General features: G+C 43.0%; 3 protein-coding genes across 5 annotated transcripts; 1 reads left to right on the top strand and 2 right to left on the bottom strand.

Moving 5' to 3' along the window:
• Positions 1-38,094: 38,094 nt before the first annotated feature.
• ITGA4 (integrin subunit alpha 4) lies at positions 38,095-92,437 on the top strand. Of its 2 annotated transcripts, XR_014168638.1 has the most exons (29): positions 38,095-38,496; positions 39,611-39,732; positions 47,618-47,724; positions 48,002-48,128; positions 49,557-49,624; positions 51,375-51,504; positions 53,295-53,380; positions 54,891-54,953; positions 55,048-55,185; positions 56,865-56,976; positions 62,495-62,589; positions 63,439-63,529; positions 64,586-64,631; positions 65,064-65,218; positions 67,044-67,201; positions 69,398-69,547; positions 71,738-71,814; positions 73,995-74,145; positions 74,384-74,482; positions 76,353-76,432; positions 76,816-76,905; positions 78,848-78,938; positions 80,185-80,292; positions 84,105-84,224; positions 86,505-86,624; positions 88,684-88,782; positions 89,195-89,314; positions 90,486-91,270; positions 91,495-92,437. XR_014168638.1 is itself a non-coding variant. In XM_081912665.1 (28 exons), the coding sequence occupies exons 1-28, from the start codon at positions 38,297-38,299 to the stop codon at positions 90,591-90,593; spliced, it is 3,111 nt and encodes a 1,036-aa protein (XP_081768791.1). In that variant the 5' UTR covers positions 38,095-38,296; the 3' UTR covers positions 90,594-92,437. The 2 variants fall into 2 exon arrangements, 1 of the variants encoding a protein (XP_081768791.1); XM_081912665.1 differs by having other exon boundaries at positions 90,486-92,437.
• CERKL (CERK like autophagy regulator) lies at positions 92,042-127,726 on the bottom strand. Its single transcript, XM_081927556.1, has 13 exons — positions 127,316-127,726; positions 115,299-115,541; positions 110,137-110,268; positions 105,813-105,876; positions 105,061-105,203; positions 100,992-101,066; positions 99,155-99,332; positions 98,528-98,587; positions 98,043-98,068; positions 97,858-97,966; positions 96,360-96,456; positions 94,854-95,026; positions 92,042-93,357 (listed from the first exon to the last, which is right to left on the bottom strand). Exons 1-13 carry the CDS (start codon positions 127,617-127,619, stop codon positions 93,276-93,278), a joined length of 1,686 nt encoding a protein of 561 aa, XP_081783682.1. The 5' UTR covers positions 127,620-127,726; the 3' UTR covers positions 92,042-93,275.
• Positions 127,727-138,488: 10,762 nt separating this feature from the next.
• Positions 138,489-143,104, bottom strand: NEUROD1 (neuronal differentiation 1). 2 transcript variants are annotated; one of them, XM_081924320.1, is made up of 2 exons: positions 142,944-143,104; positions 138,489-140,913 (listed from the first exon to the last, which is right to left on the bottom strand). In XM_081924320.1, exon 2 carries the CDS (start codon positions 140,900-140,902, stop codon positions 139,805-139,807), a length of 1,098 nt encoding a protein of 365 aa, XP_081780446.1. In that variant the 5' UTR covers positions 140,903-140,913; positions 142,944-143,104; the 3' UTR covers positions 138,489-139,804. The 2 variants fall into 2 exon arrangements, with proteins under 2 accessions (XP_081780446.1, XP_081780447.1); XM_081924321.1 differs by lacking the exon at positions 142,944-143,104 and adding an exon at positions 142,113-142,270.
• Positions 143,105-144,179: the final 1,075 nt, after the last annotated feature.

The following is a 144,179-nucleotide window of genomic DNA, read 5'->3' as shown; positions in this document are numbered from 1 at the left end:
CCCTTTGGCTCTGCTTCAGTAACCCAGCCTTTTATAGGCACGTGATCATATTGCACAGCGAGTAGAGGCATTTGTGTTGTGCCAAACAGCCTATAATAGCCACACTTTCGCTCACAGAAACTAGCACCATCTGCAACCCTTGCACGAAACTTTTGATCTTGACAAACCACATAGCGGCAAGTAGCCTCTGGAAGCCTTGCAGGCACTCACCTTATTTGGCTGTTGCTCTTGTGAAGGGGGGAACACAAGAACAAAAGGGCTGTGTCCCAGCTTGCCTCTCCCACCCCCTCTGCCACCCCATCACGTGGCTTCTTCTGGCCTCCCACATGCTCAAGGAAACCATGTGCAACAGGGAGCCTGCTATACTCTTAGGGATACACTGCAAATATTTGCTCTGAACAGGTTTGATCCCTGTATGAGATAGCTGCATATTCCTGCATTGCAAGGGGTTGCATTAGAATGATCCTCAAGGTGCCACACTCTAAACAATTGAGCTATCCATGCAGTAAGCTAGAACTGAACAGAGCTAAGAATCATAAGAATACTGAGCAACTGCATAGAACCCAAAGTGTTCCTGCTTTCATGTCCAATTTTGTATCAGTGGCTGAAGTCCCATCTGCACTATGCATTTTAAGCTGTGTCATATCACTTGTAGGAACGTGTAGGATGAAAAGAAGAATCAGCTTGATCTTTAGGAATTAAGTAGAAGAATCCAATAACCTTTTAGAATAAAAGAGAGCATCGAATACAGCAGTGGGCGATGCAGGGGAAACAATGGAAGAGGCAGCCAGAATGGAAATGTCTTTGGGTAACTCGTATTGCCGTGCTGAAGGCAGTGGAGTTGCAGTTACCAAACTGCTAATCTTGTTCTGCAGGCTCCCCCCCCCCCCACTTTTTAAATCAGATGTTGGCATTATCTGCCACTAATTGCTTTTTCATTTCCACTTGTAATTATTCCATTGGCTGTTTGTGGTGAGAAGCTGAAAATGAAGCAGATCACTGAGAAAGAATTAATTGTTAATGAATAATCAGCAGTAGGAAGCCAATTTCATTATCTTCAAAGAGGTAGCCAGAGATTAACTGGGGTTTCTTTAACTTGTGTGTTGTGTATGTGTGTGTGTGTGTGTGTGTGCATGCCACAACTGTAAAGTAACCACCAAATAATCACACCCTCCAACTTCATCAATTATTTTCTATTATGTGTACTGATAACCATTCCCCCCCCCCTCTTTTGGCTTTGTTGTTTAATCTTAACAGTAGAATTCATGCTGCGGCGTGCTAATTGGAAGGTGTTACATTCAGTGGGGCTTTAGGCCTAATTATTAGAGCATCTCTGTCATTAGCATACGATCCTATGAAGGTTGCATGGTGGGAGTTATTAAAGTTGCCATGATACAATTTGGTCCCGGTGAATGGACTTGGGATAGCATCCAAGGTGTGGCTAAAACATAACAGACTACATGTTACTACTCTTGAAGCTACACAGCCAATGCAAACATATGTGTGTCTGCAGCCAGTTAGTCATCCATTGAGAAATAAATCTTTTCGAATCAATTTGTTGAAAATGAATATGATTCTTGGGAATTTAAACAGCGAAAGAGAAAGGAAGAAAATATAACCAAGCTGACTTAGGCTATGAAATGGGAAGCCTCAGAAAACCAACATCTGTCTCGTTGTTATTGCAAAGATTCTGCATGTGGAGGCGATTCTTGTGGCTCAATTTTTACTTCTCCTCTGACACTGAAATTTTGTCCAGCCAGCTGGGACACCAAAGAGCAGCACCAAAGGTTCCTTCAGATGAATTCAAGGAATGGTGCGGTCTCTGTATGAAAACAGTAAGGCCAATGAAATTTACCAGCAGGAGTGGATGTGTTTTCATAGGCTGCAATGGATGTTTCCCCACCCCCATATGAGGCAAAGACATACAGTTATACCTCTTGTTACGTTGGGTTCAGGTTACGTCTTTCAGGTTGCGTCCCGCAGTGACCCAGAAGTACTGGAAAGGGTTACTTCCAGGTTTCGCCACTCGCGCATGCGCAAGCGCTCAAAATGACGTCATGCGCATGCGCAGAAATGGCGTGTTGCATTCTGCTCATGTTGCGAACGGGGCTCCAGAATGGATCCCATTCGCAACCAGAGGTACCACTGTAATGAGTAAGACCAGCAACAAAAATATTGCTTTGCGGTAAGTTGCTATAGCCACTCCATTCTGCTCCTTCCATTATGCATTTTCACACAACAGTCAGTCAGTCAATAGTTTTGTCCACTGAGCATGCTGTGGGAGGTTTTGAAGGTTTTCCCTCCTTATACCCGCCCCTTCCCCCCAAATTTCCTCTGCAGTTCTGAAAAGTCTTGGGATTCCCCCACACCCCATCTTATGTGTGGATATTGCCACTTTGGCTTCAAATGAGCTCAGTTGGCCGAGCACAGCTCTCTTAATCTCAAGGTCATGGGTTCAAACCCCATGTAGGGTGAAAGATTCATGCATTGCGGGGGGTTGGGGGTTGGACTAGATGACCCTCATGGTCCCTTCCAGTTCTATATTTCTATGATTTTAACCTCAACTATGCAGGGATGGCATTTTCCTGTTGGATAGGCTAGAGCTTTTGAAACATTTCGTTCTTCACTGAAACCCTAGCAGCAGGTTGAAAGTTCATGAGCTTGTTATGTGACATTCAGCAATGAGTCTTGGGGGAACAGCAAGTATTGGAGCCGCAGCTTCACGACCTGTCCTTCCAGTGAGCACTCAGGGCTGATTTCCTTAAGAATGGATAGCTTTGATCTTCTTGCAGTCCATGGGACTCTCAAGATTCTCCTCCAGTACCATAATTCAAAGGCATAAATTCTTTGGCAATCAGCTTTCTTTACATTGTCCCCCTCTCACAGTACATCACTACTGGGAAAACCATAGTTAACCCCAAAAGGCTGACACCAGTGAGGATCACCATGAGGGCCATGGGCGCCACTTTCTTTTCAGAGTTTTGTTTTGTTTTCGGGGGGGGGGGGGGAGGAGCTAGGCTCCCATGCAGCAACATGGAATTGTGAATTCTTCCTCAAGATTATCCTGCATGACCTTAGGAAGCCACTGGCAGAAATTGTTTGACTTGGTTTAACATCTGTTTGTCACTGTTCTAACTATCAATTGGAGCAGCTTGCAACAATAAAAGGATTAACAAATAAAAGCAACCCTTCCTAGCAGAGATGAAATATTCAGGAAAAGTACAATATCCAGGGTATGCACACTTCCTTCCAGTCTCTGACCTGGCCAGAAAGATTCCACAAACAGGTTCTCTCACCCTGGGGGAGAAATTTTACTCTGTTCTCGTTTAAAACCAAACCTACCTAATTTTCACCTTCCAAAATCATATGTGAACCAAAACAGTCATCTTTCGCAACGCATGTGTCTCCAAATTTTGCAGCGCAACCCTCCACCCAAGTAATGCATAGAAAAAAAAACATATTCTAGGGTAAAACATGCATATAGTGAAAATAGCATACAAAAATCCATTATATTAGGGGGAAATTGGTTTGCAATAATGTGCCATTATGAGAAAATCACGCTAAAATTTTGATTGATTGTCATTAGGACTTTAAAAAGAAATAAATCACAGACTGATGTGGAAATGTGGAGAACTGCTGTCTTCAATGGGAAAAAATTACCCCTATGAAGCATTTGTAGCCACATAAGTAATATGCTTATTTTTTAAATTTCTTAACAAAAGTACCCCAAAATACTAGAGGGCATTGGAGTTCAGTGAATCACACTGTGTATGGGAATGTATGCACATACCCCCAATCCCCAATCCCCAATCTTAATTTTTCATATAAATCTTACTTATTTAGAATTGCCACATTGGAATTTCTGATTTTCAACAAGTGACACAGTCTTCCCCCAGAACAGCTTCGGGAGAGCTATTATAATACTGTCACGAAAACGAAAAACCCACTCAACATAATTCCATTTGGCAATAAGGATTTTACATCGGCTCCTCTTGATGCAAAAGGAATTCAATAATGGAAAATGTGTAGTCATAATTTTGCATTTATTTATAGGCTTTTTAATTCCAAAACAAATTTTCAGCGTAGCATACATAATTCTGTCTGGTTTTAGGGGTTTTTCATTAAACTATAAGTGAATTGCCCTTCTGGCTGCAAATCTGTTTTGCTTTGCGTTCCTTTCCTCCCCATTTACTCTTATTCCATCTTAAATTCCACAAGGATTCCATAGATTTCATTTAAGCAGGGCCAAACGGCACCAAACACATCTGCCCTAGAGAAGTTTGTCTCTCTTAACATGCAACCCATTGCTAGTGCTCCTTTTTCGTGTGTCCCCCCCCCATTCAATTTGGACGAATTCCAAATTGCCATTTATTCCAATAGAAGCACTACTAATTGCGCAAAGCATCTTAATAAAGAATGGAAACAAGATTTAAAACACACACATACACACACACACTCTGCTGCTCTAATGTGAAGTGACTTTCAGTGTAAAAAAGGGGGTTTCTGTAACTTTATATATGTCTTTAGAAAACTGGGCATCCCCCCCTCTCCTACAACAAAGCAAGAATGGCTCAGGATAGAGAAGACATAAAACATAACAGATATAGATACACAGTTTATGTCCACTGTGTACATTGCTGTGTTCCTACCTACCAGGTTATGGTTTTTCTTATATTAGCATGCTCACTTTCAACACAGTCTAGAGCAGGGGTAGGCAAACTAAGGCCTGGGGGCTGGATCCGGCCCAATCGCTTACTAAATCTGGCCCACAGACGGTCCAGGAATCAGCGTGTTTTTACATGAGTAGAATGTGTCCTTTTATTGGAAATGCATCTCTGGGGTATTTGTGGGGCATAGGAATTCGTTCCCCCCCCAAAAAAAAATATAGTCTGGCCCCCCAAGGTCTGAGGGACAGTAGACCGGCCTCCTGCTGAAAAAGTTTGCTGGTCCCTGGTCTAGAGCCCTGGGCAGCAGCTAGATGTGCAAGAGAAGGGTTTGCCAGAGCAGTGCCCGTGGGTGCCAGTGTGCCTGCCTGTAACCTATCCCAGCATCTCCAGGTCAGGTTGGGAAAGATCCCTTTTTGAAATCCTGGAGAGCCACTTCCTATCACTGTAGACAGTATTTAACTAGATGGGCCAATAGTCTGATTCAGCATAAGGCAGATTCCTTTGTTTCTATGATGCCTCCAATAGATCTTAGTAAATATTGAATTTAGTAAATATCTACTGGAAAACTTAGATAAAACTCCCAGGGCAGGCGGCTTTGTGGGCGGGCCCCGGGCCGCATAAGTGAAAACGCACAGAAAAGCTCCAGATACACGTTGATCTACCCACACATAGTTGTCATCACTGAGAAACGTAGAAAATAACAGGATATATTTATCCGAAAGTCTTCAGACTTACAAGACACTTTAAAAATTAGCTGATGAAGGTGAATACATTGAAACAGGGCCCTGTCCTGGTTTCTGATCCATAACTGACTTCTGCTCAATGATTGAAACTAGAGACCTCCATGTCAAATCTGACTATGGACTAACATGAACTTATCTCTACTCATAAACTCTTATTTCTAATACTGTAACGAATTATTGTGTTATCTTTATGAGTTTGAGTTTGTAATCTCTGTTAGAGTTTGTAATCCTTGTCAGAATACATACTTTGGGATGGATTAGTTTTTGTTACTATTGACTATTGAATTGTGATTAGGGACCGCTCCTACTATTGAAACTAACATTGGTCTGAGTTCTTGGTGTGCTTTTTTCTTCGTATAAGTGAACCGGCAAATGGCAGACTGGATTGCCTGCCTGCCGGCAATTTGGCCAATGGTGGCAGAACTTTGGGAGCGTTCCCTAGGGCGTGGGATGAACTGACCAATGGTGGCACTTGGCCCACGCCCAGGGCCAGGATATAATGCAGGTCTGCCAAGCCATCATTCAGCCTCATTTTCCTTGCTGGTTCTCCCACCTCAATCTGTTAGTGGTTTTGTTGATGCTACAACCTTGCTATGGACTATTGTCGGCCGTCAGATTCAGGGCTGGGCAGGAATTTTTCCCACTTGGCAAATTGACACCAGTCATTTTGTTTTCACCTACCTCCTAGCAATCGTCACAACTTTGTAAGGTGGATAGACATTGAGTAAGCATAGATCTTGGATGGAGGAGAGGTTGTAGCCTCTGCCTGCCCCTCCACGGGGAAGGGTATCTTGATGAAAAGATTCGGGAGGAGTGGCTCCTGTCTAAAGCTCAGATGAGGGCTAAGGTCATACCACTACTCCAACGGAGACCACTTGGGGGACTCCCCGATTTGACGTAGGTCATAGGGCATCTATTCCAGTCAGGTTTACCCTTAGAGGCACTGCTGGAGTGGAATACGCAACTGCTTACCTCATTGCCTATGGCCTTCACTTCTGTAACCAATAAAGTTGCGGCTTTATTTGATCCCATAAAACCAACATATGGTGTTTTTTTCTACTTATCTAACCACTAGTGGACCGAGTGGTTACAGGGCCTTGACAGACAAATCAGGAATATTTCTGGACAAATCATCTTTGCCTCATTATCAGTTATTTTTGAAGAATAATTTAGTTGTGGATAAATGTTTAGGAACTGGAACATGAACTAATGAAGACTTGAAATTATGCTTCAGAAAAACATGCCTGAGCCAACTTTCCTGCAGCTTCAGTGTATCGAGGGCACAACTCTAGCAAATGGGTAGAAGTTAGCCAAATTTTAGCTAAACGTTAAAAGAAATACTATGGAAAGACAAGACAAGTGACTGTTTTTTTTTCTTTGTTTGCTTTGGGTTTCAACCCCAATAAAGCATGCATTGACTTAGGCTGCAAATGTATCTGCTCAAACCTGAGGGTTAGGCTTCTTCTCTCTTAGAGTATATTTCTCCTGTCTCTCCTTTATAGCAAAATGTGAGTAAGTCTAGTGCAGCTGTCACCAGCCTAGTCCCCTTTGGGTGTTCTGTAATACAGCTCCCATTGGCCCCACTTGGCATGGCAATATCATGCTGGAGCTGCTGCCCAAAACATCTGGAGAGCATCTGGTTGGCAAAGGTTGGTCTCGGGTAGATCTATACTGATCTTATAGAACATTATAGAACTCGTGCAAATAGGGGAATCAAAGCATGTGGGGAGAGAGAGGGAGAGAGAGAGGGACTTACTTTCTTTCTTTCTTTCTTTCTTTCTTTCTTTCTTTCTTTCTTTCTTTCTTTCTTTCTTTTCACATTTGCACTCTAGCAACCTTTTGTTAAGCTTCCTTTGAATGTCACAGGAGCAAAAAAACACACACCTGAGGTTGCATCCACACCATATGTTTAAAGCACATTTATACCGCTTTAACAGTCATGGCTTCCCGGGGAACTGTAGTTTATCCCTGACAAAGCTACTACTCCCAGCAACATCGACAAACATAGTTGCCAGGATTCTTTGGAGGGTGAGCAATGTGCTTTAAATGTATGGTGTTGATGAGCTTGATGGCTGCTTCCTTTTTTCAGCATTTGTTGGAATGTGAGAAGCCATTCTGTGAAGCTATTCTATCAGCTTAGTTTTAGTGCATCAATTGCTTTTGCCTGGTCATCTCAGCCAATTGTGTTTCTTAGAGAGGGCCTTATTATGGTACCTGTCATTTAAGAATCATTTTTGGTGCACACTAGCAATACAAAATAGTTATTAGCATGCCGTTTGAATGGATGCCCAGCAGCCCAAATAAGCCCAGCTTCTTATTACATTGTTTTCTTGAATGTAAATTAAAGACAAATGATGCTGCAGAAGTCATAGCAGTATCTTTATTAGTAGTATTAGAAATCATTTTGTTTTTTAAATAATGTTTCCTGGATCACATTTTTATTTTCAAAGACTGCTGATCCTTTTTTTTTAACCACCTCCTGATTCAAAGGGCTCGCAGGGGTGTTTTGTTGGGTGGGGTGGGGGGTGTGCACAAAGGTATCTTATTAAATAATGTCACAAACATGAAGTTCATTATTATGCAAATGCCATCCTCAGAACAGATTTGTTAATTGCAGCACATTTGCATAATTAATGAACTCTCCGATGAATAATGCCTTTGCAGATTTGTGCAGCATTGTTTTAAAATAAATTATAAAATACATGTCAAATGAAGAGTGCCTTTTAGAATCCCATAGCATTGTTGGAAAATTAATTACCAAATGCTTGTCACATTAAAATGAGTTTGTAGTTTTTATACTGTTAGTCTAAAATTAATCACAAAATGAAATGTCAGTAGATTAAAGTAAACAACTTTGTTTCTTAAAAAGAGAGAGAGAGAAAACTATACTTAAACTTTGAATGCTCTGTTGGTTATACCGATTCCAGTTTATATTCCATTATGTTAATTTAGCTGCCTTGTAGCTGTTAACATATTAATATGTTAGGATATGAATTTGATTTAATTTTATCATATTGGACTTCTAATCTTTAATAATGATAATGATGAATGTAGTACATGAAAGAGAATTGTCAGAGAAATGCCATGATATATTAGGTGCAAAGTCAATCCAAAAATGCTGACCAGGAACCAAAGATTCCTTTATACAGATCTGAGTACTTCTCTGCATTTTTCAGGATGCCATGAGCCTTCTTCCAACTACGGTTCCCTGAACTATATAACAACTCACTCCCAAATTCACTAGTGTATGATGTCTCAGAAACTCCTTCTCATGTATGGGATAGTGTGGGATGATACTTATTATTTGCATCCATTCCATTCAGGTTTTGGCCTGGGCATGGGACAAAAGCAGCCTTGGTCATCCTGGCAGATGATGTATGCTGGGGAAGAGAGTGGGCCTCTCTTGGTCCTCCATGTCCTTTCAGCAGCTTCCAATACTATGGAATCCTTCTAGTTCACTGGCTCTGATTAAGCCTGCTGGGCTCAGTGCTGCAGTGGCTCCAGTCATTTTTGGAAGGATGGACTCTGTTGGTGATACATGGGGATTTCTTCTCCAACTCTGAGCTATTTGTTTTTGGGATGGATGCTCTAACATCTACGTGAAACTACTGGGGAAGGCAGCTGGAGGTCTGGGCTAAAGTGCCATCAGTATGCAGAAAGTTGTGTGTCATCAAAATGCTCCACTTCTGATTTCCATTTACGAGTTTTGGGATGGATGAGGATGAACAAGGTGAAACTTACTCCAGATGAAATTCTAGATTAAGGAAACCATGTGGCCTGAATGGCTGCTAACCAGCTATGTTCTTCTTCTTGTTGTTTGGCGATCACTCGTAGCCAAGTAAGATTGTCTTCCATGAACATGGTTTTAACAGTGAGTCCGTGACAGTGGAGGCCAGTTCTGGATCCACAAGTCCTTCCACAGTGGGGATATAGGTTTCCAGGCGGGAGTTGATCACAGTGAGGGTTTGCCAAATGTGCCTTCCTCTTAGCACATTTCTCCCTTTCATCCTGAGTTCGAGCATCTTCAAAGCCCAAGACACCTTTGGTAAAGGCTGTTCTCCAATTGGAGCACTCACAGGCCAGTGTTTCCCAGTTGTCGGTGTTTTTTTAGATTTGCCTTGAGAGAGTCTTTAAACCTCTTTGTCGACCTCCAGCACTACACTTTTCATTTTAAAGTTCGGAATAGAGTAGTTGCTTTGGAAGACAATAATCAGGCATCCACACAACATGACCAGTCCAACGAAGTTGATGTTGAATAATCATTGCTTCAGCACTGGTGATCTTTGCTTCTTCCAGAAGTTTTGGGATGGATTAAGATGAACAAAATGAAACTAAATCCAGATGAGATTCTGGATTAAGGAAACCATGTAGCCTGAATGGCTACTAACCAGCTATTTTCTATCTCAACTGCTGCAGGCAGGAGGTGTAGAAACCGTTCCTGTTATTGTTGCTGCTGCTGCTATAATATTTATACCCCGCCCATCTGGTTGGGTTGCCCCAGCCACTCTGGGAGGCTTCCAACACATGTAAAAACATAATAAAACAAGAAATTAAAAAACCCCACTTCCCCCAAGGGGAAACTGCTGTTATGTTTAGGTCTCGCTTGTGGGCTTCACATAGGCATCAAAGCAAGATGCTGGTCTAGGATTGGCTGCTGGCTTCTCCCTGAAGGCGCTTTTTAAATCCTTATAAATGGATGTGCTTGATCTGTTCTAGATAAGGTTGAACTCCTCCTGAAGGATCAAGTTTGCAGCTTGAGAGTCCTCATGGATTCAGCACTATGTGAAAGCAGGAGATACTTTTGACCCCTTTCCTATTTTCTTTCTGGCGGACCTTAAATGCATTTACTTTTCAATCCACTTTTGGCAAGGTAAGTTGGTGTGGCTCAGAACCAGCCCCGTGGGGCTCAGAATGAGTGAGATGCCCTTTAGATGTGGGGAGGAGGAAGTCACTGTGGCGATCACACAGGGTCCCCAGACATTTGATGGTATATTGATCACTGTGCCTGCTTCCCCGCTGCCACCAACCCGTTACTCTCGGGTACACACTGACTCCAGACAGTTGTTAAAATTAAATCAAATAAACAAATTTATTTTGTAAGCATTAACAAGTATGGTTTCTCAGTCAATTTTCTTGGCAGTTTCTTATTCTTAGTTTCTTTACCGGCCTATACCTTCCTAATACCTTCTGACTGATTATCTCAACTTAACAGTTTCTCTCTCTCACACACATCAGACTAGCCCAACCCACAGACTTATCCTCCCTCTCTCTTCTCTAACTCCAGACTGACTTCTTAACAACTCTAACTCTAACTCCTCCCCTTGGGTTCCTATAGGTTGGTCATTATGAACCCAGTGTGATGTCACACACCTAGGAGGGCAAACGCCACAGTCACGTTTTTGAGCCCCCATCCCCATTTCAAATACTCTCCCCAGTTCTAGTGCTGATCTACTTGCAGAGCAAAGCGGTGGTTCCGTTTACCTGTAACAATAGAGGGAAAATGAAGGAAATCTGTTCGATCTGTGAAGCTTTTTATTTTCTTTTTCATGGGCAATGAAGCAGTCCTTGAGATTATTGTAAATAACTGCAATCATTTTCTTGACTTCTTTCGGTGAAAGTGGCTCCTTTAAGGAAAAAAAAAATCCCAATACAAATAATTTCAAACTGCATTAATGCAATAATGCTTGGGCTTCCCTTAAAGCCTTGCGAATAAAATATCAGATTTATTGATGGCTGGAAAAAACCCCATTCAGTGTTTTCAGGATTAGAGATTTATGGCCTGAAGCACTTGGTTGTAAATCCCTACAATGAAAACAGATCTTATTGCATCTCCTCCATAAATTGCTACAAACCCATTCACCCATTCACACAATGCCTTTATGGAATTCAAGCTACAAGCATGCCAGCCATGTAGAGACTCAAAACTTATAGGTATGTGGCCCCCTTCTCAGTCCTGTTCAAACAATGGGAGTGATAAGACCAAAATTAAGCACTTCCGTATCTAATCAATATCAACAAGAGGATGGAATGTGTGTTGAACACTTCAGTGAAATCCATGGGACCTTAACATTATTAACATTCACTAGAGTGTGTCCAATATATTCAGATGGAAGCAATCTAACAGAGTAAACCAGGATGAACTGCAGGTTATATGCCCTCTGATGGGCTGCCTCCTCTCTCCTCACAAATTTACCTGGCTGTAGTGGTGGACACGGGTGGCGCTGTGGTCTAAACCACTGAGCCTCTTGGGCTTGCTGATCAGAAGGTCAGCGGTTTGAATCCGCTCAACGGTGGTGAGCTCCCATTGCTCTGTCCCAGGTTCTGCCAACCTAGCAGTTCGAAAGCACACCAGTGCATGTAGATAAATAGGTACCGCTCCGGCAGGAAGGTAAAAGGTGTTTCCGTGTGCTCTGGTTTCCATTACAGTGTTCTGTTGTGCCAGAAGCGGTTTAGTCATGCTGGCCACATGACCCGAGAAGCTGTCTGTGGACAAACTCCGGCTCCCTTGGCCTGAAAACCGTCCAGGTCTCCTTTACCTTTTACCTTTACCTAGCAGTGGGCAGGAGCAAAACACCAAGCAGGTATCCAGTGATGAGCATCTAAGTCTAGCTGCCATTTCCCAGAATGCTCTGGAGCAATGATACACTGGGGCTTGAGGAATATTCAACTGGCAGGAAAACCAAGTTGTCCAGAGTGCTTGACTGGAGTCCAAAAAGCAAAAGACGGGAAAGGGAGGGGATGTTTCAGCAATGGAACCTGGCTGAATTACTGTCCTCCAGTCTCCTGAGCATCCTGGGTGTTTTATAAGCAAAATGTTATGCGAATGCATTTTGAAGCCATTCTAATACTCATCATATAGTGCACTCCATTCCTTCCAAGATCCGCTCCATATTTACTCCCCTGCCATGTGCTCCACCATTATTATAGCTTAATTCATTAGACTTAAGCCTATTGGGTGAAATGCGTCCCCGATGAATTCTAGTGAAATTACGGCAGTTCCATCAGGGTTTAAGTGGCCCCACGAGCTCGATAGGTTTGGAAGCTAATGAACACTATACAGAATGTTAGAATAAAGTAAAGAAGAATCAAATCTGATTGCAACAGACCACTCTGAAACAAAGACAGAGGGAGAGGATTGTCCGTGCCCAGATTTTCAGTCTGAAAACTGCCTGCGTGCAGTAATATTCTCAATTTAATTAGTTGCGGCAACAATGTAAAACAACTATTGGAAGCCCAGGTTTTTGCTTGGGGTGCTTGTTAACACAAAAAAGATCAAACTTCTACATGGAAAAAGCATTACTTTGGCAGGCAACCCCCCCCCTTTTGCTTTGGAAATCCAATGAACCTTGGCTTTTATAGGAACAGAACATTTCAGATAACTGTGGCATTTCATAGTGCTGCCCTGCAGTTATTAATTTATTTTTTTCTTTGTAAAAGGAGTCTTTTTGTTATTAAAATCCTATAAAAACGACTGATCTAGTTATATAAACAGAGTCCAGACATTAGAAAGTAGTAAAAAAAAAAACCCCCACAAAACCCCCACTGTATGGATCAAAATCAAATAAAGTTGCCTTTGGAAAGTCATACATAACAATGTCAAGTATAAAAAGGCTTACAGGGGACTTATTCTATAGTAATCTCCAATTTATAATCACTTAAGTTTCTTTTGGATTAGATCATGTCCATTTCATTAACCTGCAGTAAGGGTGTTGCCCCGCCCTCCCCTTCCTTGCTATTTAATCCACTCTAGCCTGATTTTCAAAGATTAACCTTAGATTGAAATTCTTGAGGGCCTCACCACAATATTCAGTCTCACAATGGAGAGCAAAGGCTAAACAATAGCTCAATTCCAGTTCTGTTAATTAAAAAGCACAGATCAATATATATATTTAATAACATGCTGTCTGGCAGTATACAAGCATGTTACCTACACCTAGGTACACCTACACTGCCATAAATCGCCCTGATATCTTATGAAAGGGTGGTATGGAGAGGGGCAGGATGTAGACTTAAAGGAAGCAGATTTCACACCCTTCAACCATCATTCAGTAGTGGAAAGAGGCCCCTTGCTGCTAAAGGAATGCCCTCCAACATTTTCCTGATGAAAATAGAGACGTCCTATTCCATGATGATGGTGATGGTTTTATTATTCATACCCTGCCCATCTGATTGGGTTGCCCCAGGTACTCTTGGTGCTTTCCAACATATGTAAAAACATAATAAAACATTAAGGATTTTTTAAAAAAACTTCCCTATACAAGGCTGCCTTCAGAAGGCATACCCTCCAACATTTCTCCAATGAAAACAGGGACATCCTAAGGAACAATGGGACATTATGGGATCAAATCAGAAACTGGGATGGCTTCTGTAAATCCAAGACTGTCCCTGGAAAACAAAGGGCGCTTGGAGGGTCTGTAAAGGGGGAGCGGGGCTACGAGGAGGAAGTGTGTCAAATGGACCAATTTCACTTTCCTCCTTTAGTGGCACTGCATGTAGCTCTGTGATACTCAGTGATGGCTGGTGCCTATTGGGACTGGTAGCGTGGAAGGCAGGAAGACCAACAGTAGGTGGAGCCAGAGACAAGGACAGGCAGAGCCAACTGCTTCTAGTATGGTCCTCACCCTGTCAAGTTCTGCATTGGCAACACTGAGACTAAGGAGAAGGGGAGCTGGAAGGTGGTGACACCTGCTGGATTGGCTGTAAGGAGCCAGGTTGGTGGTTGCTGTCTGAGGGCAGAATGAGGTTGGTGGGGCTGTTCCCAATTGTACCAGCCTCCACTGGAGATGATGATGATTAATATTATTATCATATAACAAATTTAACGAAGAAAGGGAGGGAGGGAGGGAGAGAGAGAGAGAGAGAGAGAATCAACCCATCAGCTCACATTAAGGATACTATAACCATCAATACATGCATCTTAATTTAAACATATATATCAATATATGCTATCTCAATGTCTAGATGAGTTGAGGTCCAACATGAAGTTGATGCAGAGGATCTGTGTTTATTAGGGCCGGCATACGTCTGGATTTTCCTGAACATTACTGGGATTTCAAAGACAGATTTGACGTCTGGCGGTGGCGCTTTATCCTGGATCTTAGGCAAGTCAATTAAAAAAATGTGTTTTTTGGCATTTTTGTAAGAAAAAAACAACCCTCAAGAATTTCAGGGGGTTCTGGTTTTTACTTTTTGAAATATGACAACCCTAATGTTTATAGAATAGAGTAGTAAGTCTGGAATTTTATTCAGAATCGTGGAAGAAAATGGGATATGAAAGAAAGCAGAATACGCACATACGACTTAGAGAAGGGGCAAGTATTGTTTGAACTATCTTAACAATTCATAATGTGTGATATGTGTCTGGTCATTAGTATATTAAGGTACAAACAGAGTCACAAAGAACATTAGGAAACAGAGAAGTACCTGCAGCCTGTATTTTTTTCACATGACCGTTAAAACACAATCTGAAAGGATTATCCCTGCCTCGTTTAAGATACTGGTATTTTTTCCTTTTCTCTCTTCAAGTTTTGAAGACAGACACTTCCTTTTAAAGAGCTTCCATTTCGTGGGAGTATTTGGATTTCTAAGTATTTTGATCTAAAACAATAAAGAAAATATAAGCCTTTAAGCCTTCCCCAAGTATGATTGACGTTTGCTTTTCAATCCAACCTGCACTTTTACAATGTTAAGTCCCATATTACATTTTATAGAGAGCTGATTGCATTGTTCTGGCCCGGAGAGCTTTATTAACTGAAATTGCCGTCTGCTAGAATAGCACAGCACCCAAATTTTCTGATTATAGCTCCTCTAGCTCTCGAAGAAAGGGTGTGTGCAAGAGGGAGGGAGTGTTAAGCAGCATCAATTGCCTTCTCAAAATAAGATTTCTGGTGACATAGAATGTCTTGCTAAACTGTTTATTTTCCAATGTATGGGTTGAGCAGGTGAGAAACAAATTTCTGTGAAGGAAGTGCTGATCCCAAAACTCCAGAAACCGGCTTCCTTCCGCCAACTGGAATGATCACAGCAATTTTTTTCTAAAAAGCTCCAGGCTTGTATGATGCAGATTCCAATGGCCTGAAGTAACTAAATGTCAGATTATTAAAAGCCATTTAAAAGACCATGAATGGCAAACGAATGGTTGCACGTGCCTTAATCTGTATGCATGCTTCTGATAGGGTGGTGGTCATGTGTCCAAGTCTACAAGGGCCTTCCTCTATTTGAAAGCATCCTCTCTTTGTAAGGCTGCCCAGTTTGGTGAAAAGATAAAGAAGGGAGAACATCTAAATTAGCATGTGCACCTTTCATACCAATTTGTGCCTCCTTTTGCCCCTCCCCTTTTGGGGTGATGCGTTTCCTCTATTTTTTCATGAGTAGTGGTCACCCTAGTTTAAAATCACAATATTAATTTATTTATTTTTTGTGGTGGAGAGCATAAAGTAATTAAATTAAATGCAGATGGGGCACAGGACAGCACAAGAGCTGTAAAGTGCATTGTATCAATGAATCCTTTGTCTCTTTGTAGCCCGGTGGGGTTGGGGTTGAAACAGCCTGGTCTTGTTCCTATCAGACTGACCCTGAAGCTCAGGTCAGTTTTAGCCAGACAGCTACACTTAAAGCTCATTGTTTCGGATGCCTTTAAATGAATTTTAATGAAAGAAGGCCGACTCGATGAAAAGACGGCATTCTTGAGCAGTGGCTGGAGAACAGGAGAACTACAAAACTCAACAGAGAAAGAGTACACACGATAGTCTTACTAAGGCTGGACCTACGTGTCACAAGCAACATGGGGGATACCCACAAATAGAGGCATCCTGGGTCAAAATTCCCTCCATCTGTAATGAGCACCTGTTGTGATGTTGTGTATTTCTCAACACCTTGGGATATAGCGGAAGATTCAGGACTAAGTGCTTCTTCACAGAGTGTGTATGGAATTTGATCCCACAAGATGTATTGATGGCCACCAACGTGGATGGCTTTAGGAGAGGATTAGACAAATTCATGCAGGTACAGTGGTACCTTGGTTCTCAAACACCTTGGTACTCAAACAACTTGGAACCCAAACACTGCAAACCCAAAAGTAAGTGTTCCAGTATGCAAACTTTTTTTGGAAGCTGAACGTGCTCCGTTTTGAGTGCTACGCTTCCAATTTGAGTGCCACACTTCCGTTTTGAGTGTTACTCTGAGGTCTGTCTGTTTTTGCTATTTGTTTTACGTTTTTGTCACTTTTTGTTTTGTTTTTGTGACTGTGTGGAATTCAGTTCAGCTATTGATTGATTGTGTGACTGCAGTACATTGCTTAATGCTTTCATTTTATGGATCAATGGTCTCGTTAGATAGTAAAATTCATCTTAAATTGCTGCTTTAGGGGTGGTTTTTAAAAGCCTGGAACGGACTAACCCATTCTGCATTACTTTCTATGGGAAAGCGTGCCTTGGTTTTGGAATGCTTTGATTTTGGAACGGACTTCTGGAAGGGATTAAGTTTGAGAACCAAGGTATCACTGTATATCAGTGGCTACTAGTTATACCAGGTGAGGTCTGGAGGTGATGGAGAATCTTGTCCTCTCTTCCCAAAATCTGAAATTGTTCTCCCTCCCCCAGCAAACACACAATAGCAGCAAGCAGGTAAGATGGCTGTCTTTGCTCATCTAGGTACTACCCACAATTCCTCTTCTTCTTGACTCATCTGATTGCCCATGCCTGTCTCCTTCCATTCCCAAAAGTGGGTTATAAATAAAGAAGTATAAACCTGTGTTTATGCACATGTACACACACAAACACACCCACACCCAGCTTTTCTTCAGCCGGAACTCAGTTCCGGCACCTCTCAGGTTGGTGCCATTGCCATTCTAAGAAAATGAAGGAATCATTCAAGGTGAGTTCTGACACCTCTTTTTTCTAGAAAAATAGCACTGTTATATATCTCCATATCCCCAACAAATGTTGTCATCCAAATGGGGAGGGGAAGCTTGGTGTTGCTCTGCTATGCCCTCACCAGCGGAGCTGATGATAATCAGTCTCTTATACCTTATTTTGCAGCTGATACCCTCTCCCTCCCCCAAATCCCCCTTCTGAAATTAATTGCAAAAGTTTCACAGATGTCTGCAGCAGTTGACCAGAACTCTTGGGTTATTGCTTGTCAGACTATTAATGGGTTTGGCTAACCATGACAGTCATTACTTTCCCCCTCCTGTGAGCTACTTTCTGTGTAATTTATGCATAGGTTTTGCCAAGATTTGACAACTTTCAGGGCATTAACATAAAATTAGACTTCCAAGCTGAACAATGGGTGGCATTACCAGCAGCAGGGGAACCAATCAGGGAGAATTGATTTCTCTCTCTCCCTCCCTCTTTCTCTTTTTAAATCCCCCTTTTTGGTTTTTAGGGTCGGGATTCTGTATGTGTGTATATATGTCCATACATATAAATTATTTAGCATCCCCAAAGAATCCCCAACAGAATAGGTTGGAAAGGGGTGAATGCTGAGGCCTCTCCTGAGACCTCTCTGTAGCATTGGAAGAGCACGTGTGTGCGTTTGCACACAAATGCGATTGTGAAATATCTGTTCCACAAAACGGTTGCCAGCATCTTAATCAAACTTAGGGAAACAACGGCCTCCTCCTTAAATCAAGCGCACAGGAGGGGAAGCATCTCAGGGCTTCTTTGAGGCCCTTTTTTCCTTTCTGCTGAGAAAAGAGTCTCTCCTTTAACACAGATTGCTCAGTGAATGCCATTACAGAATGCGATGTGTGTGTGTTAATAAGCCGGGACATCTGGTAACCAGCTTTTTTCTGATTCATTAACTGACTCTGCTTCGGTGGCCAGAGGCTATGCTAGGAAAAGCTGGAAGGCTTTTCGCTCCTCAGAAATGGGGCCTTGATATATGCCTCACTTCATTGACCCAAACATAGCCTTTTCAATCTCCTCTAATGTCTACACTATTAGTATTAAAATGTGAATATGGGGAGAAACGTGTGTGTGTACACGCAAACACACACAGAGAGAATTAAAGCTGTATTTTAAAATTCACTTCCCTCCCCCTTTTGGAATGGCTGGCAATATCTTGCTTGGGGTTCAAGCCCTGCTCATACGTATTTGAAATCATTCCACTTCAGCAAAATAATGTTGCCCATCTGAACCATGCTCAGACATCCCAAGTGTCCCTATTTTCCAGGGACAGCCCCAGATTTACAGAAGCCGTCTCGCTTTCTGATTCAATACCGGAATGTCCCGCTTTTCCTTAGGACGTCCCTATTTTCATCAGAGAAATGTTGGAGAGTATGGACTTATTTGACCTCCGAGCCAAGGAGATCAGTAACAACACAAACTTTAGAAGACATCTGAAGGCAGCCCTGTATAAGTTAAAAAAAAAGTGATGTTTATATATATGTTGGAAGCTGCCCAGATTGCTGGGGCAACTTAGTTTATTTATTTATTTATTTATTTATTTATTTATTTATTTTATTATTATTATTATTATTTAGGACATCCCTATTTCCCTCAGATCGTGAAGCTGAGGCTCCAATACATTGGCCACCTCATGAGAAGAGAAGACTCCCTGGAAAAGACCCTGATGTTGGGAAAGATAGAGGGCACAAGGAGAAGGGGACGACAGAGGACAAGATGGTTGGATAGTGTTCTTGAAGCTACCAGCATGAGTTTGACCAAACTGCGGGAGGCAGTGGAAGACAGGAGTGCCTGGCGTGCTCTGGTCCATGGGGTCACGAAGAGTCGGACATGACTAAATGACTAAACAACAACAACAACATTTCCCTCAGAGAAATGTTGGAGGGTATGCATGCTGATACCCTTTGGACCATAGGAGCCAACTCCTAGGGCCTGAGGTCTCTTCAGCCTCCTCCAAATAAAATATTTGAGGGGTCCTGCCCTCCCCCAACATTAGTAGGCATTGCCATTCAGATGGTATGTGTGCTATGCATCTTGTGATCGATTATGCAGGGTGGGGCTTACCTGCCCCCCCAAATATTTTATTCAAGTTGCACCCTTGCGTTGGACCAGCATTCCAAATAAGGGACTTAAAATACTTCCAGGTAAGGAAATTAGATTTTCATCTTTGGGACATACCAGGATGCCATAATGTGTACCCAATGAAGAAAAATTACCAAAAAAATAAAATAAAAAAAAATTCTCTGAGCAATATAATAACTCAGTTTGAATTTGAGAAATGAAAGCACCTCAACCCCTCTCCCCTGGTGCCCTTTTCCGCCCTTGAACGCATGCAGACGGATTCCAAATGCTCCAGAGACGATGATTGAGCAAAAGAAATCTGACTTGATGGTACATGTTGAGGGATGAAATGGACAATGAAGTTTCCATATGTTCTTTTTGCACAGTAATTAGAAACTGTCACACACCGTTTCATTTTTAAGTTTCCCCAGGCTTATTTGCATGGATGAGGCTTCCCTTGGAGCAAAATTGCAAGCATCAGACTGGCACCCCGTTAAAAATCTGAGGCCCCGACACGTGGGCCTCTTCCACTGCATGGGCAAGAAGCCGGCGGCCGGTACCGCAAGAGCCCTGAGCACCGCTCGACAGTAGCCAGATGCAGACAGGCTTTGTCCCTTTTCTAGGACGATATTCTTCTTGTCTACAATAAAATAAGATATGGCAACTATTGCACTAGGCATCTGGGCATCTTCAGAGCTAGGCCTGCTGAGCATAGACCTTTTGAAATTAATGAACCTGTTAGTTACGTCCGTTAATTTCAATGGATCTACTCTGAATAAAGGTAAAGGACCCCTGGACGGTTAAATTCAGTCAAAGGTGACTGTGGGGTTGCGGCGCTCATCTCGCTTTCAGGCCAAGGGAGCCGCCGTTTGTCCACAGACAGCTTTCCGGGTCACGTGGCCAGCATGACTAAACCACTTCTGACACACAGAACACCGTGACAGAAACCAGAGCACACAGAAATGCCATTTACCTTCCCTCCACAGCGGTAACTATTTATCTACTTGCACTGGCGTGCTTTCGAACTGCTAGGTTGGCAGGAGCAGGGACTGAGCAACGGGAGCTCACTCCGTCGTGGGGATTTGAACTGCCGACCTTCTGACTGGCAAGCCCAAGAGGCTTAGTGGTTTAGACCACAGCGCCACTTGCGTCCCTGTCTAAATGGGTCTAAATGGGATCTGGTCTGCTTAAGGTGACCACGGGCCCTATTTTACATATTTATTTTAAAACATTTATAAAGCACTTAAAAAACCCAGCTCTAAATGGCATGCAGCACAATAACAACAACCAATATAACTAAAAGAAAAATATGACATAAAAACAGTAGTACAAAAGTATGCAAAAGCAGGGTCTGGTCTTACAGGTTATTTTGCAATGGCAAAATTATATGTCTTTAGAAACAGTCCTTTATTTGAAGGACTGTCCGGTTTAAAGCTGAAGAACCATAAGAAGGGAGACCAGGAACAACAGACGACGCAGGCACACAGGTCAGCTGATGCCCGTCTTCCCTCAGATCGTGGGATATTTTGTATACAGGATTCCTCCCCACCGAAAAAATATCTATACCTAGGTATGTGTGCTGTGACCCATTGGTGTAGTGGTGACTCTCATTCTTTTTCTGATGAGAAATGTTCTGTGGAGAGGGCAAAAAATGGGGGGGGGGTCAATGAGGGGTGGGGCATCTGAAGAATCCTAGAGGGTATGCCTTTGTGCTAGTACAGTGTTGGCTTGAAGAGCCTATAGGTCCTTGGTTCAAGCTGCATGGTATCCCCATTGACGTTTCGGCTTGTTACAAGAGCTTTTTGTTTTTATATAAAAATCAATATGTCACTTTTCTGTCAGAGGTGGCCAGCCCCCAATTTGTTCAGAAATATACCACCCTTTTGGAGTAATACCATAAAATATATATCAATTTAAAGATAATTTAATGAAGAATGTAATGCAACCAAGTTTGTTCAATTATCTGTATTCTATCAAAAATTATGGCCAAATAACCAGAAAAAGGAAGCACAACTTGCTTAGGTTGAGATGCAGTAGCTTTCCTTCATTTGAATGTAGCCAATGAGCAAGAGTGTTTAGAGAGCCAATCAGGTGTTAAAGGTAAAGGTAAAGGAACCCCTGACCATTAGGTCCAGTCGTGACCGACTCTGGGATTGCAGCACTCATCTCGCTTTATTGGCCGAGGGAGCCGGCGTACAGCTTCTGGGTCATGTGGCCAGCATGACTAAGTCGCTTCTGGTGAACCAGAGCAGCGCACGGAAATGCCGTTTACCTTCACGCCGGAGCGGTACCTATTTATCTACTTGCACTTTGACGTGCTTTCAAACTGCTAGGTTGGCAGGAGCAGGGACTGAGCAACGGGAGCTCACCCCGTCACAGGGATTCGAACCGCCGACCTTCTGATCGGCAAGGCTTAGGCTCTGTGGTTTAACCCACAGCGCCACCATCAAACCTCAGAAATATCCATGTAAACCTGCTTGGGACCATGCTGTTAAAGCTACGAATGAATGAAGCACATTATAGAGAGACTAACGTTCTGCTCCAAGTGTGTTAAGGGAGAGTATTGGTCAGCACAGGGGGACGGCATTGTCATTGTTTATGGCGCAGCTGTTGGAGGTGGCTGTGTCGGTATCTGTAGCATGTTGATGTGCAGAGTGCAAAAATGAATCTTATTTCTCAGGAGAGCCCTGCATATGTCAAGTATATTGTCTCATTAAGCCAATCCATTTATCAACCCACTGAATGCCAATTAAATTGCACAGGATGGTGCAGGTATATGGTGGGCCGTTGGTGCCAAACTTGATTACAGCGGAGATTTTCTGGCTCAGCACATCGAGGCGCAGCAAAATGGCAGGCCCTCCTCACCAGCCAAACGCGACATTCTCGAAACCGACCCTTTAAAAAAGGAGGACAAGGAAAGGAGAAAGAGATGGGAATGCAACGTCGCCGTTCTCGGTGTGCATTTCATTCCGATGAAGATGTCAAGGCTCGCATGCAGCCCATGCCAAATGGCTTCACAGCGTGCAAATTAGATCAGTGTAATTTCATCAGGCCCAGCGCCGGAGTTGCCTGTAGCTCTGCGGCTAGTTTTTTCACAGCTCCTGCTGCAGACAGCCATCACACAGCTGAGCTAATGTTGTCCTCTGCTGAAAGGGACAGACATTGGTTTTATATTGCTCTCTCCATGCCAAGGTTAAAAAAAAGAAAAGAAAAAAAAAGAAAGCCATTGCCAGGTCCACTGCCTTAAATGTCTGCATCGTTAATGCCAGCTCTATAAACCAGATAGTTCCATCCGTGGAACATCAATCCAGAGTCTACAACAACAGTACAATTTGTTAAAAAGAAGTGTCTGTGCCTCATTTTGTATTGGCATACTTCATTTGAAGGAGAGGGCCTCTCAGTGCCAGAAAACATTATGCAGGAAAGGGGGATGTGCCTGTACTCTCTGTCCAAGCTCATCCAAACACGCAATTGCGACACAGCAGGTGTTGCAGGACAGTCCAGCAAACCCAAGTTCAAAGGCAATAGAATTATGTCTCCACTTCCAGTAGTAGATGGCAGGGTGTGGGGAAGAGGCAGGCCAGTCGCTGCTGTTTACTAGGAGAGGCAGAGTGGCCTGGCAACTGGGAGGGTGCTGTGGTATAAACGCTCCAGCAGGAGTGCCAGATCGGCTTGGGAAATGGGAAGTGACATCACCGAATTTTGCCACTGATGATCAACCCCACTGGACTGCCGCTTGGTGCTTGTAGCAGAGAAACTCTTGGGGGGTGAGGATGACATTACTATTACTGTAATATATTTATTTTATATATATATATATATATATGCAGGTTTTGGTGTCCTCGGGTGTCTTCCCGTGTAAAAGTTGGGGTGTCTAGGCGACGTTTCGACGAGGTCTCACTCGTCATCTTCAGGCTGGTGCTTTCGGCTTCTTGTTACTGGAACAGAGCAGGATCTCAGTGTTTGAGTTCCTATAAATACTGTTGAGGGGGTGTGGTGTATAGCCTCCAATGTTCTGGGCAGAGAGGAAGTTCCCAGGCTAGTGTGCCTTTTCTTCTTTTGTTCCTTAATTACTTGAGGGATATCTTGAGTGATTTCTTGAGTGATATCCTGAGTACCACTTAGGTGGGTCATTAGGTGTGGATTAGTTGCTAAAGTCTTTGTGTCTTGACCTCTTGAACTTTGTGAAGAGTTTTTCTGAGAAGATGGCTGTACTGCACTTAGTTGTGCTCTGGCTTGGCTTCGTGTATAGGGGCGAGCTGTGGTTTTGTGGCCTGTGTCAGCCAGATCTGTGTAGGGATTGCAGGGGGGTGCAGCATCCGGAGGTGCCACCATGGTTTGGCTATTGGATGGTGTCTGTAATTTATCTGTGGAGAGGGTCTGGGTTTGGGTCTGGTGTGGTTGATTGGTGATGGCGTTCTGTGTGCCTCTGGATCTGGTGTCAGTTTTTGTGGGGAGGGCTAATTTCCAGATGTCTGGCAAGCGGGATGTGTCGTCACGCTTGTTCATGTTGTGAGGGTGTTTCTCTATCTCGATGGCTTCCATGATTATTCTCTTGTGGTGATGTTCCATGTTAAAGAGCAATTTGGAATCTGCAAAATTAATTTCGTGTCCTGTTTCTTTCATGTGTTGGAAAAGAGAGGAAGTTTTTTCTTCTTTTTTGACGGCATTCTTGTGTTCTGCGATACGTGCATTTATTCGTCTGTTTGTTTGTCCAATGTACGTGGCTGGGCAGACTTTGCAGGGTATTTCATAGACCCCTTGGTTTTCCAACTGGATTTTATCCTTGGGGTTTCTGAGGATATTGGCTATTTTTTGGTTGGTGCAAAAGGCTGTTTTGATATTGTGTTTATGGAGGATTTTGCTAATTTTATCTGTAGTGCCCTTGATATAAGGAAGGAGGGCCATGCCATTGTTTTCTTCTGTGTCTTGGTTTTTGGGGGGTGTTTCTTTTTGGATTAGCTTCGTAACCCTGTTTTGCTGGTATCCATTGGCAATTAACACATTTGAGAGATTCTGTAACTCAGTTGTCAAGTGGTCTTTGTCAGCCAGGCGTTTGGTTCTGGAGATGAGAGTCTTGGCTACGGAGTTTATTTGTGCAGGGTGGTGGTGTGATTGTGCATGTAAGTAGCGGTTGGTGTGTGTTTTTTTCCGGTAGATAGTGTGTCCTAGGGAGCCATCAGGTTTTTTGTAGATTAGGACGTCAAGGAAGGGAAGTTGGTTGTTGGCTTCTATTTCCATAGTGAATTGTATTTTGGGGTGTAGGCTGTTGAGATGTGTGAGGAAGCTATCCAGTTTTTCCTTCCCGTGTGGCCAAATTACAAAGGTGTCGTCAACATATCTGAGCCAAAGTTTGGGTTTGTGTTCTGACTTGTCTAAAGCATTGGTTTCAAAGTGTTCCATGTACAGGTTTGCGATGACCGGTGAGAGGGGTGATCCCATAGGTGCTCCTTCTATCTGTTTGTATCTTTGTCAGACATCTGGAAATTAGCCCTCCCCACAAAAACTGACACCAGATCCAGAGGCACACAGAACGCCATCACCAATCAACCACACCAGACCCAAACCCAGACCCTCTCCACAGATAAATTACAGACACCATCCAATAGCCAAACCATGGTGGCACCTCCGGATGCTGCACCCCCCTGCAATCCCTACACAGATCTGGCTGACACAGGCCACAAAACCACAGCTCGCCCCTATACACGAAGCCAAGCCAGAGCACAACTAAGTGCAGTACAGCCATCTTCTCAGAAAAACTCTTCACAAAGTTCAAGAGGTCAAGACACAAAGACTTTAGCAACTAATCCACACCTAATGACCCACCTAAGTGGTACTCAGGATATCACTCAAGAAATCACTCAAGATATCCCTCAAGTAATTAAGGAACAAAAGAAGAAAAGGCACACTAGCCTGGGAACTTCCTCTCTGCCCAGAACATTGGAGGCTATACACCACACCCCCTCAACAGTATTTATAGGAACTCAAACACTGAGATCCTGCTCTGTTCCAGTAACAAGAAGCCGAAAGCACCAGCCTGAAGATGACGAGTGAGACCTCGTCGAAACGTCGCCTAGACACCCCAACTTTTACACGGGAAGACACCCGAGGACACCAAAACCTGCATTCCTGTACCCGTGAAAATCTACGAAAGCAAATATATATATATATATATATATATATATATATATATATATATATATATATGCCCTAAACTACTGAAGGTAATGGAGCCCTTTATGGGGTCCAGCTGTCCTTTGTCAACAACAAATTGTTGCTTGTTTTTGTGTTGAATATATGCTACGTATATGGTAATTTATGGACCTAATAGATATCATAGGAGCCCACACAACACAAAACACTGTTGCTGTATGCAGGTTTTATTTTATTTGTTTTTTATCTTATATTTTGGAAATGGACAGCCAGGTTTTTTCCCCTGTAAATTTTTTGGGGCCCCCAAGAGAGTGGGGCCCTGAGCTATAGCTTGTTTAGCTTATACATAAATCCAGCACTGGAGATAAGTAACTATGCAACTTTTAGAAGACATCTGAAGGCAGCCCTGTATAGGGAAGTTTTTCATATTTGATGTTTTGTTGTGCTCTTATATCTGTTGGAAGCGACCCAGAGTGGCTGGGGCAATCCAGTTAGATGTGTGGGGCATTATTATTATTATTATTATTATTATTATTATTAATTCCCTATGTGATACCTGGGGGGGGGGGGGAGAAAGGAGAGACAAGCAGTTTCCTGCTTCCAGCAATTGTGCTGTATCATAGTGTGGTGGCAGCATCTTCTGCTGACAAGCTCAGCCCAAGAAACCGCATTTCAAGGATAGTAATCACCGTTGCAAAATATCAGAGTGGCAACAAAACACACTCACCTCCCCCCCCCCCGCCCAACTCTCTGCACTAAAGTAGCTTGATTGCGTTGACAAGCAGACAAGCGTTTGTTAAGGACTGTTTTACATTTATTTCACTGGCTTCATCCCAGGCTTATTTATTTAGTTATTTACTTAACCCTTCCCAGTTAAAGAGCCGGCGCCTCACGTAAGGGATGCTTTCAGATGCAGCTATTGGAAAGGAGTCCGTTTTCTCCGTCTGCATCTCTCCTCCTGCACCTCGCTCCGACAATGGGGTTAGCACCTAAGGCCTTTCTTCAGGCACGCTGGACCCCAGATGCCAAGCTCTGGAAGACTCCAGCAACAACATCTGGTTACTTTGTGAGCTGCAGAGGCAGTTGTGCTCATAGATCTGGAATTGCCTCTGGGCATGTCACATGAGGAGACTGTTAATCTGATATTTGGTGGGGGGGCACTCCCTTTCTCCTTTTGGAAATGTCTTTCTTCTGCTCACCTTCTGATTAGTCAAATGGGCATTTTGCCTGGCAAGTTAGGGGCAGTCCAGAAGAAATCCTTTGTTTGCAATGGACATTCTTACACAATAGCTATTGCCTTTATCACTAAAAGAAGCAACAGATGCAAGCCTTGCCTTTAGTGTTTAGTGCTATTCTTTATTAGGGTTTGGGTGGGGGGAAGGCAAAACATTATTCTAAATTGCTTTTTCCCAGGTAACTGTTGTTCTAGCATGTTTGATATTCGTGATAGGGCGTCACAAAGGCAAATTTGTTGTTTTCAAGTGCTTGGTATTATGATGACAAAAGCAGCTGAGGGTGGCATTCATTTTTAACTCAAAGCAAACCCACTGAAATTAATGGACATGACTAAGTTAGGTCCGTTAATTTCCGTAGGACAACTCTGAGTAAATCTTAGTTGAGTAAACTTAGATTTACAACATAAGAGACATGTAGAAATAAATAACCTGCACTTTTTGATTCTCCTGCATCTTCTGATTTCTGTGTGCACATGCATGGCAAAATGTTCTCAGCCTCGTCAGCTGAGCAACTGCTTTCATACTCCCTGATCAATTTACTGCTAAGTCAGGTGAGAGTAGCCAATGGATCTCAAACCCTCAGTGAATTAGGGACTTCCTCTGCATACGAAGAGAGGCTCTGGTGAATGAGACCAATAGTGAGTCCAAGGTCAAGAAGGCAGTTTCTGCATGTGTTGTAGAGGGAAATGAGGAGCAGATGGGGCTCATCAATCTAGAAAGGTAACCCTTCAAGGAGAAGGAAAACTCTGATCATAAGCCTCGGCTGCCTTGCAGGATATCTTCAGAAGAAGAAAAGACTAAGCAGCAAACTCTACACAAATCTGGAGTGGAGTCCCTAAGACGGTTGGATGGAGCCTGGTATACCTCCTTCTAGCAATTCCTGCAGCCAAACTGGTTCCAAACACATTGCTCTGCTTTCCTTTGGACCACATCAGTGAGCAATACATTTGGCATCGGCTTGGCCACCCCCAGGAAAAGGTCCCACTGCATAAACCTGGGATTCACCAGGCAAAAAGTTTTGAAGTCAGGGTGAAACTGGCTTTTGGGAAACTGCAGAAACCAATAGATTGTGGGTAACGCCACGTGTACACAGATTCAAAGAACATGGGTGAAATCTTTGTTTTCATTGTCAGATTAATTAATCTATTCCCTTTGAGGACTTATGTCAACTGCCTGATTAATAATGTTTTATATTTCTTCTGCATATTCTGTCTCAGAAGATAGCCACCTTAGAACAGTTCCACCACATATGATGACACTCCCCAATATTTTTTTTAAAACCTCTGCAACAAAGTGGAGAAATATCATGTCCAATATGGCATAACTCACATTACACAATGTGCCACCTGTTCAGCATAATTGGCTTCTTCCTCATTTCATGTAGTAGTTTAAGAGTAAACATCAGAGCACGTATCCAAAAATTTATTTTTATCCATAAGAAGTCTAATTAATTGCAATACTTTTGAAACACAGTTCATCACATGCCATCTTTATAGCACAGATCTCTTGCAATATTTAGCACATTTTTTTAGCACGCTGGCACATTTATTTCCCCTGTTGGATCTCTTTCCAATCATTTGCTTGCCTGTTTTGAAGCAACAGACCCTATTCCGATATACTTCCTTAGTGGTCTTGATCAATTGTTTAAACCAGTTCTCTATATCTCCTGGATGATTTTGGCAAGGTCAATTGCCAATGCTGCAGCCTGGATGTCGCCATAAGATGTGGTGATGGCCAAGGATCAAGATAGAAGAATTTGACAAATTAATAGGAGACCAATAGGAGCCATAACAGCTCAATTTGTCCTCAAATGTTGAAAGGCAATATACCCCTCTGAGCAGTGGAGAAGACATGAGAAACATTATCATCATTTTTAATTGGTATACCGCCTTTCTATCTTACAATACTCAAGGTGGTTTACAAGCTGAAGAAACAAAAAATGTACATCTTATAACCATCTAATGCAATACAAAAATGTGATAATAAAACATAACTTTAAAATAGGCAACCTCCATCAAAAAAGTAACATTCAACAATCATTAGAATAGTATAAAATAATAAAAACATATAAAAGTTAAACAGAAATCCACTCAACAGTTACAATAATATCGAAACTATAATCAATAAAACAACGGCAAGCCACAGTAGATAAAACAATGCAATACATATTGAGAAGCAGAGGGTAGAGCAAGGCAGGGGGAAAGAGGCCTTGCCTGATGGAGTATCTCCCCTCACAGTTCTTCCTCCAGGACAGCTCCCTTATGAGGACTCCTAAGGCCGGAGGGTGGGGCAAGGCAGGTGGAAGGAGGCCTTGCCTGATGGAGTCACTCCCTCCTCTAAACACTCAATGGCCTCACCAATGTACTTTTCTTATGAATTTCCACAAGAATCTGTCTGGCCACCAGAGGTAACAGAATAGGTGGGGAACCTGTGGCAGCCTAGATGTTGTTGGATTCCAGCTCTCATCATCCCTGACTGCTCATCTAGAACTGATGAGAATCAGAGTCCAACAACAAGTAGAAAGCCACAGGTTTTCCATCCCTGGTCTTAACAGATCCTGTGCTGGCCCAGCAAGACAGTTCTTAGGTTGTATGGCTATGGTGTGCTATGCTCCTAGGTGTGATAAGACCACATATCAAAATCTGGTAAAAACTGACAAGTGTGTGCCATGCTTTGAAAGAGAAGGGATATTTACTTTGTTATGTATACAGTGGTATCTCGGGTTACATACGCTTCAGGTTACAGACTCTGCTAACCCAGAAATAGTGCTTCAGGTTAAGAACTTTGCTTCAGGTTGAGAATAGAAATCGTGCTCCAGTGGCGTGGCGGCAGCAGGAGGCCCCATTAGCTAACGTGGTGCTTCAGGTTAAGAACAGTTTCAGGTTAAGTACAGACCTCCGGAACAAATTAAGTACTTAACCCAAGGTACCACTGTATTTTCATAAGTGAATGAGAACAGCCGTCTTGAATCCAGGAACAACTACCTCCAGCTTATACCAACGGGGTGATTTTCATTGACCTGGGCAGGCTCTACTGAAAAGAACCTGCATGCTTAATAAGGCAAACTTTTTGGCAGGCTGGGAAGTACAAGACAGCTCAGCAAACAGCAGGTGGGAAGAGTGCCTTGGTAAATGCGGCTTAAATCCAAGGAACTATTGTAGCCTTGATCAACGTAATGCCCTCTTTTTAATTAATACCATCTGTAGAGCACAGCTAACTAATTAGGCTCTGGGGCATTTGGTGGAGGAGATCTAGTATGCCCCATTTTGCGTGGGCCTTGAGCTGGCGTATCTTACTATACTAGGGGTACTGGAAAGGAAAAACAACAGCAGCAAAACCATGCTTTAAAACAAAGAGAAAGAGGGAACAAAGGTCTGGAGCAAACCTCCAGTCTTTACTGACTAACCCTTCCAATAATATAAATCAGAGCACCTAAGGACAGCCCCATCAAATGCTTTATGGAATAATCTATTTCCCCCAAGCTGAACTAGCGTCCTCTGTCTTGCCTTGTCTCATTAAAGTATAATCTCGCTGAGACTGGGAGTTTGTCCTCACTGTAATTTGTTCCAGGTTGGGTTGTTGTGGCTTTGCAAAAAATGTTTGGGAAGAATCCACGTGTCCCTGTAGCATCCGAAAGGAGTCAGGGATCAGGCCATAATTCAAGGCTGCACATGCACACATTTTATTCTAGAATCAATGGAGATTGGGTACTTGTTTTTTCTATGTAGCCCACACATAATCAAGATCAATTGCATATATTTTTTTGCCCCTGAAGGCACTTCTTGGGAAACTAGTTTGATTCTGAAAATAAAAGCTAATTGCAGATTGATTGTGTACGGTGTGTCCATTTGGAAACAGAAGAATACAGATATAGGTCATCCTGGCAATGGGGTGTGTGTGTGTGTGTGTGTGCGCGCGCGCGCGTGTGCATGCGTGCGTGTGCCTCCATGCCTGACCAATGATGTTGTGAGTTGGCACGTACCAAGATCACAATCACAATTTCCTTCTTTGTTCACCTGGTGCATGTGGAGGGAAGAAAAGGTGTGGATAACCTAATCAAGGGAAAGCTTTCCAAATGTGTATCAGGTAACTACAGTGGCATAGCGTGGGGGGTACAGGGGGGGTGGCCGCACCGGGCACAACATCTGGGGTTAGGGTTAGGGGGCGCAAATCCACGGGTTAGGGGGCGCAAATTACTTGCCTTGCCCCGGGTGCTGACAACCCACGCTACGCCACTGGGTAACTACAAGCACCCTTGTGGACAGCAGGACTTAGAATGTCTAAATTGAAAACAGCATGTTGAGGCTCCCTTATATTGAAAGCCAATAGAGGCAGGAGCGGGCTTGATTCTCTTATTATGGATGCCTTATTAGGATAAGGTTACCATACGTCCCCGTTTCCCAGGGACAGTCCCCAGATTTACAAATCAGTCCCTTGACAAAATCCATCTATTTAGTAGGAAGTCGAAAAGTGTCCCCGGATTCATTGAAAAGAATCTGGTAACCTTATATTAAGAGAGTGGTTAGTACATGGATCACCCCACATTCATACTGCTGTCACAAGGGAAAAGTGTTGTCAGGAAAGAAAGGTCAGCAGAATGTCCCTTCCCCTAGAGAACAACATCTTCTCAGTGATGAAGTACCACTATTTCCTTTCTGAAATAAATTTATGAAAACGTCTTTGCTTAGCGTTTTTGACAAAATTGCATCCACACTGGGAAATTACCCAGTTTCACAAGCATTGTGGTTTGAGGCAGTGCTGAATGAAGTTCAGGCATGCCATGCAGGACCTCGCTGGAACAATGGGAATTGCTTGTTGCATCTATAGTAAAATATACGTGAATACAGTAGTTTCTTGTGCAATTCCCCTTCAATGAAAGCAGAAGTAAAAGGACGAAAAGCCACACTGTGTTTCTTTCCAAATTTGGAAAATACCAGCAGCCTCTTCACTGCTGTTTCATTTTTCAGCTTAACCCTTCTTAAACCTCAGCTCTTGCAAATGTGTTGATTATACATGCTAGTTCAGAAAATTTCATACCGGGATTAGTTTCCCAAACCATAGGGGGACATCAGAGAAGACGGAAGAAACTTAATGCCCACAGCTGGAGACTCATAGACTGAATAGATAGATGATAGATAGATGATAGATATAGATAGATAGATAGATAGATAGATAGATAGATAGATAGATAGATAGATAGATGATAGATAGATAGATGATGATAGATAGATAGATAGATAGATAGATAGATAGATAGATAGATAGATAGATGATAGATAGAGATAGATAGATAGATAGATAGATAGATAGATAGATAGATAGATAGATAGATAGAGATAGATAGAGATAGATAGATAGATAGATAGATAGATAGATAGATAGATAGATAGATAGATGATAGATAGATAGATGATAGATATAGAGCCAATATAGTTTGATTATTATATTTGGTAAATATTTAAGAGGGAGGCAGGGGACAGATCTCAAACATTTGACTCGTGGCAAATTGGGATAAGAGAGTATCATTTACATAGTCCCTTACTTGGAAGTATATAGGTTACATTTGCAAATCCACTTTGCAGAAGTAAGAAAAGGACTGAAGAAATGGTGAGAATGTATGTAGGGATGAAAGAATGCATAATTTTCCATTCTGCTATGTATTTGTCACATGCGGCATTGTTTCCATTGTTTTGCTTTATTTATTGTTTTAGTTTTATTCACAGATTTGACATCCAATATTGTTGCAGTATGGTGAAGGCTTCCTAAAATATTCTTTCTCTGCTACTAGGTTTGCTCCCAAACCTCACTAAGACCTGTGGAATAGACAGTAAATACCTCTTACCTGCTGCAGGAAGAAGAATGGGTTGCCTTTCTGTCTATCACTCCCCACTGATTCATTTAAGTAGCTACAGCCTTCTCTGCCCCAGGATCATCCAGGTAATCTGCAGTAATAAAAATAATATTAATAAGAATTTTATAGGCAACAGAAAGAGCTTCTTAACACAGCACATAATTAGTATATGGAATTTGCTGCCACAAAGTTGGGTGATAGTTATCGACCGCTGTGTTCAGAGACAGCATCCTGCTAAATATTAGTTGCACCTGCAGCCTGAAATTGCTACTGCTTTACCCCAGTCACAGTGCCATGCAGGAAATCTGCAGCAATACTAGTGTTGCTATAAGGATAATCTAATACTAGCCCAACCCCCTGCGATGCTGGAATCTTTCACCCAAAGTGGGGCTCAAACCTACAACCCTGAAATTAAGATTTTCATGCTCTGGTCTAGCAGCTCCTATGCAGCTGGAATAATATTTCATTGAACTAAGCACTGGCAATGGGGCACATAGGTGTGTGTGGAGAATACTGAGGTATTTCCCAAACTTTCACAGACTTTGAAGGCTCTGGAATTTGAAGAATAGTTTTGCAGAAGATCTTCACAAGCGATTGGTCAACAGTCCTTTTTATTATGCATCGGATCTAACCCCAAACACACTGATGAATGAGGTGGCAAATCTCAATTTTATGACTAAAAAGAAGAAGAAAGAGCTAAATCCAATAACTGGCAATTTCTAGCCTTTTATCTGCATTCCTATTCACTCTGATTTATTATATTCTCAGGCCTGTTACACATTTTATCACGTCTGTAAAATACCTGTAAGTTTAAAATAAAAGAGCATGCATCTTGGAAATGCGGCAAAAGGAGAGCATATAAATGAGGGAGTTAGAATCATACTGGGGGGAAACGTCGCTTTCATTAGGAAACTACAGAATAGAGTATTAGTGTGTGGGTGTTAAAATCCAATAACCCAGAAGAGAATTGAAAATGTATTTTTCAATCATGTGCACAGAAGTGCTTGCTATTTTCCCCATCACGTTCTGCAATCTGCAAAGCTTCTCTCTTGACTTTCATAATCCCATCTTCTAGTATCTGATGTTGCCATTTACTTTTCATCATAGGAGCCAACTCCTAGGGCCCAAAGCCCCTTCAGCCCCCCATAAAATATTTTAGGGGGCTACCCCCCAAAAAAGTTGATGGATGTTGCAATTCAAATGGTCTGTGTGTTCCACATCTTGTGATCAATTGTGCAAGGCAGTGCTTACCTGCCCTCCCCCAATATTTTATTCAAGTTGGCACCCCTGCTTCTCATGAGACAGTCAGGACCAGGTATCCTTCATCTTCATCACCATCATCATCATCATCAGTATTATGGAACAACGTATATGAAAACTCCATTCTGCAGACCCCCTGATTCATGCAAACAGTGTTAATACAAATAAGTCACACTAACAGGTTGACGCCAGTAGAAAAGAACTAGCTCCCCACCCCCATTTCACAAACCACAGACACATTTTAAAAACTCATTGTTTGGTTAAATACCATGGCTAAAGTTTCTGGATGTGTTTGTATCAAAAATGTAGAAATGAAAGAGGAAGTGAAGCATCACTGAAGGTTACTGTGTAAGCACTTTCAGAAAGGATCACTGCTCAAACATGCTTTTTTTCCTTCCCTTTCTAAAAATTGCATAACTCAGATTCATCTATGAAATTAAATCCCTACAAGCTAGTTTCAAACTTTTACTACGCACACTGAGAGAAGGGAGGGGGAAAAGGCATATAACATCATACAAATATGAGCATTATCACCTAATATTCACGTTTGTGGTTTAGCATGATATATGGGCAGCCTTTCCAAACCTGGGGTCCCCAGATGTTGTTAGACTACAATTCCCATCACCCCTAGCTAGCAGGACCGGTGCTCAGGGATGATGGGAGCTATAGTCCAAAAAATCTGGGAACGCAAGGCTGATATATGCTATAAGCTGTTTTAGCGCAGGGATAGAGAATTTGGGCCTTCCAGATGTTGCTAGACTGCTACTCCCATCGCCGAGTGGCATAGCGTGGGTTGCCAGTGCCTGGGGCCATGCGGAGTGTGGAAGGGAAACAAATAGAGTACACATGTGCATTCAACTGCCTAACAGCATCCACATTACAGCTGCAGAGATAAGAAGAGTCGTTCCGTTGTCTGGAGAGGTCACTTCCTGGTTTGCAGGGAGAAGCTGTTTTCAATGGAGCCCAGTGCCAGAAGCACACAGGTGTATTAAGGCAGCACCGGGCATGGAAATTTGGTGCCCCTAACAATTTTACACCCAGGGCAACCACCCCTGTGTCCCTCTAACACCATGCCACTACCATTGCCCCTGACCACTGACCATGCTTGCTAGGGGTAGATGAAAGTTTGAGCCCAGCAAAATATGGAGGACGTCACATTGGCCGGCCCTAGCTTGGTGTTACGCCAATAGTCTTTCCTTAAGGGATTCCTTCATACTGGCAGCCGGCCGCTTCCCATGCAGCAGCAGTGTGTCTGTGAATGACACAACCACACAAGTGATGGATCTGGGTTGCTGATGGTCCCCCACCCACCTTTTCTCAGTTTGCACATTTACCGCACCACATGAGGCAACATCACAGGGATGCAGTTGCAATGCAGCTGGGTGGATGTGTGAAGGGTGGGGAACATTTCCTCACCAGAGCTGTGCATTTACAGCTATGCATATGGAAAGAACTACTGAACTCAAGTTAGGGCCGTGGGAACCTTACAGCAATTTCCCCTTTGATGATGGCTTGCTGGGTGAATTCAGACGATGCATTGATTGATTGATGACTGTATTTTAATATTTTGTTGGAAGCCGCCCAGAGTGGCTGGGGAAGCCCAGCCAGATGGGTGGGGTATATATAATAAATTATTATGATGATGATTGATTGATTTGTTTTTGTATCCTGCCTCTCCTCAAGGTGGCATGCATGGTTCTTGCCCGCTGTATCCTCACAGCAACCCTGTGAGGTACATCAGGCTGAGAAATAGCGACTGGCTCAAGGTCAGATGGTGAGATTCATAGCAGAGTGGGGATTTTAACCCGAGTCTGTCCTCATCCTAATTCAGCACCCACACAGTACTCCAGGTGAGGTCTGACCAGAGCAGAATACAGTGGCACTATTAGTTCCCTTGATCTAGATGCTATACTCAATAGGAGCATCTAGATAAAGGGAAGTAATAGTGCCACTGTATTCTGCTCTGGTCAGACCTCACCTGGAGTACTGTGTCCATTTCTGGGCACCACAGTTCAAGAAGGACACTGACAAACTGGAACGTGTCCAGAGGAGGGCAACCAAAATGGTCAAAGGCCTTATGAGGAATGGCTAAGGGAGCTGGGCATGTTTAGCCTGGAGAAGAGGAGGTTAAGGGGTGATATAATAGCCATGTTCAAATATATAAAAGGATGTCACATAGAGGAGGGAGAAAGGTTGTTTTCTGCTGCTCCAGAGAAGCGGACACGGAGCAATGGATCCAAACTACAAGAAAGAAGATTCCACCTAAACATTAGGAAGAACTTCCTGACAGTAAGAGCTGTTCGACAGTGGAATTTGCTGCCAAGGAGTGTGGTGGAGTCTCCTTCTTTGGAGGTCTTTAAGCAGAGGATTGACAACCATATGTCAGGAGTGCTCTGATGGTGTTTCCTGCTTGGCAGGGGGTTGGACTCGATGGCCCTTGTGGTCTCTTCCAACTCTATGATTCTAGGATTCTATGATTCTAGGAGCCAATTTATTGGCGGGGGGGGGGGGGATTGAAAGCTGTTGATCAGCGGAGGCGGCTGCAAACATTTTGCCATGCATCTGCACAGAGAAATTGGAAGATGTAGGAGAATTTTAAAAATGCTTCTCACTTCTTGGCAGCCTACTGCTGCTTTTATCTAGTTGTTAGATTACAAGTTCTCTGCGCAAAATTACTGCTTGGTGATGGTAAGGTTGGTTCTCAGGGACTATGAAACCCGAATTCTCCATTTCAGATTTGTTCCTTTTTATGAAAGCAATCTCACATTTAGTTCTGTGATGCCACCCCACCTTTCCTTATTTGCTGTATACGAAGCCCAACATCTTTGAAAATTAGGCAGGACTTGTGCAAAACACATGCAGTTAAGACGAATGTAAATAAAGATGCAATGGGGTTTCTGTGTGTCTGCCTTTTTTCAAAGCATAAAAGGTAAAGGGACCCCTGACCATTAGGTCCAGTCGTGGACGACTCTGGGGTTGCGGCGCTCATCTTGCTTTATTGGCCGAGGGAGCCAGCGTACAGCTTCCAGGTCATGTGGCCAGCATGACTAAGCTGCTTCTGGTGAACCAGAGCAGTGCACGGAAACGCCGTTTACCTTCCCGCCGGAGTGGTACCTATTTATCTACTTGCACTTTGACGTGCTTGCAAACTGCTAAGTTGCCAGGAGCAGGGACCAAGTAACCGGAGCTCACTCCGTCGCGGGGATTCGAACCGCTGACCTTCTGATCGGCAAGTCCTAGGCCCTGTGGTTTAGACCACAGCTGTTTTTAGGATAGTTCAGTAGTAGCATGCTCCAACTCCAGAATATGTGATAGATTACATCTCAGCAAAATGCCCCCACCTCAAAAACAAAACAAAAGTTGGCTAAGTTTTTATGCACTGTCTTGATACAGTAACTTAAAAAAAAAAATGCTTCTGCATTGGTCACAATTTTTTATCACTAAGAACTGGGGTTGAGGCTGATGTTACCCTGATATCACAGTGCCTCCTGTTGGGAGAGAATATTCTTTACCTTTCTACAGTCCTTCTTGTAAACACAAGATTCTTTTCGCTATAGATGCAGCACTAAAAGAACCATCTACCATTGCTCCTTCATGCTTCATCATGGGAACTGGGAGCTGTTGAACGGGAGTCTCTGACACAGCTGCTGCTGCTGCAGCAGCAGCACTACTCAATAGGTTGTGGAGAGCAGTGCTAAATTACCGGGTCCCTTCCAGCTCAGCTGGTAAGAGCGTGAGACTCTTAACCTCAGAGTTGCGGGTTCGAGGCCCAAGTCGGTCAGAAGATCCCTGCATTGCAAGGGGTTTACAATTCTATATGAAACTTTGAGAGCTTCTGTCTCACGTGGGTTTCCTTCCGCCCCTTCCCTTATTTCCCACGCTTCTTCCCCCCCCCCCCCCGTGTCTTCTTCTTCTGCGGGGCTATTTCCTGCAGCTCCCCCCCCCCGCGCGCGCCCCACTCCTCCTTTCAGCCAATGACTGCCCCTTCCTTCGGGTCGGTCGCCTGTCTCCCAAGCCCCGTCTGCGGCCAAGCTCCCCTCTCACCCCCCCCCCCCGGACTCGCATCCGCATTCCGAGCATCAGCTAATTGGTCGCAGCTGGCGGGACAACACCCCAGCCACTCTCGGGTTGACTCCGCCAGCGCCCCCTACAGCATTTCGCAGGTAGCCGCGCTCCCACGCCCCCCATCTCCATATCAGCTGCAATAGCGACAGGCAGGCCGCCCTGCGCGCTCCGTTTAACTTTTCCCGCCTCGCCCATATACATAGCCCAGCCGGCCGTCGAGCAGCGCCGAGGAGAGTTCCCGCCCCGTTTGGACTTTGAGGGAGTCTTTCCAAGTTTGTTAAGGGGGGAAAGCAAATCCATTCTTTTGTCCTGCCTCCCCTCCAAATATATATATATATATTTTAAAAAAACTGTGATGAGGGTTGCTTGGAGAGAGTCAGAAGAAGGCTTTCTTTCCTCGACGGGGGTTGCCCGGTTGCTGCTGCTCCTGGGCTGCTGCGCGATGGGCGGGCAACCCTACAACCTGGACCGGCGGAGCGCGCTCGTCTTCCCGGGTCAGAACGGGACACTGTTCGGTTATTCGGTGCTGCTGCACAGCGTGGGAAGCAGCAGATGGTGAGTTAGGGACGGTGGGCGTGGGAGGGTCTCTCCCTCCCTCCTCTTAGGACGACCACCCTCGACGTGTCTCCTCGGAAGTTTAGGACTTCTGAATCCAGCAGGGTTTTACTCCCAGGTTCATAGAACTGTGGGAGTTGGAAGGGGGTTCCTAGGGTCATCTAGTCTGACCCCGCACAATGCAGGCGTCTTTCTGCCCCTATGTGGGACTTGAACTCGCAACCCTGAGGTTAAGAGTCTCCTGCTCTATTCTCTGAGCTGTCCAGGGTTAAGGACGGCAGTGTTTCTTGGGGAGAAGTTTCTTCCATGGACTTCTGTTGTTGCATTTCGCCGATTTAAAATAACCGCTCGTGACAAGGTCGGAAAGTTTTAGGAATGCAGCCGTGGGTTACCAAATAAGCAGGGTGGGCCTTTTGGGGAGGGGCCCACAACAAACGGATTGTGTAATAAAATTGGTTTATTCAAATGGTTAGCCGGTAAAATAAAATAAGTATTAGGAGTTAATTTGAAAAAGGGACCCTGATATTTCAACTGCCTAGGGGGCTCGACAGGGTTTGTGATCTGGCACTGAGCAAATGTTTCACCCCTTCTCCTCTCAAAACTTGTAGTGAGGAGCCAAGAGTGTGCCTTGGTTGTGTTTTTCTCATAGGTCTCAAGCATGGATGAAAGCGGGGGGGGGGGGGCAGCTGCCCATCCAAAAAAATCAAGTAAATAAATAAAAATGCTTAACTAAAAGAAGAAATTATAGAAAGATTTTGACAGGTTTTTGCTGAGCAATCGGGGTCAAAAGAGAATAATTTAAAACAACTGTTGTTCAGACATTGCATTCAGAATCTGCTAGACAGAGCCGGGCAGAGAAGGATGGTGGGTGGGTGCTCCCCCAACATAAATCCTGGTCTCAAGCTATCGTTTGAGGTGCAGAATTTTTTCTGGCTTGCCCCCCCCCTCCCGATAGACAGACGCTTCAGTGTTTCTCTGCACCATGAGGACTAGAGGAACTAATTTTAAACTCTTACCTCCGTTGGCCCCCAAGGGGATTGTCACTGAGTCTGCAGTAGGTCGGATCCACTTGCCTTTGGTTTAGCCTTGCTTTTCTTTTGCTTCCTTTCCCCAGGCTTGTAGTGGGAGCCCCAAAAGCCAGCTGGCTTACAAACAGCTCCGTGGTGAATCCAGGGGCGGTTTTCCGATGCCAAATTGGGAATAATCCTGGGAAAGATTGCGAAATACTCCAATTGGGTGAGTGGTGGTGACCCTCTCAGTGACTTGGCCATTGTTGGCAGCCAAACAGGATGACCCCAGCTCTTCGGAAATCCTTACCGTATAACGCGGTTCCTTATTTCCATCTGTCCTCACTCAGTAACATCTCCAAAGTACTGAAATTATAAAGGAGTTATTGAAGACTCATTTCTTTTTCTATCTCCTCCTCCTCCCTGCTCCCGAGAAGGTAGGATGTCCACTTGCCAGTTGTAATTGCGAGATCAGCACAAGACGAGTTTACTTTTCCACCTTAATTTATTTTATCAGTATTCAAAGATGATGGCTTTCCTTGATGAATAAGCAGAGAATGATGTGTCTCCCTTTTATGACACATCAGCTCTCAGTTTGTTTATATTCCTTTACATCCTTTTTTTATATAAAAAAAGAAATAATTGCAGCTTATTAATTTAATGTTTGCATGGCACTTCCCCCAAGAAGGTGCCCAATGCCAATTAAAAATGGAGCTCAAGTAAGAGTGAAAGAACAACAAGCTGTGAAATCCTAAACATGTTTAATTGCAAGGCAATCTCACCGCAATCAATGGGACTTGCTCTCTAGTTATGTTCTTAAAAACCTTGAAAATGAAATAAAAGCCAGCAAGTCAAAACGCAGGTAATTATTTTGGATCAAGCAGTTGGGCATAACAGCATTCACAGGAAAAACAACAACATGATATGGTCCGTGAAGAAGTGTAGAATTTGGCGCGCTTAAGCCCATTGAAATCAAAAGGGTTATGTTTACCTAGTTGCCTTTTAATGTGTCTGTTCTTAGAAGGGCTGACTCATTTAAAATTGCCAACCACCAAAATATCGTTTTTGTCTGTTAGCAGATGGAAAGTGAGTTTGCTGTTTTAAGACCGAGTTAAGTCCGGACTTGAAAACCTTATGCATTGTGTGGTTTCCCGCCTTTTGCTCCCAACACTCACGGAGCGCTTATTCATAATCTTGTGGAAGCCTAGCCTTTTAAGGCATTGTAGCAACAAAAGTCCAAGAACTTTGGAGCCAATGCCGTTTATAATAACAGTCACAGACGAGAGAAATGGGGAAACCCCATGTACTTCAAAGTGTGTGGGAAGAAGTGTTTAGATTGGAGAAAAATTCTCTTGCATAAATACACCCCATTCCTTGTGGATAAATTAGCTGAGGAATGCTGTCACACTGTAGTTTTGTAGAAAATGGAGTCATTCAAGAAAAAGGGTCACAGGGAGTGTTTGGGCTCCAGGCTCTTTACTGAATACAGTGCACTGTTGCAAACCTGCGTGCTGATGATTTGAAGACTAGCGGAAAGGTCTACTCTTCTTCTCCAGTCAAGGATTCCTTAACATCTCGTGGCCACAACATCGAGCCGTAACATGCATGTGTGAAGGAACCAGTACAGAGAGAGAGAGAGAGCTCAGGTGCAGTACTTTTCAGTGGAGGTGGTTCACAGATTTGCACAGCTTCCAATTTATGAAGCAAATAAGTTATATAAGTGGGACGATTGGCCATAGCTCATGCAGAAGTTCTTGGGTTCAATCGCCAACATCTTCAGCTAGGATTTGGAAGCCCAGAGGGTCTGAGTAGGCAATGCTGAGCCAGATGGACCAATTATCTGACTTTGTATAAGGTAGGTTGCTATGATCCTGTGATGTGTGAAGCATTCCCAGGAAGAGACCATTTACTGAGGTAGGTTGAGGCACTGAGAGAATGTGCAAGCTTCTTAAGCACGCTGGTACTCTCTTTCCAAATGTTGCACCCTTGACATAAATTTTTCTTGTTACAGATAGGTAGCCGTGTTGGTCTGCCGTAGTCAAAACAAAAAAATTCCTTCCAGTAGCACCTTAAAGACCAACTAAGTTAGTTCTTGGTATGAGCTTTTGTGTGCATGCACACTTCTTCAGATACACTGTTATTTTTCTTCAGATACACTGTTAATTTTTCTTGCACACTTTCTTGCACACTTGCACACTTTCATGCACACTTCTTCAGATACACTGTTATTTTTCTTCAGATACACTGTTAATTTTTCTTGTAGCAGTAAAAGAGACCATCTTGAAATCCATGCGGCTGGAACAAAACCGTAACAGGTTATCCATTGAAGGAGAATCTTGTGTTGTGTTGTGCCATGTATCCATGCAAGCAGATTTCTCTTCCACTTAAAATAAATCCCCGGGGACTGAACTGGGGACATTTTCGCTGCACTGCTGAACAACAGCTCTCGTTTGTGTTTCTTGTTGCTTGATGAATGGTAGCTGGGTGTGTGAATGGACTTCATACCATTCCTCTTGTCCAGATTCACCCTTGTATTGTTCTTCTGCACGTGCTGCCCACATATGCAAAGAGCAGCATCTTGATCCCTACTGACAGTCTCAGCCTGCCATGCTTACTCATGACCAGATCAGTTGTCAGTGGAAGGACATTGTCCCACGTCACGTTAAGCAAGTTCCTTCTCCATAGATATAGTAGTAGTAGTAGTAGTAGTAGTAGTAGTAGTAGTAGTAATAATAATATTTATACCCCACCCATCTGGCTGGGTTTCCCCAGCCACTCTGGGTGGCTTCCTACAAAATATTAAAATACAGTGGTCTGTTAAACATTAGAAGCTTCCCTAAACAGGCTAGATTTCAAGATGGATTTCCCAGCCTGACATGTTAAAGGTCAGACTAAGGTGTTCATATGTAAGCAGCAGAGACTTGTGTACGCTGCTCTGACTTGCCACTTGAACATAAAAGGCTGAGGAGAATACTCATATCCCTACTGCTCCTGGTGACACGCTTCTTTGCGATGCCTGTCCAGGGATGGTAGGGAAGCTGGTACTTCATTTTTGCAGGATCAAACTGAGAAACATAGTGCTAGTCAGGGTCGCCACTGTGGATGTGGGGCTTCATTCCCTTTTGTTGTGTTCGTCTCTCTGCCAATTCTGGCCCTGGGCTTCAGCAAGCCTCTGGACACAATGCTTTTGGTATGCCACCTTACTGAGTGAGCCTCCCTTTGCATCTATGCTTTTGCCACCGACTATTCATTTTTCAATAGATGATGTTGGACTTTCCCATCAGTTCCAGCCAGTGGGACCAAGAATGATGGGAATTGTGTTGGCTACACCCCCGACTTGGCATCTTTGGGGTCCAGTCTGCACAGCTGCCCAGAGTGGAAGAGGAGGCTGTTGTTCCTGCTACTTGCTCCTGTTCCTGTTTACTTGGCTTTTCAGTAGAGACAAGTGAGCAGGCAGCATTAGCAAGGAGGTCCCTGGCCAGGAGTTGGTGATAAGCTCCCTGCTTATCCCACCCTGTGGGATGGGCCTTGATGCCAACCCCTGATCGCCATTGCGGGGTTAACGGTCTCTCTACGCATTCACTTCTTTCAAAAAGCAGCAAATACTTAGTTCTTGACCCAGCAAGGACCCAAATACTGGGGCTACACTAGCAATGGATTTGATCTGTCATGAAGCATGTTTGAGTTGGAACTGTTCTCTGATTGGCAATGTAATAACGAGCTTCAAACATTGTTCATGAAAACTGCACCCCCCAAGAATAGTTTATTAGTGTTCTCTTGCTCCTTAGCTCAAATAGAGAAGAACAGAGTTCTGTGTTCTGATGATTGTTGGCTACTAGGAAGTCTGTGTACCTGCAGGCCTTAGATCCCAGGCACTTTCAGATAACTGAATTGAGCACTGAACTATTTCACCCATGCCTGTGAAATGCGGAATTTATCTTTGTGGGGACAAAAAAGGGACCATGGTATACCCAATTGCCTAGTGATAAAACCGCTAGCACATCTGGGAAGCTAAGCAGGGTCTGGTATGGTTTCAAACTGGATGGGGAACAACGTGTTGACATTCCTGCATTGTAGGGGGTGTTTTACTAGATGACTCTTGGGGTCCCTTTCCAAATAATCATGCAAATTCAGAACTAACAACTAGAGAACCTATAAAGGCCAGTGATGGAGGAGAGCCCCCTAACACCCCTAAGTCCTTGGGACCTGATTTGGTTGGTCCTCAGGGGCCACCTCATTTGCTGAGCTTCCTGAGGTCACATGGCAAGCTGCCATTCCATGGAGAGGAATTCCAGCTTACTTTGTGCCAACCAGACCAAGCAATCAGGCTAGCTGTCCCTCCACCCACGTCTGTCTACATGTCAGCTATCATTATGTCCCTAAATGATGCCAAATTATGTTGCCCATAAACTTTGGGTTCTTAACCTGGCTGCTCCTCCACCTGCCACAGTTGTGGTGAAGTAAAAACAGCAACTTTTGACCAGTTACAATGTTTGCTGGTCATCCTGGTCCTAAAGCAACAGGTAAAGAGATTGCTAGCATACTCAGCCCCCACCCACTTGTACCAAATCTGCCTTCCTGGGTCTGAAGATTTGATTTATTAGATTTCAAATGAATCACAAAGTGGCTTATAAACAACAAATAACGAAAACAGAATAAAACATCACAAATGCAGCACAAATCAAATAGAAGAATTAACAAATTGTCGTTACAACCCGTCAAACATCATCGACTGAACAACTAACAACTAACTACAATTGCAACAAAGTTCATATTGAAGGATTCGCAAAGGACTACAGCATTCATAATAAATAAAATAACAGCAACAACATTAACAAAATAGCACCCAGAAATAAACAAAGCGCTGCAAAATTCATACACTCTCTCTCCCCAACCCCATGACTCATAACCTTTCACTCTATTCATTCAGTTCATTATTGATGACCCCAAATTGGGGCTTAAGGTGCAGAAACAGGATAGGTGGGTAACCATCTGATGCCAAAATGCTCCACAGCCCTGAAATGACCTGCGTGGGGTTGTTTAAATACTCAAGCCTCTCACCCTTTCAAATTCACCAGTCCCAGAGCAACAGGATCCTTTTAACTAAGTGTAGCATCCCCATTGGCCATGTCTCACATGCTGCCCCCACCTGGCAACAAGTGCTTGTATGAAGGGCCCCTTTGCAGCATAAAAATCTGCCCATTTCCCCAAACATTTCAGAGTCTTTATCTTGCATGCACCTAACTGCTATCTCCCAAACCAAGCTTCCAAAGAATTAGCCAGTTAACCTGTTATGTTACTTTTAATCATGAGGAGCAGGGAGAGAGAGAGAAAAGTTGTTTCCATTTTATAGTTCTGAATTCCTTTGTGATCTTAGAAACAACTAGTATTTTAAATGTCTGGGCTGAAGATTTGCAGTGCAACTCTCTGTGTGTCTACTCGGAAGCAAGCTCAATTGAGTTTTTAATTCTATGAGAAGCATGATCTTGCCTTGTTGTCAGAGCCATATAGTTCATCTGTCTGCCTTTTGGGTGGAAGTCATCCTGCTTAAACCACGAACTTAGATATATTTGTTAGATAAGCCTCCACACATTTCCTTGGACCAGGCCATGAAGCTGCTGAGCTGAAACAGATGTGAGGCAAGCTATTTAAATTCAAGTGCAGTAAAGCATTAGCATGTGTTTGTGTGCATTTATGTGCATGTGTATGTGTGCATGCATGTGTGTCTGTGTGCAAGTCTCCCCCCCCCACACACCTCCCCCCAAAAGATATGGCTGTAAAATCCCAAGCACATAAGCTTACATCTGAAACCGTGACTCTTAATTTTTTGCTTTCCATTTTTCCCCCATTTTCAAGTTGGGGAAATGAATCAAAAATACATTTACAAATTGGCTCGTCTGTTGGCAGTAGGGGTCAGAAGGTCATGGCTCTGCAAGAGTCTCCTCAGAATTAGTCACCAGACGCATAAGATTTTATCACTTAAATTTTTTGCTTTTCGGTTTTATGTAGGAACGTTACTGCTATGAGCAATGAATTTTTATTTTTTTAAAAAGCCTGACAGCTTGAAACTGGAGCACCAAGAGTGCGGCTGAGATCTTAATACCTCATTTTTTGGATGGTCCCATTTTGTTTGCAAACAGATAGGCACATAACTACCCAAGTTCACTATTGGATATAATCATGCTCCCTCAGCATAGGCCATTTTACCTGCAAAATGTGGTGTCTCATAGAATTGAATCACATGTAGGGGAAAGCACTGTTGTGCTCAAGTCCTGCTTCCATAGCCACAGTGGCATAGCGTGGGTTGTCAGCACCCGGGGAAAGGCAAGTAATTTGTGCCCCCTAACCCATGGATTTGTGCCCCCTAACCCTAACCCCCAGATGTTGCGCCCGGTGCGGCCGGCCCTCCCTGCACCCCCCACGCTACGCCACTGCATAGCCATCTGGCTTGCCACTTGTGAGAACAGGTCAATGGGCTTTGGGCCTGATCCAGTACGGTGCTTCTTAAGTTCTTACAGTTCCTTACTTGTCAAGTGTTTTTATGTTGGAGGCAGCTGCATACCTTCCTGTTTTGTCCTTCTGTGCTACTTGGTTCTGTAAACTTTCTCTGAAAATGATAGGTACTTTGGAATATATTTTCTACAAGCAGTTGATTGTATTGATACAAAAAACGGGGAGGGGGCAATCACATAAATTTGCCTCACATTTCATTAGAGAAGTCATTGTGTCCTGTGTAGTTGCCACCAAAAACATTTGTACATTTCTCTAGAAATCCAAGAAACCCAGTTCTTGTTTTCTGTTAGGTTTGTCCAGAGTTTTTTTGTTACGCAGGATGTGAACTTGTTGGGTTTTTGCACACAGTTAATGAACTAAGGTGGTAAAGATACATCTGTAATGGCTTTGCCATGAACCCAAGTGAAATGATACCCACAAGCCGCTTGTTCTTTGTTAGCCTCACCTCTCTGTTTACAAAAAAGGGTTTCCTTTCATCAAAGTTCTTACTTTTCTAGACAGTAGAGCACATCTCAATATGTGAGTTTGTAAAACTCTTCCAACAAGCCTTCTGAGTTGAGATCTTTTCCAGATCTGCATTGAAATTGTTTGAATGTTTTTTTATTGTTTTATCGTTTATTGTTTCCTGCCATGGAGTGCTTTGAGAGGAAGGGTGGGGTATAAATTCAATAAATAAGTAATATATAAAATAAAACTGTACTAGACTGGCTGATCAAACCAGTTGGTAGGTGAGTTTCTACCTGTAGCTAAAGCTCTAGATGGGTGGGTGTGTCTCAGGTCTCTGGTGGTAGGAGAGCCCCATGATGATGGAGTAAGTTCCTTCATAGACTACTATGGGACCTGTTGCCATATTTTTATCCCTGGATCGCTTTCTGTAGTGATCTAAGAGTTTTCCCCCTTGTTGTACTATTGAACTCTTATCACATGTTTTCCTTGGAGTATAGAGGTTTTCTAAAAACGTGAATCATCACAGCAATGTAGAATGCTTTTGTTCAGCCAGGTAGCCATGTCCTTTCCCAGAATATTCCATGCTATTACCCTGGTTTTCCATTTCCCTCTACACTCCCTCTGCAACAGTTCAGGCATCATTCTGTGGTGAGCAGATTGTGCTTGGCCTTCATTGGGTTATTTCTCTCTCCCCTCATAAGCATTTATTTTGTACTTATGCAGGTTTTGGGTGTTTCCACGGGCCTACTGATACCTCCTCCTTGTGAGTGGATGGTGCAATGAGTTTCCTCTTCTTATACGGGAAAATAAATCCTTTCTTCTACCACCCCTGTTGCCTCCAATAGGAGTGTGTTTGCTTATGCCATTCATTTTGTAAGTGTGACTTAAGAAGCTGGAACAAACTAAGCAAGAAACAGCCCACTGCATTGCTCATCTCTCACCGTGTCCTGAGACCACCCCTGCTTATGTTGGCACTGCTTGCAATCACCTTAAAAGTTATCTAGTGCAATGTGAATGTTGCACCGTCAAAACATCACTATGTTGGCTGAACTTTGAATTATGCCCATTAAGGGTAGGAAGGCAGTGGAAGTGTGGTTCATAAGTTCTGAAAGATGGCTACGCATGTTCTAACTTTTCTCTCTTTCTGGTTTAAGGTGACCCAAAAGGAGAGAAGTGTGGGAAAACCTGTATAGAAGAAAGAGACGATCAGTGGTTCGGGGTGAGCTTGTCAAGACAGCCAGGAGAAAATGGATCCATTGTTGTAAGTACTGCCTTACATTCCCCAATATTTGGGGGAAGGATAATATCTCAGTTCTTTTCGTGCAGATGTTTCCTGGTTCGATTCCTGACATCTCCAGGGAGGTCTGGGTAAGAAGCTTAGTCTGAGATTTTGGTGAGCTGCTTGCCAGGTTGTTTAGATGACATGGAGCCAGATGAGTTAATGGTCCCATTCGGTGAAAGGCAGCTTCTTGTGTCTTAAGTGCTTTCTCTTCAGGCGACCTTCGTGATCATCACACTTTCTTTTTGACTTTAATTAGGCCTGTGGACACCGATGGAAAAATGTATATTATATCTCAGCGCACAAATTTCCCTACGGCATTTGTTATGAGATACCTTCCAATTTTCGGACGCTGCTGAGTCGAAGAATATGTCCTTGCTATACAGGTAAGTGTTGGTGCAGCTGGAAGTAAATGATGCATTATGAGAAACACTCATTTGCAGCAAGCAAATGTTCAACATTCTATAACTGGGGAAGCCAAACATTGGCCTCCAACTTTTAAAAGCTTTTTTGAGGCTGCCATGATTGCTACGGAAAACAAAAAAATATCTTTAACAAAAATGAGGCAAGGTCTTTTAAATGCACTGTTGTAATGGGTGATGATTATACAATGATTATGATTCCAAATATGGCTTCATTGTTGTTATTTTTTAAAAAACCCTCTCACCCAATGATTCAGGCATCATCTATATAGGAGGCCATGTTGGAACGTTTTGGGAGATTGAGGAACAGAGAAGCAACCCAGCTATTCTCCCCCTGGAGTGGTTTCCTGCAACAGCCTCAGAGACTTGGTCAACGGAGTCTGATTCTCCCTGAAAAAAAATACTTGCCCTGAACTTTAGTCCAGAGTGGAGTTAAGCTGTTGACAATGCTAGACCACCATTGCTTTAGATACAGCAGATGCCCGGGAGAAATCATGCCCTACCAGTTCATTGTGCAGGATGGAAGGAAATGGATTCCTTCCATTCTGCTTCCCACATTTGATTCTAGACCAGCCTCCCCTAACTTGGTGCCCTCCAGATATTTTGAACTATATCTTTCATCATCCCTAGCTGACATGGCTACTGGTCAAGAATGACAGGAGCAACGTTTGGAAGGCACCAGGTTCAGGAAGGGTTATGACTAGGAATGAGCAAAGTGTCTCTCACTGGGACATGTGGTGATTTGCCAGGGCACTCCCTGCCTTTTTTAGATCAGTGTTCGGTCTTCAGCTGTTTTGGACTACAACTCCTATCAGCCCTAGCTAGTAAGACCAGTGGTCAGGGATGATGGGAATTGTAGTCCCAAAGCAGCTGGAGACCCAAGTTTGGGAAACATTGCTTTAGATCCACACTTTGACCTTGTGCCATCGCTTAGCTTCTCTTCCCATAAAGTTCTCTAGTTCTTTCTACCAGCGATTTCCTGAAATTATAGATGGGAGGGGAAGAAACAGCAGTGCTACCAACACATCTTATCTGCGAAGCCTGTTAAAAACAGTGACATTGGCATTCTAGCTGATTAGAACGAACTGTGTCAAAAATGAGTTTGCCGGTTTTATTGGAATCCTTTAAACCAGAGCTTTGAAAGCAAGGTTGAGCAATGGCAATACATTTCAAATAGGACCCTTTTCAAATCCCTTATTCTTCTGATATCATTAAGTGGGATATTGCCTTGCTGCTGGATGCCAGGAGTTCTAGTTAATCCCAAACTCCTTTATCAAACAGCTGTGGAGAATTTGTGATATTATTCATGAAGGATTATTGTTTTTAGTTGCTTGTTGTTTATACATACTCTCCGTCCCCACCCCCACCCTGTATTTTGTTGTGAATATTCAGATTACTGGAGCAAATATGGAGACAAATATGGATCATGCCAAGCTGGGATAATGTCATTTTACACAGAGGTGTGTGTTTTAAAAATATTGCTTTTCTGTTAAAGCTTTGGATATGTGTGTGTTTTATCCTCTCATTGTATATTAGTCTCATTGTAGACTGAGGGCCACATTGCCTTCTGAGGAGGCTTCCAGGGTCCAGAGGCAAAAGGAAGTGGAACAACACATTCTTCTCTGTCCAGGCAAGCAAGAGGCATTGTCTGAGTTCAAAGGCAAATTTCAGCCTGGCAAAAACACCCATTGAAGGAGTGAAGCAGGGCCAATGAGGGGTATGCCTGGGGAGATTTCTGTATGTGGGGAGCACCACATACCGAGGCCAGGAGGGCTGCCTTTGGGCACCAAGCTGAGATTCTGCACAACTGCATGTCAGGAGTGAGCTGGCAGTAAACAACACTGTTCAAGTTGTTGGCAAAAACACAATCTGCACAGACTTGGTGGAGTGTCTGTGCACAGCACAGTTGCCGTTGACTGAAAGTCCCCTCCTCCCCACAGCCATTTGCTCCTCTCCAGGGCTTTTCTCAAGCAATTGGAGACTCTGCCTGTGTGAAACCAACCTCTCCTTCACCCTTTTCATGCCTCTTCTGGTTCTGGGAGACAAGGGAGGAAGGGGGCTCATCATAACAGGAGGGGGAGACACCCACGACTCTGCACTAGCCTGACTCAACTCTGCCTCTTGGCTGCCCTCATCCTACTCTCCTGCTTCAGCTTCAGCTTCTGCCTCTGATTCTGAACTTCTCTCTGCCACAGACTCTCCCAGCTCACTAAGCCCTGTTACCCCTTCAGCTTCTGACACCACCTCCTCCCAAGACCCATCCAACCAATAATCCCCCAGCTCTGAGCCTTCTTCCCTTGGGGGTTCCCCAGCTGGAAACTCCCACCATTCCTCTGTATCCAACCAGTCTGTGGCACTGCACTATTGTCATGTTGCTATGCCAAAGCTCTCCCCCACACTCTCACACACTCTTTGTGTTCAACACACAGGTCATTGTGTCGCATGGCTGGGGCCTTTATTATGCAGCAGCTACAGCTGCATTTTTATTATTTTATTATTTTTTTGGTCCCATAGCTTCACCTTGTAATTGCAAGGGAGTCGGGGTCGACCTATGAGCTGGCTCTGCTCCATTCCTGAAGAATGCAGTCATGCTTCAGGTGCAGTCGTATAAATGACTACTTGCGTCATTGCCAGTGTAAGCCAAACTACAGACCACTGTTCTAAAGGCAATGTATTTTGGAGCAGAATGAGTACTCCACAGCACAATTTTTAACACACACCATGAGCTGTATTTTTTTTTAATATAGACTTACCTTCTTTATTTCAAAAAAGATATAAATAATATAACGGAACATAAGATTTTATTGCCTGATTCAGATTTAACCTATCCATAGCAGTAATAAGTTCTGAAAGCATTCCCTTTGGGGTTGTAAAGATCACTGTACCTCACTGCGCATCTTAATGTTCTGGATAAGAACTATGAGTTCTTAAATATTCTGCGGAGGAGGGCGGTTTTTCATTAGCTTGTAGCCCATTTGGAGTTGCTTGCAGACTTAATCTTTAGCAGAGGAAGAGCTAGCATACTTTCAAATATAGAAAAAGAAAGATAATGGGCTTTGACTTGATTGTACCTGCTGAATGACGTTACCAGTTGAACAAATGTGTCTAGGGCTAGGTAATGCTGCAGGCTTTAAAGCAGAGCAGGAATAAATATGACTCACTCTGATTATCTTTAAGAACTTAAGACTTAAGCTTTTTGTTTTCTTCCAGGATTTAATTATTATGGGAGCTCCAGGATCATATTATTGGACTGGATCCATCTTTGTATACAATAAAACAGCAAATACCTTCCTTTCGTATGTAGACGACAATAATCAAGTAAAGTCTGGGAGTTATCTAGGTAACTGAAATATGTTTTGTCAATATGCTTTCATATGAAACTTTGGTTTAATACAGTTTCTGAAAGCATGCTTCTCCTGGCTATCTATGATTGTTTTTGCTATTCATGAAAGAAATGGTAGGGGGAAACCTGTTAGCATTTATTTGTGAGAACAGAAACAAGGGCTCATCCAGACTTCTTATTATTCTGGGTTTCTAGACAAAGGAAACCCAGAGGAAATATAAAAATGTATTGTTCTGACATGAAGGGTTTGAGCAAGTTTCATTTCTGTAGTTCAGTCGGAGATGGTTGTGCATCATGAGGTGTTGACCACAACTAGCGGCCTAAGAGGGCAAAGCGGGAGGATGTTAGCATCCATACTGCAAGAAGGGCAGGAAACTTCATCCCAGTCTGCTCTGTGGAGGGAAAATGGGGGTTGCATTTGGAAACCTTGCATCCCAATGCATGTCTGACCTGATCCAGGAGAGAGAGAGAGAGAGAAATGCCCGCATGCATCTTCCCTACTGGATTACAGCATGTATCTTCGAGATGAGCAAACTTGCCTTGACCCTTCTGAATATGCTTGGTATATCTTAATAAACCTCAGTGGTATTCTTCTCTTCCTTTCACTTTGTATAAGCACATGCCCAGTTCATTTCACTGCATTTAGCATTGTTGTTGTTTAGTCGTTTAGTTGTGTCTGATTCTTCGTGACCCCATGGACCAGAGCACGCCAGGCACTCCTGTCTTCTACTGCCTCCTGCAGTTCGGTCAAACTAATGTTAGTAGCTTCGAGAACACTGTCCAACCATCTCATCCTCTGTCGTCCCCTTCTCCTTGTGCCCTCCATCTTTCCCAACATCAGGGTCTTTTCCAAGGAGTCTTCTCTTCTCATGAGGTGGCCATAGTACTGGAGCCTCAGCTTCAGGATCTGTCCTTCCTGTGAGCACTCAGGGCTGATTTCCTTCAGAATGGATAGGTTTGATCTTCTTGCAGTCCATGGGACTCTCAAGAGTCTCCTCTAGCACCACAATTCAAAAGCATCAATTCTTTGGCGACCAGCCTTCTTTATGGTCCAGCTCTCACTTCCATACATCACTATTGGGAAAAGCATTGCTTTAACTATACAGACCTTTGTCGGCAAGGTGATGACTCTGCTTTTTAAGATGCTATCTAGGTTTGCCATTGCTTTTCTCCCAAGAAGCAGGCATCTTTTAATTTCGTGACTGCTGTCACCATCTGCAGTGATCATGGAACCCAAGAAAGTAAAATCTCTCACTGCCTCCATTTCTTCCCCTTCTGTTTGCCAGGAGGTGATGGAATAACCTCCTTATAGCAGTCCTAAAAGGAAAGTAGTTCCCATTTTACAGCTGGAGAAATAAAACTGAGGCATGAACTTGTTCACAACAACTTACAGCTTTTTTGACAAGTGTTTTTAAAGGATATGTGCCTGTTAGCTTGCAATAGGTAAGGGCCAGTTATGTTCCTTTACCCCCAGCCACCGTGTCGAGCTTTCAGCAGAGCAGCTTGCAAAATGGCATTAATGGTGACATGCCAAAAGCTGAATTTTCCACAAAGTGTTAAGTGTGCACAACCAGATATCTAGTGATACACAGCTGAGCCTGCTTTGGCCTTTTCACGCCATTGTCTTGATCCCAGATAGCTGTGTGAATCAACACTGAAGTATTTATTAAATGAAATAATTTCCTTAACTTCATTCGTTTATTGGGGATTGGGTGGAATGTATTGCTCTGTGTTGCATAGAACCCGGGACCTTTACCGTGATTTCTCACTGCTCTCTTAATGGACAGGCTACTCTGTTGGAGCTGGTCATTTCCTGTCATGGAATAGTTCTGAAGTAATTGGCGGTGCACCCCAACAGGAGCAGACTGGTAAAGTAAGAATTAATATATACATGTATATACATCTCTCACAATGATGAGAAAGGAATTTGCACTTTGCAGCGGCGAAGGAGAGTTGGCTGTCAGGGCTTCCATGACAGCCAAGTAACAGATTGATATGTATGACTTGTTTGTCCCTGTGACCACAGCTGTCAATGTTGCATTTGAGCTGGGAAGTGGCTGATGGCATTCAAAACTGTGTACGCTTAACAACAGAAGTTGCAGGAACTGACACCTCTAAGCTGTCAGCCATGTGCTGCTTTATTGCAGTAAAGGAAGGCAGAGGATGGATGCACACCTGCAGGGCTGTAAATTTAGCTCTGCCTCTCCTGTCATGCTGAGAATAACTTCTGTGCTGCCAGTCTCCCTCCACATTCCCATGCAAGGAAGAACTTTGGGCAGCATTACTTGCTGCCCTGTTGGCCCCACAGCTGCTTCCTCCACACTTGTCCCTCACCTGTGCACAACACATGAAGAGAGCTATAGTTAACCCAAAGTGGAGGGAGGCTTTTGCTAAGCTGATAAGCAGATCTGATAAGGGACAGCAGGGGGTGGTCAGTCTGTGAACAGCCGTACCTTGGAAGTCGAACGGAATCCGTTCCGGAAATCCATTCAACTTCCAAAATGTTCGGAAACCAAAGCTCAGCTTCTGATTGGCTGCAGAAAGCTTCTGCAGCCAATCAGAAGCCACAGAAACCTCGTCGGACGTTCGGGTTCTACAGAACATTCACAACCCGGAACACTCAATTCTGGGTTTGCAGCGTTCGGGAGCTAAAACTTCCGAGTACCAAGGGGTTTAGGATCCAAGGTATGACTGTACTGTGTTCTGTGGTGGGGGTGGAGAACTTTTTTTTAAAGACCAAATTCAGCTTAAAAGTCCAAGCTCTGGACATAACTGACCTTTCAACAAAGCCAAGCATCGAGAGCAAAAAGACGCAGTATGAAAACACTGGTCTTGTGTGCAGAGTTGCCTTGTTGGCAACTTTCTGGGGAATGTGTACCAATGATAAGTGGAGCCTACCAGAGGCAAAAATGGGCAGAGCAATTAATGCAAATTTGTACAGCAGGCTAGTTTCTATGCGTGCTCACACATCCCTCCACCCAGGCAAGCAAGGGGGCATCACCGGATTTCAAGGACACATTCCAGCCAGGTAAACAAACACAGTCAAGGATGGTGCAAAGTAGGGTTGGTGAGGGGTGTAACCTAAAGACAGTGGGTGTGGGTGAGGAGGAGGTGTAGCCTGGGAGAATCAAGAGGGCCGTGTGGGGAGGCCAGGAGGGCCACATTTGGTGCCCTGGCCTGAGGTTCCCCATCCCTGCTATTGGAGGTGACCAGATGTTGCCATTGCCAAAGGCAGGGTATTGAGTTGATAGCTCCTTGAGCTTGAATGCAGAGTTGAAGCGCTGTTCTTGGCCAGCTGGTTTTGGTTTGCCTCTTTCTACTGCATGCTGAATGCTTCCCCCTCACCCCCACATACCCAATTAACTTCTTTATCTTTATTTTAGGCATACATTTTTAAAATCGAACAGAAAAAGCTTTCGATTTTGTCTGAATTAAAGGGCAAAAAGGTAATGCGTTGTTTAAAGGCTAAGACTGTTGCCTGCAGCGTTTTCACCTTGAGGACTAGCTAATTATTTCTCTCTCTTTCTTGTGTATGGCCAGCTTGGTTCTTATTTTGGAGCTACTGTCTGCGCTGTGGATCTCAATGGGGATGGGCTCTCAGACTTACTGGTTGGCGCCCCAATGCACAGTAAAGTCAGGGAAGAAGGAAGAGTGTATGTTTACATCAACTCAGGCTCCGTAAGTATTGCTTTATTTTAACCCATTGGTAGTTTGATTCCAAGGGGTGGCTGATGTTCTGTTCATAGGACCAGCTTTTCTCTACAGAGCTCTTGAGCCTTTGACAACTTCCTATAGGGGGAAATGTAATGAGCAAAGGTTTTTCTGACATCGGGGTGTGGTGATGGGGAAAGCATCCCCTGATGAATTTCACTCATTTTATCACAGAAAACCTACCAGAAAAAATAGCAACACTTGTGCATTCATTGTCCCATCATATGTTATGAGTAAACACTTTATCTCATTGACACCTGCATGTATTGAAAAGACTAGGACCAATTTAAGCAAGGGCAAGGAACTGAAGCCTGTCTGGAATATGCAGTCACACGCGAGTAAAATGCATGTGAGTGAGGGGAATTGCCTGTATAACAGGGGGAAGCATGCATAAAAATGTTTTGTGATAAGTAAAATTGCTGGAAAACAATTTTAAGCAAAATTGCATACAAAAATTGTATGAGGCGAAATTTGTCCTGAAATGCTGACAAGCTTTTATGATACCTTTCTAGAAAATAATAAGTTGCAAACTGATTGAAAAATGTGGAGAACTGGAAAAAGACCAGAGAAATGAGAAACTGAAATTCATAGATTTGTTCATCCCTACCTGCAGCCCTTCCCACCCCAAACACAAATATATTAGGTGTTGAATGTCTGTAGTGGTGAACTTCTCTATTAAAGTTGACTCTCCCCATGATTATTGTTATACCCCGTCCATCTGGCTGGGTTTCCCCAGCCACTCTGGGCAGCTTACAGCATATCTAAAAACATAAGAAAAACATCAAGCATTAAATACCTCCCAATACCGTAGAAAATGAGCATTGTAAGTTGCACAGGAAGCTTGCTTTTATAGAGCAAGCTCCCTGATGCAGACATTCTTCCCCAACCATAGAAAGAGGGACTAATGCCAGGGACATTCAGGAAGTAACGGAGCTAAAGACTTGCCCCTGCTCTCCCCCTCACCCAGTACAGGTATGGAAGGGAGAGGGATTGGGTGAATAAGGCTGTTGTGTACCATATAGTGCAAAAAACCCAAAAAACAGTTAACTTGGCTTTGGTAGAACAATATGTGAAGAGTAGCAGGTTTTCATATGAATCTGTCAAAATGAATCAAATAAAGGCTTTATGCTGATGGCAGTACAGTGGTATCTCGGGTTACATACACTTCAGGTTACACAGTCCACTAAGCAAGGAATAGTGCTTCAGGTTAAGAACTTTGCTTCAGGATAAAAACAGAAATCGGGTTCCAGCTGCGCGGCAGCAGCGGGAGGCCCCATTAGCTAAAGTGGTGCTTCAGGTTAAAAACAGTTTCAGGTTAAGAACGGACCTCTGGAACGAATTAAGTACTTAACCTGAGGTACCACTGTACAGAAACAATAATATATTGCTCTATTAATTTCAAGTATGCGATTAATTCTCTTGCTCCAAGTTTCACTGGTTTCTAAGTACTTAACTTTGGCTCACGTTCCACATGGAAACACTCTTGTGGAAGGTAATGTGTTGTTCTTGTGTGTGTAGCATGTTGGTCTCCCATATGCTGAAGATTTCAACATGGACTGTTTCTCTTCTGAAGTGTTTACCTTAATTGTATCCCCATACAATAGGAGCCCTGCTACAAAGCAGAATTATTATTTCTTTTCCTCTAGGGAGGAAATATGCTGGAGCTGGAGACGGCACTGGCTGGGAGTGATTTGTACGCAGCGAGGTTTGGAGATGCCATTGCCAATTTAGGAGACATGGATAATGATGGCTTTGAAGGTATAATGTCCTAATGATTTAAAACTAGGAATTATGGAACTTAAAATGATTTGTGTGTGTGTTTATGTCATACAGAGTTCAGTATAGATTACCAGAGTTTGTATATGATTGCAGCCTCCTTTAACTTAACCTCCCTTTGCCTGGCTTGTGTCGTGCGCTGTGGGATGTTCACTTGTTTAATTGGTAAATATTTTCAGTTTCTGCATTTTGTGTGCATAATGCACCATTCTAGAGATTGAAAAATTATTTCGTAAATAAAAGTCCTGTTTCTACTTTGTTTTAAAAAGCGTGATGCATTTTGAAGCAACACATTCCAGTTCTCTTTCTGCTTGGATCATTTACTCTAGCTATTCGAACAACAATCTTGGAGATTTAGGTAATCGTGAAGACTATTATTCTTATGTCTCTGAATTTTCTGTAGGAATAAAACTGCTCAGGCGCATAAATAAGTTTCAATTTACTTAAAACTAGTTACCTTCATTTACCTTTTAAGTGCCCTACTCATAACAAAAGTTCTAATTGGTTGCTTAGAGATTTTTAAAGGAGAAAAGAAGTGTCAGGTTTAAAATGAATGCTAACTAAGTATCCTGTCTCATACCAATGAGAGTGGAATACTGCATAGTTATCCACTGGAATTGTCACAGAGATTCCACTGACCATTTTTGTGGACTTCAGGTATCCATATATGAAGAACAAATTCTGAAAGTTCATTCAGAAATGGAGTTTTGGAAGACCTGAAACCATACTTGTGATTATAACACAGCTTATTTTGGAATCATAAATTATAGATCAGCAGTGGACAGTTCACCTATCCCAAAACTTGTGGGGTGCTGCTATACTTGAAGCAAGCTTCCTGTGGCTTCATCTGTTAACCTCATCCAGAGTGCCTCTGGGCATGTATGGAAGGTTTAAATTCAGAGAGCGGTGGCAAACTTGGGTTCAACTGGTGCCACCAAGCAGCTGGCCTACAGGGGCTACAGACAGCTCTTAACATTCTCCAGTTTTAAGTAGGCTGCAGAGCTGGCGGCCATTAAAACATTAAAACACCCAATCTACTTGTGGAAGCTAAGCAGTCCCTGGATGGGAGATAGCCTAGGAATCCTTGGAATGTTGAAGAGGTGGAGATGCCTTAGAACAGAAAGCAAGGGGGACCTGAGTATGCCAGCATGCATTCCTGAAGGGGGCAGCAGGCAAGGCACTTGGGGAATCTAGCTTGGTGGGCAGGGATGGGTAGCCAGCAATTAACCTAAGCAGCATGCAAGGTTGCCAAAGGAATCCTGTTTTTATTTTAAGAAGGAACACTTGATTATTCTCCCAATTTGGGGGGGGGGGGATGGCAACCACCAAGGCATAGAGATTGAGACCTATTTTTCCTTATGTTTTAAGCTCTTTAAGAAGAGCTTAGAGCATGGGTAGGTAAACTAAGGCCTGGGGGCTGGATCCGGCCCAATTGCCTTCTAAATCCGGCCCACGGATGGTCCGGGAATCAGTGTGTTTTTACATGAGTAGAATGTGTCCTTTTATTTAAAATGCATCTCTGTATTATTTGTGGGGCATAGGAATTTGTTGTTGTTGATTTTCCCAAAATATAGTCTGCCCCCCCCCACAAGGTCTGAGGGACAGTGGACCTAACCCCTGCTGAAAAAGTTTGCTGTCCCCTGGCTTAGATGAATAAAGGCTAGGGGTGGAAGAGAACTTTATTCAGTCTGCACTGATCTCTTCAAATCATCTTTATGTTAAACTCTTCTTCCAGCTGCCCCCAGAACATTCAAGACACCTTTTTAATTAAAAACCCCCAAAAGGCAGGGCAGATAAAGTAAAATTTGTTAAATCAAGTTCAAGTGAGTCTTTTGCTCTAGAGAGAGGCTGCTGTCTTCCCTGGGCTTGCCTTAGGATATACCTGCATTGCTTGTACTGCCACAGTCAAAGTCCTTCATCTATCATTATCTCCAGAGCCTCATTGTTGTTAATAGTTCTTGATAGGCCCATCATCCATGCATCTGCCTAATTCTGCAAAAGCATATCTAAGCTAGTGGGAAGCACAGCGCTTACATGACTATCAAATTCAATAAATCACGAACATTTCCAACAAGTCTAGTTTTTCAGTAACTGTGCTTCATTCAGCTGATGGTGATGCTTCAGCCTCTGCTAAATAAATGTGTTTTTGTTTGACATTGTTTTTAATTTGCTTTAATCTGTACTACTTGCCATTTTGATTTAATCATGTCCCTTAGGCATCACTTGCATAATGACTTTCATTCTCAGCCATTAATGTTTCTTATCGTCTTCAGGTTTCATGCACATTAATGTACTGAATATCTAAATTTATTTGCTAGGCAACTCAAACAACATTTACATTTCACACTCTCCTCTGGATCTGCTTAATTAACATTTGTTTTGTAGGTAAAACTGCACGATATTGAACTAGAGCTGCTTCCTGGAAATTATTGCCCCCTCCTCTTTTTTCTACCAAACCTTAGTCAAGTTAGAAATGTCTATACACACCTCCTTTCATCACCTTTTGCAGGCTTTTTAAAGAGGAATGATAAACTATGCACATGTGTTACTTTTAATATTTTAGGTTCCCCACTTTCAGATTTTATTGAAATAATGGAAGTAGAAAAAATGAACTATATGTTAAGGAACATGCCAAAAACCCAGTGAATTTTTTTACAATATACAGTAATCCTTAATATTTAAATATACCCATGGGAAACATGAGTAAACTTAGAAACTTTGGGATGTTAACTGCAATATGTACTGGAAAGAAATCCAAAAACCATCATCCATAGGCATGAGAAGGTGTCTGTTTGTTTGGTTTGTATGTATGGTGGAAGGGAACCATGAAGGAAGTAGCAAATTATTTGGGCATGGGGCTTTAGAGAGAATAAGGAGAAACTGTAGCTCAGTGATAGATCACCTGCTTTGCATTCAGAAGTCCCAGATTCAGTCCCCAGCATATTCAGGTAGGGCACAGAGAGTCTGCTGTTGGAAATTCTGGAGAGTTGTAACCAGCAACGTAAGCATTGTAGACCAACAGTCTGATTCTGTATAAATCAGCTTCTTAACATTCCTGTGAGAATGCAGCATTTGCAGTCCTACTGTATTTGCTCTTATTGCTGATTATCACTGACATAGACACCAATAAGATACATTTCAGTTAGTGGCCACCACTGTCAAACTAAGACTAGGAAGGGAAGGACTTGTACATGTGATATATATGCACTGCAAAGTTGGGCTTATGAGCAGTGACCTATAGTGGACATCACTTGGTCTGCGCAGGCTGTTGGAGGTGTTCGCCTGTCCTCTGCAAACTGACCCCTTTCACCAGGCACCACTTAGTGGTGGAGGGCAGGAGTTTCAATTTGCATCATGCATTTGTCTCTCGTCCATTTGGTCCATGTGGCGACTTGATAAGTAGATGGACAATTTTGATGACCTGTATGATTGGCCCTCCCATGCTATACCATGTGATTTCAAGAGCCAACCATGTAAAAAATGATTTTTCAGAAGCTGCAGTAACCTTTAGGCAATATTTGAACGGGGCTCTAACTAGATAAGTGGAAAGCTTTTAATGTGAAACATTGTACTTGAAGATGGCAGGGAGCATTTGTTGTTGTTTAGTCATTTAGTCATGCCCGACTCTTCATGACCCCATGGACCAGAGCATGCCAGGCACTCCTGTCTTCCCAGCCGCTTCATCAGCTCTGAATCTACTTGTACTTGTCCTCCGCTCTTCCTCAGTAACATGTTGGACGCCTTCTGACCTGAAGGGCTCATCTTCCAGCGTCATAACTTTTATATGCCTGTTGCCTTTGTCCATGGAGTTATCTTGGCAGGGATGCTTGAGTGGCTTGCCGGTTCCTGCTCCAGGTGGATCACATTTGGTCAAAACTCTCCACTATGACCTGTCCATCTTGGGTGCCCTGCTCGGCATAGTTCATAGCTTCTCTGAGTTATTCAAGCCCCTTCGCCACGGCAAAGCAGTGATCCACAAAGGGTGCAGGCAGCATAGGCAGATATTTTTTTTATCAAGGAAGGGGGAATGAGAAAGTTGAAGGCAAAAGTAAGTTTTTGTCTGACTGAAGATAACGATGTCTAAGTTGCTAGTTATCCTGTTCTAACCTGGAGACTTGGGACAGGTTGCAGCATTAAACTAGAGAAACACAATTTTGGGGGCTTGTGGGTAAAGAAATAGAATTACATTCTACAGAAAACCACAGTGGCTTTGACCACAAGTGACTTGCAGAAGTCTAAGCAAGAAATGGCTGTGGTGTTCCGTTTTTGAAGATTGCATGGCTGAAGAGAAAGCAACATGCTGACCTCGTCCAGGGGTCATGAGGAGCGTAGCTGAGCTGGTGATGCTATGGGGTGTGTGTGTGTGTGTGTTGGCATGGCTCCTGCAAATCCTTTATACAAAGATAGCTCTAGCAAGTTCAGTTATGAGACCATAAAGAGCTATTGCAAATTGTTTGTGTGTGTGTTGTAATCTCCAGCTGCATTTACAACTGATACAAGACTAGGAAAGTTTCCTGAATAGAAATGTAGTGTTTGCAAGAGAGGGAGCTGCTCTCTTCATCACTTTCCCTTCATTACAGGCCAATAAGATCAAATTGTGAAAGCAAAGCTGTGCTTCTTAGAGAGAAACAGAGCAAATGAGAAGTGTGTCCTGAAATCCTGTCCTTACCATAGCTGTCAACTTACATTTGAAAATAAGGGACCAGCAGCCTCGAAAATAAGGGATCAGCAGCCAAAATAAGGGATTTTAGTCAACCAGTAGCCAAACAAAGCCTCACGTGGTGGTTCCCATAGCGTAGCAACCCTGCAAAGGGGATGCAGCAAGGAAAACCACTGTCACCTCTCCACTGGGAAGTGCTGAGCAAAGGCGAGTCCCCAGGCAATGCAGCCAATTTGATCTGCACAAGGCATGTAAGCTCCACCCCCAGTCATTCTTAGACTCCTTATTGGGTGAGCAACACAGCCAAGCAACACAGTTGGAGCCTCCCTCCTCCCTGGCCGGCAGGGAGGGAGGGAGAGGAGCTGCTTCCTTTGAAACCTGGGAAATTTAAGGGAAATCATCAATAAGGGACAGCAGCAGGACACGGTGCTGGGATAAGGGACTGACCCGCCAAATAAGGGACGCTTGACAGCTATGGTTCTTACACAAAACTACAGGGAGAAGATGGCAATACAAAGCAAGACAAACAGAAACCGAAGCATGCTATGTGCTTCCTCCAACACCCTGGAGCTTCTTTCCCTTTGTCCAATGTTGCTTTCCCATCACTCCCACCCTGTCAAGCAACTATCCTTGCACTAATTTATGCCACTGTTCTGTGAACAGCTAATAGTGATGAGATATTGCCATCTTTCCACTTGGTGCGAGCAAATCTTTACTTTCCTATCAAAAAACCCCAAAAAACCATGCATTGGAGTAAACCTTATTAACATGAGTGTGTAGCTAATATGCTAATGTGTCTTCATAACGTTGCATTGACGTATATCACATCTATTTTAACAGATGTAGCCATAGGGGCTCCACAGGAAAATGATTTGGAGGGCGCAATTTACATATATAATGGCAGGAAAGATGGGATATCAGCAACCTTCTCACAGGTAGGTCTGTTTTAGCCACTGCTGTGACTGTTTTAGCAGAGATGCTGTTGTCATAGCGAATGGGGCATTAAACAGAACATAGAAGTGACACCGTCTCGGCCTAGAAGGCTTGCAATTTTTGAGGCAATGCTTTTGCCAGCAACCCAAGAGGCCACTGGAATACGAAATGAGAAACAGATGGGGTGGGAATGGGAAGCCACTAGAAGACGGAAGAGATGGGGAGAAAGGAAATAACTCACTATAGCTGCCACCATTCATTTGTTAGAAAGTATTTGTTAGAAAGTTAGAGTCTGCTGTTGCTTCAATCTTCCTCCACAACTCAGTAGATTATGTAGCAAAACGACAGAAAGCAAATTGTATGAGTCTGGACTGGCAGTATCTGGGACAGTAATAGAACTCTGAGTGAGTGGTTCCCATGTCTGAGAAATTGGTTAATTGCCTAAACTGAATGTGCTTACACTCCTTCTGAAGGACCAGGTGTGCAGTCTGGGGATTCTTTTGGATCCATCTTTGTCACCGGAGGCCCCAGGAGGCCCCTGCTTACGAATGCTTGGGGTTATAAACTCCACAAACCTGGAAGTAGGTGTTCTGGGTTGCAAACTTTGCCCCGGGATATGAACGCCTTCTGCTTCCGGGGCTGTGGGAGGCTTATGTAGGGAATGCGCACCTTGGGTTAAGAACGGACTTCCAGAACAAATTATGTTCGTAATCCAAGGTACCACTGTACTTTCCATTGTTGGTTAACTGCAGTCACTAATGGTACTTAACGGGGGGGCGGGGGGATTCCTCCAAAGCTTTTTTTAGATATACTAAAAATATCAGGCTTTTTCTTAAAAAAAAATTTTTTAGAGGATACAAGGACATCAGATCAGCAACAGTTTACGAATGTTTGGTCAGTCTATATCTGGGAGAATTGATGTAGACAACAATGGGTATTCAGGTGAGTGGAACGTTTTGCTTTGCTTTTGTTTCTTTAAAGCAGTAGGAACAAGCTTTGCTGTATTTCGTACCCACCCTTTTTAAAAACATCCTTGAAAGCAGGGTGCAAACTAATAAAGCAAATTAGGAAAACGGGTGGGGGGGAGGGACACCAAAACACTCAACAACCCACAAAACATTAAAGTCCATAAAAGATTAGTAAAACAAAACAACAACAGAACCAGTGTGGGTTACAAACTGATCAGAATGCCTGAAAGTGAATTAATTTCAGTTCCCAACTATCCCACTATCCCTAAAATTGTGGGAATATTCTGTGATGTTTCATGCTGCATTGGTAGTGACGGTGCCTATGAATGATTTCCTCGCCCATTGCTCACTGTTGATAGCATTGAATTTATTTAAAGATGGCAGCAACTTGTCAGATGAGAAGGCCATTAAATGTGCAGTCCTATACATTTCTGCTCAGAAGTGAACTCTATTTAATGGCATTTAGTCCCAGGGAAGTGAGTACAGGATTGCAACCCAGAGCTGTTACTCTGAGTTATTCTTACTCAGCAACATGCCCTGTTCAACTTGGCAAAACTTACTTCTGAGCAGCCATGCACAGGCTAGGCTGCTTATCATAACAGACTTTTTTTAAAAAAAAAAATGTTTTCAGGAAGGGAAAACACAGAAGAACAAGGAGGTTAGCCTGTCAGTTTTTAAATGTAATTCATTTTTTTCCCTTTATCTATTAAAATTCTTTCCCACCCTGTCTCCAAAAATGCTTGAGGTATAAAGAATGGAGATTGCATATGGTGTTATGCAATGACTGTGGAATTATTTTAATGCCAGGAATAAAAGCAACACAGCTTCATCTCGATGGCTCTGTTTAGGAAGTTCCGATAATATATGTTGGCTTAATGTATCCTCGTATCCCCTCTCATTAATAATGTGCAAAGAGTGCTTTAATGCAGTCCAGGGGTGAATAAGCAATAAGGGGATTGTGCATGAGAGAAGGTTTTCTGGTGACTAATGATCATCTTCAATCTGTGGGGCGCTTTTTTCCCATCTACAGATGTGGCAGTTGGTGCTTTCCTGTCAGACTCTGCTGTGCTGCTGAGGTGAGTCCAACACACACACACACACACACACACACACACACACCACATACCATAATTGGAGACAAGTGGGCATAATGGTGAAATATGAGATGCAATTAAATAAATTTGCCATGTGCTGCTGACCTCATAAAGCTCTCAATTAAGCTCTGAACTTGGTCATTAAGCTCTGGAATGTGACTCCAGAATGGGAGTTCTGTAGGACACTGGAATCGCACAATGTGTCAACATCTCTAAGAAATGATCTGAGCGGCGAACATCTCTGAATCTTGTGCCAAACAATATTTTACAGTCACAGGCTTGGCTCCTAAGTCAATTAAAGTTAGGCTTTGTTTTCTCAAAACTTGGGATGTGGAAATGATAAAGCAGCATGCACAAAATTATAAACATTACAAAATTACAAAATGGTGACTATGAATTCTTCTTGCTTTTCAGGACAAGGGCAGTCGTCATTGTTGAAGCATCCTTAAAACATCCTCCCTCAGTAAATCGAACTAAACTGGACTGTGTGTTAAATGGACAGCCAGCTGTGTGTGTGCACCTGACACTTTGTTTTAGCTATAATGGCCGAACAGTTCCAGGTTACATAGGTAAACTATTAGCTAAATTCTGCATCATTATTTCTCAGCATATTTTATTGATGGTGTATGTGCCTCAATTGCTCTGCTCTTTTTTCTTCTTCTTTTAAATGGCTTACTGCTGATGGTTAAATGGAATTTAATTACCTACTAATCTATCAAATGAAAGCCAATTGGTTTCCATTATTATTTTTGGCACTGAATGACGTGTTCCAGATAGGAGAAAGCACCACACAATAGCTGTACTGCGTAGCTCAATAGTAGACAGGATCAAGAATGGCTGATAAAAAATATTGGAACATGCAGAGGTGGCAAAAATTGACAGCACTGATAAAAGATACAAATTTGGAATCTTTTAAAGAAGACTAGAAACCATTTCTAGTCTGTATTAAAAGTTATTTTTCATATGCAAAGACCACAGTGGGGTTTAAAGTGTAAGAAAACAACAGCATATATTAAGAAACATGTCGGAGAGGATGAAATTAGATAATTTTACCCGGCCTGTGGAATGCCGTCCCATCAGATGTCAGTGAAATAGACAACTACTTGACTTTTAGAAGACATCTGAAGGCAGCCCTGTTTAGGGAAGATTTTAATGTTTGATGTTTTATCGTGTTTTTAATATTCTGTTGGGAGCCGCCCAGAGTGGCTGGGGAAACCCAGTCAGATAGGTGGCACAGAAATAATAATACTACTACTAATAATAATACAATTGTATGTAATTTGGGTTATAAACATTGATGAGTGGGAAGTCACTAATTTTGCTAAATTGGAATATAATTGTTGAGTAACAAATGTAATTTTCTAAATTGAAAATAGAATAAAATTATTTTTATTATATATACACACACACACACACACACACACACACATAATATAATATACATATATGTGTATGTATAAACAGGATCAAATTTACCTAATTAGTCTCTTATCCTGAGTAGCTTTTAATTTTCAAAGTAAATGCTCGTATTATTTGGTGCATTAGCAATTAGTATACCATGGAACAAAACAGATAATTCTCAGAAGTTTTACTACATGGTATTAAGAGACACTGGATTTCTGGATTAACCCTTTAGACTATGGGTAGCCAAACTGGTCCTTTTCAGGTGTTGCTGGACTCCAACTTTCATCCCCCTCACCTGACAATTGGCCATGTTGTCTGCAGGTGATGTGAACTGGAGTTCCACAAATATCTAGAAGTCACCATATTGACCTGCGCCTTCTGTAGACTTTATCAGAATAAAACAGAATGGTTTTATTCTGATAATCAACCAGTCCCTGTTGCTGAGAGCACAGGGTATGATGCGTAGCTAAGGTTGCCAAGGCTCAGATTGGGTTCAAGCCCAATGAGAGAGGACCCAGCATTATGATGCTTACTGTAGAGGCAGAAGATGGCATCTAGTAGGTAGAGAGAAGACCATAGCTATTCCTGATTATCACAGAGGGTGGAGTGAATAGCAGAAGCTCTCCAGGCAACAGCAAAGTGGCTAGACCAACAATATAGAGAAAAATTCACTAGAATAATATGGTGGGAGCAGTATATGTGATACAAAAGAAAAAAATTGGGGGTTTCCCCATCAATTCATTCATCAGAACACACAATTGCTGTTGTTTTTAAGCGTGCAAATGATACTGCTGACCTCCTGAAGGTATGAAAGAAAATCCTGTAATACTTTTTAGAACGATTTGAAAATGATACTTTTGAAAACCTGCCTGGCATTCTAAAGCATTCGCCATCAATTTAATAAATATGAAAAGCCTCTGAAGTTACCGTACTTTCCAAACCCTTCCTCTTAATGTTGTCCTTTCACCCTTCTCTTTCATTTTTTTACAGTATTGCTTTATAATCTAAGCCTGGATGTTAGCAGGAGGCCAGATACCGCAGCAAGGTTTTATTTTTCCTATAATGGTACATCTGAAACGACTTCTGGAAGCCTCAGCATTTACAATAGCAACAACATTACTTGCACAACTCACCAAGCATTCATGAGGGTAACATGTGTGTTTCTTTCTCTCTCCTAAATAGAATTGTTGGAGTGAAATAATTGCATTAGTATGTGAACAACGATGGGAGAAGGATTGCCAAAAACTGGCTTGTTCTGTTTCTTTGACAAGCAAGACATGAGCAGAATAGCTCCTCTCTGAAATGGATAGCATTAGCCTTCATGAATTTGCCCAATTCCTTTTTAAAGCCATCCAAGCTGGTGGCTATCAAAAGATGTAAGGGTGGCCATCAACTTGGAAATCTTCAAGAGGGGATTCTAAACTTTTGAACCACCTGTCTTGCACAAATGCTTGTGCCATCCCTACTTCTGACGCAATGCCCTTCTGTTTTGAAATATTAATACTGAAAGTGTCTCCCCCTTCTGTGACCTTTGAACTTAAGTCAAGTCATTCAAGTTCAATAAATCCTCAGCGTCTGTCGAGCATAATCCTTGCATATTCAGTATCTGAGAAAATAATAATTTAATAGCTAATTGGCATAATGGAAAGTAATGAAGAGCAGATGTAGGGAAACCCTTGTGGAAAATTATATGAATTGGATAACATGCGAATTGGTGGAAGCTTTCTTGTAGATAACAATTAAGAGCAGGGGACATGTGGGAGGCAATCAGTCCCTGCCTATCTCACCCATCCGGGGAATAATTTAATCATCTTCGCTATTGTAATGTTCAGTGTTTCAAGCAAAGTAGCTTGCTTGGGAACTGAACTTTGATCGAGAGCCTTACTACACAGTGTGGTCTGCCATTAAAATGTGTATATCTTACAAAGACATACAAGAGAAACAGAGTAGACTCAATCCCAATTTACTTATTCCAGTTCAGTGCTGGGATTTTAAGCAGAGGTCTTTTTCCTGGAAGACCCTGGCTATGATACCTTGAGCTTGCAGCACCATCCTCAGAAGAAAGTTCCATGGAACATGCACCCTAATAAGCAATTTTCTTGCAGCCTTAAGCAGAAAAGAGAAAAGGTTACATCAACTATGTGTGAGTGTAGTCCTACTCATCCTTTTTGTGACTGCCAATATGTGGCCCCACTTTGGAGGATTAGCCAAAGTGGAATGTGGTCGCCAGACCTTTAAAGGATTCACACCTCTGGTCCAGCTTTGTAGCTGTTTCCTGGCCACTTCTATGAATGAATGAATGAATAAATGAATGAATGGTATGTTCATTGTAGACCAATGAAACTTCTCTAAATGCATCATTAGAATATTATGAAGAAATGCAACATTGGAAGCACCTTTGAATTTGCTTTGGCCGCACCTTGTTTACTATAATTTAAGCCAGGGATAGGCAAACTCTGCCCTCCAGATGTTTTGGGACTACAACTCTCATCATCCCTAGCTAACAGGACCAGTGATCAGGGATAATGGGAATTTTAGTCTCAAAACATCTGGAGGGCCAAGTCTGCCTATGCCTGACTTAAGAAATATACAGTGGTACCGCAGGTTACAGATGCTTCAGGTTACGTGTTTTTGGGTTGCGCACCGCGCCAAACCTGGAAGTACCGGAATGGGTTACTTCCGGGTTTCGGTGCTCACGCTTGCGCAGATGTGGCGCTGCGGGTTGCGAACGTGCCTCCCGCATGGATCATGTTTGCAACCCGAGGTTCCACTGTAACAAGCTTTAGATGGTAGCTCAAAATAAAATACAAGTTAACTTTTCTTTTTCAAGAAATGAATGGAAAACAAGTGAAGTTCCAACATGTAAGATTTTAAAGAGAGAGAAAGAGGAAGCAGCTTTTATTCGGCAGGTGGGATGATCTTGTGGCATTTATCCAGCAGTGGGCAGCATGGTGGTGATGGAAAGCCACCCTCTTCACACTGGTGTCACTCCAGATTCCCTGGACGGCACTGGGGCAGAGCAGGGGTGACAATGCAGTCGGGTCTGCATGGACCCACTAGCGTAGCCAGTCCACGCAGCCCTGTTATTCCCTCCCTGCAGACATGACCTCACTGCTGCCCTGCTCTGTCCAGGTACGCTGAGCAATGGCAATGCTGGTAGGATGACTCCACCCCACCGTACTGGCTGCTACTGGATCATTGCATGTTGCACCATGTGGCCTTTCACATACTTAGAAATTCTGCTATTTCTGTTCATGTAGCGATCTAAGGTAGGCGGGGTTTTCTTTACATGCACACGTGTGTGTTTTTATGTTGTTAACTCATTAGGTTTCCAATTTCCGTAGAAAAATGTGAGGGATATCTTGACTCCTATACATGTTGAAGCCACCTACCACCTTGGAGAGAACGTTCTAAAGAATCAAAGTTCAGATGAACTCCCACCACTCCTGCCAGTTCTTCAACAACGAACTGAGGATGATGTCATACGCAGCAAGGTATGTTTGTGTTTGCGAAAGTAGCATGTTTGCACCTGAAACAGGGGTGGTTGTTTTTTTGCATACTTATTGCTATTTGTTTTTCCTTCAACATTTATATGCCTCGCTGTAACGTAAAGTTTTCTGGACAACTTAAAATAAGTAAAAACAGTTGAATTGCAAAATAAGTTTCCAATTGCATTTGTGTGTATGTCCCCCCCCCCATGTTTATGTTTTGTATTTGTGTATTTTGGGGGCCACTATAGCAGCTCTTGAGAATTGGAGATGTGGAGTATAAATTTATTAAATAAATGAATGATCCAGATTTAAGCAGCTCAGTGGCGTAGCGTGGGGGGTGCAGGGGGGGGCGGCTGCACTGGGCGCAACATCTGGGGGTTAGGGTTAGGGGGCGTAAATCCACGGGTTAGGGGGTGCAAATTACTTGCCCTGGGTGCTGACAACCCACGCTACGCCACTGAAGCAACTTGCACTGTGTGTTCATCTAATAAATGCAACTTTTAAGACGGCCGTCTTCGTTTGTTTTTTTAAAAAAAATGTTTTTATCGAAATATTTTGCAAGGGTACATTCAGTATCTCTGTTTTTAAATTGTAGCATCCTTCATATAAATCAATTACAGTCAGTTTGAGACACATTTTTATCCTAGAGAGAATGGCTTCAGAAATATTACTTGTGAAGCCAGTCCTATGGATACAGAGCCATGAGAGTAAACCAGGGGTCAGCAAACTATGGCCCTCAGGGGGCCGGTTCACTGTCCCTCAGTCACTGTTGGGGGCTGGATGGGAAGGACAAGCTGGTGCCTTACCTGCAGCTGCCACCCCGTGCAGGTGTTTCTGCCCCTTCGTCCTCCTGCTCCCCGGAGGTGAAGGCCACCTCCTGGGCCACTTCACTGCCAGCCTCATCGTCCTCCACCGTCACGTTGGCCGCCAATGGCAGCGCAGCAGCTGTGGCCCTGCTGAGCCCTAGCCCAGGCCGGCTGTCCTCCTCCAGGAACGCAGCTGCTGCCCCACTTATGGGGATGCAGAGCAGCAGCAGCCACAGCAGCACCAGGGTGGCAGGGGGAGGAAGAGGCCAAGCGGCAGCAGCTCTGCCAATCAAACGCTGCACCTGGTTTACCTCAGTGCAGCACGGGGACGTCTCTGCCAATCAAACGCCACGCCTGGTTTACCTCAGCACAGCATAGCATTTGATTGGCAGAGACGTCCCCACCCCACCCTAAGGTAAACCAGGCGCGACATTTGATTGGCAGAGATGTCCCCGCGCTGAGGTAAACCAGGCATGGCGTTTGATTGGTAGAGCTGCTGCTGCTCAGCCTCTTCCTCCCGCCGCCTTCGCTGGGAGTCACGGCTTCGCGGCGGCTTCTTAAATGGCCAGGCTGGATTTAGAAGCCTGCTGGCCTGATCCAGCCCAGGGACCGTAGTTTGCTGACCCCTAGAATAAACTATTCCCCTTGCTCTGTACGAAACTTTGAATAGCGGTTAATTCATAAGTGTGTGTGCATGTGTGTGCACACAGCTTTCTGCTGCTGGCATTGTTTTCCCGATCCAGGCAAATATGTTCATTCCCTTATCTAATTTTAAGTGCTCCAATGCAGTGTTTAAGAGCCTAATAAACCCCTAAAAATTAATAAATGTTTCCCTCAGCAAATACCGTTGTCATGAAAGGTCAAATGGATTTGTTTCCACACCTCATGAAGCATCTTAGTTAGCATCAAGCCAGTTTGAAAAAAAAAATCAAATAAAAAAATGCCTGCACTACATCAGTCCACTGACAGTGTATTATTCAGTGGGAATCCCAAGTGGGGAGATTGCATTCGGGTCCTGCTTATAGTGACCATGGTGAAAACAGAAGATGGGGTTAGCTGGGCCTTTTGCCGTCTCTTTTTATGGTCAGTAATACAATGTGTATGTTGTGTGGCTGATGTTGTGTTAGGAGCCTCCCATAGATATCTGTTGAGGGGTTGCCTAGAAAGAGCTGTTTCCTTTTGGGTCTCACATTTTGTTGTTGTTGACGACAGTGGAAGGTACTAGACCTGTGTGTAAAGAATGAGAGAGAGGAGTGAGGACCTGCCAGTAAAATACTGTTTTAAATTAACAGTCTGAGTTTCAGAGTGAAAAGGGATTTACTTCTGAATATGGATGGATATGGTATTGTATTTGACCCTAAATAATTGCTGTTTTCCTCTTTTATAGTTCATGTTTGCAAGATTTTGCTCTCAAGAAAATTGCTCTGCTAACTTGCAAGTTTCTGGAAAACTTGCATTCCCGAGGTAAGTAACTAGTGGTTTCTATGCGGTTAAAAAAAAAAAAAAAAAGGCTGGATATGCTTTATTTATTTAATTATTATACTTATGTCACACCTTACTTCCAAGGAGCTCAAAGTGGTATATATACTTCTCTTTGCATTGCACAATATGCCACATCATGAAGAACCCTTTTCAGCAATTTGTGTTGCAGTGTTCTGTACATTTGTATGGATGAGAACTTTTATGGACATTGATATATCTCCATAAAAATGGGCTCCTGCACTGCTTAGTGTGATATATATATATATACACACACTATGATTACTAGTGAAAAGTCTAGTTCAGCTTTCTCACATTCCCAGATGTGCACCTGGTGATTTTATTATATGTGCAAATATCATACTCCACACTGGCCATCTTTTTTTGTCCCGGCTCCCCTTTCCAGCTTTGGTGGCACACTGGCAATGAAACAAAATGCAGCATCACACACAATAGGAAAGGGAAGAACACCATTATTTAACTTGGAAGCATACTGCAACCCCAAGATCCAGCCACTGGAATGTTAACAGTTGTGTGTTTCTCCTTAATTTGAAACTTAGCTTCTTACGCAGAGTTTCTACCTTTTGCTGCCTGCCGAAGTGCCAGCTTGTCTCCCCAAGGTGTTCATTGACTAATGTGTTGGTCTCGAGCCAATATATTTGATAAATGTCTATTTCAAGGCAGCTCTTCTGCAAGTCTTAATTAAACTTTAATGTCAAATTGAAGTTTACTTTTTAAATCCTCTTAGGAATATTTTTTTTGCTTGTTAACGTGATTAGAGAACACCAGGAGGAATGCAAGCTAGACATGCTCACTTACGTGCAGGAGTTCTGTCTATATATTAACCTTGACTTGGAGTTTATAAGATGAGAGCTTGTGTGTAGCATAAGGTGGCCATAAAAACAGCATTAGGCACAGACACACCTAGCCATGTGCTTTTATTTTCTTTTTTAAAGTAGAAACACAAAGAGGAAGCATATAAGGCAGTCATTGCTAACAATATGAGACAGAGCAATTACAATCAGCACAAAAGCTACAATAGAGATGTTTTGTGTGTGTGTGTAAAAGCATTTGCTAGGTCATCTAGGCTTGCCAAGTGGTAAGGACAATCATGCCCCACACCCCCTTGATCAGACAGGGAATAGTAAAATGCCCACCACCAGGTCATAGGACAGCAGTGTCCATAAAGATGTCTATTTTTCTACACATTTGTATGTGATAGAATGGTGCTTCCCCTTTGGTAGGAAGATGCAGATGACCAAGGTCCCTCAAGAAGACATTACCTTAGGAGAGATGGCCATTTTTATCCTGCCATCCTTCCTTCCAAGGAGCGAAAAATGGCATGTATGGTTGTCCACCCATCCACTGAAGCAAACTTTATGCCCCAACAGCCCCGTGAGATAGGTCAGGGTGAGAGATGGTGCCAGGTCCAGCGGGCTTCATCAGATCTCTTTGGTCCTTCTTTGTGCAAAATCCTGTTGTAATTTTTTTTGTCACCACTCGGCAAAATGACATAAGCCCTGCCCAGGTGTTAGCTGTTCACGTCCAAGGGACAACTGCCTGGCCAGGTGTCCTGATTGTGTGAAAGCCCCTACGTGTGGTAAGGAGCTGATCAGTTGGGCTTTCTTGACAGGCAACACTGCACTGACACGCAGCTGTTGAAAAGAGGACATGACATTGGAGAACGGGGCTAAATGTGTGGGCAACAGACAGCTAAGGTGTCCTGGAGGGAGAACCATATGATGGCAGGGAGAACCAGCAAAAGTGATCAAATCCCATTTTTGTACAGGGCAGGTGCTTTCTGAACCCACAGGCCTAAACATCCTGAAGTAGTCTTGTGTAGCAGATTTATTTTGGAAGAGTTGGTTTACTCTCCTAGGAGAAAATAGCAGTTCTTCCAGTGGAGTTATTTCCCAGCTGTGAGCTTATAATAGCAGAACGGGACCTTGTGATCCTCCAGATGATGCTAGACTCCAACTCCCAGCCTTCCCAGCCAGCATGGCCAAAGGTCAAGGGTTGATGGCAGTTGGGATCCCAGCAACATCTGGGGAGGGACACAGGCTTCCTGTGTATGGCTTGGGGCTTTAGAGGAAAGCCTGAGCATTTCTCTTGTACTTGAGTAACATTTGAAATTAAGTCAAAAGCAATCTTTTCATTTCCAACAGGCCCCATGAAAAGAAGCCCTACCTTGTGGTGGGAAGTACGAGGGTACTGATGTTGAATGTTACCTTGTACAATGCTGGCGATGATGCCTATACAACCGCCCTCCATATCCAGCTCCCCAAAGGGCTTTATTTCACCAAAATTCTACAGCAGGTAAGAAAGGAGGGGGTCAGTTTTCATCAGAAAAATAATAAACACACCCAGCACCAGTCTCTATCCAGACTTGAGCGACCAATGGCTTCTTTCTCCAAAAATGTAATGATATCCCATTGCAGCTCTCCATTACCTTGTTGCGTTGGTCTCTCAGAACATGGTTGTTGTTTTTTAATATGTACTTTTGCAAAACATCCATATTCCTTTGTCAGCTGCTTCTTATACATTGTTACCACAGGAGGAAGCCCAAATACATTGTGAAGTGTCAGAAACAGAAAGTCATGCGGTGAGACTTGACTGCAGTGTGGGGCATTTATATGTAGATCACCGGTCAAAGGTAATATTAAATATCAACTTTTTAAATTTTTTTTTTTACTTTCTTTGGCATCATTTACATTGGGGTGGGGAACTTATGACACTCCAGATGAAGTTGGACTAAAACTCCCATTATATCCCTGACTGGCCATGCTGACTGGAGCTAACTTACACCAAAGAACACACCTTATGTCCCATGGCAATTGAATAGACTCGTGCATGTGTTTTTCTTAACTGCCCTTTTGATGATTAACAAATAGCCTTGCAGTTAGGATCTGTGTCAGCACACATTTGAAAATAGAATCATAGACATGGAAGGGACCACTGGGATCACCCAACCCCCTGCGATGCAGGAATATTTTACCCAACATGAGGTTTGAACCCACAACCCTGAGATTAAGAGTCTCATGCTCTACTATCTGAGCTATCCCAGAGCTCACACCTCTCTGGAAGCAGAGTTCTTTGGAGAACTAAAAACTGTAGACAAGCTGGCAATGTCGAAATGAAGAATTAATAGGTGACAAGCATGGCAGTCAATAGGATTCTGCCAGCATATGTAGTACTTTGGGGATTGTTTGCCAGGGAGATTCTTCAGCTATTTTGGCCTGAGGGCTTCACTCACCCTTGCCCAAACCTCTCCCAGGGCCAAGGGCCAGTGGTGGCTGTGATCAGAAGTGGGTGTGGCCACTCCACAACACACTCTTGAAGACACACCACATGTTACACACTCAGCTCACACACATTACATGGGCATGCGCACACAGAGGTGTGTGGACAGGCACAAAGGCTCCCCTAGCATCTCAACTATATTGTGCACATCAGCAGAACAGAAGTGGAGTTTTCCTCCTCCTCACGTTCCTAGGCTGGGTAGGTAAAGGTAAAGGTAAAGGGACCCCTGACCATTAGGTCCAGTCATGACTGACTCTGGGGTTGTGGCGCTCATCTCGCTTTATTGGCTGAGGGAGCTGGCATACAGCTTCCGGGTCATGTGGCCAGCATGACTAAGCTGCTTTTGGCAAACCAGAGCAGCACACAGAAACGCCATTTACCTTCCCGCCGGAGCGGTACCTATTTATCTACTTGCACTTTGATGTGCTTTCAAACTGCTAGGTTGGCAGGAGCAGGGACCAAACAACGGAGCTCACCCCATTGTGGGGATTTGAACCGCTGACCTTCTGATCGGCAATTCCTAGCCTCAGTGGTTTATCCCAGTGCCACCCGCATCCCAGGTTGGGTAGAGAAGTTTAAAACAGTAGCCACAATGTTGTCCCCTCACCCAGCCCAATTTGCCATCAGCAGCAGTGCTGAACGAAGTACCTCCCGCTTCTCAGTGCTGTCTCTCAGAGTTGATTGGAGTGCTCTGCTGTTTCCAGAGACCTTGGCCATTACCAGCACTTGGGAAACAGCTGAACAAATCATTTCTCTGAGCGCCCCCATCTTTTTTCAGTAGCAGCAGGAAGAGGAGAGAGAGGCATTCAGCACTGCTTCCAGTGGTGAAATGGGTGCTGGTGGTGGGGCAGTAAAAACAAAAGCAAGAAAACCCTCTGCAGGCCAGTTCTGGTCCAAAATGTGGTAGCTTACCACTCCTGGTTTACTGTGTGTTGTGTACTTGATCAAATAGGTACTTGGAACGGATGAGCCACAAAAATGGACAGCAAGTCAGACTGAAGATAACAATTATTCTAAGCACACTTACTAGGAAACGAATCCAGTAGTACCCATTTCCCAGCGGGTGCATTGAAGACTGGGCTGATGATTAAATGAGTTACAAAGGCAGCATGCAGTTCAAACGCCAATAATATAATTTCTACTGATATTACTAATATCGTATGCTTGATGATAGAATACAGATGCATTCGTTTAAACCCTAAAGCATTTCATTTACTCCACAGATGGATTTCAGTTTTGGGTTGGATGCAAGCTCGCTTAGCAGGGCAGGAGACGACCTCAGCATCAGCATTAACGCAAGCTGGTAAGTGCTGTTTGCTACAGATTGCCCTTTTAGACTAATATTGTCTCTGCATTTGAATGACAGAACTGGGAATTATACAAGGAGTTGCTGAAGCATGGAAAGTATATATTACATAATGTGCAAAAGTCCTAACAGAAATCAAATAAAACCTGTTTTTAGTGGTTTGGTTGCAAAAATAAGACTTTAGGTAAATTGCAGTGGAAATGTGCTTAACTCTTTCACTCAGACCAATAGGACTTCTTGGGTTGGCTCATGCTTGGGTTGGCTCATGCTCTTTCTTAGTGATACTAAGTGTGCAGTTCAGAAAATTTTATCTAACCAAATCTGATCTTGTGTGTTGTACATGTGTTGTGATACACTGTAATCTTTGTTTCCTCCCGCAGTGAAAATGAACTGGGCGCTGACATATTGTTGGATAACAGCCTAATTTTAACATTGCCTCAGAAGCATGAGGTTGAGCTGAGTGTTCATGGGTAAGCTAATGAATGTTCAAGTGTGTATCTAGAGCTGATATTGAACTGCTGCAATCAGGGTTTTGAGGAAGACAGCATGAACCCTTTCTAGAGTCCAGCAGGTTTTTGGATAAGGTGGTTTAAACCACCTTCATATTTGTGGGAGCAAAATATGAATCCCTGTGGCCCATGTGTGAGGGCTGAATAACAAAATGATTGGCTGGGTGCCTGGATTCATAATGTGGGGCTCAACTGACTCTTCAGCAGGAGAGAGTCCCAATGGGCAGAATTTAAACTCACAAAGTCAAGCAGCACAGTGAAGCCTAAGGAGTATAGGCTGTTAAACCTTTGGCATAACCCATTTAGTCTACTTGCAAAGCGCTCCTCTATTTCTACCCCTCTTGCAGTGAGCAAACCACACAGTGTTAAGTAAGTTTTAAAATGCTTTACTTATAGATTCAAAGGTCTCGTTTGTGAATTTATCTAAGCAGAAGCAAGGAGAACATGGGCAGAATACCCTTGGGTAGAAAATGCAGAAATATGGTTTCAAACATGTATTCTAAGCTTGGAACAAAGCTTTGCCATATCTGCCTTGGTCAGTTACATGGCACAGAGAAAGAAGGAACAAGAAGAGACTTCGCTTCCTCTCTCATCAGAGAACAGGGAGCATGACTTAACTGAGTCTATGAACCCCTTCATGTACTGAGTCTTAACCCCTTCATGTGCTAACTAGTTCTTATGCATAGTTCTGTTTGACTTCCATCTCCCACATCATTTCCATGCCTTTAGGATTTCACTGTCAGTGTTTCTGCAATCTTTTCATGGCTTAGAAACTCTCAGAAGAGCTTAGAATATTGAGCTATTTGGGAGACGGGGTACTCTTAACAAACAAGGGCAGATGGGTGACGGAATGCAGTTGAAACAGGAAGCCTCTCTAGGTAAAGAGAGACCAGAGGGTTTCTGAAAGGGAAGAGAGACAGGATGGTAGAACATCCAGAACGGCCCCACTTCAGTCACTGGCATCTCCAGGTTGGGCAGGAAAAGAATTCTCTTTGAAATCCTAGAGAGGCACCACCATCCAGTGTAGAGAATGGTGGCTTACCCCCTTTCCCGTGTGGGGCAGAAGTTGCGGCCCCTTGCATTCTGTGGCCATCCATGCTAGCCATGGCACATGTGTCCAGCTGGCAATTTAGGGGATTTCCCCGGCTGCAGAGTGGGCTTGCCTGCCAAAAAACTAAGTTTAAACGGGCAGTCGGAGCCCCCCTCAATTGGTCAGTGCCTCACTGGCTGAGCGGGATTGCCTCCTTGCCTACCCAGTCAGCAAGCAGTGCATAAACACCAGCTGTGCCTGACTCCCTCAGCACAGTTGGCAGAAGAGCCTGCCATCCTAGAGTTGGAGACCCTGTTATACTTGCCTCTTGCAGGCAGCTAAAGGTAAAGGGACCCCTGACCGTTAGGTCCAGTCGTGGCCGACTCTGGGGTTGCAGTGCTCATCTCGCTTTATTGGCCAAGGGAGCCGGCGTACAGCTTCCGGGTCATGTGGCCAGCATGACTAAGCCGCTTCTGGCGAACCAGAGCAGCGCACAGAAACGCTGTTTACCTTCCCGCCGGAGCGGTACCTATTTATCTACTTGCACTTTGACATGATTTCGAACTGCTAGGTTGGCAGGAGCAGGGACTGAGCAATGGGAGATCACCCCGTCGAGGGGATTCGAACTGCCAACCTTCTGATAGGCAAGTCCTAGGCTCTGTGGTTTAACCCACAGCACCACCCGCGTCCCTATTGCAGGCAGCTACTATAACTAGAATTAGGCTGCCTGTGAGCTGACTTCCATTTTGATGACCTGGGATTCCAGATGTGTAGCAAACAGTACTTAAGGAAGCTAATTGACAATGGATGCACTGGTAATGATTTCATCAAGATTTATTTTCAATCCTTTCTTTTGGGAAACTCTTTTTGTAGATCTGTATCTCCATCATCATTTGTTTATGGACCCAGTGAGGAAAATTCACCAGTTACCTGCATAAAGGAGACGATAAACTTCACTTTCCATGTAAGAGATATTTCTTACAGACACATTTTCTGTTCTAGGCGCTTTCGAAAAGTGAATTAAATGAAATTTATCACTTCATGGGGAGCGGGGGGCTTTTCCTTGTAGGTTAAGCTGATTTCAATAAAGCTAGACACTCTCTGAGCCAGTAAGGCTATACCTGCAGTGCCTCTTTCAATTATATCTCCTTGGACTATTCTTGGAACACAATTCCTTCAATAGTTCCCCAGATGAAAAATTAACTGTTCTGTCAAAAGTTGCTTTCTAAGGTTAAGTAATAAAAACATGCAGTTTTGCCATTATTCCAGTTACAAATATGATGGTTGAAAAGGCCACATTTGCACTGAGCAAAACACAGAAGAATTCTGCAGGGGGGAGCTTAAAAGGGGTGTGTGGACTCCTTTATAGCCCCAGAATAATTTAATTCTGAGATAGCGAGAAAAATAGAATGTATATTGTGATGAGACGGGTTATAGGCCTTGCACCATGAGAGGGAAGAGAGGCAAACCAGCCAAACCTCTTCCTGCTCACTACTGCCACTAAGTGGATCTCTGCTCACCCCTTCCCAGCTCTTTAACCCTTTGGATTTTTAACAGGCCCAACCTTAACTTCCTACACCGAGTAGAGTAGTATTAAGCATAGGGTGCATTTATTGAATTTTGTGCTACCCTTCTTCCCAAAGGCCACTTCCTGAAAAGGTGGCTTTCTGGTTTACAGGGGCAAACTCTTTTTAAATGTCCATTGGGGACAGGGGAAAAACATTGTCCACAAGGCCACAATGGAGACATTAAAGAATTTAATGTAGCTGTGTTGTGACAGTAGTGTGTCCATTGCACCTCCTATTTTTTCTCCATACAAAAAGAAGTCCAGAGCAGTAGGTACAGAATGCTGACTGGCTGTTGTGGGAGGGAGGAAAACTGGGGGGGGGGGGGCAGAGTAGCTGGAATCCTGAACAGCATTTTCAAACAGCAACATTTTGTCGCAGGCCGCTACTCCTACTTGTATAATCTCTGATCATCATTTCTACTTCAAATTTACCTCATCTCTGGAAGTCTTATGATTGCTCACCTCCTTTAAAAATGATTTGAAACGTAAGAGATATAAGCCTTTTAATATAAAACCTGGATACGTGAACATATCTTTCAAATGTTTGTGTTTCAGAGAGCAAAAACAGCAGGTATTATATAAGTCTGGTTTGATTTCCAGTTTCAGATGAGATTCTACCATAATTGTGTTCTTTACTCCTTAGGTCAGCAATCTGGGACTAAGTATGGCTCCTGGTGTAAGCCTGGTGATACAGATACCCAATTCTTTTGTTCCTAGAGAAATCAAGTTGTTTAATATTCTGGATGTCCAGGTATGCCTGGTTTACTCTATGTATGGCAAGTAGGAAGGTTGTATCAAAGCAGTAAAATACTGAGCAGTTTGCAGCTGTGTAACCAGTAGGGATTGCTGTGTCACACAAGACACCTTTCATGTCAGCTGTACAGGTGCAAAGATCTGCATGTGTCAGACATCCTGAGTCATCCAGTTGTCTCCATCCACTTTGTGTCCTTTCCATAGCCATAAAACACAGCTTGGTAAATAGTTGTTTAAAATCCCACCAGTAAGGACTGAAAATTCTCCTCCAGCTGCCTCATCCCTATTAGCTGCTGTGGCACGTTGTTGTTGTTTAGTCGTTTAGTCGTGTCCGACTCTTCGTGACCCCATGGACCAGAGAACGCCAGGCACCTCTGTCCTCCACTGCCTCCCGCAGTTTGGTCAAACTCATGCTGGTAACCTCGAAAACACTATCCAACTATCTCGTCCTCTGCCGTCCCCTTCTCCTTGTGCCCTCCATCTTTCCCAACATCAGGGTCTTCTCCAGGGAGTCTTCTCTTCTCATGAGGTGGCCAAAGTACTGGAGCCTCAGCTTCACAATCTGTCCTTCCAGTGAGCACTCAGGATTGATTTCCTTCAGTATGGAGAGGTTTGATCTTCTTGCAGTCCATGGGACTCTCAAGAGTCTCCTCCAGCACCATAATTCAAAAGCATCAATTCTTCGGTGATCAGCCTTCTTTATGGTCCAGCTCTCACTTCCATACATCACTACTGCGAAAACCATAGCTTTAACTATACGAACCTTTGTTGGCAAGGTGATGTCTCTACTTCTCAAGATGCTGTCTAGGCCTGTCATTGCCCTTCTCCCAAGAAGCAGGCGTCTTTTAATTTCGTGGCTGCTGTCACCATCTGCAGTGATCATTGAGCCCAAGAAAGTAAAATCTCTCACTATCTCCATTTCTTCCCCTTCTATTTGCCAGGAGGTGATGGGACCAGTGGCCATGAACTTCGTTTTTTTGATGTTGAGCTTCAGACCATATTTTGCGCTCTCCTCTTTCACCCTCATTAAAAGGTTCTTTAATTCCTCCTCACTTTCTGCCATCAAGGTTGTGTCATCTGCATATCTGAGGTTGTTGATATTTCTTCCGGCAATCTTAATTCCGGCTAGGGATTCATCCAGCCCAGCCTTTCGCATGATGAATTCTGCATATAAGTTAAATAAGCAGGGAGACAAAATACAGCCTTGTCGTACTCCTTTCCCAATTTTGAACCAATCAGTTGTTCCATATCCAGTTCTAACTGTAGCTTCTTGTCCCACATAGAGATTTCTCAGGAGACAAATGAGGTGATCTGGCACTCCCATTTCTTTAAGAACTTGCCATAGTTTGCCGTGGTCGACACAGTCAAAGGCTTTTGCATAGTCAATGAAGCAGAAGTAGATGTCTTTCTGGAACTCTCTAGCTTTCTCCATAATCCAGCGCATGTTTGCAATTTGGTCTCTGGTTCCTCTGCCTCTTCTAAATCCAGCTTGCACTTCTGGGAGTTCTCAGTCCACATACTGCTTGAGCCTTCCTTGTAGAATTTTAAGCATAACCTTGCTAGCGTGTGAAATGAGTGCAATTGTGTGGTAGTTGGAGCATTCTTTGGCACTGCCCTTCTTTGGGATTGGGATGTAGACTGATCTTCTCCAATCTTCTGGCCACTGCTGAGTTTTCCAAACTTGCTGGCATATTGAGTGTAGCACCTTAACAGCATCATCTTTTAAAATTTTAAATAGTTCAGCTGGAATACCATCACTTCCACTGGCCTTGTTATTTGCAGTGCTTTCTAAGGCCCATTTGACTTCACTTTCCAGGATGTCTGGCTCAAGGTCAGCAACCACACTACCTGGGGTATACGAGACATCCATTTCTTTCTGGTATAATTCCTCTGTGTATTCTTGCCACCTCTTCTTGATGTCTTCTGCTTCTGTTAGGTCCTTTCCACTTTTGTCCTTTATTATGGAAATCTTTGTACGAAATGTTCCTTTCATATCTCCAATTTTCTTGAACAGATCTCTGGTTCTTCCCATTCTATTGCTTTCCTCTATTTCTTTGCACTGCTCGTTTAAGAAGGTCTTCTTGTCTCTCCTTGCTATTCTTTGGAAATCTGCATTCAATTTCCTGTATCTTTCACCATCTCCCTCGCATTTTGCTTGCCTTCTCTCCCCCGCTATTTGTAAGGCCTCATTGGACAGCCACTTTGCTTTCTTGCATTTCCTTTTCATTGGGATGGTTTTCGTTGCTGCCTCCTGTATAATGTTACGAGCCTCCATCCATAGTTCTTCAGGCATTCTGTCCACCAAATCTAAATCCTTAAACCTGTTCCTCACTTCCACTGTGTATTCATAAGGGATTTGACTTAGATTGTATCTTACCGGCCCAGTGGTTTTTCCTACTTTCTTCAGTTTAAGCTTGAATTTTGCTATAAGAAGCTGATGATCTGAGCCACAGTCAGCTCCAGGTCTTGTTTTTGCTGACTGTATAGAGCTTCTCCATCTTTGGCTGCAGAGAATATAATCAATCTGATTTCGATGCTGCCCATCTGGTGATGTCCATGTGTAGAGTCGTCTCTTGTGTTGTTGGAAAAGTGTGTTTGTGATGACCAGCTTGTTCTCTTGACAGAACTCTATTAGCCTTTGCCCTGCTTTGTTTTGATCTCCAAGGCCAAACTTGCCAGTTGTTCCTTTTATCTCTTGACTCCCTACTTTAGCATTCCAATCCCCTATAATGAGAAGAACATCCTTCTTTGGTGTCACTTCTATAAGGTCTTGTAAGTCTTCATAGAATTGGTCAATTTCAGTTTCTTCAGCACAAGTAGTTGGTGCATAAACTTGGATTACTGTGATGTTAAAAGGTCTGCCTTGGATTCGTATCGAGATCATTCTATCATTTTTGAGATTGCATCCCAGTACAGCTTTCGCCACTCTTTTGTTGACTATGAGGGCCACTCCATTTCTTTTACGGGTTTCTTGCCCACAGTAGTAGATATGATGGTCATCCGAACTGAATTCACCCATTCCCGTCCATTTTAGTTCACTGATGCCCAGGATGTCAATATTTATTCTTGCCATCTCATTTTTGACCACCTCCAACTTACCCAGGTTCATGGTTCTTACATTCCAGGTTCCTATGCAATATTTTTCTTTACAGCATTGGACTTTCCTTTCGCTTCCAGGCATATCCGCAACTGAGCGTCCTTTCGGCTTTGGCCCAGCCGCTTCATCAGCTCTGGATCTACTTGTACTTGCCCTCCGCTCTTCCCCAGTAGCATGTGCTGTGGCACAGAGCCTACATATCAGCTAGTTTGGCCCTACATTTATTTAGAAACCCACCCACCCTCCCTTCAGCATAGTTTGAGGAAAAAATGCGGCAAATTTAGCCATGGATAATGGTTATACACTGGACCCATTCTCTCTCTCTCTTCCCAAAGCTATCTGTACTAAAACCTATGCTTTAGTTGAGATTCCTCCATTGCAGAGAGTTGGACTGGATGACCCTCTGGGTCCCTTCCAACTCTACAATTCCATGATTCTATTATTTAAAGGACTATTAAAAACAATGTGGTTTACTCCAACGAGTTCAGTAGGGTTTATCAGCAGACAGGGATGGGACTGCAGCTTAAATGTGTTTATAGAGTAAAGGTTTGCACAAGGGGCAGTAATTCAGCTCAGAGAAGGCCTATTGGAATAAATGAATATGTTGGCCGTGTCCATTAATGTCAGTGAGTCTACTCTTGAGTAGGACTAGTGTGGAATAGCACCCAAGGTTCAGAAACTACAATCTAATTTTGCTTTTGTTCCTTTTTTAGACAACTGATGGAAACTGTACATACAAGAAGTATATAAGAGACTGCACTCTGCCGGAGACAAATGGAAATATATTGCACGATCTCATTACATTCTTTACGAAGCTTGATAAGAGGGGGCTGGTAATTTCTTGACTTTATTCAATCAATTTTGTTAGAGAGATGGGTTTGAATCCAGAATGTCCATGAGCAGAATCCATTCATGGGATGCTACCAATGGAAGAGGAAGACATTGTCTCTTGCATCCCAGTAGCCCCTTTAAGGCTGTTGTAGAAGATTTGAGGAAGGGGCTGCAGAGGGGAGGGGGAATTGGTAAAAATACCGTATTTTTCGCTCTATAAGACGCGCCAGACCACAAGACACACCTAGTTTTTGGAGGAGGAAATCAAGAAAAAAAATAATTCTGAACCTCAGAAGCCAGAACAGCAAGAGGGATCGCTACGCAGTGAAAGCAGCGATCCCTCTTGCTGTTCTGGCTTCTGGGATAGCTGTGCAGCCTGCATTTGCTCCATAAGATGCACACACATTTCCCCTTACTTTTTAGGAGGGAAAAAGTGAGTCTTATAGAGCAAAAAAATACGGTAATTTCCCACCATGTTCCTCCTTTCCTGGATCTCAGTCCCTTCTATTTGCAGGAGGGGACACTCTGGATCCAACCCATTATGACTTCCTATTCCACACTTTTATATTGCATGTTCATATTAACTAGATGAGCAGATTTTGGTATCAGAAAACTGGGTTTGATCATGTATGGAAGAAAGAGGTGTTTCCGTGCGCTGCTCTGGTTCACCAGAAGTGGCCATACTGGCCACATGACCCAGAAACTGTCTGCAGACAAACGGTGGCTCCCTCGGCCTATAGAGTGAGATGAGCGCCGCAACCCCAGAGTCGTCCGCAACTGGACCTAATGGTCAGGGGTACCTTTACCTTTAACCTTTTGTGACACCTTTTTTCTTTTTTTTAAAGGAAGGTGTAATCAACACATAAACAAGTTTTTAAAATCATTGGTTGCTGATTTCTGCATGTTTTGCTTTTTGCATTTAAGTGGTTTTTAAAGCTGCAGGCCTGCCAGCCACTTTGGCTATATAAACATACTGAAAACCCCCGTCATATTTAGGGCTTTAGTAACTGCCATGTAGGGACTTGCCATAATATCTAAAATCATGTTGCTGTCCATATGTTCCCTCTTTATCCTCTAAAATTAACAACCCTCCAGCTATCTGCAGTAGCTGGCAATGGCAGGAAGGCAGGTCTATGTCTCTCTTGACAATAGTCCTTAAAATGCTGTAGCAAGGGAGTCTGGGTAGTCTTGGCTCATCAGCTGCCTGTCTGGAAACCCCCCTGTGTGGCTATGCTGTTTCCAATCCCTGCATCCACAACTTAACAGTACCCATGCTTTTAGCTTCCTCAGTGAATGTGATGGGTCTGGTTCCCACCTCTGGTGCAAAGCGAAGGAAGCACTCAAACTCCATGTAGCCAAGTTTCCCTACATGGCCAAACAGTAAATGCAATGTATCTACCATAAATGGATTGGCATTTGCAATATTCATTAAACTGGTGTTTCAAAATTGAGCTAACACTGGGGCATCCGTATCTGAGGCACTTTTGGCATAGCCCCTGGTGCTTCAGAAATGTTTTGTGAGAAAGATCAGAAAGTTGGTATCTAAATCAGCCCAACTATGGTTAAGAAATCACACTGCCTCTTCTTCCATGTGTAAGTTCCCCACTTCTCCCCTTTAAGGAGGTGTAATCAGAATATCAGAATATGTAAACCAACTTTTATAACTTTGGTTGCAAACTTTGCTTCAAAGCTAACCATGGTTAGCTCCAGGGGAGGGGGAGAGGAATGTGTGTTGTATTCAGTCTCCAAACCACAATTTTAGGAGATGGAGAACCTTAAGTGTGGATGAGGCCTTCATCAGAAGTTTACCAAAACACTGAAATCCCTGGGAAGGAGGGAAGCTTAGTGGTAAAGCATCTGCTCTGCAAGCAGAAGGTCCCATGTTCAACCCCATCACCATCAGATAGGACTAGGAGAAAGCCCAGCTTTGTGGGAAGATAAAAATGACAAAACCACATTTGTGGATGCATCTAAAAAAGCTATATTCTAGCAAGCTAGCAAGAGAAATAGTGCGGAAAGATTTAGAACAATGAACAACATTACTGGTAGCCGTTTATGAGAAACAGCATAAGCAGGCAAGTCCTTGCTGAAACTTTTCCAAGCAAGCTCCAGAGTAACAGAAGCAGAAAGAATTATAGCCTCCAAATGTCTCTGAAACTGTGACAATCGCTCAGAGAAACTTGTTAATCCCTGCATAAGGCTGGTCAGTTTAATTTTTTTTTTTTTTTAAAAATAGCTGTGTATAAGTTGCATCTCATACAATTTTTCTCTTTCTTCTGAAGTACTGTATGAAAGATGACTCACTCTGTTTGCAAATATTTTGCAATTTTGGAAACATGGAAAACGGGAAAGAAGCAACTGTTCACGTTCAGCTGGAAGCAACTCCTTCAGTGTTGAATATGGTAAATATTTTCATCTTTGAATAATCGTAATTAAATGCATGTACCCAAGGGTCAGAAGCCTCACAAAGAGCAAAATCCATTAATGGTTTTGTGCTTATTAGACTCACTAATTTCAGTGGCAGGGACCGGATATCCCCAGCCGATGTGGACAGACTCCTCCGAGCTGGAAAGCCCACCACCTGTCCTCTTGACCCGTGCCCGTCTTGGCTGATTAGAGCGTGTCCAGACGAGGTGCGGGTCCTCCTGGGGGATATCATCAATTTGTCCCTTGGCACGGGGACATTCCCAGGGGAACTGAAGGAGGCAGTGGTGCGCCCGCTCTTAAAGAAAACATCATTAGATCCTTTAGATCTATCCAATTACCGCCCGGTTTCGAATCTTCCGTTCCTGGGTAAGGTGATTGAGAGAGCGGTTGCTGAACAGCTTGGTGGGTTTCTGGATGAAACATCGGCTCTGGATCCATTCCAGTCCGGCTTCCGCGCTGGTCATGGGACCGAGACGGCTCTGGTTGCCCTAACAGATGATCTTCGTAGACAGCTGGATCAAGGCGGGTCGGGGCTGCTGATTCTTCTAGATTTGTCAGCAGCTTTTGACATGGTCGATCACGAACTTCTGGACCACCGCCTTGCCGACGTGGGGATCCAGGGCACAGTCCTTCAATGGCTGCGCTCGTTTCTCTCTGGTCGGGGACAGAGGGTGGCGCTTGGGGGGGAATTGTCATCGCGCCACTCCTTGGTGTGTGGAGTGCCTCAGGGTGCGATTCTCTCCCCGATGCTTTTTAACATCTTTATGCGCCCCCTCGCCCAGCTTGTCCGGAGTTTCGGGCTGGGCTGCCATCAGTATGCTGATGACACCCAACTCTATCTGTTGATGGATGGCCATCCTGACTCGGCCCCAGACACACTGATCAGATGCTTGGAAGCTGTGGCTGGATGGTTACGTGGGAGCCGGTTGAAGTTAAATCCTTCGAAGACAGAGGTCCTCTGGCTGGGACGGGATGATATGGGACTGAGGGGGCAGCTCCCATCTCTTGCGGGGGTGCAATTAGTGCCAGCACCGTCCGTTAAGAGTTTGGGTGTAATCTTCGATACCTCCCTCTCCATGGAGGCGCAGATTGCAGCTATTACAAAGGCGGCATTTTTTCATCTCCGCCAAGCTAAGCAGTTGGCTCCTTACCTCTCTCGCCCTGACCTAGCTACTGTGATCCATGCGACGGTCACCTCCAGACTGGATTATTGTAACTCGCTCTACGTGGGGCTGCCCTTGAGACTGACCCAAAAACTCCAGCGGGTGCAGAATGCCGCAGCGAGACTCCTTACGGGGTCTTCGCTGCGAGATCACATTCATCCGGTGCTATACCAGCTGCACTGGCTCCCGGTGGAGTACAGGATCAGGTTTAAGGTGCTGGTTTTAACCTTCAAAGCCCTATACGGCCTAGGACCCTCGTACCTACGGGACCGCCTCTCCTGGTATGCCCCACAGAGGAACCTACGGTCTTCAAACAAAAACACCTTGAAGGTCCCAGGCCACAGAGAGGTTAGGCTGGCCTCAACTAGAGCCAGGGCCTTTTCGGCTGCGGCTCCAACCTGGTGGAATGCTCTGTCACAAGAGACAAGGGCCCTGCAGGACTTGACATCTTTCCGTAGGGCCTGCAAGACAGAGCTGTTCCGCCAGGCCTTTGGTTAGGGCGCAGCCTGACTCCCTCCTTTGGCAACCTTTACAAAACTTTATGGCTGCCATTAATCTTGATTTTAATTAATTTTTATAATGTTTTTATAATGTCGCACTATTTTGGTGTTGTTAGCCGCCCTGAGCCCGGCTTCGGCTGGGGAGGGCGGGATATAAATACAATTTATTATTATTATTATTATTATTATAAAGCATGTGCTTAATTTCTTCCTCCCTCCCGCTCAAATCCATGGGACCTGAAATGGGCTTAACATTGCCTGCATGGCCTAAGTGGATTCCTGAGCCTATATTTATAAATTCAATTTAACATTTCATGGTGTCTTTCGCGTGTTCCCTCCAAGTGGTATAAACCTATCTTTTTTAAAAACAGGATGCAGCTTCTGCACTTACATTTGAAGTAAAAGCGAGTGTTTCAGCAGATCAGAATCCTAAAGTCATTGAACTGCACAAGGACAAGCAAACTACCTATGTAAGTATTTTTAAACACAGCATTTGATTGGGGAAGCAGTATTCAGGCCAGTCACACATGAGCTTCATTCAGGTGGTCCATGATGCGTCTGTAAAAATACAATCAAAAACCACACAGCCGTTGCTACAACAGGGACAAAAATGGTTAAGTGACCCGCCAAACCCTTAGCTGTTTTCAGCTGGAAAAAAGTTCATCTGGTTGTGCTGATGGAAGTGCACCATGGTGTTTCTTCGTTCTGTGCTCCTCCTAGCTGCCGTTCCTCCTCTGGTCACTGCTGTGGATACAAAACCTGACCGTCTAATTTATACACCCTGAAGGATACAAGCCATATAAGTTTGTGTGTATGAGAAACCTGGTACAGTCTCTATAGAATCCTTGATGGTTAACTGCTGGATGTTCCTTATTTGTGCAGGTCATTCTGGAGGGACTTCATAACCAAAAACCAAAACCTAGTGTAACAATGTTGCTCATTGGACTGGGTTCACTAGTTGGAATTGCTTTGCTTTTGATTCTTGCATATATTTTATGGAAGGTAAGTACTGCAGATTTAATTCATACATCTATTTGCTTTTTGGACTGTTTCCCCCCCTAGATCTCATCACAATGGAAGAGTCACCCTTGCTTTCCTACTGCCCACAAATTTATTCTAAAGTGCAGCTTTTATACTCATTTTTCAAAGTTCTTTTTTTCATTGGAGGGAGGCCTTGGTCATTACATGGGTTGAGGAATGAGAAGTTTTTCTTCCCTGGAAAAGTTCCCACTTTTATTTCTAAAACAGTCATGGTAAGTTATCACATCTGCAGAGCCAGACTTTTGGGGTAAAGTTAGGCAACAAAGCCTTAAATTCATTTCTATCTTACTAAATAATGGCCTTTGATGAATGACAGACATTCTGCAGTTTACAGTGCCATTTGTGTTGGCACTGTTGTGATTATTTATTGGCAACTGCTGAAGAGAATACTTTCTGGAAACTCATAGTGCTACTTCCTGAACAGCCACCCCAAATTTTTCCTTTTTGTTTAAATCATGTGGCCCCTCCAGCTGTGGTTGGACTCTATGTCCCATTAGCCACAGTCAGTGGGAGTTGCAGTCCAGGAACATCTGGGGGAGGGCACACATTAGTTACAGTGTTAGAAACTTAGATATGAAAGCTAAGAGCTAAATGGCACCTTAAGCCTAGGTTATGGGCGCAACAACGGAATGTCTAGGCACACTTTTTTATAAGAATACAAAGCTGAAAATGAATGAACTGCAGCTAAAATATGTTCATTTTTCACATGGTCTACTCTAGTCCTTCCCCTGCCCACCCCCCTAATATTCTTAAGAGGGTCTCTTCTCCAGTCTTCACAGAGTAGCTGGAAGTGGAGAGGCAGAAAAAGGTCCTTTCCTTTCACTCTGCAGTTTTAATCTGAAATTTTAGGTGCAGTACTGCACCCAGAGCTCAGAAACTGCTTGCATTAATGAAATTCCCTGTTGCAAAATGTACCTAGAGCAAGGGGCGTTTTGAACACTGATTAGTTAGCTCAGCTTTGGAAGAGGACTCTGCTTACACAGACAATTGCAGTGATCAGGGCTGCTTTAATTCAGTGGAAGAGGGCTCTGTCCACACAGATAAGCGGAGATACTACTGTATAATAGAATTGTAAATTTTATTTTTTAGTTGCTAACATCTTCTTCATAGGTTCTGAAATTGTGTCTTCTAGGTTGGTTTCTTTACAAGAAAATATAAACTTCTTCCTCAAGAACAGAATGGAAGGGAAAGCTGGAGCTTTATAAACAGCAAACAAGAGGACACCAGTGACAATGATTAAAAGTTTTTCTACATGGATATATATTTTTTTAATCGAAGGCACCGTTTTCAAGAATTGACATGTCATAAATCCTTGCCATAGATATATCCAAGTGAAAAGAAAGATTTCACCTTTCTCAGCTTCCTACAATACAAATCGTAGGATGTCTGAAGAAAAATGGCAAATAAAAGCGAGACCACCAAAGATGAAGAAAAACCAGCGAAAACACTATGAAAGAGCTACTACTTGCTAAAATGAATTTTGGCCATTTGAATCATACTTGAATTAAGAGTGCATAGCTCCACTGCCCAGGGATTCAGCTGAATATATAAAAAGGAACAACATTATGAACAGGCTTGGGATGCAGCAACCAACAGTACTTTTTTATATGATTAAAAACGCAAACCCTTTTTTTCTATCTACATCAGAGCTTAAGTTATCTAATGTACATCTGCATGAAAGAGACCCTACTAAATTAATGAATTTGGTCATCTGTACAATAAGTGTATGGACTTTGTCTTTCCCGTATTATTGTGGACTTTTAGGGCTACAAACAAATAGGGCATTTTTCCAGGGCAAACCTGGACCCAAGACGCAACATGAGCACAGCTGTTTCACCCTCCTCTACACCCCAACACGTGCATGTAAAATTGATATTTGTGCCACAACACAGCATCTACTTTCTGAAGGTGACAGTGGTTTAGGAGTACAGTGGTACCTCGGTTTACTTAATTCGTTCCGGAGGTCCATTCTTAACCTGAAACTGTTCTTAACCTGAAGCACCACTTTAGCTAATGGGGCCTCCTGCTGCCGCCGCGACGCCGGAGCACAATTTCTCTTCTCATCCTGAAGCAAAGTTCTTAACCCGAGGTACTATTTCTGGGTTAGCGGAGCCTGTAACCTGAAGCGTATGTAACCCGAGGTACCACTGTAAATCCAAGCCCTGGGCCCTTTCCCTGGTGATGGTGGATTAGATTCAGCAAAGGATTTTGAGATGGCCCTATCCCCAAACTCCCTCATTTCAGGGTTTCTGCTGGCTACCCCTAACAGGAGAGGTTTCCATCTCTCCAGCATTTCAGAGGCTTGGATAGGTCTGCCCCTTATGAAACTCAAGACTGCAGGATCCTTAGCGAATAGGAGTTTCCATTCACGAGATAGCTGCCCCAACACCTATGCAGAGCTCACCTTCTGTGAACTGAAGCTGCGTGTGTTCATGCAACAAAACCATCAGAACCAGGAATCTATGATATATATATTTTTAATGTGCAGTCTTTAGATTCCAGTTTGCCAGATTTTTTTTTTTGTAGATATATCCAATCAGAGCATCCAAATTAAAATTATATTCAAGTAATTCTTCTCCCACTGACTTCTTTGATCAGGGAAATGTAGCAGTCATATTCCTTCCATTCTATTTATTTTGTTTAAGAGCAGGTTTATATAAGGAACTCTGAAATTATATTTAGAGCAGATTTTGTTGTTCAATATATTTTAATTATCATCTTTTAAAATAGGGTTCGAGACAGAGGTGAAACACTGCACTTTAACCCCCAAATCATTGTGCTGTCACAAAGTATACCTCAAAGTTTAAAACAGCATTAAACACTCTGAAACATAGCACAAAAGTGACCTGGATCTACATTTTTTACCAATTCAATGACGCACAAATATTTAGAAAGTTGTCATAATTTAACTTGCAAACAAGGATAAAAGTGTCGTTATGAAAATAACAATAAAAGTTTGCATACAAATAAGATCTGATACCATGTCAGTTCAAAATGCTCTGCCAGTTAAAAATAACTAAAGACACATATCAATTGTAACTGCTCAGAGTCCAACTTCAATAAATTCACTTTTTTGTATTTGAAGTATTTGTCAAATTATTCCAGAATACTTAGGAGGAGTAGGAATTACACTAAAATACTTACTTGGCAAAATTAGTTTTGTTGTCTTGCCCCCACCTTGAAGATTACCAGTGCAATCATATTCAATAAGAAAATCCTACTGTATTCAGGTAGATTTACTCTCAGGTAAGCATGCACAGGAATGCAGCCAAAAGGTGCAAGTACAGTTATGCTATAACATGTTTACTCAACTGTAATCGGCTCTCACAGGGCCACAATCCAAAATTAAGCATTTTTCTTAATTATTTGCATTAGGGAGGGACTGAAGATGGCATAAAGTTTAAGGGTCTTCTTAAACGCTTAATGGAACACACTTTTTTCAGCAGTACTGAAATGTGCAGAATGGTTTGCAGAACTGAAACAATGGAAGTCATAAAAAGTAATGGGAAAAGCTAGACTCACTGAGTAATGCATGGGAGCTTGGGTGAAGAATGCTACCCTGCCTAAAGTGTGCTTAGGTGAAGAGGCTTAAATGTTCTGCCTACTGCCGCTTTGAAAGGAGCAGAAAAACAGCCGCAGAACCCAATTGCCAGGGCCTCTCTCTTCTGGTGAAGGGCACACACAAACCCACATCCTCCCACACCTTCCTTACCTGTGTAGCGTATCCCTGCAGCCCCTCTCCTCAGTCTCTGAAAAATGTCAATCAAGTATATAAAAACCATTCAGTTTTCCTGCAGAAATAAGTATGCGTTGGGGATTTGCCTCATTGAAGCTTGGGTTTCAATCTGCATCAGTCATATCCTATACAACTGAGTTGTTCGATTTAGCAGCAAAATCCATAATTTCTCTTCCTAGATTGTTTCTAAAGACAGCTGCATGATCCTTTTGGATTATCCACTGCATCAACACTCTTGCCATATAGATTAATTAATCGGGGATGTACCCTGGTAATAGGAAGAAAACAGGAAATCCATTACTTGTCTGCAGTATTGCTATGGCATTTTATCGGAGCACAGATTTACACACAGGATAAACTACAGAAAATTTAAAAATCCTCTTCCTATTACAATCTAAACATTTCTCATAAAGTTACTTTCCTAGATTATGTGGGTCTGCCTTAGTGCCTGGGATATTTGTGTATGGAATTAATATGAATGGGTCATTCAAGCAGCAAGCAAGCTCGGTAAAACTGAATTGACTCTGAACTATGTACCATCACTACTAAATACAGCACAAGTGAAATTTCAAGGACAGAGATTTTGAAGTCTGTCCTTCATGTAAACCAATGTTATCAGCTAGAACTGGACTACAGCATGAATCTCATACTGGTTTCAATGGCCTGCTGAAGGTTTCGCTATGCAATCACAACAGGCACTAGAACAGAATGAAGCAAGGAAGTAAAATCCAACTGCAATTTTGTGACATTTTCTGGCCTACAGGGCTATGCGATTTGCTTAGATATGGCCTAAAGCATTTATTGAAGAGAACAATGTATCATAAATTGAAGTTGAAATGTGTCACTCAGCACTAAACTCTAGGCACACATTTCCAATGTGCATAATAAGGGATTGGTATAATGTTAAGTCTGCACTGCCCAATTCTGGCACACTGGATACGGACCTAACATCCACAGAACACAGTCTGTACCCTACAGAAATTCACATGTGGTATATCAACAACGGCAACATACAGGTGCAAGCTGGTGTGATTCGACTTCTATTTATTGTGCAAGCTCCCCCCATCCCATGTACAGTTCTAGATAAAGAAGGCAGAGGAAGGGTCACTGAGTAGGGCTCAGCCAGCAGCAGCAGGCTGGAGTCAGAAGCAAAGACCCCAGCCAAGGATCCCAATATTACCAATGTCCCAGGAAGAAGGCAAAAGTACTTTGCTTAATGGAATACAGTGGTACCTTGGTTTAAGAGCAGTCCTGTTTACAAACGATTTGGTTTAAGAACTCCCCAAAACCGGAAGTAGTGTCCCGGTTTTACCTCAGTCTAAGAATGGAATCTGAACCATGGAATCTGAACCGGTGGCGGGAGGCCTCATTAGGGAAAGCATGCCTCGGTTTAAGAATGGTTTTGGTTTAAGAACGGACTTCCGGAATGGATTAAATTTGTAAACTGAAGTACCACTGTAGTGGCTAAAGAAAGACTCATGCAGAAGCACAGTGTGGAATTCCAATATGGCATTCTGTGTGTGCACCTGCAGAGCTACAATAGCATCAGGACTGTACAGAAAATGGAGTGAAAATGCAGGGATTAAGGAGAGAACTTAACATAGTTTTTTATAAACTTGCCAATTCTCTAGTTCAGAGTCTTGAACTATAGCATACCAAACTTTAAAAAGCAGAGGAACAACAGGCATTGATTAATGGACCACTTAGGGCTTACAACAATCAATCATCAATCAATCAATCAATCAATCAATAGCATATCACTACCGGACACAAACTTCCGATGGCCATTCCATTAACTCTCCATCTATATTCCATGGGTAGTTCTTTTCTTCAGGATCTATGGAATTCAAGTTGTTTCTAGTGATGCGTTCCTTTCTAGTTCTTGATTGGACCTTGACCTCTTCAACAATGAAAGCTTCAACAAATGGAAAATTGAACTAACACACAAAAACAGAAGATACAATTTTGTAAATATAACAGGACATTCCCTCTCTCCTTATAGGATTGGTGTTACCTTATGCTTTCATTTCATTAAAGAAAAAAGATGGGGTAATAATCTCAAATGACTCCATAGAGTTTAGCTACATCTCCTTAAACATGTAGTTTTAAAAGCAAAAGAACCAAGAAAGCCTGCGTTCCCCCTGCTCTCATGTTTCCTGCCACCGATAACTCCTAAAGAGGACTTGTCTTATCCACTTCAATAAGATGAAGGAAAGCTCCTTCTTTTCCTTTGGATTTATGGCAGCAATGCATCACACTAAGCCCCACATTGCAGTTCACTTTATCAGCCAGAAGTTGTGCCCAAAGACAATGAACCTTAGTGTGGCCTTAACCTGGAGACTCAATACACTGGTCATTAATTTAGAATAGTACTTCATCCCCTGTAACTCTTGAATCCCCTGCTTTCCAAATCTTGGGGTTGGGCAGGGAGATACCTGTGGTCTTTTGGATGGCGCTGGGCTACAACTCTCATCATCCCAAACCATTGGCCACGAGGGCTGAGGCTGCTGAGATTAAAAAAAAAAATGGATTCCCAACCCAATTTAATGTGATATTCTTCATTGCTGAGCACTACAGAATGAATCTGGATAAGCACCTTCCCCAAGACTCCAGATCTACTGAACTGGATGAGTGCTATGTGTGTGTTTGTGTGTGTAGATATGCACACTTGTATGCACTCTCAAACATGTACATTGAAGCTTTGTGGATAAATTGTGGTGTTTGATACTGGGTTGCCTGTTGCTTGTGTATGGTGTCCACCTGTGCTCTGCATATAGGTGGGGGAAAAAAATCCCACCCACAAAACGTAGGGTCTCCACTTGCCCTTAATCTCAGTGAAGTCTCTGTTTAAATACAATAGTATTTCTGGTTTACCACCCCCACCCCCCTTTTAAAATCAGTTTAGCAGCTTTACACTCTAGTAACTCCTGTATATAAGAACCATACATAACTAAACCACAACAGATGGGTGGAAATAGGCTAATCGGTATTAGTCTGATTGGTGATTTTCAAAAATCAGATAAAAGTGGGCTAATCTACTCTGACAGGAGGTTAAGTCTCCTTACCAAGGCACTGCTATCTCCTGGAGCATTTACCTCCCATCTTAAAGTTTTGTCTGCTTCATCATGTTATGTTTTAGATACTCTTTTGAGGGGAGGGGTGATGTATTGTGCACATTTCCATCTTCTGTGCCCTCTGTTGGGCACAGCGATTAAAGAAATCTAATCAAAATGAGTTTGGGTTGCAGAGGAAATAAGAGTAAACCTTTACCTGGTTTTTCACACTAGCATATCTTTTCAGGTGCTTAACAAACTCCGGACGAGAAGTGTTCCGCACAACAATAAGCGCCATGCTTCCATCATTCAACCTAAAAATGGCATAGTTCAGTAAAGTATTGAACTAACACAATTATCTTTGATCTCATTGTTGACTTATTCAGAATCGTCTATTTTTATTATCAGTGAGGTTACAGGTTATACTTATTTTCAGAATTAAATAAAAACTAACAATTTTTGTAAATAATGGAACTACTTCATTGGCTCCATTACTTCTACCATGCCAATATTTTAAAATTAAAATGCTCAGTCCAAGCACCTCTACAGTGCGGACTGTCTTTCCTTCTCTCTCATTTGGGGCAGCCTTTAGTAATTGACCTGTTGTGATTCGCTTTGATAACAAAACACCCTTCTGGTAAAATCAGAGGTGGGAACAGGAAAACGCTGGCACATTCTTCAGTTCTGTAAACGTAATGTTAACCAATAGTTTCTGTTCTAAACTTGGGAGTCTCCTGTATCCGTACAATTTTGTATGTTAAAATACCATTCTAACTATATTTCTACATGACCCTTTTTACTTGGTTACTAAATCCAATGCCTGCCACAAATTCAGCCTAGGCAAAACAGACACTCTACCCAAAATGAAAGGTAGGAGGCACTACAAGAAAGGAAAAGGAAACACATGCTGGATCAGTTCCTCAACTGTATGTACGGTGGGAGTGCAATCATATGCAAGTCAGTCCCACTGATGGCATAAGATGCTGATGTTGTAACATATAGTGGCAGCTACTAGCAAGTCAAACCCTTAAGGGCTTCAACTTACTTGACCTGAAGGAAATGCAGTAATTTTGTGGATTGTGGCAAGGATCCTACATTGGCCACTTTGGGGAACACTAAAGAGACTGATGAGGAACCAAAGAGTTAATTCTCACAACCAGAGTTTGATATCTACCCTGAGATTGTGAGCTCTGGTAGAAAATCTTAAAATTGCTTGTCTTCTGCACCATAAAAATCTTAAAGGTTTTGCAAATACTGCAGTCAAAGAATCTCCGATAATAAGATCTGACTGATTTACTGTCATGATGACGTTATTGTAGTAAGAAATACTGAAAACCGCAAAGAAAGAAAAGTATTGAAACAATCAATCAGTCAGATCTAAAGAACTAGATTTCCTATCAACAAGCCCCAGGGAGATTATTACTTGATGACTACCACTTAAGTCAGACTTGTAAACTAATTTAATCACTGTAATTATCCAATGATTATTTCTAGGTGGGTGACCTCAGCTGCCTGCTCCAAAAACTGATTACAATTCCTGAGATTAGGGAGGAGTCAATGGTAGTCCAACTCAACTATCTTCATCCCCCCCCCCATGAACCTCAGAGGGTCTAGACTTTTCATGACATAAGCACGCATTCTTGGGAAAGCCAAGGCATTAGAATAAGTTGTCAGAATTTAGAGACATTACTCTAATTCTGTAAATCCTTACTGACCTGGTATTAGGTGCCAAGCCTCTTGGTGCCATTGAGCAGAGGCAAGGGATTGCCATAATGCTCACGTTCAGGAAGTGACCCTGGATTCTGCGCCAGTGATCCCTGCCGTCTAAATATAACACCACACCGTATTACTTCGAGTAAAACCTAATTCTCCTGCTAAGTGATTAAACTTGGAAACTTACCAGATTTAAGTCTCTTTTGCTGCTTTCTAAAAATAAACGCATCAGATAAAATAATTAACAGGCACGGAACGATGTGGAAGAAAAAATAAAAACAAGCACAACATGTTTGTGATTTAATTGAAGATTGAACACTCAGCTAGGAAATGCAAATTATTGTTTGAAAGAAAATTGGGATTTCATTTTGATCTTAAGCACATTATTTCTAAAACAACAGGAATTCTGATTAAAGCTTTCGGGGCGGAGTGTGCTGGTGACAGCTCTGAACTACTTATAATAAAACCGGAAACAATAATATCTAAGTGCGTGGTTAATCATTTTCTTTAAGAAAACATGATCTGCAATATAGTGGTCCCAACTAATGCTTGTCACATTAAAATTGCATTGAAATCAAACAGTGCTGAAGTTAGCTGAAGTTGGGTTGCAACTGTTATAGGATAAAGTTTGGAATATACAGACTTGTGGTTGTTTGTCTGAGTCTTACTTACGTATCCTCCCCCTGAGCATCTTGCTCCAAAGGTAGAAATGATAATTCACAATATTCTGGTCTAAGGACAGAACGAGATTAGTTATTATATCTTATCTTATCTTATGTTTATTAGGTGTGCACACAACAAGGTTTAAACAATTACAATTTTTTCTTCACGTTACAATGCTGTAAGGTTTACAATGCAGTCCTATACATATCTATGTCACAGTAAATCCCACTGGTTTTGGAGAACTGAATTTGGAGAGGTTTACTGACACAGAGCTGGGTATGATTGCAGCCCAACAGTAGTTATTAGTCTAGATCAGGAGTATCTAATTTGTGTCCCTCCAGATATTGTGGCATGACAATTTCAGCCATCCGTGACCATCAGCCATGCTGGCTGGGGCTGATGCAAAATGACCCAACCACAGCTGGAAGGCCACTGGTCAGCCACCACTGGTCATTATTATCTGTATCATATCTACTGATGCTACCCAACTACAATCATTAAACTTTTGCAAACTGGTAATAATATGAAATCATGTGTTTTGGTCCAAATGGTACAACGTTTTGGTTTTTTAAAAAAACTAAACTAAACTAAAAACTAACACAAACATAATTAAAAAAACAAACAAATTCATCGTACTTCAGACTTGCCAGTGTCTTGAGCACAGCAAAATCTTTTCGCTGACTTGATGGCATCCAACGATGCTTTTCAGCCAAAGCCAGAGCCCTTGATCCAAACCCAAACATTGATGAAAACCCAAAGCGAAGTAGCTTGGTTGGACTACTGAATGTGCACACGTCCACTGACTGTACATGCCCTGAAATGGTACCATACACATATTATTTCATTTTTCCTCAACTTTCATCACAGCGCTCAAGGTGGCCCACAACCAAAAGAGAGTCCTCAGTATTTATCAATTTTAAAAGGCAATTAAAATATCTGCAAAGTCAGGACCCCCATATACTTTTCTGTCAATATTAAATTCCTAGATGAATGAAAATGTTCTGTTTTCTAACTCCAGAAAGTCACTCCAATTAACCCAATAAAGGTGGAAAATCTGTAACCTTCAGCTATAAAGTAGACAGTTTACTTAGAATTCAGGTAAAACAGCACAAACACAAAGCAAACATGTGAACATAACATAATAAACAAAGAGCACATTGATTTAAATGTGCCTTTATCACACTGAGTTGCCTTTCCCCTTGCAAATAAACAAAGCTTATTTTGAGCAAAACTTGTACTGGTTGCGGGCATTTCTACCCTATCTTTCAAACATATTTCTAGGGCAGATCTTAGTAATACTAATTACTCCCATACCCACTGTTTTCCAATAAAGTGACAGTCTTATGTATAAGCCAGTAAGAAATTTCCTTTCCTAGTTAAACGTTTACCCACCAATTATTCCTGGAACAGACTTTGGCACAAGGCATACAGAATGTGAGCATGAATCTGGAGTACTCTGTGATTTCAGACTCAAAATTCAGAGAGAGAGAATCAGAGAATTGTAGAGTTAAAAGGGACCATGGAAGTGATCTAGTCCAAACCCTACAATGCAGGATTTTTTTTAGCCCAAAGTGGGGCTCAAACCCACAACCCTGGGTTTAAGAGTGAGACTGCCTCCAATGCCCTCCTAGCAAGATTAGCAACTGCTACAGCCTTTCACAAGAGGATGTGAAACAATAGAACAGTAGTAAGAAATGGGAGCAGGCAGAACACACAAAATAAGAGCATTCCTTAGTCCTTTGAGCCATTGTCACAGTGGGACAATGAGTCAGTGTCACTTAAGTGGGAGACCAAGCTGTGAAAGAAAGAGTATACAGTTCTCAATAGGCCAAAGGAAGAATGTGAGTGCAAAGTGGACCATTTGTCACAAACTCTCCTTCCAAACAATGGCAAGAAATGTTCAAAGGAATCCTCTCTTCGAAAGGCAGGTGCCGTGCTTAGCAGTAATTATAATGCCTAGAAGTGGTCCTCTCTTTAACTGTAATGCATACTGAAAACAAAGCTATTGTTCGATTTTATTCCAGAAATTAACAAGTAATGGCATTGTGCATTCATGTTGAGAAAACAATGCCAAGCATCTTACTAAGAAGTGCCACATCGTTATTTGAAACTAATATTACTAAATGCAAAAAGGTTCTGAAGTAACTTGAATGCAAATGTTCCTCTTCCTCAACCCACATTCAAAAAGACAGGAGAAGGAAAGAGGTAGAGCTAGTCACATCCTACCAGAGGATATTGTAAACTGCCCTGTGATCTTTGGACAAAGGGTGGTATAGAAATTTAATAAAATAAAAATAAAATCATCCTGCCCAGCAGATTGGAAATTAGCTCCCTTCACCCTCCTCATGCAAATGCAGTCTTTTCACCTTTGTATATTAGAAGTATGAGTGCTCCTCCTAATGGAAATAAGCATTGTTTTTTTAAAAAAAAAATCAATTCTTTTCCTAAAGTATTTCAGATATAGGATACTTACCCATTATTATGTGCAGTGTTGCAGTTACCGTGTGTTGTATGCCATTCACAGTATATGCCAAAATATTTGTAGAACCTGTAAATATTCAACAATGTGTCCAATAATGAAAGCGAAGTGAATAGGATAATTCTACAAAAAGAGAATATTGCAAAATGAATCCTCTAAGGCAGTGGGGAGCTGAATTCCTTTAGTAAAAGCATTTATCCAAGTGGATTGATTTATATAATGTCGGGTTATGGCAGTGTCTCACAACCAGATGTTTAAAAAGTATACAATTTGAAGCATGCAGTGCTACCTCCGGTTACGAACTTAATTCGTTCCGGATGTCCGTTCTTAAGCCGAAACCGTTCTTAACATGAGGAGCGCTTTCACTAATGGGGCCTCCCGCTGCTGCCATGCCGCTGGCACATGACTTCCGCTCTGATCCTGGGGCAAAGTTTGCAACTAGGGGCATCTACTTCTGGGTTAGTGGAGCTCGTTACCAGAAGCATTCGTAAGGAGGATGGTACGTATCCCACTATACCTCCTTGTGAAAGACAATTCTTGCCCATTTACTACTCTGGCTTTAATCTAGGACAAGAGTGAGTTCCAACAGCTAACTTGTCTGTTACACAGATCCTAAACATGCATGTGGAAGAGCTCCAGTTGTGTTTTTTTGACATAAGAAGTTACGCTATGTCAAGGTCAAAGTACATAAAACCTTTGGATCTCAGCAATCCTTGTGTGAAAGATTCAAAGTCTAATTAAATATTTTGCACTATGCAGCCTCCCTCCACGAAACAAAGGCTCCAGGTAATGTATTCTTTTGATTATTTCTGCAGTCCCGTGATATTATTATTGCACTGTTGCTCAACATGTATTTGGTCCTAGCAATAATACTAGCATACAAACAAATAACTGTAACTAAAGGCTACTTATTCCATGGAAATAAAGGATTGGATCTAGGCTAAATTATAATACAATCCTAACATACATGTATGCTCATAAGTCACAGTGAGCTCAGCAGGACTTACTCCCAAGGTGACTATGTATAAGGCTGCAGTCCTAGTTGCACTAAGGTCCATTAAAATGAACCTAAAAATTTAATCACAGCTATGTTAAGTTCCACAGATTTGAATGGGAACTAAGCACAACTAACGTATCCTGGATCCAAGCCAATGGATTTCTCATTTCCCAAGTGACAGCACTGTGCAGAGGTAATTAAAAGACTGCTTATTAATGGCAATGTTGCGGCATCTTAAGTTGCGGTGTTTCCCAACATATTACAAAAGACAAATTTTTTAAATGGACAACACTACCAATAAAATGAAACTTCTATTCCAATGCTTCTGTTCCTGCTAACCAAACCTTCTCCTAAAGGGTGCTAAAGTGTGGGAGAAAGGGAAAAAGTACCAGTTCACGTGAAGCCTGACTGATGGAGGTACCAGACAGAAATTGTGGGGGGAAATGTCTTTGGAAGTGCAAGCACTCCTGCAGAACAATTAACTTAATTAACCAGACAACATGAATATTCATAAGTCTGTTAATGTCTCCACCACATCCAAACAGATAAATGTGATGTAATGACTTCCTAGTCAAGCATATCTAAGAATCTCACGAAAGCTGCACCAACACTGTGGTTCTTTGCCCAAAGTATCATGGAAATTGAAAATCTCGTTAACAATATATTATTCTCCACAAATTAATTGGAAGCAGGAAATAACGTAAATCTCAGGGCTGTGAGATTTACGGTCAATATATATATAAAATTCCTCTGTTTCATAACAATTTCATAACAATTAATCTGCTTTCCCCCAGTCCTTCCAGTTTTCTCCAAATCCCTCTGTACGGTTCCTGAGCTGTGGTTCCCATAGCAACAAACACTATTCCTAAATAGCCAGCACCACAGGCTTCCTCCATCCGACTGGTTTTATTTTGACCACAGTATAGTAGCTTGTTATGTTGGTCTAACGAAACCTTTCTTCCGCTTTTTTCTCAAGGAAAACTACAACTTAGCACAATGCTGAAGGACTGTCAACATTCTAGAACTGGGTGTTAGTTTTCTACTCAGAGTTGATTTTAATAAAACAGCTAAGTTAAAACTCGGGTTTTGTAATTCTGCATAAAACTAACATTCTTATAGCATGAAGCATGTCACTCAAGACTGACTGTAGCATATCCATGATAAAATAAGTAACACTTGAGTTAGATACCAATTTAAATTAGTCACATCAGCTTGCAGTATTGATGGTTGAATCCTGACAAGACAGAAGTACTGTTTTTGGGGGACAGGAGGCGGGCAGGTGTGGAGGATTCCCTGGTCCTGAATGGGGTAACTGTGCCCCTGAAGGACCAGGTGCGCAGCCTGGGAGTCATTTTGGACTCACAGCTGTCCATGGAGGCGCAGGTTAACTCTGTGTCCAGGGCAGCTGTCTACCAGCTCCACCTGGTACGCAGGCTAAGACCCTACCTCCCCGCGGACTGTCTCGCCAGAGTGGTGCATGCTCTAGTTATCTCACGCTTGGACTACTGCAACGCGCTCTACGTGGGGCTACCTTTGAAGGTGACCCGGAAACTGCAATTAATCCAGAATGCGGCAGCTAGACTGGTGACTGGGAGTGGCCGCCGGGACCACATAACACGGGTTCTGAGAGATCTGCATTGGCTCCCAGTACGTTTCCGAGCATGATTCAAAGTGTTGGTGCTGACCTTTAAAGCCCTAAACGGCCTCGGTCCTGTATACCTGAAGGAGCGTCTCCACCCCCATCGTTCAGCCCGGACACTGAGATCCAGTGCCGAGGGCCTTCTGGCGGTTCCCTCATTGCGAGAAATGAGGCTGCAGGGAACCAGACAGAGGGCCTTCTTGGTAGTGGCGCCCGCCCTGTGGAACGCCCTCCCATCAGATGTCAAAGAGATAAAGAATTACCTGACATTCAGAAGACATCTTAAGGCAGCCCTGTTCAGGGAAGTTTTTAATATGTAATGCTGTACTGTTTTTAACACTGATTGGGAGCCGCCCAGAGTGGCTGGGGAAACTCAGCCAGATGGGCGGGGTATAAATAATAAATTATTATTATTATTATTATTATTATTATTATTATTATTATTATTATTATTTTATTATTATTATTATTATTGCAGTATCTCTCTCAGTTGTAATACCCAAGTTATATTTAATATAGAGAATAGGGCAGGCAATATATCAATATATCATCCAAAACCGGTTTGAAATCCATGTTGCGATATTGGTTTCATAATTTTTGGTTTGTGTGTGTTTGTGTGATGCAAAAATCACAGTGTGGGGAAAACGGTGAAGCCATCCATTGCCTCTACATCAGGCACCCCCAAACTCGGCCCTCCAGATGTTTTGGGACTACAACTCCCATAATCCCTAGCTAACAGGACCAGTGGTCAGGGATGATGGGAATTGTAGCCCCCAAACATCTGGAGGGCTGAGTTTGGGGATGCCTGCTCTACATTGTTCCATCCTTATTTCAGATACGGTGATATATCAGTATATCACGATGTTTAGCTTGTGATATATCACGATGTTGAAAAACGGGTATCGCCCAGGCAACATCTCTCACTGATTTCCCCTGGGAATCTCTTGTGCTTCCTGAAAGTCTGCTCTGGAATGACATGGCATGAAACATCTTGTACCTACTGGTAGACCAGAGAAGACTTTTCCACTCAGGGCTTCCACCCCCTTTACATGCATATTCCTCCATGGTAACCCAGCATGGTACATGAAGTCTGCCATGATCCGACCACTACTCAGAAAGATAAATGGAGATCAGCAACTTGTCCATGCTCCCATAAACAGTTCTCCACTTAAGAATCAAAGTTGGGTTTACATAGGCCATACTTATGTCTGTGAGGAAAAGATGGGCATCTCCAGAGTGCCATATAAAGAATATGGACTGTGCCAGTAGCAAAAATAAATAATTGGGGTTTTATAAATAAATCAAACAATAAGTAGAGAACAATATAACAGAACCGAAGACAGTATAAAATCTGAAAGTGATTCTGTCACAATACCATAAAAACTATGTGTGCCATTTTTTGTATTCATTGCTTTATATACTCTCACCTGCTGGTATTATTCCAAGAGGAACTTGTGCTCTTACTGGTGCAATTATGTCATCACCATCCCTCCTGGCATCCATCTGGGCTCTAAGCAGAAGACCATGAGCAACTTCATGGGCAGTCCCATCTCCACCAACGCAAACCACCCTGCAGCAAAATAGTGGCCGGTCTCTCTTCATTACAATTTAGTTCAAAAAACATTTAGTTTCAGGCTAAAGATAGTGCGAGGCATTACATATGATCAAGCTGAAACAGATTATAATCTTTCTAGGACAGCTTATTGAACTAATATGCTCCAGAACAATTTTCTACATAGCTTTGACTTCTTTTGAGCTTTACAAATATGATAGGTGTGCTGTTCTCATTCCCCACCCCACCCCCACCCCTTGTTAATATGTTGTTGGCGTCCGTCTGTCTCGGGAGATAATGGAAGAGTGCACCTTTGGGGGTAAAGTCAAACCGTTTGAGAGTTACAGTGCCTGCTGCCAATATGGGAGAGACTTGTTTCGTTGCAGGTGGGGCTGATGAAGGCATCCAGATTTGCTGCTACAGGTGCACCATGGCGTTTCTGCTCTCTGCACTTCTCCCAGCTGCCATGCAGTCAACGGACAATATCCCACATTAGTCAAACTACACAATGCTATTTATGCAAACCCCAAGATTAAAAATAAGTTGTGTGCCTATGCCACTGATTACCCTTTCCTTGAATAAGCAGCATCCTTGCAGTAGAGGAAAGCAGTTAAAAGTTAAACTTACCCATGAAATGATGTCAGGTCACATTCCTTAAGTAATTTAAGAGCATGTCCTTCATATTCTGTAACTATGAAATATAATGCACAGACAGACAATTTCAGCAACATTCAACTTCTCAGTGTAAATTGACAAATCTGTCTTGGAAGTCATAATTCACAATTCAGAGATCTATTCAGTGTGCCCAGGAGACCTTTGGGGGTTTTCACTTAGATTAGGAGATCCTTATGCCAACTACTAAGTTCTCCTGGATATCAAAAGCACATTTGCCACTCAATATGCCAGAAACACAAATATATTCTAGAGCCCCAGTGGGTAGACAGAACTAATCTTTTTTTTTGTTTCTGGATTGTGATCATGGGCACTATTTCTCCCTTATATTTTGAACAAGAAAAAGTCAGTTATTTATTCGTAAACTAGGATTACGTGGATACTCAGTTATATACATTATCTGCTCTTTCCATAGCGATACAATGGTTATGTTGCGATTTATAGTTGTAGATGTTTGAAGTGCAAGCGTCTGCACAAGAATAAACTGGCATCTTCTACTAGATGCAATCATATCACACCACACAGAATTGAATTATCTGAAAATGAAATGGTATTTGCATCAGTAAATGCACATCTCTAACTTGGACAAGTTAACCATGGAAATAACAAAGACCGGAGACCAGTAACGAAAGAATATAACACAGGAGGGTGGCGGTACAAGTATACACCAGAGTCTGTAGCCTCTGGAGAAAAGGAATCTGTCACTCTACATCGCTGTCTCTGTTTGTTGATATCCAACGCAGTACAGCAAATCCGGCAAAGAAAGACTAAACTGGCATAATGCAGATGGCATCAAGCATCATAACCACATTTAGCATTTTCTAGGGCATCTTTGCCAGAAGAGACAGCCCAGCTGCATCCGCTCATCAAAGATTTCTGCTGACTGACATGACACCTCCAGATGGATTTTTTGTGTAAGAATGTGCATTATTATATGCAAGATTACATTAATCTTTCATGCTTGTCTGTCTTTGGTGAGAGTACATTCTCACTCTCCAGTGCTTTTAAATATTCTTGCACTCACTCGGTGGTTATTTAAAAACAACTCATAAACACATCATTATTTGTATTTTGCCTTAGAGTTAGCCTCCTGCCTGCTTCATTAGGATGGGAGCAAAGTCCTAAAGCAAAAAACAAGAACAAAAACGGTGCAGTACACCATAGCACAGTTTCTCACCTGGGGCTGCAAATGGGAATTCCAGCCACAAAACAGCATAACATGTTGTCTCTACATATGCTAAACCCTTGACCTTTAGTCTTAAAAGGTCAAGAGTGCAAAGTGAAGAGCCCAGAAGCAGCTTTGTAGCACTGTCACTAATGTGTAAACAAGTTTCTCACCCCTCAAAGCTGTAGAGATGGGTAGAAAGAAGGGCCCCCTGCTTATATATATGCCTGCAAAGTTAAAATCATACCAGAAGCTACAAAGATTTTTTTTACAATCCTTGGGAGGCAAGTTTGAAATGCTCTTATAGCTCTACGCATCCCATCTTTAGCATGACTTAGCAAGGCTCAGGAATCATGTACTCAAAACATGCTTAGGTATACATTTCCCCTGCTTCTTTGACACTCTCACAGGCCAACATGAAGGGCAAATATGAACCAATAAGCTCGAATGCAAATAGTCAGAAGCCAAGAGGAGAGTGAGATTATGTCTGAATCCAGTTTTGCTCTCGCCTTGTTTAGGGCTATGCGTAGGTAGAAGTAAGATATCAGAAGCATTGGCTTTCTTTTTTCCAACTAACTGTAGTTTTTCCATTATGGCTGAATCAAAATGGTGGATGGATTTAACTATGGTTTATCCAAACAAGCCAAGCCCATGCACAATGGCCAGCTTGGACATGCAATAGCTAAAAACTAAGCAAAGCCTGACCCAGTTTAAACATAATGACAAAACCACCATTAACTGAAAACAGGGGCAGGTGCTTTGATTTCCCCCCTGCTTGCCACGCCCAAGGAGGAGAGGAGTGGAGGAAACAAGTTGAGGGTTCTTCTTATAGCATTAAACCATAGTTTAGTGTTTCATTCGATTTTAATTTTTTTGAAAGTTGGTTTGAGTAGCAGCAAGAAAAAGCATCTAATAAATGTTATGATGATGATGATGATGATGCACGGCAAAATATAGCAGCGTTGTGTGGAACGGAAGTATGAATTTTCCTAAAATCATTCTTATTTATTGAACTATTTTCTGCCCTTGTTTCCGAAGGAGCCTGGGACAGCAAACAGATCCACAATTTTAAAACAAAAGTGCCTCAGCAAAATCAAAATAAGTAAATATAGCCAAATGCTTAAATTATGCAGGTTGCAGAATTTAGCTTATAGTATGGAGTTTTCATTTTAACGAAGGACCCTCACAAGCCTTACTTTCATCTTAGATTTGTCAAGAAAGGTTTTGCTCACATAAAGACTGAAGGGGTTTTACCACAAAAAAGATTCTGGCAGTCTCCTAATTAAAGTCTTCCTGCTCTACTGAAATATATCTCAACTTTACAGACTGTTCCTCTGATTGGCTGAGCAACATAAACTCTATGAAGGATGAATTAATTTAAAGGCAACACACTTATTTTTTTAATAAAAAAATCAGTAAGCATGTTTTTTTCTTGATCTACAGTTCTGCATAAATTCCTAGTGCACATATTTATGATTTTACTATTAAAAATAAATTTCATATATCCATGTGCAATCTATGTCAGTTGATACACAGCAGAAGGACTTCTTGGTTTGATAAAATTATATCTGACAAAACCGAAGTACATGTCATTTGCCAAATTAATCTGTAGGAGGAGTGTTAACCACTAACCATAGCAATATGCTATGAATAGACCTTACGATAAGATAGTTTGAGATTTAATAATAAAAGGACACAATTCTTCAACAAGAATAGTGTGAATGCATAAAAAGTCTTCCAGATTTCCTCTGCATGTCATTGTCATGGTATACATTTATCTCCAGAGTACATGTTTCGTACACATGCACCAGGCATGTACCAGCAAGCAGATTTTCAGCTCTGAAAGCACTGTTTACCTGTCAAAAGGACCGAGTCAAAAACACTACTGGGCCTGTCAGAACTGAATAATCTATTCAGCATCTAAGCAAGTAGAAGAGCTAGTCCCAGAGATCTCTGGACGGAGCAGTCATGGGGTACCTCTGGCCTGTAGGCCTAGTTAGGTCCACCAGGTCTCTGAATTTGACCAGCAAGGCAGCTTCAGGCAAACTGCATCCAATTGCCAATTACTTGATATCATAGGTCAACAGCAGCACAGTGCTAAGATGAGAGATAGGCCCTCTGCCTGCTCTTGGACAGTAAATGGCAGCCTAGGTAGATCTAAAAGGTAGGCAGAGTGAACCTTCTAGCCATTCCTATCTCAGTGCTGGAGCAGAGAGGAAAGGATATGTTCTGTGTGTGATTGCATGACTACTAGGAGCCAGCATGATGGGTCAGAGCTGCTTACCTGACCTCCTGGCAGGTAAGTCACTGCTACTTACCAGAAGGGGAAAGGGCAATGCAGTGGTGAGGTTGGCATGTTGCAAACACTCCAATGAAGCTGATTCAGTGGTCCTGCAAGTATATTTGCACCATCTTCCTTGCTTTACCTCTCCCAGGTCTGGTGGAACTGCCTCTGCTACAGTCTACTACTGTTTGTGCCTGCAAACCCATCTGGGGTGTGTATGAGTGTGACTGCATATGTTGATTTTTATGAGAGAGGAACAGAAAGAAAGTGCTGTGCACCTGATAGAAAGGTGCTTGTGACAATGCGTAGGTGGGGAAATATAAGTGTATAATATAATATTTGATACTACATTGGGGGGCACTCATATTTGGAATGCAACTCTGTATAAGGTTGGACAAGTACCAACTCCCCACCCGGGATTGAATAATTGATTGGACTGCTTCCATTCTATCACTGTGCAATCCTATGCATGGCTACCCAGAAGCATGTTCAGGTTAAGAACGGACCTCCGGAACGAATTAAGTACTTAACCAGAGGTACCACTGTATTATACTAATTTTTTCATTAATTTCCTATAACTTCAGTAACTAATAAACAGGATGGAGAAAGGTATTTAACAAACCAAGAGCATATGAAAATATTTAACTAAAAAGATAAACCAATGACTGCACATCAACACAAAATGATTTTCGCTAACAAGGAATTTATTTCTTTAAAATCATGTGTGCTAAGTGATGTCATTAAAATAGAAACATTAAATGCAAACTGACCCATTTGCGGAGATGCTACCTCCAGAAATGGATCGAATCATGTTCCACAAAGCATCTTACCTGTAACGTCAGCCCTGATGTCAGCAAGCTTAAAGAGAGGTGCAACTTGTTCGTGATAAATGCGAGCAGCCTCTTTTCTATGACTATTTGGATTGACAAACACCTTTAATGACTTTGGCCTATTCGGAAAACCTTTAAAAAAACACACAAGGAAAAAACCACATCAGGGTTTTTAAGGCTAATTCAAACCACTTTGAACACACAGCATTGCAAAAGAATAAAAGCATGGATTGCAAACATTAACACCTGCAGATGAATATTCACCCTGAAAAGGTACAGCAAATTCTGGTTTGTGTCTGTGGCCATCTTTTTTTTCTTTATTTTTTGCACGAAGCTGCTCATTACTTATATATGCCATCTACGTAATCCTGAAACAACTGGAGCAACTGACCTGTTTGTGCATCTCTACAGCTAAGAATAACTAGTACAAATGAGTCAGTCACCCTCATCAAGAGCATTATGTGACAGCTAGCACGAAAGAGGTTTTAGGTCATGGTTCAAACCTGAAAGAAGGAGGGAGATCAAGTGAGAAGAGAATATTCTCCTGAGAATTTAAAAAAAGGAAGTGCCTGTCAGCAAGGATTTGATAATAGTACCCCTTCACATTTGCCACGGAGATTCGATACTACAATTTTAAGGATTTACAGATTATGTTTCATGCCACACAGAAGGTGCACAGGTGCAAAAGAAATCTGCCCTTGATTAAAAGGATCAATAAAATAGAGGTACAGGTATGAGAGTAAGAGAGGGGGATGAAAGCCAAAATAAACATTTTGAAACAACATGTCTTGTTGATAATCTGTGCTTTTATCACTACAGCATTTAAAAATAAATTATCTTGTTAACTTTCACCTGCCATACAACATTATTTATCATCGATTCTAATCATGTACACATCAGGTGATAATTCAAAGGATCATTTGTTTAGCAGTTACTTGCCCCTCTCTAATATCCCCAGTATTTTCAGTGGAAAAAATAAAACAACAGCTACAATTTTTTTTTACAACATTGGCATTATCAGCACCATGCTCTAACCAACTGAGCTATCCAGGACTCTTAACTAAGGACCATGGTTTATCACACCAAAAATAAACTTTGTTTTTGTGCACTGTATTGTTTCATTGGGACTTGAGGCCTGCAGGGGAAATGGAGACACTCAGGCATGATCTTCCTGGACAGGCAAAATAATGTCAAGTCTCCAAGCAGAGGTCAGGGGTGTCAGGACCAAGGACAGATCACTCTAGGGCTAACTAGTTGGAGCTTTCCCTCCTACTACAACTATAGAGGGATGCTGCCACCCAAAGCCTTATGTAGGCTAACAAGGCCTGTGATACGATGACTCTATCTACCTGAAGGGGGACTTTGCTTTTCTAAAGGCCTTTCCCTAATTTTGTATCCATTAGCTACTTTGGGGTTGCTGCTGGGGTTTTGTCTTCAGGTCCACGTCCTCCGGCAAAGAGAGCAAGAGAGAAGCTACTGAAGATTATTCCCTGGAGGCAGCAGAATGTGCCTCATCTTCCTCTGAATCTTCCTCAAAGTACTGAAGGCCCCTGGGGTCAGGGGCCCTGACACGCTCTCCTCTGTCCCATTCACACTGTGGATCCAGATTTAATGAACATATTAGAGTTTGCTAAACCAGAGTTAACCATAACATCTAAGTGGAGAAACCATGGCTTAACAAACCACATCTTTTCTAAAACTGGTCATGCATAGTGTACACAAGAGGGTGGTAAAAGGACATGCATGGGTACAAGGCTTGTTCTCAGTCCAATAACCAATGGTTTATGAGTTATGAAACCAGCAAAATGATTTGCAGAAACATCAATACAACCCTAAAATGATTTCCCAAAGGGTTGGGAGAATTTGCTCGATTCACCAGGGACTTTGTTTTCTCCTTCCCAAAATATATTATTCAGCAGTCTTACAGCAAACAACTTTATAATCTAATAATGTTAAGTAGTTTCAGGTCTCATTACCGGCATATAAGTGCTGTAGCCTTTAGCATCATTAGAGCCTATGCTCTATTGAATTGCTCATTGTAGCTTCCTTTGCTAAAGTGAACTAGGACTTTAAAACAAAATAGCCAACTGTTCCTCTGGTAGTAACAAATGTGCTAATATGCACTAGTTTAAACTTGATCTATCAGTGAATCAATGAACCATGAAAGGTAGGGGTTAATCAGGGAGTTCTGAAAACAAAAGCTCATAGGGCAGCAGAGACGCTATCCTCAGACACACATCTGTGCTGTTTTCACTGTTTAGTTTTATGGCAGCAGGCTTATGTTTACAAAAGTTAAGGGCTTGAAATGATGTCACTGTCACATACGTTATTAATATTTTATACAACAAGCAATAAGAAAACTGCTACATAAAGACAGAAGTAATGATGTGAATAAACATTTTTCATGCTAACTAGAGATATACCACTGTTGATGCTACACTGTTAATGTATAACATTAATGGGATAATTAAACCTTCACGCATGAAGCTTTCGATGTTCACATTAAAAACTTGGTGTGAGAGGCATGCTGTAAAAGGAGCTTCTGTAACAAATTTCTTCTATAAAATAGGCACTCTTAATTTTTATACTGAAAGCATAGCTCTATATTGCTCACTGCTAAAGTCAAGCAAAAATTTAGACTAAAAATCTCTCCTAAGAGATTGTTTAAATCACGTAGTTTTAATTTTAACCAAAAATTATCACATTTTTTTAAAAAAGGAAAACATGGCTGCGTTGAAACAAACCTTTTCTGGTTTTCGATGCTTTATCTTAATATTTCATAAAACCATAGAATTGTTGAGTTGGCAATGCAGGAATATTTTGCTCAATGTGGGGCTCAAACCCACGACCCTAAGATTAAGAGTCTCATGCTCTTCCAACTGAGCTATCCCAGCAGTCATGCAGGGATATTTCCCCAATGTGGGGCTTGAACTCACGACTCTGGAATTAAGAGTCTCATGCTCTATGGACTGAGTTATCCTTGATTTATATTACACAGTATTCTTTCAAATACTACAACAAACTAAAGTAACCACACCAATCTTCCCCAATTCACATAGATTCCTGGTTTCAAATCTTGTTTAGGAGGAACCTGGTTACCGTACATACACGTGTATAAGCCAACTTTTCCAGCACATTTTTTATGCTGAAAAAGAACAAGCTGTTTGCTGCCACCACTCGTGCTGCCTCTGCTCTGCCAAGCGCGGGCACAGGAGCCGCAGAGGCTGTTGTTGGCGGAGGCGGAGGAACCAGCAACCCGAAAGCAGCACTTTGGGGCTGCTGGTTCTTCCTCCGCCACTGCCGCCACCAGCCTCTGCCTCTTGGCAGCACCCTAGGTAGACAGGGGGACGGGAGGGGCTGGGGGTGGGAAGAGAAACCCCACTGCCATGTGTGCATGAGCCCGCGCACACACACACTCCAGCCCACCAGGAGGTTTGTGGTGTTGTGGTGTGGTGAACTGGCTTATACTCGAGTCAATAAGTTTTCCCTGTTTTTTTGTGGTAAAATTACGGTAGGTGCCTCAGCTTATATTCAGTTCAGCTTATACTCAGGTATATACGGTAAGTATGGAAAAACAAACTGGAACCAGAGGAGAGAGGGAGAAAGCATTCTCATGACTCCCAGTCTCCTATTGTGACCTGTGCTTTTAATACTGCTGTCTTTGTCTTTAACTGCTGCTGGTTTTCCTTGTTTGTTTTGTTTTCTGGTTGCATTTTGTTTGGGTTTTAGGCTGTACTTTTATATTATTTTGTACTATCTCCATTTTGTATACATTTTCCTGGTGTGCTTCTGTAGAAAAAAGTGAGGTATAAATCCACGAATAGCAATAATAAATCATATTTGCATTTCTAAACAAGAGATCTACTGCAAACTAGAGTTAGCACAAACTCATGATTTCAGATCCTACGTTGTCAGCTCCCAAACAAATCACAGTTTGAGGGCAGCCGCAAGCTTAGAAAATAGCCTGGTTTGGATCTGTTTATTAATTCAAGTTATGAACAAGCCTTTTCCTTGAAACCCACAGTCAAATCACTAAGCATCTAATTAACAATAGTTTCTCATTTCATCCAAACCAGGAAACTATGGTAACCAACTTTAGAGCAAGCTAGTATGCTAAACAAACTTCAAATCATGGTGTATGAGACTGGGTTGTTCTGAAATAACACACAGAGCTTTACTACAGTCCATAGACCCAAAATATGGTACAATGATAGTATATAAATGTTATTAAGGTATAATATCGGCCTTGCTAACCAACAGAGTAGCTTTAGCTTGTACATACTGATTTCTGATTTTTACTGCCTCCAAGAGGAATTTTGCTATGGCTAGTGTAATAGTATCAATCTTATCCTCAAAGAGGATATTGCTTCTGATGAAATGGAAAACTCTAGTTAATTGGAGATTTGCTGGTTTAATTGCTGCATGCCACAAAGGGAGGAGTGAAGTAGCTGCATATGCAAACGAAAGAGTTCATGCATATATTGGCCTGGTAAGCCAAATTATGTTTATTCAAGCACAGGCATTGGCAGTGTTTTGATGTGACATTAAACCAGTTTAGCAGTACAAGAACAACCAGTACAGCCCCTCCCTCCAGCACAGTTGCAATGAGATCAGAAGTTTTTGCATTTTACTTCTTTTGTCCAAACCAATAAATGTGCTTAATGTTAATTACAATTTAGAGAAACAGGTCAGGTTTGTAAACCATGGTTCAAAATTTGCTTGCTTCTGTAAACCACAGTTAAGAATAACCACAGTTTGAGTTCATGCAAAACAAGTAATTATAATTAGTTGAAAACAGAAGTGAAAGCTTCCCATCTCATCCTCACAGATGTGCCAAAGGAGGAATGGTAAATTGAGTGTGCAAGCCCTGAAGCTTGTGCATGTAGTGATAAATCACACTTTTATTGGCGAACCAGGCCAGTAAAATGTTTGGTTTCTTGTTACATATTAACAGAGTCTTAGACTAATTTAAAATCAGCTAAGTGGAATATGTCACTAACAGAATAAGATGGGAATTCTAAGTATACTGATTTGGGGGGAAAGTCCTACAGAAATCAATAGAACTTATTTCTCAGTAAACAGGTTCAGCCTCATACTGTATTTTTTTAAGGTTAAGGATGTTTAGAAAATATAGAAATAAAGTCTTTCTGAAAAGTGCTTACCATTCAAAATTTCCTTCAAATGCTTAAACCACAGGTAACAATGGTCCTCACTTAAATTACTTAGGTTGATGACAGAATCCTTAAGTTTGTTTCCTTCTTTTTTCAGGCAGACAAAAACTGTGATACCTAATAATAGGCCACCTTTTTGCTGCCCAGCAAAACGACGGCGTTTCAGTTTTACGGAAAATACATCTTTCATTTCGACATATTCCTCTTCATTTGTCAAGCCCACATTGGAACCACCTGCCCAAAGGAGGAAGAGAGAGTGTTTATTTTCATACCACATCACAGTTTAATCCCTTATGGTTCCATCCTAACTAAAAGTGCACATACACAATATCTATTATTATCACTTTTCCCCTGAATGCATCCCTGAAAAAATAGTTTTAGAGATATTTAAGAGCTGTTCATGAACTGTGAAGAGAGGACCAGACTCTACATTGCTAGCAACCATGTGGGACTTACAGCAGCTGCTTCCATACCACACTCAGTAATATTTAAAGTTGTTTCTTCTTCACAGAAAGGACTGTGCTACTCTCCTCCACATTATGTTATACTCCTTCTCTAATGGTTCACAAGGTCAAGAGATGAATATCTCCCTTTACATCTGTAAAAAAAATTATGAGTGCAAGCCCCGTGCTCCCCCACCGCTGCCTAATTTTGATAGCAGCTGCCCTTTTACATACAGTTCCAAAAGTGCTTCTTTAAATCCCTCACACAAAATCTTTTTTTTTTTTAAGCAGTTTCGTGTTATATCATGGAAGCTCCACCACAGGTTCGCTACCTCTCTCCCATTCTTGGTTTTCCCTCACAAAATGGGTTATATGCAAGTCAATATGTCACTGAGTAACTTTATCAGAATGGCTGGAATTCCTTTCACCACAGAGACACAGTGCTTATTTGCATGTCGCAGTAAACCATAGTTAATTTTACATATGTCTGAACCAAGGATCATTGTCCTGTTTCATTCCCAACATGATCTGTAAACAAGGTTTGTTCATAGCTTACAGGAAAACAAACCATGAACCTTGGTTTGGACACAACACTAAGGAATTGTAGTGTGTTTCCTTGGTATGCTATTGTGGAGGGGCAAAGTGGCCAAAACATCAGTTTGGTAACTATGGGTTTACCATGACCTACCGGTTCCTTCTTTTGCACAGAAGCAAAAAAATCAAACCAGATTTGGCTGCCTCTAGGACTCCAAATTGGATAGCTGACTTTAAGAGAGTCATATTTCTTCTAGAAGGACTCTGATAGGACTTTATGATTTATTCTTCTTGTCCTTAGCCACAGCAATTCTGCCCCCCCCCATCAATGTCACCATTAAACAATGGCCTTTAGTATGAACAGTCTCAGCATTAGGAAGCCATTCTTTTAATTGTCTTCCTTTAGGATGAAATTAGCAAAAACAAGCAAATAGACTCTGGGACCAAAAGGCTGAACCTCCTTTATCACCTTCTGTTGCACTGTGGACACAGCCTTCAAAATGTGGAATAAAACATGATCACAGCAGTTGCAGCAGACTATCAAGCTGGCCGCGTACCTCTTCTTGAAGCTTTCAAGGGAAGTAACCTATTCTATAAGCTTCTCTTAACATGCATGCCTCAGAGGTGCTAGTCTACCTTGCAGGAGATGATAAGGTATCCATGCAGCAGGGAAGCCACCTGCTCCTGAGTAAAATGGTTTTCGTGTGTCCTTTCATCCATTAAGGCTGGTATTGCAGATGGTGAAATACCACGGCCAAAGGCCCATGGCCAACAAATCAAGGGAGCAAAGAGAGCATCTTGAACAAATCCCTCTGGTTACATGCCACTTATAAGACAGACAAAGACTGGTCAACCAAAAGTATTTATTTTTTTCTGTTTCCTTTTCTTAGCTTTTTTTATAGTAAGACAGCATAAAAGCAATCTTACAGCTATTCTGGTTGCTGGTGCTGGAATGTAAAAATAAATAAATGACTGGTTGCATTCCTTGCAACTCTAGATTGACATCTCATGGAGAAGCCTTACTAGAATGTATATGTAGACTTTCCTCCTAGGAACCATGGAAATCACAGTGCATTGTTTCTTACAATTCTAAAATCACTTTTTCAATGCAATGGGTGCTCATGGCGATGTACAACGATTATATGTCATTAACATTAGAAATACATTTTCAACTTTCAAACTTTTGACTTCATCTGCATCTATGGAATTTTGAACACCTGCTTCTCACTACGTTAAAAAAAGAAACTATTTTATTTCCCATAGTCAAAATCTTCTAAATAAGCTAAACTTGCCTTTTAAAAAAAACCCCACACAGTAATTCTTTCCATTCAAGAACTATCCATTCATTAGTATCATACTGATTATTCCTAGCTGTTTCAAAACATTAACTATCCTCTCATATTACCTAGAAGGATACAGGGTACCATCTGTTCTTATAAGGGGTTTAAGTATACATTAGATATCATGCTATTTATTTAATTCAGCACCCACTTCTCATTGTATTCCCCCCCCAAGTCAATTTAATTACAAGGAATAAAGATAATCTTTCCTGCCAGGTTGTTCTATCATGCTAAGAGCAGAGCAGGGACCTTCATAAAGTAGGCTGCACTTGTTAGGTCCTCTTCCATTTTTAACTACACTTAACGTTAAGAAAGGTCTTAACAAAAACAATACTACACAGCTCTTAAAAATATTATTATAAGCCAAGAGCTTGTCTACATCAATTTTGGCACATCTGCTTGATAGAGAGCATAAACAGGATTAGCTGGATTTATCTGCTTGACGCTAATTGTACTCACAGTTTCTGCACATGTCCATTTCCCCCAAATACAGCATGAAAAATAAGTATGGCTAAGATAGTTATTTCTACCAGCATGTGTTACGCACTTGGATAAGGCATGCTATATTCTTAAGTAAACGAGTGCTCCTAAAATGGGTTCAGACGTGCATTTTCCTCTAATTACTATCTATAATTACCTTTGAAAAATTCTTCACACTTTGCTAAACCTTAATTCTCTTCAGCCTGAGAGTGAATGAAGGGGAAGAGGATTTCTCATTCTTTTCTCCTTGCTTCCCCCTTCAGTTTTGGGATGCAAACCGAGGGATAGGGGAAGAGAGAAAGCTGGCCCCACAGAATATGTACCTTAGATACATATCATCCGAGGCAAAATCCCAGCCTTCACAAGAGTCTTTTAAGTTGAAGGGCAATTTTTTCCTTCATAGCTGAGGTGAAGTGTGAGGAGAGATTGTATTAGCTAAGCTTGACCTCAGCCAAAATGGCACCTGCATTGTCTTCTTGTTTGGAGGCTATGAGAATAAGTAATATCCCAAGCTTTGAAGGCCTTATTTCTGGATCCCCAAACTTGCCAGAAAACAGAAGTTAGGCAGGAAGCAGGCAATATAAATTGCTAGGGCTGTACTCCCACAGAGATTAAATAACCATGGGGTGGTCTGGCCTCACAGGATTGGCCTCAGAGAAGATACACCCTTGGGCCCACATTCTCTAACCATCCAGAGGACTTTGTTGAATACATAATGCTAAAAGTAATAAACGAGACCAGCTCATTACTGTCACAGAATTGAATTCAAGAGAATGCCAACTAATTGTTTGTATGGGAGATGTGCTATTCCAGCCCCTCCCTCAGCACCCAAGGATCACCTTTGTTATGAGTTGAAAAGTGCTATCTGTTGAATAAAGCAGAACATCTCATACAATGATGAACACTGGAGATTTTCAGTCTCTGGATTAAAACACTTCTCTTTTCTGTCTTGTGTCACAAAGGGCACAAGTAACAACATGGCCAAACTCTGTGTCTTAGGGCAAAAAATACCCAACTGAATTATGATTAACTTTAATGTATATCATGGCTACATACATGGCTATTAAAAAATAAAGGTGTGTCTAACACTGCATTCTATACACTTACTTCAAAGCAACTGGAGGTAAACCTCATTGTACAAAGCAAATATGCTCAATGTTCCTGTCAAATATTTTCCAGACAAATTTGACAGCAATATGATCTGATCCATTTGAACCAAACCTACTTTTCACTCACAGCAAGAAATCACAGTATTAAATAATACTGTGCAGTCTCTTAGAAAAGCCCATTTCTTACGGATGAATGAAAGTTTCCTTTCAGAGGTATCTTCTGTATAAACAGTAAAGCATCACTGAATATGACCCAGCACTCTGTTGAACTGCAGCAAGTATAGCTGCAAGATTAAATGATAAAGCTCAGAAACTTCAAAAGACACATGGCACTAAGGGCTTATTCACACATGCACACCAATTTACTGATGCAGTATTTCATACCATTTTGATTCCCAGGTGCGCGTATGAACTACCACCATTTAGTGTGGGGAAAACTAATATGTGAATATATAAGTTCTTTCTCATGCTCAACACATGCTACTCCTTGTTTTATGCTGCAGCCATTAGGCAGTGAGCATACATGTGTGAACTGACCTGGAGATATTTGAGGATGTGGTGAAATGAGTTACTGAAAGTTCCTATTGCAGGATGCAGACTATAGTTACTACTAGGTTGTTTTAAAATAGGGTAGGAGTCAACTAATGAGTCCGGTCTGCAAAAGTCCTGTGCAATATGGCTTTCCCCACCTCCCCTCCCCTGTGTCCCATGCCTCTGAAACTGCCTCAAGGTGGAGTTTGGAGAACCCCAAAACAGCATTTAGGGGAAGGATAGGGGAAGTGTTCCATCTGGAAAGTCAAAATGCTTGTCGTGACAAAACTCACATTTTAGTGCAACGTTTAATTCCTCTCATAGTGTCCATGGGGTGGGGTGGGGTTCAACTAAATTTTACTCAGAGTAGACCCATTGAGCTCAATTGACTTAACTTAGTCATGTTCATTAATTTTAATGTGTCTGAGTAAAACATTGTTGACTACCATCCTTAGAATAATATTAAGCCCTAGTATTCTCATACCCAATATTGCTTGGAAATTCTAGGTACCCAGTGGTTAAACTCAGTGCAAAATGGTGCCCAGTTATATCCACACATAGACGAAAGCCTGCTCCTTGATCACAGGAAGAAAATTAGGTTGTGCTATCTGAAAAGGTGACCAAATCCGATAACAAATAAGCATGTCTCCAAAACATATAGTAATCTGTATGTACTGTAATATTTTACCAAAGTGTGTGTATGAGTGTGCATACGCACCCTAAGTGAAAACAGTTTTATAAGTGTTTATATACTATTGTATGTAAACATCAAGGCAATCTGTGCTTCCTATGAAACAGATACCACACACAATGGGCAAGCACACAACATTCAGACCACAAAACTACTTCCAGTTCAAACTGTGTACTCTTTCCTCCATGTTGTTTTGTGCCATGTGTTGCACTGTGTGGCGCTTGTAATCATTATATCCACCTGTGAATCAAATCAATCAATCAGGTCAAGAACAGTAAGCTGACTGGTCAGAAACGTAATATAAAAACCTCACATTCCTGATAATACAAGATGTTGCACACAAGTGAAAGTGCATCGACGCAACACAATCAGTCAATGCAGAACACAAAACTGTACAGTGCTGACTTAGGATGAGTCTGGAAAAGCATTGCCTGTGTTCTTCTTTGCAATATACTTGTCAGCTGCATAAGGAGAAAAGCTAATCCTGTATGTAGATTTCATTATTACTCGGCAGCCTTTATCCATGGTAACCATAATTCTTAATCCTACCATTCTCTGCAACTGTAGTCTTATTTCTATCTCATCTTATTCCTACCAACTATATCCAAACAAAGACCACATATGCATCAAGAACTGTACTAAGCAGTGGGCAGAAAAGAGACAGTGTGGTACAGAAATTTTGGTTAGGAATCCGATTCCTATAAATACACAACAACTCATGATAATAACGTCCCCCTTCCCTCCCACCCTTGTCCTGGCATTGTAGAGCTAAAATCCCTTCCCCACCCCCCAGGCATTAGACAGCCATGGGCACCTGTACATCCTGCTCCTGCTTGAAGTGTGATGAGCAAATTTATGGACCACAGACTTAAGGGTGCCAGCTATCAAGCTGTGGTCCAACCAGGTGGGGAGCACAAGCACCCTTCTGTTGTTGACCAAGAGGGACAGAAAAGACTTTGGTTAATTACTATATTCCAGCAGGGGACGGTGAGGTAGGGGGGGTCCACCAAGTCCTCATTCACTAGAATCATCCCAATTATGACATTAGGTTGGCTTGGGGGGGGGGGAGAACACACGAAAGACCAGCTTACCCACCCCCACTATTATATCACAGCTACCCAACCCAAATTGTTGTTGATTGATAAGAGGGGCCTGGTACTGGCCACTTAGCAGTTGTTCATCTATGTACAGAGATCAGGATAACCAATAGGGCTATTTCAAAATGGGGGGGGGGAGGGACAAGCTCAGGACATAAATTTGTTATTACACTTCAGTTATTTTTCACTATCACTTTAATATTTTTTATATAATCTTCTCTCTCTCTCTCACGCGCGCACACACACACACACACACACACACAATCTCTATAACTACATCACATCCTAGCCAATGACAAGAATTTATTCCTGGTATCAGAAAGTATGTTGTTGGCTCAGGTTTTTTTGTTTCTCTAACACTCTCTCTGTTTCCAAGATACACACTACTATGTAGATCGTAACATCTGTTGCTTCAGAGATTGAAAGGTTTGCAGAACCTGCCTAAGCATACTTTCCTATACCCTGCTATTAGGTCAATTTACAGGGAAGATATGTGGTCTTAACTCAAATCAATTAGAACATGGCAAGTTAGCTGTACACCGTATACAGCTCTGTCACTTAAAAGCTGCACTGATCAGTTTCTGCTCTAACCTTCTTGTCATAAAGCAAGTAAATAGTGCATCTATGATTTAATCAGTTTATTTTCTTTGTAAATATATTGCCCACTAAGTTATGTTGTGTTGAAATGCAATAAAAAATTAAATGTTGAATGCATACAAAATCAGATCATTAGAAGTTTTCTTATCAAGGGAATGCTTCCTAGTCTAACCAGAGGACTAAAAGCCCCCCCAAAAAACAAAATTCTCAACTGATACCTGCAATCTTGCAGAGTTCCAAACAAGAGTGCAAACATGCTATTTTCAACCTTTCAAGAAGCATTAGTTTATACAATTAAATATTATTTAATTAATATATTTCTTATCCACTCTTCACAATCTCAGAGCCTGGTGTGTTACATTTTTAAGTATTACATTTTAAAAAGAAATGCAGCAGAAAAAGCCACCATTGTTCACTATGGGTTGTATTCCTACTCAGAGTAGACCCAATGAAATAGACAGATATTGGGATGTTAATTTAAATGTGTCTACTTTGAATAAGTTGAATATGGCCCTATGTTAACAACCAGTAAGCTAGTAAATCACAACAGGCTCCAGCATTCATGCCTAGCAAATGTCTGAGAAAAAAATCAAGCTTTACATCAACAACAGTAAATTTTTAGAAGTGTTTGCAACTTATTCAGTGTTCTATGCAAACAACCGTTGCCTTTATCTGAAAGTTACCCAACACACTGACAGGTAATAAAAGGGTTTAAAAACAAGGTAACTGTCCAAAAAAACTCCTTTTGCTCTTTTCAAGTGCTTTGGATCATTAACAGGTAAAAACTTACGCTCATGGGACTGTGCAGTGCAACAGTAACTTTCCACCAGAAGTCAGCAGACCTATGATGGCAGTTCTAGCCATGCAATTTGGAGGCATGGATTAACCAACAACAACAACAACATGTGCTGATAATAGCTCTGCCTGTTATTATACTTTATGGTGCCATTGCCAAACAACACTGCATACAGTATTTCTTCCAGAAGTCCGTTTCTCTCAAGGTAAAGCAAGTAAATACTGCATCTATTTTTTAACCATTAGGTCCAGTCGTGACAGACTCTGGGGTTGCAGCGCTCCTCTTGCTTTATTGGCCGAGGGAGCCAGCGTACAGCTTCTGGGTCATGTGCCCAGCATGACTAAGCTGCTTCTGGAAAACTAGAGAGGCACACGGAAACGCCGTTTACTTTCCTGCTGGAGTGGTACCTATTTATCTACTTGCACTTTGACGTGCTTTTGAAATGCTAGGTTGGCAGGAGCAGGGAGCAAGCAACGGGAGCTCACCCCGTTGCAGGGATTCGAACCGGCGACCTTCTGATCGGCAAGTCCTTGGCTCTGTGGTTTAACTCACAGCGCCACCCGCGTCCCTCCCAAGACTTCACCCCAAATGCATCAAATACTAGTATGATGTGCAATGAAAGCTGCCATAGTATCCCTGCTTCACCCTTGCTTTCACCAAAGCATTACACTCATACAGAATAATTTATTCTGAATGAATATGGCACTGGAATAGAGTCTAGCCCAACTGCAACTTGTGAAGGTTGTTACTTTAGATGGCTGCTCCTTTGAAATACCCATAGGACAGGCTGGGGAACGGCAGGCAACTCACGGAAATGAAAAACAAAACAAACAAACAAACAAACAAACAAACAATAAAGCTTCCACAGTTCAAATAACTTTAAAAATATTAAGGGAATAAGGGAGCGATCTTAATCCTGCACTACCGGGGGAGGTTTGGAATTGGCAGTGAGCAAGTTCTGATACTGGGAAGTCCCCATCATGCCCATGGAAAGAGTAGGCTGTTGTGAAGCTACATCTGATGGTGTTCCTGCTGGCAGTAGGCAGAGTAAGGCTTCAAAATGCAGAGGCAGAGCAGTGTCAGACAAGGATCCCCGGATCCCATGTCAGTCTGTTTGCAGGAGACGTAGCTTTGCTGACCAGCTGGGAGTTAGCGTAACCAAAACTGCACGTGCACAAAACACACAATGCCCCTTGCACTCAGACCAGCTGGAGCTAATGGATCTTCAAATGTGGCAGAAGCTCTGAGCAATGGTGGTCTCCTATTACAATTGCTCTGCCCAATAACAACAAAATAACCATGCCCATTTAACAACTGGGTCTAATATGTAGATATGACAAAGGGAGACAGAACTCAACTATCTTCCTCCAGTTAGCTGATTAGTACTAAAAAAATTTTTTGTTTTTGTTTAAGTCACACAATGCTGAAAAACTTGAGAATTGTAGCTGCAATTAACCAAAAGGTCAAATTCTAAAAGGAAACAGCAGATACCACCACAAGAGTAACAGATGTTCTTTGAGTTCATCTGGACAAAAACATAAGCATATGTGAAAGAAATCCAATACTATCATAAAATCAGTTGGTGTCTAAAATAATAGCAGGGCCTTATGGCAGAATGGTAATGTATGTATCAAATGTACAACACATTATGTTTCAACAGAATGTTCCGATAAGAATTCATAACCAGCAGAAATTAATGCCAGATTCCCCTCCTCCCCCCCCCCAACAAGGAGAAGCTACATAAAGATTATCGCAGGCTATTAAGGCATGCAAGCACATACTGCTCAGAACTCACAGCTATTCAGAATTGATCTGTAAATGCAATATAAAGGTAACAATTAAGTTCCACTATCAACAAAAATAGAACATCACAAAATAACACAAACACAAAGGACTTTGCTAAGGTGAACAAAGCAGCAAGCCAAGATAACGAACAGTCATTTTGCTACTGCTTTAGAGTTTTTCAACATACAGTAAAATTCTTTCACACCTCAGTATTTTTTTCTTAATAGGACACCACTATGCAAGAAACATAGACCAGGAACCACAAGTTAAGGGTATAATTAAGTGGAAGATTCTAAAATGCACTAAAATTTTGATATCCCTTCCATTCTGTCTCATGTGTTCAAGTTGCGGGGGGAGAGAGAAAATAACCGTGAAAATAATGCTTGCTACAATTTAATCAACCTGGGAGAGTTGAACCTATTTATTCTTAAAACTTGGAAATCTGCATTTCTGCAAACTGTATTCAAGGTGACTTCACAAAGAGTAAAATGTAATAAAAATGCAGTGAGTTACAGAGCAATCCTAACTCCCCCCCCCCCATGCTGTCCTGAGCTCAGGACAGTGCAGTGTTAGAAACTCAGCTATATAAACTATTCACCAAATGGCACCTTACAAATCAGTGACAGTCACTACAATGGTGCCATAAAATAAAATAAAAAACCAACAAGATTACAAAGATGAAAATAAATTGTGCACATTGTCAGCACAATAAAATTCAAAAAGTATATTGTGTTTTCCTTTTTTTTGCTGCTGTTTTAATTCCCTTCAATTGTTTCAGGTGTCGTTTGTGGCCTTTTGAAAAATGGAAGCAAAGAACACCCCAAACCATATCTTTGTATTTTGAGAAAATTAATCCAGAGTAACTACCATTTCCAGCCAGCCAGCCAGCCAGATGGAGATGTCAGTCACGAAACCTGGCGACAAGACATCTCAAATTGGCCACAAGTAAACCACCCAAAGTCACAAAATGTGCCTGGAACCCAGGGAATTTTGAACATTGGGACAGTGTTACATTAAAATGACAGTATCTAGCCACCTCATAAGGATGCAGGTGGCGCTGTGGTCTAAACCACTGAGCCTTGGGCTTGCCAATCAAAAGGTCAGCGGTTCGAATCCCCACGATCAGGTGAGCTCCCATTGCTTGGTCCCAGCTCCTGCTATTTGGCAGCCCCCAACTTTTTGTTTCGCCTGTATGTGATGTTAACATATGAGAGTGCATGGGGTGGAGTCAGAGGGACTATAAAACTAGCTCTGGGAGGGGCAGAAAGGAAGAGTTCCTTGGGAGTTAGGTGGTTGGTTGGAGTGGGAGTGGGAGTGAATTGGGATAGAGTCTGTGGGTAGGTTGAGTTAGTGTAGTGAAATAAGCTGAGTCAGGAACAGTTGGGAACTAGGAAGACAAGTAAATATCTGAGAGGTGGTTTAGTGAGTGAGAGCAGGTAGCGGAAGTTATATGTCTGGATAGGCACCCCTGATTGTAATGGACAGATACTGTTTATGAAACCACATACTTGTTAAACAGCAATAAATAAACAGAAGTTTATGTTCCATTTTAACCCTGACTGGACTCAGTATTGTACCAGGTAGGGCCTGGATGGTGGCAGCGATAAATAAAGTGGTGGCACAGGGATCAATAGAGGGTGAAACGTCCGTGGACCCTGTGTGATCGCCACACTCTTGCAGTCAGTGCCTATGAACATTACCCTCTCTTTTATGCATTCCAATGCTCATTAGTAAAGAACCAAACTCATGTAGCTATTCCCTGCCAAAATGCTCCATCCTGATGTCAGCTTGAGACACAGCAAATTCTTCCTCGTTTCAGATGCCCATGATCTGGCACTCAGGAGTATCAATTGGTTCTCAGGTAACCAGAGATGCCAACTTGACTAAAATATTGGTGGGGGAGGCAGCCCTGCCTTGCAAAACCGATCCCATGATGTGGTTCACGCATAGTATTTGAATGGCAATGCCCATCAACTGGGGGGGGGCTGGCCCCCCCAAAATATTTAACGGGGGAGGCTCACGAAGGAATACCAGCCCATTCCATCAAGGGTGCCAACTTGAATAAAATATTGAGAGGTGGCAGGTAAGCCCTGTCCCACATAATCAATCACATGATGCAGTGTACACATCCAATTTGAATGGCAATGCCAATCAACTTTCTGGGGTGGGGCTCAAAGGTTATTTGGGGGTGGGCAAAGGGACATCAGCCCCTAGGAGGTGGCTCCTATGCAAGCAACCCACCCATCGGTTGCACGCCAGTCCCAAAGTTAACAAAACTTTTCTTTCACTAAGAGAGGCAGGCTACCCTCTGACGTCACGTCCTGCCTGCCCACCTGTATCTTTGAGTGACAGAGCGGAGAGGGGGCGGGATGGAGGCGGCGGAATGTGAGGGCACGAAAGGAACTGAGGCTGCGCTGCACGCGCTGTCGAAGCGGGTTCGAGACCCGTTGTGAACTCAGCAGCCCTTCCTGCCATGCTCGGGCTGTAGCTCCTCTTACGCGGCGGTAAACCCCGCCGAATTCAGAAGAGGAAGCTCTGCACGGATCAGAAGAAAAATCCAAGCAGCGCTCGCTTGCTGTTGTTCCTCACACTGGCTCGCTCTCACCTACGGGCCTCTCGGGCTGGATGGGGCTCCAGCTGAGCCTCCGCGCGCTGAGCACCACGTCGCAGCTCCTCTTGCCGACGCCGAAAATCCCCCTCAGGAGGGGCTGCTCGTCTTCGTCCCCCGCCTCCCGCACCGGGGGCGCCCCCTTTGCTCCCCCCTCCTCCGTCGAGGAAGAGGAGCGGGAGGAGGGGGCGCCGTCGCTTCCCTTCCACCCAGCGCCCGCTGCTGCTGCTGCTGCCGCCACCCCGAAAGGGTCCTCCGGGCTCTCGGCGGCCCAGGCTATCCTCCTCCCGGGGCGGTGCATGGCAGGCAGTCAGGCTCCTCCAGCTAGGAAGGAGAAAGGGGACAGGAAAGGCGCCTCAGCGCGTCGCCGCCGCTACCAAGGCAGCGAGCCGCTCTCCTCCCCCTTGTCCCGGGTCCAGCTGGAGGAGGGAGGGGAGGGGGAGCGCGCGCGCTCGCGCATTCGGCTTTGAGTTTAGGCGCGCGACCTCTGACATCTCCCCGCCTCCCTCGCGACCAACTTTTAAGCCCGTTTCCCGCCCCGCCCTGGTCACGGGGTCGGCCTCATAAAGGAGGATGAGGAGAGAAACTTTCTGAAAGGCGGGAAAAGAGACGCGAGACTGAGAGGGATGGCTCTTTTGAATTCCTCCGCACGGAAGAGCGCGGCTCAGTTGCCTCAGAGGGAAAGGGGTGGGGAGGACACAGGTGTTATCCAATCACCAAACTGCCTGTTGGTTTACTTCACGCAGCGGTTTTCAACCTGTGGGTCCCCAGGTGTTGCTGGACTACAACTCCCATCATCCCTGAGCTCTGGCCTCGCTAGCTAGAGGTGATGGGAGTTGTAGTTCAACAACATCTGGGGACTCACAGGTTGAGAAAGGCTGCTTCAGAGCTTCCCAAACTTGGGTCTCCAGCTGTTTTTGGACTACAGTTCCCATCATCCTTTGACTGCTGGTCCTGTTAGCTAGGGGATGATAGGAGTTGTAGTCTAAAAAAGTTTGGGAAACATTGGTATAATGGATTAATTTATAAACCGCTTGCTCAAAAGAATAAAAGCGACGCCCTTCCCCAACCATTTCTGCCGATGCATCCTCTTCGTTTCTCTGCGGAAGTTATTGGAGAGAATCTTCTATTCATTAACTTGGATTGGGAGTAAAATGACACACACACCCTCACCCAGAAATGTGCACAGAGAATCTCTACAACCACAATTACAAAAGTCTTATGTTCCCAGGGAAAGTGAAGTCTTTCAGGAAAAGGCTTTTGAATTGAGGACAGCTGCGCAGAAGCAACAGCCAAATATTGGCCCCTGGGATATATGGCACCAATGTAGGCATGTAAGGCAATAGAGGCTAAGTTGAGCACTGGAGTGGCAGTGCCCATCAACAGTTACTAAACTGGGGCACATGACTGTTTAGAAGTGCTTTCTTGAAACCTAAAATCTTGGCACTATTACCTGGTCTGAGTCACCATGGTTAGAGTACGCAAGTTTGTCAACATTGAAGTCGATTGTTACATTTCCTTAAAGAGGTCAGTATGTAGCTCATTTTCAGAAGTTATTGCTACTCTCTCACAAACGCAACAAACCTAAAAGATGGACCTTTTCCTGCCTCTTTCCCCCTCAGAAGGATTAAATATGACATTTACGTACACACCCTGTTTCTGAAAAGAAAAGAAAAATATTGGGAGGTTTGCCACTCACAACTCTATCTGTTGATGGACGGCCACCCGGACTCGGCCCCAGATACACTGATCAGATGCTTGGAGGCTGTGGCTGGATGGTTACGTGGGAGCCGGTTGAAGTTAAATCCTTCGAAGACAGAGGTCCTCTGGCTGGGACGGGACGACATGGGACTGAGGGGGCAACTCCCATCTCTTGCGGGGGTGCAATTAGTGCCAGCACCGTCCGTTAAGAGTTTGGGTGTAATCTTCGATACCTCCCTCTCCATGGAGGCGCAGATTGCAGCTATAACAAAGGCGGCATTTTTTCATCTCCGCCAAGCTAAGCAGTTGGCTCCTTACCTCTCTCACCCTGACCTAGCCACTGTGATCCACGCGACGGTCACCTCCAGACTGGATTATTGTAACTCGCTCTACGTGGGGCTGCCCTTGAGACTGACCCAGAAACTCCAGCGGGTGCAGAATGCCGCAGCGAGACTCCTTACGGGGTCTTCGCTTAGAGATCACATTCATCCAGTGCTATACCAGCTGCACTGGCTCCCGGTGGAGTACAGGATCAGGTTTAAGGTGCTGGTTTTAACCTTCAAAACCCTATACGGCCTAGGGCCCTTGTACCTACGGGACCGCCTCTCCTGGTATGCCCCACAGAGGAACCTACGGTCTTCAAATAAAAACACCTTGAAGGTCCCAAGCCACAGAGAGGTTAGGCTGGCCTCAACTAGAGCCAGGGCTTTTTCGGCTGCGGCTCCAATCTGGTGGAACGCTCTGTCACAAGAGACAAGGGCCCTCCAGGACTTGACATCTTTCCGCAGGGCCTGCAAGACAGAGCTGTTCCACCTGGCCTTTGGTCAGGGCGCAGCCTGACTCCCTCCTTTGGCAATCTTTACAAAACTTTAGTTTATGGTTGCCATCAATTTTGATTTTAATTCATTTTTATAATGTTTTATAATGTTGTACTGTTTTAGTGTTGTTAGCCGCCCTGAGCCCGGCTTCGGCTGGGGAGGGCGGGATATAAATAAAACTTATTATTATTATTATTATTATTATTATTATTATTATTATTATTATTATTAATGAATTCCTGGTTTCACCGCAATATTCACACCAAAAAGCCACATCTCAGTGCATGTTTTCTATCCATACAGTGAACGCAACATTAGCACTGTGTAAAAAATGCTAACCTAGATTTTATAAATATGTTCAGTGCACTTTTCTGGGGGGATGCAGGGGGACGCATACCTCTAAACATCTTGTGAATCTAGGTTTGGCCTCATTGAGGGGCAGTATTTCAATATGAGCAGGAAAATAAGAGTACTCCTAAACATTTTTTTGAAAGAAAAAAAGCACTGAATATGTTCATTTCCAACTTGATTGCTTGAGCACAGGTCAATAAATTCTCCTGCTCCTCCTTCTATATTATTATTATTATTATTATTATTATTATTATTATTATTATTATTATTATTATTATTGCATTATGGTCCTGAGTCCAAGGAGACTGGGGTAGCAACCTTGGTGATGTGAATTTTCCTATTTGTTTATTGATGCAAACAGCCGGGCAGTTTATAGAGAGTCAGGCTGGTTGAGTGCAGAGTTGGTGCAGCCTTTACTAACCCAACACCTTTGGGCTACAAAACATCTGTTGTGATCCAAAGCATTGAGGGGGGGGGTCAGGGTGGTGAAGGATGCTGTTATAGATAAGGCCTGTGCAGAACCTGAGGCCTGGGAACCAAATATGACTCTCCCAGCCTCACAGTACAGTCGGAGCCTCAAAAAAGTTCCCAAGCCACAAACTTCACTGGCCCTGCTTCACAGTCTTGGTTGTATTGGGTGTTAGGGGAGGGGTAGTATTCTGATGGGGGATATGTCATTCTCCTTCTGGGGTGGCTTGTCCACCTTTGCTCCCCATCCTGCACTCAACTCTCACCTGTGACCAGGTGAATTAAGAATTGGGGGACAGGTAAGCCCAATTCCTGCCCCCTAGATGCAGCCCCTACATACCATTTGAATGGCAATGCCCATTAACTAGGGGTGGTGGGGTGGTGGGGGGATTCCGCCTTGTAGGATGGTGTTCCCAGAATGATGTTACAGGCTACATACCACAGGTATTCATTTATGCTTTCCATCTTAAATATCACTCAGTCTGTGACGCAAAGTGCCCAGAATCTGAAAATTAAATGCAGCAATTCAATGCCTTGCACACCCTGCCAACAATTTAATAGTATAAGTGAATGCATTAAGAGTGATGTCAGGCTTAATGTGGATTATCTTACTTGGACAGCTTGTTAAGTACATATTTCAATGTATGTATGTATTTTTAATTAGGGAAAAACACATATGCATTTAAACAACAGCTCGGTTGCAAACCAAATTTCCAACTCGCCACTCTAATATGTATTAATATATTTTATGTTGTGGGAGAACCAGTCCTGGTAGCGGTCTTCCAGCTAAGTGACCTATTTAGGCTATTCTTTGGGGCATGGTAAATTCCAGTCACTTGGGGCCCAATCTAGTTTGATAGAATATAAAGAGCTGCGCCTTTCTTTTTCTTTTTTTAAAAGTGCTTTTGTAGAACTAAGCAACAAAAGTATGTCCTTCTTTTGCAATAAAGTGTCTGCTACTGATAATAATAATAATAAATTTTATTTATATCCCGCCCTCCCCAGCCGAAGCCGGGCTCAGGTACATAGCTAGGATTATGTTCAGGGTCAGAGAACTTGTAGCCCTCCAAACACTGTTGAACGTCAACTCCCATATCAGGACCCTTCAGCATGGTCAATTGTTAGGGATTGTGGGAATTAGAATAATAGAATTGTATAGAGCTGGAAGGGACCCAAAGAGTCATCTAGACTTCCAACAACTGGCAGGACACAGTTAACCACCCACCCACTACCCCACTCTTGATACTTGATGATTATTAAGTAATAACTTTTATTAAACAAGTTTCTAAGGACTGAAACAGATTTTATTCTGTTTGTTTGTTTGTTTGTCTGTTTGTCTATCTGTTTGTTTGTTTGTTTAAGCCACCTCTCAAGAGCTGATATTCCCCCCCCCCAAAACACCTGTGTACAATGAGGGTTAACTTAAGTGGACAGGAGTTTGAGATGAAAGGTGCTTTAGAGTGGACTACCTTGCATCACTCCCCAAAAACACTTTAGGAAAATGGAAGAGGCTTGTGGCAGCTGTGGCGAGGAAATGCCTTCCACACAAACTTGAGACAAAACAACAGTAGTGACTCTGTAAGGCTGGATTTGTAAATTAAGAGATTTACTCCCAGCCACCGCTTTCCACAATTGACAAATCAATTTACTGGCATTCTTCTTCCTTGTATTGCTGGTATCAGTGCGGTGCACCACTGCCAACTTCTATCGGTGTCATTAATAGTAATACCTGGAAACACAATTCTTACCAGCTTGCCTTTGCTAGCTAATAAATATATATATATTCCAGTACAAAATTCTTCATGAGAAAAATGACCGGCTTGGATTTTCAAAAAATGCCCAGGTAATGTGTAAAGTTAATCATCTGCCCGCCCAAATATTTCACCACCATCCAATTGATCTTGTTTGTTTTTTTTGATTATTATTTATTTTGAAGTACTACAGCATCAAACATTTGTCATACCACAGTCAATTGCATTGGCTGGAGGAGGTGAAAATGATTATTAGCTGTGAAGAGGGGGAAATAATTGAAAAGCTTTCTTGTCGCTTGCAAATGCCTTCCAAATATTCATTAAACATTTAAGCGACTAAATTTGCAGAATATGTTCCTGACATTGGCACTGGTTCTGCAGTTTTCTCTCATCAGATGGAAGTACTCTGTGTTATGCAGAGTGCATTCATGCATAAACAATATCATTTTCATAAATTAAAACCTCCCCTGCAGAAGGAACATCTGTGCCTGCCTTTGAATAAAAGATGGTGGCATCTGAGTTGCCCCTTGACTGACTGGAAGAATCCTTCTATTTGGAATGGAAGCACTTAACCAAAAGGAACAAAACACGGAGCAGATTTCTCTCTCTCTTTTTTAGACCTTGTGACACCACTTTTCCACCTTCAGAACTAACTCTCCAGAACAAGTGAACGAAGTGAACAAATCTTTATATGTGCTGCAATTGAAAAAAATAAAATACTGGAAGACAATCATCTTGCAACTGTCTTGGTCTAACTGACTGGCATTTATGTTGGGATTTTTTGGGTATTTTTTTGTCTTTTAAACATAAGGGTCATGTTTGCCTACAGTAGCCAAATCTCACTCATTTGATTTGGAATAATTTTCATGGTGCTTTTTTGTGTTGGTACTCACCAACACAGACTGCCACCACCTCTTCTTTGCTGCATTTTTGGCTGACATGCACAGCACTTTTATCAAGTTATGATACCGTCACCTCATTTTTTACCAGAAAAACCCTCTAAACCCCACAGAATTTTCATACAATCATGATGAAGTCCCGCAGCTCTTATATACAATGCTTGAAACTACTTTCTTCTTGTTGGCCTGATTAGATCACTTATTGTTCAGCCTGTGTGCAAGAACTCTGAAAGATAAGAAAAATGAAAATGTACAACCACATGTGTCACTCTTAAAAAAAAATAAAATAACATAAATGGGCATAGTAAACTGAGATCATGGCCTTGTTTCAACACAGCTTAGTATGGGGAATATGGCAGCTGAATATTTAGAGGGTGGTGCCAAAACATTTTTCTCCAGGCACCTTGTTCTAATCCATTACTTCTCCTGCATCCTGGAATAAGCAAATTGCTTTCTTACCGCTTCAGAGCCAAGATGAGTCTCTGGCATGCAACAGCAGAGAAAACACCCCAAGCTCAGATGCTGTGAGAGGAACCATTAAGTTGCCATTCTAGGATTTTGCTCCATCAAAGAGAAGCCAGGTTGTCAAATACATGCTTGTGTGTGTCAATCAGTAGATTACCAGTGACCAATTATACTCAGGGTTTGTTTTCATTTTAAAAAGAAGAAAAAAAATTCAGCATCATCCATTTGGAATATTGGGAAGAATGGACTTTTAAAAAATGACAGTTGTGGCTGAGGATGCTCAGAGATACACAGTCTCATTACCTCAATGCTGAGGCTTAAAGTTCTGGAAGGTTTTGTTGATATGTGAACATTCTAACAGTTCCAGAGCATGTTCTGCAGATACATGATACAACCACTTTGCTAGGCTAAACAGGTCTGCATTTGATGAGTCCCAAAATGGGAGACTATCTGGGATTTTTATGCATGCTTTCTTGAGCTCCATGGATGAAAGTTAGGGTATAAATGTAAATAATGTTTGCAATCATACATCCACAGTCTTGCCTCAAGGCAATTGCCTCCTGCCCATCTGCTCTTCCAGACAACAAACCAGAGCTGGGCAGAAAGTAGACTGGGATCTACGGATAGATCTGTAAGGATCTATAAGGATCTAAAGCAAGGATTCTGACTCCCAGTTGTTTAACAACAGGAGCACCAAATGTTCCCCTTTCTAAATTAAGGCTGCTGAGGTTAAGAAATCTGGAAGCAGTAGGAAGCTACCACTGTGTTAATTCAACTGCCAGGCAACCCAGGGAGGAAACAAGAGACAGTATGAAGACTGCGTACACCCTTTCCTGAATGCAGATCTCCTTTCATAGTAACTAGGCACAAAGGAGAGGCAGCTAAGAACTGCTTCTCTGTTTCCAGAACTACTAGAAAGGGTTTCAGCTAAGTAAGTTGCTATCTACAAGGCAAGCAGGAAACAAAGGTAGTCCTGCTACCAGTAAATTATTCTGCCCTTCCTCCACATCAAACAATAAAAAGAACCAACATATGCATTTGAAAAGGCAGGTGTAATATACCCTGCCCACTATCCTCATGGCTGTGCGTTAAAAAAAAAACTTTGCAAAAGATAACAACTGCACACCAAGAAAAACAGAAATCTGAGATGGATAAGATGAATTTTACATTGTATTTTTGCACCCTTCCTTTCTGTTTGCTTGCCCACTGAGCAGTGTTGTGTTCATGTCCATCTTGCAGGCTTCCCAAGGGCATCTAGTTGACCAGTGGGAGAACAGGATGCTAGGCTACAGGGGTCATAGGCTGTGATCCAGCCGAGATCTTCTTGTGCTCTTATGATCACTGTAAAGCAGCAGCTCCTCCTCCTCTGGCTTTGTGGTTTTCACCAGGCATTTCTCACACACTTTCATTAGGCGTGGGGAGGACTGGCCTTGACCTTGACTAGCAGTTAGAGAAGGAACAAACTCCAGGGAACTTTCTGGGTCCTCCCCCCAAAAAAAATTACCACAAAAACCCTGGCACTTCCTCTGTCCCTGCGCATCATCTGGAGAACAAAGGACTACTGGGTTGAATGTTTTTACCTAGCACACCACCTACAATTAATTCCCACCTTTATTTATATAAAACCTGCCTTTCCCCCTCTTTTTTCCTGCTTTCCACCTACCAAGCAAGCTGTGTGCTTCTCCTAAGGACAGACATGTAACAGATGCCTTTTTGTATTTTTAGAGGTGGGAAACTAGCCATTGTAAGTTTCTCCTTCCCAGGATGCATTGGTGCAACTTGAAACCTGCAGAGCATCTTACAGAACCTCATTTGCATGTCTGCTCCTTCCACCTGCATTCCATCTTCAGCCTCTTTCCCAAAACAGACTCTTGATTTCACCACCAAACATTTCCCCCCTCCCTTCTCATTGCTTTGTTTGCCACCAGACCTGATTAAGAGTTCTGGAGAAAATGAAATCAAAATGTTGTTGCACGCTCATTTGTGACAGCTTGGTCATTTTAGTTGGTCCACTAAAGTATTGCCCTCATGTGGATATTGAGATTCATCTTATGGGCTCACATGGTGACCTTAATTTTATTTTTGTAGGGGTTGAACACATGCAGATTTTGTGTGTGTTTTATTTTGCATTGTTGCAAACACAAAAGTATTAGTGCCCCACTCCAAAAAAACCCAACCCAAATAAACCACACTTGAAATTAAGTGGTAGATATTTTTTTCTTTAAAAATGGAAAAGAATGCTGAGATTCTCAGGGAAGCATAATAGCCCATTCTGCACTTTCTCTGTGCATGGCATAATGAAATGCAAACAGTCCTGAGGAACATTGTGTCTCAGGGAAGAATTCAACAACATGCTAAGGTGATGTTACATGAGGACAAGCATTTCAGCTTGCCAGGTGGAATGAGTCCTTGCCTCCTCTCCCAGCTCACTGTTCTTGAGGTTCTCCCAACCTTCTCAAGACAATTTTGGGGGCATGTGGGTTGGTGAGAGTGAGGAAGACCCATTGCAGAAGTAGAAGCTCTTGTACAGAACTTTTGCTGATAGGGCTCAATAGTTTAATCCCTCCCTCAGTATTTTAGTGCTACGGTGTAGCCATAATGAACCTCATAATACATATTCACACCAAACAGTAGGATTACCAGTTCATCATAATGGAACAGGCTTATGGATGCTGATTTAAGCATCCATCCCTGTATATGCAAACTAGTTCCTACTTTTGTCACACACATCCATAACAGTGTTACTCCAACTCATGATGTCTGCTCTTGATTGTACATGGTGCATTAGGGAGACAACATGAAATAGGTGTGTGAAACCTGCGGCACACCAGATGTTGCTGGACTCCAACTCCTGAGAGTCCCAGTCAGCATGTTCAATGGTCAGGGATCATTAGAACTGTGGTCCAACAACTTTGGGAGGGCCACAAATTCTCCATCCCTCATGTAAGATATTTGTGCAAGCCTGCCAGCAGTCTGGAAGCCTAGTGATCATGAATTAACAACTGTTAGCAAAGGGCAGCTGGGTTTCAGTAGGACTTAGGTGTAACAAACTTTCCCTGCACTGGGGCCTTTAAATGGGCTTGTTAGCAACATAAACTTGAAAAGGGGTCCTGATTCACCAGCAACTTGGCAGCAGCAATTAATGGTAGGAGCAGACTCGGTACTGAAAAACCGGGGTTGGCCTAAACACATAAATACCAGCTTCAGGCAGAAACATGATTTGTTCTGGGGAGACCAACCACAATTGAATTCAGATGCTGTTATATATCTAAGGCAGTCACCAAAGGCTAAAAAATAAATCCCTGGAATGCTGGGGTCTCTATGCTACCTCCTGCTTGGGGAAATAGAAACCATCTCCTCTATGCCTTTCCATGAGCAGTTGGTGGGTTCCCATCATCACCATCCTTGCTTGCTGCAGGACCCCAAATCTTAGTTATGGTGCTGTCAGTGCCAGTAGATACTCTAGGTCAGGAGTAGCAGCAAGATTGAAATTTCAGGTGGTACTGGAGATGTGAGGCAGAATGTCCTGGAAAGGTCTGAGGTCTGATCTTGGAAGCATTCAAAATATAATTGCAAAGAGCAAAGTATGTTTGCATTGCTTACTTCTTTAGATGTCATGATGACTGGAAACAGATGTATTCCTGGTAGAAGAGTTACATGTGTGAAACCCAAGCATACGGAAGTGTCCTCCCCACTCTAAAGGAACACATATCCATATTGATCAGATTTGAGTGAGGGCAGGAAGGAGCGGAGGAAACAAGAGCTACCTATGACTCCTGGTAAGATTTGTGTGTAGGATATGGCACTCCTGAATTTTGACCACAGATGGTCTGGACACAAAGTGAGGGCAACTGCCACCCTCCATCCAACCCAAACAATCGATACATGACTTGCTTCAGAGAAATCAAACCACCACTTATTTCAGTTTACTTTCAGATGCAGTAACACACCCAAGGCTTAAGAGTCCCAGAACCTGTCTGAGTACCATACATTCAGTGCTCTGCAGAGCTTTCCCCCTCTCCACCGAATAACTATTGCCAGCTCCCCTTCTCCATCTTTGGGGGACTACAAAGCGCTTACAGGTGAGAGGTCGTGGCTTCCTGTTTGGTCCAGAGCAGCAGCAGAAACTCTACAAATTGATCACTGGGCGCTGTGGAGTTGGCTTTGCTGGCCGATCTTTCCGTCTCTCCTTGTGGGATTTCAGCACCGCAGAGCAGGATAGCTACGTAGGGCCTTGGCCCGGTGAGCGGTTGCTACTGTGAGCGCATGAATGCGAGCTCGCCTTGACTTCCAGATCAGATTTCCGAGGGAACCTTGCTCGCTAGCTATGCGTTCCTGCCACCTCCCACCCGTAGTCAGGTTGCTATTGGACTGCACCTTGGTTTGTTTGTTTTTTTCTTAAACTTCCGTTTATTGTACAAATTAGTAAAGGTTGCACCTTTTTTTAAGGAACTATTACAATAATCCCATAGGAATTGCTCACACTAAGAAGGGGGAAGGGAGAGGGGAATCATATTTAAGGAGAAATGCAACATTTGACGGACGTCTCCTTACTATCTCGTTCCAAAGGTGTGCTTACTAAATTCCCAAATGTGCATTACATAGTCATATACAGGATTACGAACAAAATTACAGTACAGATTGAGTTCGGTTGAACCAGCGTTACATTTCAGACAGCACTTATTGCGGATTGCATTGTACATGCATAATAACTATATTGTTCTAATTACGAAGTCAAATGGTTCGAATGGGTTTGAAACTACTGACTACAATCCACCAGCATATTATATAACAACCCCAACCATAGTGAATCTGATTGGCTTTTCGACTCCTGGACGGAAATATGACAAACCACCGATTCATGTGACTATGTATATATTTAAAAATATATATATCATGCATTTATCATTGCCTGGAAACATTAAGTGTTTTCAAATTATCTCTGTTCTCTTCAAAATCACGTGAGGAGAAAGGACGGGGACGCCAAAGATTAAAAAGAAACAGTGCAAATTGAACGTGATAGTCAAGCAGCTTTTGATTTGGGGAAAAAGGGAAGAACTTGGCATTTCCTTATGAAAACAAGAATGTCTGGCGGGTGGGAGGGTGTCTCTATCCGCACATAAGGTTTTGCAAACCTTCCGTTGGATTGATATGTTCCAATAGGAAAATAAATATTTTCCTACTTCCATTAAAAAAAAAATAATAATCCAAAAACCCTGTAGGAATCTGGTTCTTACTGGAAGGAAACGAAATTTTAATGGGAAAGACTTTGCTGGCGCTGTGCATTTATGTGTGTGAAGACCGTGAAAGGAAAATGAACGGGGCGGGGAGGTGCTAAGGCAACAGAGCATCCCCCCCTCCCCACACACCTGTTTTAAGCACTTTTCTGCTGGTTTAACTTACTTAAATTATTTCGTATAAATTAGATATAATTCTACTTTGTTTCCAATACGTATAAAAATCGATGAAGCTGCATGGTTTAAAATAGTTTATCAAAAGTTATTAAAAATTCTGTACAAAACCACAACAAAATAATTCGGCATGGGAAAAAGTAGCAAGTAGGAAAAATGCTGGTTGAAAAATAGACATTTTATATATACTTTTTTCGATTTATTTATTTTTTAAATTGGCCCACGTCTAGTTTCAAAAACAAAAAAAATTTAATAAGAATTGCATAGATCCTAATTATTGCTTGTGATTTTTTTTTTGTCCCGATCAGATCAGTGGGGAGACTGGCTGACTTTCTTCTACACTAAATTGATAGTGCAGATTTACATTCGGGACCGTGCGGGGTGGGGAAGCTTAGCGGAGGGAGGTGGGATTTACAGAAGGGGGACCAGGAAAAATGTAGCCTCCCCATATATTTATATAGATGACTCTGGCGTTTGGAAGTTCCCCCCTTTGCCCCTTCCGGTCTTTTTGCACTTGGAGCCCTAGGGTGGGTGGGTGTCTGTGTTGTGGGGGTCCCCCTTCCGAAGCAAGGCAGCCCCTCGATGCCCCTTGGCTCCTCTGCCCCGACGCTTCTGGAAGGGCTCAGTCGTGAAAGATGGCATTGAGCTGGGCACTCATGACCCTCTCGTGGTGGGCATGGCTCTCGTAGGGCAGGAGGTTGTCGATGGGGATCTCGCAGCGAGAGGCAGAGCAGGAGAAGAGCGATCCGTGTCCCGGGGTCCCCGCCAGGCCGGCGGCGGCGGGGTAGTGCATGGTGAAGGCATAATTTTTCTCAAACTCTCCGGAAGGTTCGTGTTTGAAAGAGAAGTTCCCGTTGACGCTGAGCGGCGGGCTTAAGGGCCCGTCGAAGGAAGGGCTGGCGCACTCGGCCAGCGCGCTCTCGAAGAAAGGCTCCAGCGCCGCGCCGTAGGAGTGCGGCGCTTTCACGTGGAACAGGTGGGAGCTGTCCATGGTTCCGTAAGGCGGGCTAGGCAGCCCAGGCGACTGGTAGGCGTAAGGGTGCACCGGGAAGGAAGCGCTAGGCGGTTGCATGTGCGGAGGCAGGTCCTGGCTCTGCTCGGGCAGGAAAGTCCTCGGGTTGAGCTGCAGGCAGCCGGCCACTAGGTTGGTGGTAGGCTGGGACAGGCCTTTGCAGAGCGTCTGCACGAAAGAGACCAGGTCGGGGCTCTTGCCCGAGCGCAGGATCTCCGAGAGGGCCCAGATGTAGTTCTTGGCCAGGCGCAGCGTCTCAATCTTGGACAGCTTCTGCGTCTTGGAATAGCAAGGCACCACCTTCCGCAAGTTGTCCAGAGCCGCGTTGAGGCCGTGCATGCGGTTCCGCTCGCGGGCGTTGGCCTTCATGCGCCGCAGCTTGAACCTCTCCAAGCGGGCCTTGGTCATCTTCTTCTTCTTGGGACCGCGCCTCTTGGGCTTCTGATCGTCATCTTCTTCTTCTTCTTCCTCCTCCTCTTCTTCCTCCTCCTCTTCTTCGAGGTCGTCCTCTTCCTCCTCCTCTTCTTCCTCCTCGCCGTTCCTCAGCGAGTCCACCTCGGCTTCGGCGTGCATAGCTTCCAGGTCGCCCTCTTTCTTCTCCGCCTCGTGCTCCTCGTCCTGGGAGCTGAGGCAGTCGTCCGTCCAGCTGGGGGGACCCTGCGGCTGTGGCTCCCCCATCAGCCCGCTCTCGCTGTACGATTTGGTCATCCTGCAGGATCCTGCGCGCGGAAGAGATCACAAGAGAAAAGACATTTAGCAGAGAGGACACTCCCAATAACTTCCTCCAAGCCCTTCCTCCGGGGCTACAATCCTAAATGCATTTGCCACGGAGTAAGCGCCACTGAAACCAGCGAGGTTTACTTCTGAGTAGAAATGCACAGGATTTTCTCCTTGTCAGCATTATTTAGGAAGCTCTATAATAGTTATTCCGTTCACACCGATTACAATGTGATAATTGGCTTTGGTGAGTTTCACCACCCCACCCCCCACATTTCTATGCGACTTTCTGCAAATTGGGTTCTTAAAGAAGTTTCCTAGCAATTTGAAACTTACGGCGCAATCCTCACCCCGTCTACGGAGACGTCCTATTCAATTCAACCGAGTTTCCTCCGAGGAGAAAGAGTACTGCAGCTTTAGACTCTCTGACTCCTAAGCCTTCCCCAGTAAACAAACTTTGACTTTTCTCCGCGCGTCTCCGCCACAAAGAGATCGATCGTCTCAAATAGCATTATATAACGTGTTTATATTAGTGCTGGTGGTGGCTCTCTAAGGAGATTATAGATAGAATGAAATTTGACGGAGAGAAGCGAAAAGAAGAAAATGTCTCTAAGGGGGGGGGCGCGGGCGTGGGGGAGAGAACATCACGCAGCAGCAGAATCAGCGGGACAAATGGCCAACGATTATTCAGCCCGGGCAGGATTCAGCCCGGGCAGGATTTATCCGTCGAGTTGGGTGCCCCTTTTCATTCTGCCCACATTTCACTCTGCCACTTCATTCTCCCCTACAATAGCCGTGCAGACTTCCCAACTGTTCAGAGTCCAGCCAAAGTCTGCCGCCCAGACAGGGGATCAGGTGCAGCCACAGCCTCTCTAATAAACCACCCCTCCCCTGCCTCCCCCCACCCCCCTTTCTGCCTGAGGATCCCCAACCTTGCGAGAGGAAACGTTTGCTAATGAAGGGGATGGACCGATCCTGACCGTCTTAGGCAAGCGACGCTACCGAAGCCTCCGGAACTACAAGGCGATCCAAATGCAACAGTTGAGTGAAACCGTTTGCTTCTCCGTCACCGGCGCAGCCCCTCTCCCTCCAGCGGCAATGGGGGGCGAAACCTGACCCATCTGTTGCCCACTTTCCCTCTCCCCATATAGGAACTTCCCTCTCCCTTTTAGCAAGCAACCCGCCAGTTCCCAATCTTGACCTGTCAAAGGACAGGCGAGTCCTATCAACTTATTTGACACCCCATTTTTCTCCTCTCTTTCCACCGCCAAAAGAAAGAAAGAAAGAAATCCAGCGGCACCTGTTCTAGACTGCAGCCCACACTCCTTCCAATCTGTAAGGACAAAGTCTACTGGATTCGATTTGGCTCTGATCCCCGCCCCCCCCCCCAAAAAAACAGTGCCATGCGCAACAAGGCATTACTACGGATTCCTCGGATCATTTCTACCGTATTTTTTGTGTCGCTGCGCCTCACACGGCTTGACGCAGCAGCAGAAACGCAGATGGGGGGAACTGAAGGATATCACACAACGCGCGCTTTCTAGCGAGTAGGTCGAGAGCGTTGGATCGGCGGGTCTTTACTTCATGGGTTTTGCCAGGATTTATGTTGGGGGAGGAGCAGGCTTTATGCTGTGGGGGGGGGGGGAGAACCTCAGCTAGTTAAGTATTTTGTATTGATTTACTTGATTTAGGGGGACAGCTACCCCACCTTGCCCCTCCCTTGGCTATGCCCATGCTTTACTCCCGAGTAAGATCGTACTGGACCCAAGCGTGTGGCGAAAAGAGTTCGCCAACAAGAAAGGTCATTTAAAAATATTTTTTTAAAAAAAATGTAGTGAAAAGAGCCAATCCAATGGTTCATCCTTATTTCGTTCAGATAGAGGAAATAATAGCCTTCTGGAGAAATAAAGCTAGTCGTGCGATGGGTTGGGGTGCTTTTTCCCCTCTTTTCTTTTTTAGGCATATCCTTCACCCAAGCCACGGATACTGTATAAAGAGGAGATGGGTGCTAAGGAGGGAATCAAATATTTACCTTTCTCTTTTTCTTCTTCAGCGTGTCCTTTGCAGTGATGGTCTCATAACCCTGTTGCTCCTGGGAAGCTTTCCTTACAACGGAGGGACGTGCCACTTTTTATTGGATTTATGTGTGTGTTTTTTCCTTGAGGCTGCATGCAGGAGACTCCGCTTATATATATAGCCGAGGCTCTTCTGCTGGGGGGGGGGGAGATGGAGGAGGGGGCGGGCAGCGAAGGCACCCCCTGGGGATGGCCAGGCAGCAAGCTCCACCTCCTTCGCTCCTCCCCCCTCCCGCTACACCCCCCTACCCACCCGGCGACTGCGTCAGCCTTCCCCCGGCACGCGCCATATGGTCACCCACGTCAAGCTTCGCGCGGGTCACGTGAGCTGCCCATTCGTATGCCGCCCGGCTCTCCCTGCCATCCCTTTGTGGCCCGAAAGAAAGTGGCCATCTGTCGCCAGCCAGAGACTCGGCGGACCTGTTTGTACCCGCAGGAGAGATTAACCCTTGCGCTGGCGCGCGAGGCTTGGGGATATTGAGAGGGAAAGGGGGGGGGTGTGGATTGTCCCCTTCTACTTTTGACCGAGGAACTAGGAGTAGCCGCCTTGAAAGAGAAAGAAAGAGCGTTTCGGGCTCTTTCTTTTGCCAGATCGCGGAGATCCTTTGCGCGCTGCGCTGTGTAAGCATCCAAGGTCTCCACCCAGCACCGAACTCACAGAACGATTTCACGTATGAGGAAGGCTCATTAGGGTACAACCAGCGCTCGTTTCCTACTTGCATTGCGCTCAGTTCCCTGTTCAGGTTCCCTAGCTGCCGTCGCTTCTTTCGGTGCGGAGATGGAAACAGAAACGCGTTCTCGGATGCTTTTCCGGCGGGGGTCCGGGAGCAGCTTTGCTCCCCTCCGGAGGGAAAGCACCGAGCGCCAAGCAGGCTACTCCCAGGTCGTGCAGCTCACAGACGTGGGAAACACGCCATACATTGCGAAAGCTGCCCTGGTCTGTTACAGCAGCAACCATCCGCTTCCCGCCCAGCAATGACCCAAGAATCTGATCTGGAGGCAAAAGCTTTCCTGCTAGGCGACAGCCCACTCCCGCAGAGTCTCAAGAGATCTCCAGCCTAGGGGGAAAGCGATTATAGGTGGTTTTTATATATAAACTCTTTATAAAAGTGGTGGTGATGTGTGGGTTCATTCGCGCACCTTTGTTGGCCGAGGGTAGCAGAAGTGGTTAAGAAACGGTCGGATCCACCAGT

This window comes from Podarcis melisellensis, assembly GCF_964234715.1.
Source record: "Podarcis melisellensis genome assembly, chromosome: 1".
Taxonomy (NCBI): domain Eukaryota; kingdom Metazoa; phylum Chordata; class Lepidosauria; order Squamata; family Lacertidae; genus Podarcis; species Podarcis melisellensis.
This window is presented reverse-complemented; position numbering and strand designations above follow the sequence as displayed.

Bases quoted from the DNA above. Each gene is read 5' to 3' on its own strand.
- ITGA4 (XM_081912665.1), top strand. From the start codon at position 38,297: ATGAGGGTTGCTTGGAGAGAGTCAGAAGAAGGCTTTCTTTCCTCGACG. The intron at 84,225-86,504 runs GTAATTTCTTGA...TTTCTTCTGAAG, and splicing joins AGCTTGATAAGAGGGGGCTG to TACTGTATGAAAGATGACTC. The intron at 86,625-88,683 runs GTAAATATTTTC...TTTTAAAAACAG, and splicing joins CTCCTTCAGTGTTGAATATG to GATGCAGCTTCTGCACTTAC.
- CERKL (XM_081927556.1), bottom strand. From the start codon at position 127,619: ATGCACCGCCCCGGGAGGAGGATAGCCTGGGCCGCCGAGAGCCCGGAG. The intron at 110,269-115,298 runs GTAAGCACTTTT...GTTTTTTTAAAG, and splicing joins TTTGAAGGAAATTTTGAATG to GTTTTCCGAATAGGCCAAAG. The intron at 98,069-98,527 runs GTAAGTAAGACT...GTTTATTTTTAG, and splicing joins GATGCTCAGGGGGAGGATAC to AAAGCAGCAAAAGAGACTTA.
- NEUROD1 (XM_081924320.1), bottom strand. From the start codon at position 140,902: ATGACCAAATCGTACAGCGAGAGCGGGCTGATGGGGGAGCCACAGCCG.